General features: G+C 39.7%; 1 protein-coding gene across 1 annotated transcript; it reads left to right on the plus strand.

Moving 5' to 3' along the window:
- The first annotated feature begins 10704 nt into the window (after positions 1 to 10704).
- On the plus strand, positions 10705 to 113429 carry WDR44 (WD repeat domain 44). Its single transcript, XM_024240958.3, has 20 exons — positions 10705 to 11314; positions 43336 to 43369; positions 52276 to 52350; positions 57577 to 58216; positions 58991 to 59121; positions 60181 to 60276; positions 61912 to 62048; positions 63329 to 63412; positions 68024 to 68130; positions 70571 to 70722; positions 73190 to 73328; positions 74596 to 74660; positions 96229 to 96342; positions 100172 to 100294; positions 104871 to 105062; positions 105745 to 105846; positions 106066 to 106181; positions 107060 to 107187; positions 107857 to 107991; positions 112354 to 113429. Exons 1-20 carry the CDS (start codon positions 11238 to 11240, stop codon positions 112446 to 112448), a joined length of 2742 nt encoding a protein of 913 aa, XP_024096726.1. The 5' UTR covers positions 10705 to 11237; the 3' UTR covers positions 112449 to 113429.
- The last annotated feature ends 26779 nt before the right edge of the window (positions 113430 to 140208 follow it).

Here is a 140208-nt window from a genome sequence, read left to right on the forward strand (position 1 = left end):
TTTGTAGAGACAGGGTTTCATCATATCGGCCAGGCTGGTCTCGAACTCAAGTGATCTGCCTGCCTCAGCCTCCCAAATTACTGGGATTACAGGCGTGAGTCACTGCACCTGGCCACAACAAGTTGTCTACTCTTCACAAAATGATCATTTTGGGTATAAAACTTTGTCAGAAAATTTGAAAAACTAAAATTATGTCTACTATTTCCCAACTTGAAGAGGTATATGGCAGGTCTAAAGGAATAGATATTCCCAACCATACCAGCCAGCCACTGTGACTTAGATGGGCAGTGTGTAAAGGTGGACAGGATAACAGAAGAAGGCAAAAAATCCAGCAGGGCAAGCTGGGTTTCAAGTCCAGACTTAGTACTGGCCAGGAAACATAGGAAGACTATAGTCAGGGCAGGCTGTTATGCTGAAGATTTGGCTTCAAAGGTGAGGAACATAGGCAAAAAACCATGAGTGAAAAGTTAGGGATTTTGTTTTTCAGGGACTGGCCAATGACTAATGGGAGCCCCATCCCCAGATGATATGGATCATGTGTCAGATTCCAGGCTTAGACAATGGAGATGAAAAGCTCAGTCAAGGATCAGGCCATACCACTGTTAACCTGATATGTAGTACCATACCTGGGATATAGTGAGCCCTTAATCTGTTATTAATTCTGTTGAAGAAGCAATGAATGATGATGCAACCACAGTGACACCAGATAATGACACTGGAAGGTCACTAGTAAGATAAACATTGAGGAATGCTATTCAGCCTTTAAAAAGAAGGAAATACAGTCATTTGTGACAACACAGATGAACCTGGAGTACATTATGCTAAGTTAAATAAGCCAGGCACAGAAAGACAACTACTGCATGATATCACTTACATGTGAAATCTAAAAATGTCAAACTCATAGAGACAGAGAGTAGAGTGGTAGTTGCCAGGGCCTAGGGGGAGTAAGGGGCCACAGCCAGGAAATGGGGAGATATTGGTCAAAAGATAGAAAGTTTTAGTTAGACAGGAAGAATAAGTTCTGGAGATCTATTGCACAACATGGTGACTATGGTTAATAATAATGTATCATATACTTGAAAATTGCTTGCAGCCATAAAAAATTAATGAGATCATGTCCTTTGCAGGGACATGGATGGAGCTGGAGGCCATTATCCTTAGCAAACTAACTCAGGAACAGAGAACCAAATACCACATGTTCTCACTTATAAGTGGGAGCTAAATGATGAGGACACATGGACACAAAGGAGAACAACACACACTGGGGCCTATTGGAGGGAGAAGTTTCGGAGGAGGGAGAGGATCAGGAAAAACAACTGTATGTGGGTACTAGGCTTAATACCTGGATGATGAAATAATCTGTACAACAAACCCCTATGACACAAGTTTACCTATGTAACAAACCCACACTTGTACCCCTGAGCTTTAAGTTAAAAAAAGAAAAAGTGAAAATAAACATGGAAAATGAGACCAATGGCTAATATAAGTTACAGAAAAGAGAACAGAGAAAAATAGGAAGCAGGAAATTAGCAAACAAATAAAGGAGAATTTGCCTGATTTGAAGGGTGTGAGTTTTCAGTCTGAAAGAGTTCTGCAAGTGTTCGGTATAATAACACACACACACACACACACACACACACACACACACACACACGAGTACATCATTTGAAAGTCTAAGGTATGAAAAAAAGAAAATTGCTAAAAGTAGATTTTAAATGTTCTCACCACAAAATAGTGATACATATGTGAGGTAATGGATGTGTTAACTAGCTTGATTTAATCATTTCACAATGTGTGTATATATATTTAAAACATCACATTTTGTACACCATAAATATATATAATTTTTATTTGTCAATTATACCTTAAAATCTAAAAGGATTTGGAATGAAAAAATTAAAGATTGACATTGGAACTGAGCGCAAGTTCTAAAGGCAAGCAGATTCACCCAATGGGAAAGACCACAGAAGCAGGGATCAGGCAGTCCCTAACATCACATGTGTAGGAGGATTGCTGGGGTTCTGGGGAACATTTTGTAAATGGGGTTGAATTTGGGGCACAGTGTGTCTGTAGTGTATATGATGCTAAACATTTCTTTCATATCTTAAATGCATGTTAGGTTATTTTTTCTGAATTCAGTGTTTTTCTGTTAAGAGAAACACACCATAATGTTCACTCCAGTGTTACATTTATTCCCAAGGGCACTCAAGGACTTCAGAAAGCAAACAGTCCATGTTGATGTATTACACGTGCTTTTATCATGACCTACCTAGATCTGTGGTTCTTAACCAGGAGAGAGGATAAGGATATTTATCCCTGTAGTAGTTTTCTATTGCTTCATAACAAATTACCACAAGGTTAGTGGCTTAAAACTATGCCAGTTTATTAGCTCACAGTTCTGTAAGCCAGAAATCTGAGTACAGTGTGACTAGGCTCTCTGCTCGGGGTCTCACAAGGCTGAAACCAAGGTGTCAGCCAGGCTGGATTCACATCTGGATCTTGGGGTCCTCTCCCAAGCTCCTGCTGGCTGTTGGCAGACTTCAGTTCCCTGCAGCCACAGGACTGAGACTCCCATTTCTTTGCTGACTATCAGCTGGGGGTTCACTCTCAGCTCTTAGAGGCCACCCATAATCCACATCGCATGGCCCTCATAGGCAGTTCACAGCATAGATGTTTGTTTTCATCTAGGCCAGCCAGAGTGCATTTTTCTGACTTCCTCTTCCCCATCAGCCAGAAAAAAAATCTCTCTGCTTTTAAAGAACTCATGTAATTAGGCCAGATCCACCTATATAATCTACCTAATCTTTTTTTTTTTTTTTTCTTTTTTTGAGACAGAGTCTCACTCTGTCACCCAGGCTGGAGTGCGATCTGGGCTCACTGCAACCTCTGCCTCCCAGGTTCAAGCGATTCTCCTGCCTCAGCCTCCTGAGTAGCTGGGATTACAGGCATGCGCCACGACGCCCGGCTAATTTTTGTTTTTTGTTTGTTTGTTTTTTATTATTATACTTTAAGTTCTAGGGTACATGTGCACAATGTGCAGGTTTGTTACATATGTATACATGTGCCATGTTAGTGTGCTGCACCCATTAACTCGTCATTTACATCCCTCTCCCCTTCCTCCCACCCCACGACAGGCCCCGGGGAATTTTTGTATTTTTAGTAGAGACGGGGGTTTCACCATGTTGGTCAGGCTGGTCTCGAACTCCTGACCTCGTGATCCGCCCACCTCAGCCTCCCAAAGTGCTGGGATTACAGGCATGAGCCACCATGCCCAGCCTAATCTACCTAATCTTAAAGTCAACTGATTTGGAACTTGAATCACATCTGACAAATCTCTTCACAACAGCGTCTAGATTAGTTTGGGACTGAATAACTGGGAGATGTGTGTATACCAGGGGCTGGGAATCCTGGGGGCCATCCTAGAATATTGCCTACCACAACCCCCCAATGTTGAGATGTACCAATTTAGATAATGCATACCATAAAAAATGAAAAAAAAAAAAAACCAATTGCTTTTTTACTTGTTGCAATATTATTATTTTAGATACTTCATTCATTAACATGCTTCATTTGTTGCAGGCTAATAAAACTCCAAACTCTGGAGAGGTAATGAAAAAATAAAATAATAAAATCAAATCAATCAAATCAAAGTGTAACCTGACGCATGTCACCACTTTCAACATCTCAGTTTTCACATTTGTAAAGTAAAGGTGATAATATGATCTTTCCTACCCTTAAAGCGTTTAAGAGTTCAGGCTCTGAATTCAGAAGGCCTTGGGCTCAAATCCTGACCACTAAAAACTAGCTGTGAAACATAGGGCAAATTACTTAACTCTTCTAAACCTCAATTTCCCTACTTGTAAAATGGGTATAATAGTAGCATCTTCTTCATATAGTGTATGAATTAAGTGAAATAATATATGCAAAGTACTTAATGTGGTGCCTATTACCTAGTAAGTGCTAATTTAATTATAGTGATTATATTATCATTAAATAATAGATGAAACTGTCTTAGAAAGTATGAATAACTATTGTTATGTAACATATTATTGGCCGGGCGTGGTGGCTCACGCCTGTAATCCCAGCACTTTGGGAGGCTGAGGCAGGTGGATCATGAGGTCAGGAGTTCAAGACCAGCCTGGCCAACATGGTGAAACCCCGTCTCTACTGATAATACAAAAATTAGCCAGGCGTGGTGGCAGCCTGTAATCCCAGCTACTCGGGACACTGAGGCAGGAGAATCGTTTGAACCTGGGAGGCGGAGGTTGTGGTGAGCCAAGATCATGCCATTGCACTCCAGCCTGGGCAACGAGAGCAAAACTCTGTCTCAAAACAACAAAAACAACAACAAAAAAGAAACAAAAAAACATATTATTACTAGGTACACACAGAGAACATACCATTAAACAGGAACTGTACACATATGGTGGACATGTACAGTATCTACACATATTATTGCATATTTATTTAATGCACCACCTTAATTGTGTAGTCAAAATTCCCATTTATCTGTCTCTGAACACATTTGGTGTAAACATATCAGTATATATTCCCAAGATAAACATACTACAGAGAACTGATAACCATCTTTGAAAAGATGAAAGGTTTTGTATGGACTTAGTAACCAGAATCATAATTAGTGGGTGAAAATTACAGAAATGTAGATTTGGGCCAAATGAAATGAAGAAATCTGTTAACATTAGAGGTTACCAAAAAATTGATTAGATAAATACTAAACTCCATGTCCTTGAATGACCATTTACTGGTGAAGTTTGTGGAAGGAATTCATCTATGAGATATGAGGCTTGGACTGATGACCTTTAAAGTTCCTTCCCACTTCCAGATACCATCACATTGGGGATTAGGTTTCAACATATGAATTTGAGAGAACACAAACAGTCTATAGCACCAGAAAATTCTAGTTGTTGCTGTTGAGTGTGTGTGTGTATGTGTATATTAGCCTGGTGATTGACATTTCTATATAAATATTTGCCTTTAGATTGAGTTTCAAGCATTTAAAAAAAATAAAGATGCCATGGGTGGTAGACAAAAGACATCTTCTCCAGTTTGTGACCCAGAATAATTTTTTTGAAGGATAAAGTTCATATGCCTTTATTCATTTCTCTTTAGATCACGCCATATATACTCAATGTTTTGAAAAACAAAATTATGCTTAGTCCATACTGTTAGAAGTATACCTCCAACCTTGCTCCAAAAAGCTCCCGATCTGTTTCACAGATTCACCATTTCTAGTTGCTTTAGAAATTACCATTACTTATTCTCTTTATGTGTCAGGCTTGCAGTGCAGAACATATGACTTTCTACTGGTAGACTAATTGCATTTCAAGATTTGCTTTGTGGGTATTTTTTCAAAGTTCAGCTTCTTGGTGGTATTTATTGAAGTGTTCCAGAAACCGTCTTACCTACAATAGGCCCAGGACTCATAGTTATGTACTATGTTGGAAATGAATTTTAGATCTTAATTTTGTATGTAAATCTACCTTGTATACGATAGGTTATATATTTTCTTTTAATAATTCCCCCTTATTTACAAAGTAATACATATTCGCTGTAGAAAATCATTACACAAAGGTACAAATAAGGCACAAACCTCCTATTATTATTATTTTAATCAGCAAAAGACACTTGCCGTAAATCCTTTGTGAATATTTTTCCAGAATTCTCCATACACAGAGGTATACACATGTGCATAGATAAATGACTGACATGAATGGGATTATTCTATACACAGTATTCTGTAACATCTGTTTTCATTTAACACTTTATGAGCTCTTTTCATGTCAATGTATATAGAGACTTACCCCTTAATAACTTATATAAACATGTTGCTACTGTCTGCTAGTATCCCTTTGTTTGTCTGTTTGTTTTGCTAGTATCCTTTCCTTGAAAAAACATCCACTGAATATTCTATGCAGTCCTAGTAAGGAAGATAATCACAGTAGTCTCTCCTGACTTGGCGAGTGGCAAGGAATCAGCTGACCCAGGCCTGAACAAATGAGAGTTCTGTATGCTCCTAGCTAGATGGGCCTCCTAAGACCAATCAACATCCTCTCTGAGATTTAATATATAAACACTGACAGAGAAAGTCTCACTTCCTTTGGAACTGAGAGTTATTAAGACATTATAAGCTAAAGTTCCTTGCAGCCATCTTCACTAACTACAAGAAGGAAGTTGTTTGCAGTAGGAAAATTGAAGCCAAAACACAAAAAGAAGCAGATGGACAGAAAGAGAGAGCGTATTGATATATTTTAGGCCCTGGATCCAGCCATACCTGAAGCTACCACATCTGGACTACAGTCAGTTCTGCTGTAAAGGGGCATGAGCATTCCTAAAAATCACTCTGCTATGCAAAATTGTTCAATAAAAACCATAAGGCTTATGGGGAAAATGGTGTAGGGGCACAACATTCAAAAATTTCATCAGTGATATATACACAAAAAGATATGAACCTAATAAAAATGGCAGCACAGTTTTACACATGTAAAATGATTAGGAAATACATAAATGCTACAATAAAGATGGTACTTTATTTTGAAAAAGACCTGAAATTTGCTTGTGGAAGTAGGTATCAGAAGGGTTGCAGGTTGTAGACCAGGTACAGTGGCTCACGCCTGTAATCCCAACACTTTGGGAGGCCAAGGCAAGAGGATCACTTGAGGCCAGGAGTTCAAGACCAGCCTGGGAAACATAGTGAGTAATATTAAATCTTTTCCTGTCAACAGTATGTCTCAAATCACCTAACACTGTACATAAAAAATTATTTTTCCTGAGTTATCACTTTAGCTCTTGCTTGTAACAAAAGGCTACATGCATTAGGATGTACTTGGAACACTGATGTTCTGAGTGACTGGTTACCCTTGGGGTTGAGGCAAAATTAGCCTCAAGGATGCTGCCAGTTTGTAGTATTCTTGCCAAGAGGAGAGAATGAACATCCCACAGATGAGTTGTTCCATACAGTGGCTGTGACCTCTAGTCTTTGGAGAGTAGAGTATTTGCTATGCAGATAAGGAATTTAGTTAAACATAAAAATTTTCCTTAAACCCACATTACCCTTAGATCTATGAAATTTTAATAGTCATTGGGAATGAGCCAGGTAGGAAAGGTTTTATTCTTATTTTTATCTACACACATGATTTTGCAGCATCATATGATCTGCTGAAAACATTTAATTTGAGGGTATTTTTAGTTCTGAGGTATCCTAGAAAATAGTATCTTATGGACCAAGGATCTGAAAATTTTTCTGTAAAAAAGGCCTGATAGTAAATATCTTAGGCTTTGTGGGTCACACAGTCTCTGTCCCAGCTACTCAACTCTGCCATGATAGCGGCCATGTGCAATATATAAACAAATAGTCCTGGCTATGTTCCAACAATATGTTATTTACAAAAACAGAGAGTGGGACAGATTTGTCCAGTGGACCATAATTTGCCAACCTCTGCTTTGGACCAATAGTTTTTCATTTGTTCTTTTTTTTATCGGGCCTTAGGACAGTCTCTGGAGATTCAAGAAAGGTCATACAGACAGGGACCTCAACTTTGAAACCCTGTTTCAAATAGAGCAGTTTTTATTTGTATACTATACGGACTTTTGCATAAAATTAAGTTGGATTAAGGTTCCATTTCTAATACAGAGAAAAGCTTCAAAACCACTGCCTTGGATGATACCTAAAATCTGCTGCTTTAAAACTCAAGAACTGATATTTCAGGCAAAATAAACACATCTTTTACATCTTTAAAAGTGATGATGGGGCCGGGCTAGGTGGCTCACGCCTGTAATCCCAGCACTTTGGGAGGCCAAGGCGGACAGATCAAGAGGTCAGGAGATCGAAACCATCCTGGCTAACACGGTGAAACCCCGTCTCTACTAAAAATACAAAAAAATGAGCCGGGCGTGGTGGCTAGCGCCTGTAGTCCCAGTTACTCCGGAGGCTGAGGCAGGAGAATGGCATGAACCCGGGAGGCGGAACTTGCAGTGAGCCGAGATCGAGCCACTGCACTCCAGCCTGGGCAACAGAGCGAGACTCCATCTCAAAAAAAAAAAAAAAAAAAAAGTGCTGATGGGCAGTATTTATATGTGTTTTAACGTTTCCAGCAATTCATTCTAGCAATTGGCTTTCTCATGCAATTGATAAAAGCATTTAAACGGACAACTTTGAAAGCTCTAAAAATGTTACCAGTTTATCATTCCTATCCATTTTACCTTTTTCTAAGTATAATGTTTAAGGCAGCTTAAAAGGTCCAAGAGAGCTATTATGGTATACTGAAAAAAACAAAAAAAGCACCATACTAAGACTCCGTATTTGTCTCCACTGCTAGATTATTAGCTTTTTGTAGGCAGAAACTTAAGTTGTCTTTTTCTGTTTTGTTTTTGTTGTTGTTGTTGATGTTGTTTTTGAGACAGAGTCTCCCTCTGTCGCCCAGGCTGGAATGCAGTGGCGGGATCTCAGCTCACTGCAACCTCCGCCTCCCAGGTTCAAGCAATTCTCCTACCTCAGCCTCCTGAGTAACTGGGACAACAGGCAAATGCCACCACGCCCACCTAACTTTTGTATTTTTAGTAGAGACAGGATTTTGCCATGTTGGCCAGACTGGTCTCGAACTCCTGACCTCAAGTGATCCGCGCACCTCGGCCTCCCAAAGTGCTGGGATTACAGGTGTGATCCACTGCGCCGGATCTAGTTGTCTTTTTAATCTGTGAATTGTCCTCAGCATCTAGAACGCTGCATGACACCAAATTGTATATGTTTACTGAACTGAGTGACTGGTTTCCACACACGGCATGTTTTTGTTGTTGCTGGTGTGTGTGTGTGTGTGTGTGACAGGGTGTGGCTCTGTGTGTGTGTGTGTGACAGGGTGTGGCTCTGCTGCCCAGTCTGGAGTGCAGTGGTGCTATCTCAGCTCACTGTAGCCTCAACCTCCTGGGCTCAAGCGATTCTCCCACCTCAGCCTCCACAGTAGTTGAGACCACAGGCACATGCCACCACACCCAGTTAAATTTTGAATTTTTTTAGAGACGGGGTTTCACCATGTTGCCCAGGCTGGTCTGAAACTCTTGAGCTCAAGAAATCCACCTGCCTCGGCCTCCCAAAGTGCAGGGATTACAGGCGTGAGCCACCGTGCCTGGAACTAACACCTCTATCATATAGAGAAAACTAACTTTTTTTTTCTTTGGAAGCCAGAAATTCACTATTAGATATCTAGGAAGAGAATACATTCAGGTAGTTAACATCTTTCCATAAATATATCTTTCCCTACCTTATATCTGGTAACTTTCCATAATCCAAAAAGAAAACAAAAAAACCTATCTTAGTGAGCAAAACGTTTTTAAAAGTTAGTACTTTGAGTTACATTTTTATACCTAGGAAGTTAATTAACATGTTTAAGACACATAAAACCTAATAATTTTTAGGTTTGACAAAAGTCGTACCCTCACAAGGATCCACAAATCCCTTGTCTCCAATTCTGAAACTCCAAAAGCTCTGGAAACCAAGTTTCTGGTTTTGTTTTTTTTTTAGTAATTTATTTGACAGTCAAATAGATCTATCTTAAACTTATTTGGCAGAAGCGTCTGACTCAAACTGAATGAGGCTATTTACTTGTATTTATTTATCCCGTATGAACAATCATATATCTTGCTGCAAAAATATTAATATATTTGATTATGCAGTGTTTTCCCTAAACTCCCTGGGGTATTATAGAATATACAGTATATGACATTTGGTTTTTACCCAAGTCCACCAGACCACAGCAGACCTTGCCTTGCTTGACAAAGTCTAGAGCCCCTTTCCAGCTTCTCTGAGGCCATACCCCTGGCTCCAATCCAGCCTTTTCTTGAGTACTAATTGAGGCTGCACGAACAGCTCAAAATGCCTATCATGATGTCAGTTGGAGAAATAAATATGCTGTGTGATCATACTGAAAGTCAGTGTTATCACCCTGATGGTCAATGACCCGTGGTTTAAGAAGGAACATCTCGGTTTTTTAAAAAGTACCTTTCTATTTTTATCACCAGACGCTGGGCAGTTGAGGATCAGAATTAAGCCATTAGTTCGTAGGCTTGCAATGATATCTGCTCAATAAATATTTACCATTTAGCTGACGCACATCTTGGGCAGTATGTAAGAACTTCTCTCACATTGTGTTGGCAGCGACAGACATGTGCGGAGAAAAAGTAATCGGAGGCCTCATACTGGCTCAGCTCCAGCAATAAATCCATCATTACTCCATGGAACTGGCACATTCCCCGTGTATATCTCAAGGACCCCACCCTCTGGCCGGCAGGATCATATCTAGGGATCTCAATTAGCGATCTCTTAGTGAATAAGGGCGAGTTATTCTTGTAACGCCAGAGGTGGTGGACCTGCCGACGCCCTAGGGTGGGACATTCCGGGCTTGGATAGTAAGACATCGTAAATATACGGCAAAATGTCCACACCAACGTTTCCCGAGAGTATTTCTTTACAAGTAAAAGACCGACTCAAAATCATCCCTCTCAAAACGCGTCTCTTTGGAACTGCAGAGTTAAGGAATAAGACTTTCTGCCTGACCCCACCTACGTCGGGCGCGCGCTCTCAGAGCCAGGGCACCACACGCTGCTCCTGCGCAGGTCCTAGACTCCTCCCTTCGGGAGGCTCACCCCGCTCCCTTCTCGGCTACTTCCGGCCCTCACCGAACGCCCTCAACGCGCTTGCGCCGTTTTGATAGGCTTCTCTGGCAGAAGTAATCGGAGCGCTGCCTCTCTGGAACCGCCCCCACCACCTCTTCGCCCCGCCCGCGTATTACCGCCCCTCCCGAAATCTCGCGAGGGTAGGTGCGCGTCGGTATTTTGCGGGCAACTAGCTCTTCCAGCTGCTGTAAATTGCTGCTGCGGGAGAAACTGGAGCAGCTGTAGCCGGCGCGCCCTTCCTCCCCTACTGCGAGGAGCCACCGCCTCTTTCGCGCTCCTTATACACCTATCACTGGGAGCGGTGGCAGCAACATTCCCTGGACCCACCGCCGCCTCTTCAGGCGGCCGCTTTGCCGGTCATTCCCGAAGCCCGGCAACTGAGGGCGGCCCCCTTTCCTTAACAGTCTCCTCGCTACAGATCGTCTGCTCCCTCAGCCTCGCCCGAGACCCACTTCCCCAGTCTCGCCCGGGTGGAGGTCGACAAGGAGGAGACAAGAGTCACCCTTCCTCCAGGCGGCGCCGGCCCCCTCACCCGCGGGTGTGTCCTATAAATGGCGTCGGAAAGCGACACCGAGGAATTCTATGATGCCCCTGAAGATGTGCACCTAGGGGGCGGCTACCCCGTGGGGTAAGTAACTGCTGCTATGGCAGGAAGCCGGGCATCCCAAGCCCCCCGCATCTCCTGTGTCTTCCCCCTACACCCCTCCCAGGTCCCGCTGTGTCCGCCACCGCTGTTCCTCCCCGTCTCACTGGAGTACTTCAGAACCCAGACCTGGGGCTTCTTAGGGCGGGGTGACTCGGAGAAGGGGGAGTCAGCCACCTCGGGCAGCCTCCCGGCTGTTTCCCTACTGAACGGTCCCAGGGTCTCTCTCGGAGCCCATTTCTCTTCTGATCCAGCCTTCTGGGAGGGGGAACAGCTTACGTGCCTGAGTCGGAGATTTGTATCTGTGGGGTTCTGAGCTTACCTTTCAAACATACGTTTTGGCCTCGGGGACCGTAGATTAAAGGAGCAGTAACAGGAGAAATGTAACTTGTGGTTTTTTATTCTCCCGTTTACCGCTAACTTACCTATTCACTTCAGAGGTGGCTGTAACTCTCCCCTATTTGCCGTCCTCTTTTTCTTACACACAACGAAAAGGAGCGGGGGTAAGGTTGGGTATTTGCTTAAGAAAGTCCTCTAGCGAATGTACTCTAGATCAACAGTGTTTTATTAAAATAACACCTTATCGTGAGGTAAAGGAAATCGAATACACGGTCCCTATTAGAAAGAATGCGGTCTAAAAGGATGGCCAGACAGAAGAAATGTGCACAGCTGACTGCAGAGGGACAAACAAGTGCTGAGTAATCTGGTGATTGGAAGGAGAGCCCCAGCTTTGTGTTCTTTATCTAATTCTGCAAGATGTTTTAGTGGTGATTAATATGGGTGATTCTGAATAGGAAGTACAGTAGTTGGAGTGCTCGCTTGGCTAGGACTTGTATTTACTTACCCACTTCTCCACTTTTCAAAGTTGGGGTAGTGCTTTAAAGCGATTTCGCCGAACTCCCCTATGAATGTACGTGGAAATAGAGGCAGTGAAATATATTTTCATGCTGTAAGAACTTGAGGATTGGTAAAATGTAGATGTTAGTATAAAGGACTAATATGGTTCGAGAAGTTCACTGCCTTCAATTCTCACACTTACTTCGTGGGAGAAATACCCGCTGTGATGCAAGTATAGTTAGCCATGCATGCTAGAAGTCATTCTGAAAACTAATGTATGTTTATACACAATATGCACCAAAAAGTTACAGTAATAAAATCATAAAGCAATGTACGTTGGTGGATTTCAGATGTGTGTCTTTCCACCAACCTTCATGTCACTGTTGTGGGATTTTGGGGTGGCAGTGGCCAATCTTGAGATGGCACCGAATCTCCTTCAAGTTCAATATCTGAGACAAGTTTAGAGCTAGGTGTAGAGCATAGGAAATACATTTGGGTTTTGAAATGTATTGGATTTCTGTGAAACTTAATTTTTGTGTGTGTGGTTTTCCCTTCAAAGTAATGAACTGACAATTCAGATTAAATGAGAGACCAAGTCCTTTGGTACTTTTGTGTGTGTATATTGGGGTGGGGGAGGAAAATCATCAGTTTATGAGATGATTGGTTTAGAACTACTCTGTGGATATTGTTTCTTTCCATTGAATAAGTTTAATTTCAAAGGACGCAAGTTATATCAGGACCTGTGTAAACCGTCTAGTCCAGTACCTGGGCACAGAGAAAGCATTCAAAATGTTCATGCTTTCCTCCTTCCTTTCTTGGCATTGGCAAATTTGTTAACTTTACACATAGCTTACTTTGGGAGATATATAGAACTTGGAGCTATTTTACTTATCTAAACCGGATGAGTCATTTTGATAGAATTGATAGAGTCACTTCTTCCCTCATGAGATAATATAGCTTCTCAAGCACTTTGATCCTCTGATATTAGGTGAAAACTGAAAAAGGTTTTTTTGGAACTCAGCTTTCTAATTTTAACTTTAACCTGCCCAATTACTAAGTGTGTTGAGTTCTATGGATAAAACTAAAGGGTCAGTTTGTGGATTTCAGGGCTCCTTTCTGTATTAGACGATTGGAAAGAGAATAGACTAATCTGGAGAATTGCATCTGAAAAGAACTGGCAGCACCGAGGGCAGAAAAAGATTAGCATCATTTACATTTTCCTCTATCCTTTGTGGAAGGTTGTATCATTTTCATAAGACACCGTGAGGAGATCTGGGTGGGCAACTTATAACCTAGAAATGTAGTGAGAAATCTTGATTTGTGGAAACAGATTGCCTTACTAGATATTGGTCATCAGAAATATGTTCTGTTCCTTGATATGATCTGGAGTGGCAAACTATACAATTTCTAAGGTTAGTAGACTGAATTTGGGCACTTCAGAAATGTTCCTTGCTGTTGTGTGTTTGGGAGTACACAGACTATGTCAACAAATTGTAGTGAACTGAATAGGCAGTGGAGACATCTCATGTTTTGTTAATTAGCACAATCCTAATACACAGGCTATTTCCTAAAATTAATTTATTTCTTGCATTTTCCTTCCAATGATGTCTTCAGCTTTGTTAATCTACTCTTTGAAAGCAAATTTAATAAGTTAAAAATCAGCCCAGTTTTTTTAGAGACTTTTAATTCCAATACAGCCTACTTTTCCACAGTGGCAGATGATCTTCACTTGCCCAGCTTTGTAATATATGCCATATTTATAATGATTTTTTATTGATATTTTAGGTCAGGTTTTCTTTATTCTTTTCTTTTTTCTTTTTCTTTCTTTTTTTTTTTTCAAGATAGGGTCTCACTCTGTTGCCCAGGCTGGAGAGGTGGTGAGATCATGGCTCACTGCAGCATCAAACTCCTAAGCTCAAGTTATCTTCCCACAGGTGCATACCACCCTGCTCAGCTAAAGGTTTTTTTAGAAATGGGGTCTTGCTATGTTGCCCAGGCTGGTCTCAAACTCCTGGCTTCAAGTGATCCTCCCACCTCAGTCTCCCAGGGCACTGGGATTACTGTCAGGCATGAGCCATCTCGCCAGGCCCAGGTTTTCTCATTTTTATCTTCATTTTTACATATCAGGAACCTTTTTTTTTTTTTTTGAGATGGAGTCTCGCTCTGTCGCCCAGGCTGGGGTGCACGATCTCTGCTCACTGCAACCTTCGCCTCCCGGGTTCAAGAGATTCTCCTGCCTCAGCCTCCTGAATAGCTGGGATTACAGGTGTGCGCCACCACGCCCAGCTAATTTTTAGTAGAGGCGGGGTCTCACCATGTTGGTCAGGCTGGTCTTGAACTCCTAACCTCATGGTCCGCCCGCCTCGGCCTCCCACAGTGCTGGGATTACAGGCGTGAGCCACTGCGCCTGGCCTAGGAACCTTAGACTCAGAGACGGTTAAGTGAATTTGTCCTAGGAGAGAGCTTTTAAGTGGCAGAACTAGGATTTGAAACCAGCTCTTCAGACTCCTAGTCCAGTATTTTTTTTTTTTTTTTTTTTTTTTTTTCTGTGGAGGGCAATGAGAGCAGTGACAGAGAGGTGGACAGAGATCCTCCCCTGGTAAATTCTGGAGTAAAATGCTTTAGGACCAAGTTGCTGAATTGAACTGATACATCATTAAAACCAGCAGCCCAAACTTTTTTGTTCTCTTGGCAAGAAATTCCACTTTCTTTCAGCAACGTGTATTTTTGTTTTGTCAGATAGGAATTTTGCAAGATCATAGCCTGTTGCAGCTAGAAGGGACATCTAGTTAAACTCCTTCGTGTAAAATGTTGTGAAAACTGAAGCCTAGAGAGAGAAAGAAACTTGTAAAAGCTGCCACAGCAAATTAATGGTGGAGCTAGGTCTAGAACCCGGATCAGTTTGACTGTCTGGCGTTCTTTCTGCTACTGGGCTGTCTTTTGATAGAGCAGGAAAGAGAGGAGGAATTGTGTGGTATACTAGAAAAGAGCCCTGGACTGTGAGTCATTTTATTTCCTCATCTTTAAGTTGAGGGGATTACACTCTTGAGAACCCTTCCAACTCTAAATGTCTTTATATTGAGGTTTAATAGTGTGCTTGTATTGATAAGCTTTTGTTCTTGGTAAATCTTTCATGATTTTTTTTTAACCTTTTAGTTTAACTTAATGGTATTTGGTACATAGTTCAAGACCCATAAATTTGAAATTAAGTATTTACTGGGTAAATTATATATGAGATGAATGCCCCCGCTAACTCATGTGGTTTATACTTACACATACTAAAGGCTGGCACTGAGAACATGTTGTAAAAATAAACGTAACATTTTCAGCACTCTTTTTTTTAGTGGCAGCCAAAATATTTTTGAGGCCTTGGAAGAAGGATAGAATCATAACATTTTTAGAGTAGGAAGGGACTGGAGATCATTTTAGCCCAGCCTTCCCTTTTAACTGAAAGTGAAATTTAGGGTCTGAGAGGGGAAGTGACGCATTGCTAATAAGGGCAGACTTGGAACTAGAGCCCAGGTCTCTTGATTCCTCAGTTATACCATGCTACCATGTCTGCGGAAGAAGGGAAAGTATTGCTGGGTATTCCTGCCATAGGTTTCTGGCACTTACCCTATTAGCTGGGCTTTTAAGATGGTTTACTTGACTGTTTCTTCATACCTTGCTTATCAGAGGTCTTGAACTGTTTTAGAATCCTAAGTTTTGCTCACTAGTTTTTTCCAAGTGAAAGTGAAAAACAATGGCAAAATAGCTTGTCTAAGAACAGTGATTATTTGTATTATTTTATTCTTAGGCATTTAGTTAGTATTAACTGCAATCTACCATATTCAGATAGGAATAATGATAAAATCTTAAGTCATGGGAACTGAGACCAAACTGTCCTGAATAATTTTTAGGTCTAAAAAACAAAAAGGTGTGTAGCTGCCTTTGTTGAAAACTCAGCTTCTCACTTTACTTAGGTGTCAGAAACATTTCTCTCTGAATTGAAAATTGATAGAAGTTTTAATTTAAAAAACACCTGTGCAATATTTATTACTTTAGGGAAGTTTCCTTAAAAATGGCTGTTTGTTGATGAGTTGACATTTGATCACAAATTTGATTACTGAAGGCTCTGAGGAGTGATAGAAGTATATTTACAAATGCTGTTTTATCGCACTCATGTAACATCATATTGAAGTGAGAAAAAACAACCCTCTACATATTAGTAAATTCAAGTTCTAAATTTAGTGACATCCGGCCGGGCACCGTGACTCACACCTGTAATCTCAGCAGTTTGGGAGGCTGAGGCGGGTGGATCACCTGAGGTCAGGAGTTCGAGACCAGCCTGGCCAACGTGGTCAAACCCCATCTCTACTAAAAATACAAAAATTAGCCGAGCGTGGTAGCACACACCCAGCTACTCGGGAGGCTGAGGCAGGAGAATTGCTTGAACCTGGGAGGCGGAGGTTGCAGTGAGCCGTGGTCACGCCACTGCGCTCCAGCCTGGGCAACAGAGCAAGACTCCGTCTCAAAAATAAATAAATAAACAAGTTATATTTAGTGACATCTAACTGTCAATTGGTAACTCATGGGGGTAGGATAGTCCCTAGTGGCATGGCAGTTTGGGGGCTCAAATTGAATCTGTATAAACTCCTGTAAATTGGAAACTTTATTCTCTTCTTGTGATAATCTACTTCATAAGATAGGACAGATGAAATTTGTGGTTTTTTTTTTTTGGTTTTTTTTTTTTTTTTTGAGACAAGGTCTCACTCTGTCACCCAGGCTAGAGTGCAATGGTGCAATCTCAGCTCACTGCAGCCTCGAGCTCCCCAGGCTCAGGTGATCCTCCCACCTCAGACTCCCAAGTAGCTGGGACCACAGATGTGCACCACCACGCCCAGCTTATATATATATATATATATATATATTTTTTTTTTTTTGTAGAGATGGGGTTTCACCATGTTGCCCAGGCTAGTCTCAAATTCCTGGGCTCAACTGATCCACCCAACCTCGACCTCCCAAAGTGCTGAGATTGCAGGTATGCACCACTGCACCTGGCCCTTGATTTTAAAAAATATTAAAAACCTAAATAGTTTTAGGATGTGAAGTATAGTGGTGGTCTTAAACAGAAAATAATTTCTAATTATTGGTATTTTAGACTTACTGTCTAACCTTTACATTACCCAACACTCCATGTGTTTGTACTCTTAAGTTCATTGTTAAGACTTTGACAGAATCAGGTGAATTTGCCAGGCAAGCACCTTTAAGAGGCTGCTTGTTTCCTCCTCATACTCTGCAATTTTGGTAGTTACTTCCTGGAGTAGTAGTGGAGGTGGAGGAAGGCAGTATAAAGAGATCATGCAGGTTGTGGTGATGGAGGTGGAAGAGGTAAAGGTAGCCCCAGCAGTAGGTATAGAGACCAAGTTACAGTGCTGCTTCCTGGGGCATGGATAACTGAGATAAGACAAATCCCATCATTTTGATACACATGTTCACAGCATGAATTAAATAACCCCTTCTCTAAGAGATTAATAACCTATAAGAAATACCTCAAATCAAAGTTAACAAAAATTGTAGGTACTTTTTGATGTCCTACTGATATTTAGCTTGAATTGAAAAATAACCTGTGTTTCTCATTTTTATCCATAGTTAGGCTAGTATTTACAAACTTTCACAAGGTCTGTTCCCCTCTCACTGCTGGATTCAGCTAACCAGCTAAACCTTTAATAGGGTGCTTTCCTTACTCTTAAGAGTGAAACTCTTTCTATTCCCTTATTTCAAACTCAGCAGTCTTTGTGTTAGTCTGTCATCTCATGATTCAAAACCGAGGAAAAAGCACCTACGACATAATGTGGGCCTCATACCTGATGGCAACCCCGATGTTTTTCCTCAGTCAGTATACAAATTTATCTTGGTTACTATAGCAACCAGTCTATCAGTTATTCTTCTAGCTCTTTTGCCTTCTCTCAGATACTAGGATTACCATATAATCAGGTTCTGCCAGAGCGCTTCAGGTCTTAGAGTTCTATTACCAGCTGCAACTGTCTGGCAGTTCACAGTTTGGCATTCCATCAGAGTCAGTTGTTTTTTCAGTCCACAAAACCTTTTTGTCTCCAAACCTTTTTAAACATTTTAAACATATATAATTTAACAAAAACATGTTTAGGCAGCAATTTCCTCATACTAATTTTCTCAATCCAGTGTTAGTCATTGCCCTGAAGATTGAATGCATTTCATCACTGCATCCAATAGCCATCCCTTTATAATAACAAGTAGAATCGATTTCCAGATCGAGGGTGACCATTTAGGAAATATATTTGCAAATATGATTTTAGACTCAGTATCATCACAAACTAGCTAGAATGACTTAAAAGCATCTTGATCATCAGCGGCTACCAAATAATCCAGCTTTTAACAAAAATGATTTCTATAGGTTGTAGAAAGAATGTTTGGCCTTTAGATTAATTCATTTTAATTTGAGAAAACTGTTTAGAAAACTAATAGGAAGTGTTTTGTTTTGTAGCCCTTGAATAAACAGGAAGAGAACAGTAAAGACTGAATAGTTGTATTTGTCTTTTTTTAATATTTATTTGACATACTTTTTTAACTCTTAAAAACCTCAGAATTCATGTAACTAAAATAGTTTTAGATTATAAATATGTTTACCTGTTTTGCTCAAAATAAGGATTGGCCAGGTACAGAAGCTCACACCTGTAATCCCAGTGCCATGAGAGGCTGAGGTGGAGGGATCACTTGAAGCCAGGAGTTTGAGACCAGCCTGGGCAATGTAGCAAGACCTCATCTCTACAAAAAGTTTTTAAAAATTAGCTGGGCATGATGGTGCATGCTTATAGTTCTAGCTATTTGGGAGGTTGGGGCAGGAGGATTGCTTGAGCCCAGGAGGTCGAGGGTGCAGTGAGCTATGATCACGCCACTGTACTCTGGCCTGGGCGATGGAGCCAGACTCTGTGTCTTAAAAAAAAAAAAAAAAAAAAAAAAAAAACAAAAAAAAAAACTATAGTTAAATTATGATAATGCTTCAAGGAAATCTTTAATTGTACAAATAGACTTAAGACCGGTTTCACTTTCTCCACAGAGTCCTGACCTTTAAAATTTTTCAAAGGGGGAGTCAGTTTTTTAAAAAATCTGAGGATGAAATATAAGATTTTTTGAAACTTCTGAGGGAAAACTTGAATGGTATTTTTTTATTATACTTTAAGTTCTGGGGTACATGTGCAGAATGTGCAGTTTTGTTACATAGGTAAACACTGAATGGTATTTTCTAATAGGTATCCTATACAGAACAAGCCATACCTGTAACAAGCTATCTATATCTGTATAAAACCTACTTGGCCACTACTAATTGTAATAGACTATTCCAGTACAAAACTCATTGAACCATGGGCATTCTTATGAATCACAGATCAAACTTTCTAGAGAACCTATAAATAGTATGTAGTGCTGTATGCAAACTCACTGTCTCAGGAGCAAGCATCCTGATTACTAAGCAAGCTCAAGAGAAGAGGTGGGAGTATTCTTTCTGACATTGTTCTTGAACTGGTAAGAATAGCTGTGGATGAACTTAATATCCATAGTCCTCTTTTAATTCTGTGCCTGAAAGTATTGAAATTGGAAGACTAAGGGAATCATCTTTCTGGTTATTAGCAGTACTGTTAACAATTGAATTTTTTTTTTAAATCTGTCTTTTAAAATATATTACCTATCCACACCAAACTAAAATGGCAGGTGGATTGAACATTTCACTCAGCCCCAACTTCACCCCTTTCACTGCCAGCTTTTTCTTTTCTGGCTTAGTCAATGTCGTTAGTACAGAGATTTCCTAGTATAACTACTTCTTGTCCCTTAAAACTGAGAAGGGTCAGTGATGGAAGAAATATAAAGGGTGGGAACTTTTGGAAGGAGTAAGGGAAAAATTGGTTACATTGGATATGGTGGACAAGTTGGTAAAGACTGTTTAGTGTTACAGGTGGTGCTTAGTCATTGGATTAGTGAAAGATGGGTGAGCAGAATGAACAAGTAGCTTGATAAAACTAGTAGCTTTGTGAGTGAAAGCAAGTAGGTTTGTCTGTATTTTGCAATGGGTATTTTATCTTTATTAGCTTGGCTTAAGGGTTAAGGTTAATGATTGAGATCAGTCCTTTTTCCTTTAAGTGCACCTTACTGTGCCTATTATGTCCCAGATCATAGCCCTTAGCTGTTGACTTTTAACCTTTGCCTTATTTCCCAGCATAGTCCACAGTTATGTCTAGCAGTGCACACAAGGTTTAGTTGGGGAGGCGGGTGGTGAGTGAGCATGCTCTGTGGTATCTACTGCTCTTCACAATTGGTTCTGATTTTGAACTTCCTGATTCTCTCCAATCTCCAATCACCCCTAACCACACACAGGTACTAGTTCCTATAAGAGGAGGTAGGTAAGGGAGCTGAGGCAAAGAGAGTGCTTTGGATGTATAGGATCTTCATAACTTGGGGACATCCTATACCCAGTAAATATTAAATGTTAACAGTGAAACCTTGGGTGGTATTGCCAGTTATCCTGCATTCCTATCAGTTCCTTGTTACCAACTTTTTTTTCAGGAATGAATGTGTTCACAGTAAGAAAGAAATATTATAGTGCTACATGTTACATGCAAAGAAAGATAACACCATAACACCATAATGCTAACTAACAGTGGGCATTTGTTTTCAAAGTTCTTTTAAAAAGTTACTGTTTCAAACAGTGAAAAGCAGTATTTTTATGCCCTTCATTTTAAGCTTTGACATAATTGATTACAGTATGGTAGCCAGGTCAGAAAATGACCTTGCTTCTGAAAAAGCTGGAATCCCAGACACTGTTCACTGCATTTCAAAGGGTTATGTTCTTTGTTCCTAAGGGAAACCCCCTCAGGATATGAGCCATTGCTGATTTGGGTTTCAGTGCCATGTCAAAAAGTCTTAATCCCAGATTTTTTTTTTTTCCTACAATTGTTTTATAGATTGTTGTCGGTTGCTTAGTTAGGCCACAGTACTGTATTGTGTTTTGTTTTTATTTTAGTATAACTGATTCATTTTTTTGGCCACAAGCCTCTAACTAGAAACACAATGTTTCTTTTTCTCTTTCCCTTCAAATGTGTTTTGTAGCAGTCACAAAGAGTGACTGCTTTGTCACTCTTTGTGACTACCTACCTAATCAAACCTCTATTGGCTTTCAAACTAATGGGAAAAATGTATTCCTAATAGCTGGGTAATTACAAAAAAATTAAATGATTAGTAATTACTGTTTAAGATATGAATAAGATTGAATAATTTGTAATAATAAATAGTAAAGGGCTTAAACTTGACCTACATAGTGTGTTCTGTAGGTAAGCATTCTAGATAATTGAAGATTTTTGTAGAATATATATATCAAGTCATTGATATATATTTCTTTCTTTTTTTTTTTTTTTTTTTTTTTTTTGAGACAGAGTCTTGTTCTGTCACCAGGCTGGAGTGCAGTGGCACAATCTCGGCTCACTGCAACCTCCACCTCCCGGGTTCAAGCGATTCTCTTGCCTCAGCCTCCGGAGTAGCTGGCATGCCACCATGCCCAGCTAATTTTTGTATTTTTAGTAGAGATGGGGTTTCACCATGTTGGCCAGGATGGTCTCGATCTCTTGACCTCGTGATCCTCCCACCTCGGCCTCTCAAAGTGCTAGGATTACAGGCATGAGCCACTGCACCTGGCCTGATACATATTTCATTAGAAAAAGAATGTAGAAGTAGAAATTCAAGTACATAAAGCATAGAAATTAAATTTAGAAAATAAAGTACTTAATGGCAAATTTTACTGAAATATATTTGAGTTTTTGTTATTCATGGTATTGCAGGAAAACATGAATAATTAAAAGCTATCAGTTACATGACAATCTCAGTTCAGTCATTAGTTTACCATCAAAACTTTTATCAAAGATAATAACAGTAGGTTTTCTTTAATTTTAAAAAATAAATAGTTTGGTTTGAGTTTTGTTCCTCTGCTCATCTTTGGTGATGATGAGCAGTGAACTCAAAAGAAGAAAAACGAAATCTTGAAGTCTGAGTAGTTCACTAATAGAATTTATCAATTTAAATTTTTAAAAAGGGGGGCTCGCGACAGGTGCTTTAGAGTGCTACTTTTTATTTAGAAGTTACTGGCATTTACTTTTAAAAATTAGTACCCCACCAGGTGTGGTGGCTCATGCCTGTAATCGCAGCTACCCAGGAGGCTGAGGCAGGAAGACCCTTTGAGACCACACTGGCCAACATAATGAAACCCTGTCTCTAACATTATTTTTTTAAACTTAGCCAGGCATGGTGGTACTTGCCTGTAGTCCCAGCTAGGTGGGCATAGAGGGGGATTACTTGAGCCCAAGAATTCAAGGCTATAGTGAGCCATAATCACGCCACTGCTTTCCAGCCTGGGCAACAGAGTGAGACCCCGACTCTTAAAACACACACAGCCGGGTGCAGTGGCCCATGCCTGTAATCCCAGCACTTTGGGAGGCTGAGGCGGGCAGATCATGAGGCCAGGAGATCAAGACCATCCTGGCCAGCATGGTGAAACCTCATCTCTACTAAAGATACAAAAAATTAGCTGGGCATGGTGGTACACGTCTGTAGTCACAAACTAGCTAAAATGACTTAAAAGCATCTTGATCATCAGCAGCTACCAAATAATCCGGCTTTTAACAAAAATGATTTCTGTAGGTTGTAGAAAGAATGTTTGGCCTTTAGATTAATTCATTTTAATTTAGAAAACCAAGAGGAAGTGTTATCTTTCTTTTGTAGCCCTTGAATAAACAGGAAGAGAACAGTAAAGACTGGATAGTTGTATGGGTCTTTATTTTTAAAAAGCCATATGTCTTTCATTTTTTTATATTTATTTGACAAACTTTTTTAACTCTTAAAAACTTCAGAATTCATATAACTAAAATAGTTTTAAATTTTAAATATGTTTACCTGTTTTGCTCAAAATAAGGATTGGCCAGGTACAGAAGCTCACACCTGTAATCCCAGTGCCATGAGAGGCTGAAGTAGATGGATCACTTGAAGCCAGGAGTTTGAGACCAGCCTGGGCAATGTAGCAAGATCTCATCTCTACAAAAAGTTTTTAAAAATTAGCTGGGCGTGATGGCGCATGCCTGTAGTCCTAGCTATTTGGGAGGCTGAGGCAGGGAAATTGCTTGAACCCACGAGGTGGAGATTGCAGTGAGCCGAGATCGTACCACTGCACTCCAGCCTGGCGACAGAGCGAGACTCCATCTAAAACAAACAAAAAAGAAAAAACCACCACCACACACAGATTAGTACTCCATTTAATGTTTTAGGTAACTTACAAAATCATATTAATATGGCCAGGCACGGTGTATCACACCTGTAATCCCAGCACTTTGGGAGGCCTAGGCAGGTGGATCACTTGAGGTCAGGAGTTCCAGATCAGCCTGGCCAACATGGTGAAACTCCATCTCTACTAAAAATACAAAAAGTTAGCCGGGCGTGGTGGCACACAGGAGCTCCTCCAGCTACTTGGTAGACTGATGAAGGAGAATCCCTTGAACCCGGGAAACAGAGGTTGCAGTGAGCCAAGATCATACCACTGCACTCCAGCCTGGGCGACAGAGTGAGACTCCATCTCAAAACCAAAAACAAATCTAGCACTTTAGCTTGATAAAGCTTCTGTAATACGGCCTGTAGCCCAACATCTTGCTTACTTTTTCAAAAGTAACAGTGATCTAGCATGATTGCATTAGATATTGATTTCTCTAGGCAGGCATAAATTTAGTTATCTGTTTCTGTCTCGATTTTACTGGAGATTACTTTAAGTCATTAATAGATTTGACTTTTATTCTAACCTACTTTAACAAACTGGGACATGGTGATATAGCTGCCTTACCTTGGTGTTATTGTTTTACTGTAGGTATTTATTGAATGGTTGTGAATGTGCAGAATAGAATGTTTTTAGTTTGGAAATCTTGAGTAGGCCCAGGAAAATGGTTTTCTGTTTATGTCAGTAAATACATTATCAAGCTGTTCTTTTAGGAATATGGCATAAAGCTGCACTACATATATCATTTTTGAAAAATCAGGTTGTCATTTTAGACAAGATATAATTGTGAGAAGGTCCACTTGAAGTTTTGTAATTACTCTGTACGTGAACAGATGTATATTTCACAACAAAGTTTCCTTTGATTTCATTAAAGATCATTTACAAATATTGCCACAAAACCTTTCAAAAACCAGGGCCATTATGCCAAATTTTCTCACTATTTCTATTAATATCATTGATAAAATAATTATTAGTTAATTTTAGATATAATCTGCTACGCTTTCTTAGTATTTAAAATTTAAATGTCCTTTCAAAAGGTAATAAAAGTAATAATTCACATCTTGAAGATTCAGTTAATTTCCTATTAGATAATTGTCATAACTATTCTCAGCTTTTTGTGAATGTTGTCAATAAACCAGTATTGCTTTGTATCCAAGGAAATTCTAGTGATTTCTATTTTCTGCTGCCTAGTTACATGACATTTTGGGATGTACTAGGAAAATCAGACTAGTTTATGATTGCCTAGCACTTATTTTTTTCCTGCTGTTTTTAGACTTTTCAGGTTTAGTTGGTATTATCACTTTGGGTAGTAGTCAACTTAAAATATTAGTAGTCAACTTAAAATAGGACTGTGAGAATGAGAGTGATACTGTTACAAATGATTTAGGTTTGAAAGGCCAGCAGATGATTTTTCTCTTAGATGCCATTTCTTCAATTTGAGTAGTACTGTCTTTAGGTTGAAGGTGCTTATATACATTTCAACTCCAGTGTACAGTATTACATACCACATTTTAAAAGCTGTGCACTTAGAGCAAGATTTAAGAACAAAGCAGAACAGTCTCTTGTTCTCTAAACTTGAAGTGTTTTTAATTTTTGATTCAACCTAGGGTTAGTTTTGTTTGTTTTTATTTTTGTTTTTTTGCTTCATTTTTTGTTGTCATCATTTTTCTGCCTGGCCTCAGTGGGCCCAAGAAAGAGTTCTTGTTAAGTGTTTTCTGAGCACCAGACATGTGATTCCCTGTTTAGACTTAGCACTTCAGTGTTGGTCTTAGTTTGCTATCAAATCTTACTGTTTCAACTTGCTGGGCTTTAGAAATCATAACTCTTTAATTAGTTGCTTACTTTAATGACTGGCTAAGTCCTTATCTATGCTCATACCCTGTTCACCTCAAGGACCTTAGAATCCTAGCACCTTCTTTGTACAAGCAAGCTATTCTTTGCTTTGCTTGATTCAGTTCCTTGGTGCACTGCTTAAGCTCATCTTACTTTTATATTTTCCTTATAACAAAGGATAGAGGGGGATAAAAACAAAATCAAGCTGTAGGGTAATTTCCTGGTGAACCTTTTGTAGTCACTTTCATGTAAGAAAAATGTTTCCCAAGCAACCAGCTTTATTCTAGCTGACTCACTTTGTACTCCCTCCTTCCATGTCATTGCTCCTTTTTACCTCTTTAGGAGTCTGTTAGGAATATTGCAACCTGACAAAAGGCTTCTGCAGAGCCAACCACCTTTTTTTTTCCTCAGGACCTGAAAAAAAAGTGAGTCTTCTTACTGACAGGAAAATAAAAAGAGACCTTGTTAGTCAATTTTTTTCTGTATGTTCAATTGTTCTGGTATATTCTTTTCATTGAGTATAATGAAAAGTCTGAAAATAATGGTAAGTGTGAGATTGCTCTCGTATTTCCTTTTTGTACTTTAGGAGGGGGTTCTTTGAGTTCCTAGTTGTTTATTTGAATATGAAGCAGGTGGCAAATGTAAGTTTAGTCTACACACTGATTCCTTCCTATTCGCAGAAGGGTTCGTGTGTTTGTTTTTAGGTAATCTTCAGGTAAGGAATAGAGAAACACCAAGCCCAAGAGGCAGAAGGATCTGTCTATAGCTAAGGAGTGAGAAACTAACTGTGGGATGGTTTATGGTCTCTGGCTTTTTGAAACCACAGAAATTTAAAGTTATTTTTAAAAAGCCAGCTTGGCTGGGCCCAATGGCTTATGCCTGTAATCCCGAGACAGGCAGGGAGGCCAAGGCAGACAGAGTTCTTGAGCCCAAGAGTTCAAAAACAGCCTGGGCAATATGGTGAAACCCCGTCTCTTCAAAAAAATTAAAAAATTAAAAAAAAATTAGCCATATGTGGTGGCGCACGCCTGTAGTCCCAGCTACTCTGGAGGCTAAGGTGGGAGGATCACTTGAGCCTGACAGGCGAAGGTTGCAATGACCTGAGATCATGCCACACTGCACTACAGTCTGGGAAACAGAGAACTTGTCTCAAAAAAAAAAATAAATAAATAACTACACCTAAGCACTTACACCATTATTTTAAGTCCTGATTACTTTAAGGCCATACCACATGAGTGCTGAAGATCTGAGTTTAAAATTGGAAAAGGTGTTCCTATAATTGCCTGGAGAAAAACCAATAATTGCCCAGAGAAAAACCACTTGCAGAAGCTATGAAAAACCAAGTTAGATGCCTACTAGTCAGCCATGTCAGTAGCTGATTTCAAAATATGAGTTTTGCCGTAAGCCAGGCAAGACAGTATAAGTAGCTTCTATTTGGGGAATCTAATCTATATAGGTTCTTAATACATACTTGTATTGATTACCATTCAAATCTAGGAGCTATTAGTGCTTCAGTTGTGGGAAAATTGTGAGATTATGCGTTGACAGAATTGAGAAGCAAATTCTACTTCACGTTGCAGAAGGCTCATCAGATTTTAGATTGATATAGAAATAATATAACAAATATTTCTACTACCCTTTTTGTAAAGTGAGACTGTTCTAAAGTGACTTTGTATATGTAATAACTGAATCCCTTTTTAATGACAAAATAATTTTAATTGATATTTATCTAGAAAGTTGGCTGTTGATAGTTATTTGACCTATACAGGTTAATCTCATTTTGAACATGTTGACTGAGGACAGTTTCAGTGATTATAAGTCAGTTCACATATCTAAAAATTTTGTCAATGTATTACAGTAGCCATCTTGGTTTTGTGGGGCAATCTAAGCCAAAAATAGTGAAGCTGTTTATATACCTTCCTGCTTTTTGCTGAGCATTTTTGATAAATGTACATAATACCATACATGTAGTATTTGCATTTAAGCCTATTCAGTGCATGCACTGTCTGGAAGAGCTCTGACTAAATAGACACATGTGCAAATTTTTTCCCCATTCAGTGAACACTACTAAAAAATCAGATGAATATTTATACAGTGGCATTGGCCATGCAGTTCTTCCTGCTTTGTCCTTTTATCACACACTAACACAACGTAGGATTAATTATCCACCTAATTAACTTGGGGGTGGGGTAGAGTTGCTGGATAAAGTACAAGACACTCAGTTCGATTCCAATTTCAGATAAACATACTAAAAATGTATTCATTGTTTATCTGAAATTGGAATTGATCTGGGCATCCTTTATTTTTAGTTGCTAAATCTGGCATCCCTAGGTGGGGAAGAGGCAGGAGACTAGTAGATATAGGCAGAGTTGTGAGATTTAAATACACCATGCAATGACAAGAGTAACCTTTACTCTCAACGGGAATACTAAGTTGTTTTTTTTTAGCGCAATGCTGTTTATTTTAGTGTCCAATGCTTTTTTTTTTTTTTTTCGAAAATGCATCAATGCTCAAAGCTCAAAAATAGTAAAACGTGGCTCACACTTATAATCCCAGCACTTTGGGAGGCAGAGAGGCAGGCAGATCACCTGAGGTCAGGAGTTCAAGACCAATCTGGTCAACATGGTGAAACCCCGTCTCTACTAAAAAATACAAAAGTTAGCCGGGCGTGGTGGCAGGCACCTGCAATCCCAGCTACTTGGGAGGCTGAGGCAGGAGAATTGCTTGAACCAGGAGGTGGAGGTTGCAGTGAGCCAAGATTGTGCTGTTGTACTCCAGCCTGGGAGATAAGAGTGAAACTCCGTCTCAAAAAAAAATAAAAGGGAGAAAAAAGAAAAAAATAGAAAAATGTAACAACATACTGTTTAGGGATACATGCACGTATGATGAAACTATTTTTGAAAACAAAAAATTAAGGGAACAATAAGCGAAATCTGGGATAGTGGTTACCTCTAAGGGAGCAGCAAGCAGATGGAATAAAGCACATAGTAGCTGCACTGGTATTAATGCTAATTCTTAGTTAATGTGGTAAGTGACAAGATGTATTTTTTTATGCTTCATAATTACATGTACACATTGCACATATCAAATACAGAATAACATTTTAAAAGATAAGTTAAAACAGACTTCAATAAGAAAATTAGCCTATGTGCAAAATTTAACTGTATATACTTTCTAAAATAAATCCAAAATCCAAAAAGTATGGTCAAAAGGCATTCTGAAATTTTACCAGTTTGCTAAAGATCATATTGAGTAATTAATAGATTCTAGAATAATTACTTATCTGCTGTAATACATCTAAAATAATTGAACTCTTTGGTTTGTGAAAATTTCATTTTTATTACTTGATGTCTACAGTGGGGAATCTTCAGTTTTTGTCTTTACTTGGAAAGATTACTGATTGTTCAGATATATTATATGCCAAATTAAAGGAAAGAAAAACAGCAGCTAGAGCATACATTAAGTGATTAATTCAAATGAGCTAGGCCTAAACTTTAGGATTCCTAGAACAAAAAATCAGAAATCTCTGTTTTCCTTGATTAATTTTTAAAAGTTAGATTTCTAACTCCTCCTTTGTAAAAACTATTATGACAGTCTACAATATCCATCAGTAAGCAGAAAAATTCATCTTTAGCAAGTGCCAGTTTAGAGCATTAAGCTGAAGTTAGTGTTTAGTGTAAATTTATTTAGTGTTTTAAAGCACTTCTAGCTCTCTATAGTCTTATATAATTTTGTCTTGTAGAAATAGCTGGAGGGTCTATTCCAGAAAGCCTATCCAAATATGTCCTCTTCCCCCACTTACATACACACTTAGGTGCCCCTCCTCTGTGCTTCAAGGTTATCATGTGCTTGTCTCTCTCATTGCAATTGTTACCTTATATTGAAATTATCTGTTATATTTTCCTCAGCTTATCAGATTGTGACCTTTCTGTGGGCAAGGGCTGGATCTTTCTCACCCTTTATATTTCAATGCCTGAAAGTGCCTGGCACATGGTAGGTAACCAATAAGGATTTGTTGACTGAATGAAGGGACCTAAAGACTCAACTAATACAGCTCCTTCATTTTACAGGTGTGGAAACTGAGGTTTAAAGAGATTGTGACTTTAGAAATAGAAACAAGACCACAGAGATTGTCTGTTCCAGCCTTCTACAATATCCCTATTGAGACATCATTGAGTTTCTGTTTTAATACTTTATCAGGGAAGCAGCTCATGGCTTTTTCTAAACTCAAGTTGTTACTGAGATCGTTAGGTTGAACAAAAGCCTATCTCTTTGTAATTTCTACCCTTAGTCCTAGTTCTGCTGCATAATGCTCCAAACATTTGAAAACAACTACTTTTTTTCCTTATCTTCTTCTGGTTAGCCATCCTTAGTTCTTTATATAATTCCACTCAGTTTCTAGAACATTCACCAAATTGATTTCTCTCTTTTGAATATGTTCTGTTTCATCAGTGTTCCTTTTAAAATGAACCTCAAAAAGTATATGGTGTTCCTAAGTGTGCTTTTATCAGTAAGAAGTAGAATAGAATTTACCATTCCCCTTGCTCTGGACATGATAGTTCTGATAATTCAGCCTAAAAACACAGTAGTTTTGGCAGCCATATCACAGTCTTTGTCTGAGCAATCAACCAAAATACCTAAATGTTCTCACATGATTTGCTGTTAAGCCATGTCTCTCCCATCATGCATTTTACATTTATCCCTACTACATTTCATACTGTTAAGATTTGACCCATTGTTCTAGCCCATTGAAATATTTTGGTGGCCAGTTGCAGTGGCTCACACCTGTAATCCCAGCACTTTGGGAGGCTGAGGCAGAAAGACTGCTTGAGCCTGGGAGGTCGAGGCTGCAGTGAACCATGATCGTTCCACTGCACTCCAGCCTGAGCAGCAGAGCAAGACCCTGTCTCAAAAAAAAAAAAAAAAAGTTGGGGTCCTGTCAGCCAGTATATTACCTGTCTCTCTCAACTTTGTGTTATCTGCAAATTTAGTAGATATGCCATCAATGTCCTCATCCAAGATACTAGTAAGAACATCAGGTAGGGTAGAAAATAATTTAGTGCTTAAAACCAGATTTTTGTGTGTGTACAATATTCTCTTTTATTCTAGGCCAGTAACCCTATCAGAAGAGGAAATTAGGTTAATCTTGCATGATTGGCTTCTGTGAATGCTTGCTGACTCTTAATGAGTATCTTTTTCCCTTGCATAGGGCTCCTAAACAATTAAACAGTGTTTAAGAAATTTGTTTGGAATTGACATCAAATCAATCTGTCTGTAGTTCGTGGCATCTAGGCATCTACCTGCTTTACAGAGTTGACTATTAGTGTTTTCTTTACACCATCCCGTTCCATTCCCCTGATTCTTCAAAGGTTTTAGATGGAAATTGAGCTCTGTAAATTCTCAGATACACTGGGACATAATTTGGGAGAGTAGAATGGAAGTCACTTATAATGTTAATAGGTACTTTTATCTCCTTGAATGCTTTGGGATTCAGTTTCCTCATTCTACAATTTGTTTTTCCCTTTCTGGTTTGACTATTAGTAATCTTAATAGGAAAAAAAAGTTGAGATAGCCTTTTACATTATAATAATGTATCCTTATCCATATATAAGTAGACCTGCACTTTATATTTGTTGTGCTTGTTCTGAGTATAAATTAAGAAAAATCTTTGTCTCTGGTATTTTTTTTAAATCTTAGCACATTCTGAGTGCCAGCCTTTCTGATAATGTTCTTACAGGTTTTTGCAATTTTTCTTGGATATGTGCCCATTCTATCCCTCCAATCTCTCCTGCATGTTTTTAAAAAAATATTTCTTCTGACATGTCACCATGAAGATGCAATCAACAAAATTCAGACATGAGAAATTCTACAGGATGAGCAACCTACTTTCTTCAACACATGAATTGCAAGAAATAAGAGAGATTGAAGGGGAACCTGCTGATTTATCGAAAGAGACATATCAACTGATTGTAATATATGGACCTTATTTGATTGACATAAACCAAACGTAAAAAAATTTGGGCAGTCTGGGAAGTCCGAATGTTATATAACGCATGTTATATATAATATATATAATCTATTGATGTATATAATAAGGAATTGTTAAATTTTATAGTAGTGTTGTGGTTATGTTTTAAAGAGAAATCTTTGTCCTTTTTAGATGCATACTGAAATATTTATGGTTAAAAATGAAATGGTTTCGGCCAGGCGCAGTGGCTCACGCCTGTAATCCCAGCACTTTGGGAGACCAAAGCGGGCAGATCACGAGGTCAGGAGATGGAGACCACGGTGAAACCCCGTCTCTACTAAAAATGCAAAAAAATTAGCTGGGCACAGTGGCGGGCACCCGTAGTCCCAGCTACTCAGGAGGCTGAGGCAGGAGAATGGCGTGAACCCGGAAGGCGGAGCTTGCAGTGAGCCAAGATCACGCCACTGCACCCCAGCCTGGGCGACAGAGCAAGACTGTCTCAAAAAAAAAAAAAAAAAAAATGAAATGGTTTCTGGGATTTGCTTCAAAATAATCTGGCAGGGGGTGGAAGAGGTGATTCCTGATCACCTCTTCAGTGATCAGTGATCAATGATCAATGATCATGTTGTATATTTGGGTTTATAATATTATTCTCCCAATTTTGTATATATTTGAAATAGCCATAAGTAAATGTTGGAAAAACTCCCCCTAAATATTTATTGTCACATAGATCAAAATAATCTGGCAGGGGGTGGAAGAGGTGATTCCTGATCACCTCTTCAGTGATCAGTGATCAGTGATCAGTGATCATGTTGTATATTTGGGTTTATAATATTATTCTCCCAATTTTGTATATATTTGAAATAGCCATAAGTAAATGTTGGAAAAACTCCCCCTAAATATTTATTGTCACATAGATTTTTACTGGCAGATTTGGGACTAAAACTCAGTTCTCCTGATTCCGCTCTTTTTTTTTTTATTGTGTAGCTAAAATTATAGCTCTTGTACTTTCAGATTGATGTCATGTTGTCCTTTCAGTCTCTGGGACCCCCAAGCTTTCCCTGAGAAATTTGTGGTGGTACTTGTAGATAAATTAAGGCCTTACTAAAGGGCCACAGTTTCACTTGACTGGCTACCTACCTATGTGAAACCATAAGGGACATTACACTTACTGGTGTAGAGAGGCTGCATGGGTTATTAGAACCAGCAAAGAAACTTGGGTCCTAGTCTTCACTAGGCCTTAGCATAAGTTCTAAGATGGCAGGGACCATGTCTGTTTTGTTCACTACTTTATACTCAATACCTGGGACCATGCCTGGTACATGGAAACAATCAGTAAATGTTGAATTAATGGATTAATTTAACCGATGGCATCATTTCCCTCACATGTAAAATGAGACAATTGATCTAAATGATTCTTAAGTTTCCTTCAAACACTGAAAAAAAGTACTCTTGCCTTCTGACTGATTTTTTAAAAATCCTTTTAGGATTTTGAAAAGGATTACTGTAAATTTCTTTAACACTAGGTAACATCAGTAGGTAATATGCTCACTTTGAATAACTGTGATAGAAAAACCACAGTTGTTATATTGCATTGAAATCTCTTTAAAAATAGACTACTGTTATATATTTTCTGTTAGACTGGTATTTATTTCTGTAAAGTACATGGATACTGTTCTCAACATACTAAATTAGAGAGTCAGGTTTAGCAAGTTCCAAAGTGTAGCCATCTAAGAAGGTTACTAAAATGTTCCCTTTGCTTGCATACTTGTGCTTTTTGCTTCAGTTGTATTGAATGCAGTACTATTATGTCAGAGTTTATAAAGGATTTGACATTTTGCTTCCCATGGAAAAATCAGTGGGCAACTTTTGGTTAAGTGGCAGTTATTGTCATCACATCAGTGACTAGGCTCCTATCATTGGGAGTAATGACCTTATTATGAAATTTTGCTTCAGGTATCCAAAGGTTATCGCTGAATCAGGTCAGAGTTTATAAAAGAAAACTAATTCCTATACCGTTTTATAAAATCACCAGAACAGTGTTTTGAAGCCATGTACATGTTTTGAAATAGTGACTATGTGTATATATATATATTACACCTCTTGAGGACCTTTCCGCATTCCCCCAGCTCCTTCTGAAGCCTTGTCTTGGCTGATACATGGATGTTGATGGCCTCCCTTGTTGCTTCTCCCAGCAGTGTTTACCAAGGGCCTTTGGGAAAGGCTTGCATGACATCACAGGGCAGCTAGAGGGGAGAAGTGTTGGGAGACTGGAAAGGCCTCTGTGTGATGCCACTAATCATATCAAGCAGCAATCCATATACTCTTCCTTTTTTTTTTTTTGAGACAGAATCTTGCTCTGTCACCCAGGCTGGAGTGCAGTGGTGGATCTCGGCTCACTGCAACCTCTGCCTCCCGGGTTCAAGCGACACTCCTGCCTCAACCTCCTGAGTAGCTGGGACTACAGGTGTGCGCCACCACGCCTGGCTAAGTTTTTTTGTTTTTTTTTTTTTTTTTTTTTTTGTATTTTTAGTAGAGATGGGATTTCGCCACATTGGCCAGGCTGGTCTCAAACTCCTGACCTCAGACAATCCATCCACCTTGGGCTCCCAAATTGCTGGGATTACAGGCATGAGCCACCATGCCTGGCCAAAAGAAATTTCTATAATTAAAATGCTAAATGAATAGGGACTGGAGAAAGCATGTAATAAACTATTTTATATTCAGACATGAGCTTTGTTAATATAAACTAAATGTTAGCTAGTGTACTAGTGTATGAAAATAACTTTCTTTCTTTCTTTTTTTTTTTTTTTTTTTTTTTGAGACAGAGTCTCGCTCTTTCACCCAGGCCGGAGTGCAGTGGCCCTATCTCGGCTCACTGCAAGCTCCGCCTCCCGGGTTCACGCCATTCTGCCTCAGCCTCCCAAGTAGCTGGGACTATAGGCACCTGCCACCACGCCCGGCTAATTTTTTGTATTTTTAGTAGAGACGGGGTTTCACTGTGTTAGCCAAGATGGTCTCGATCTCCTGACCTTGTGATCCACCCGCCTTGGCCTCCCAAAGTGCTGGGATTACAGGTGTGAGCCACCGCACTCGGCCTTTTTTTTTTTTTTTTTTGAAATGGAGTCTTGCTCTGTCACCCAGGCTGGAGTGCAGCGGCTGGATCTCGGCTGTCTGCAAGCTCCGCCTCCCAGGTTCACGCCATTCTCCGGCTCAGCCTCCTGAGTAGCTGGGGCTACAGGCGCCCACCACCACGCCTGACTAATTTTTTGTATTTTTAGTAGAGATGGGGTTTCACTGTGTTAGCCTGGATGGTCTCAATCTCCTGACCTCGTGATCCGCCCGCCTCGGCCGCCAAAGTGCTGGGATTACAGACGTGAGCTACCACGTCCGGCCGAAAATAACTTTCTAATAGAAAACAGGATATAATGCATTAAAATGTTCTATTTATATTGAAAGTTGCTGAAGTACTAATCTTAAAATTGCCTTTATATTCAAAACCTAAGTGGAAGACACACTAAATAATTTTAGTATTTGATCTGTAAGCCATGTGGGTTTTTTAGTAGAATATCAGTACTTATTTGAATCAGAACTTATTTTGAAGCTGTTTCAGACGTTGCTTTTTGTGTTTAAATTCAATGGCAACATTGATAGACACTGTCTTCAATTTCAGAAACTATGCTGCAAAATCAAAAATTTGCTGTTTTTGACATTAGTCTAGGCAATGATTTTTTGGATTTAACCCCAAAAGCACAGGCAACAAAAGCAAAAATACACAAATGAGATTGTGTCAGACTAAAATTGGTCTGATAAAATTGCACAGCAAAGGAAACAACAGTGAAAAGACAACCTACAGATTGGGAGAAAATATTTGCAAAACATATGGTTTAAATGTTTTGTGCCCTCCAATTCTTATGTTGAAATGTGACTGACCTTCAGTATTGGAGGTAGGCCTAGTGGGAGGTGTTTCAGTCATGGAGCAGATCCCTCATGAATGTCTTGGTGCTGTCCTCACAATGAATGACTTCTTGGCCTGAGTTCACGCAAGATCTGGTTGTTAAAAAGTGGGTGGCATCTCCTCCCCTACTTTCTTCCTGTCTTGCTATGTGATGCATTCCTTTTGCATTCCATGATTGGAAGCTTCCTGAGGCCCTCACCAGGAGCAGATGCTGGTACCATTCTTCTTTTACAGCCTGCAAAACCATGAGCTAAAATAATAAACCTCTTTTTTTTTTTTTTAGACGGAGTCTCGCTCTGTCGCCAGGCTGGAGTGCAGTGGTGCAATCTCGGCTCACTAAAACCTCCAATTTCCTGGTTTAAGGGATTCTCCTGCCTTAGCCTCCCTGAGTAGCTGGGATTACAGGCACGCAGCAGCACACCAGCTAATTTTTGTATTTTTAGTAGAGACGGGTTTTCACCATATTGGCCAGGATGGTCTTGATCTCCTGACCTCGTGATCCACCCGCCCCAGCCTCCCAAAGTGCTGGGATTACAGGCATGAGCCACCATGCCCAGCCTAAAATTCTTTCTTTTTTTTTTTTTTTAATAAATTACTCAGTCTTAGGTATTTCTTTATAGCAATGCAAATGGACTAACACACCATACATCCGATAAGGGATTAATACCCACAGTATGTAAGGAATTCAAACAACTCAGTAGCCAGAAAACAACCCAATTTAAAAATGGGCAGAGGACCTCAACAGACATTTCTGAAAGGAAGACATACAGACAGATGGCCAACACACAGTGGAACACTATTCAACCTTAAGAATGGAATCATGTCATATGTGGCAATATGGATAAACCTAGAAGACATTATGTTAAGTGAAATAAACCAGGCATAGGAAGACTACTACTGTATAATCTCACTTGTATGTGGAATGTATAAATGATGAACTCATAGAAGCAGAGAGTAGAATGGTAGTTGCCAGGGGTTGGGGGAGTAGGGAGCATCTGAGGAATGGGAAAATATTAGTCAGAGGGTACAAAGTTTTAGTTAGATAGGAGGAATAAGTTCTGGAGAACTATTGCACAGCATGATGACTATAATAATAACAATGTATGTTTCAAAATTGCTGAGAGAGTAAATTTTGAATGTTCTCACCACAAAAAAAGATCAGTATGTAAAGTGAAGAATGTATTAATTTGCTTGATTTAAAGATTTACCATATTTGTAATTAGTATTAATATGTTGGAAGTTTGAGTTTTGTTTTGTTTCTGCTATTAGGTGAGCAAGGAAGCCTAGCTCTTGAAAGTTGTATTTTTGTTCAACCTTGTAAGAAGCATATTTATTATTTAAATAAATATTTATTGATCAGATAATAAATGCATCAGAAATATTTGATTTAAAGGTGCCCTATGATGAAAGCTTTGGAAAGGAAAAATGAACTTTTGAAGCTCTCATTTTGGTTTGTCGGGTTTTCTTTAAAAACATACCACCAGTACTCAAATATGTCTACATGTAACTTCAGAGTTTTCTGAAAAATTTTCCACGTGTGTATGGTTTAATAAAGTTATTTTATGTAGACATTTGAACTTTCTCTGTAAAAAATTACTGACCTTAATATGTAAAAAGGATAAATCCAATTTACCCCATTTAGTATCTACAGAATATTTTGAAGAACTATTTTTCTTTTTTTATTTCTTTTTTTTTTTTTTAGCTCCTACTATCACTGGAGAAAAAAATATTTTTCTAGTTAACTAGATGTAGCAAAGTATTATTGGACATTTCTGGGTATGTACATGTATGTCTGATTATATCCATGTTTTATATAATATATTTCAAATTTAAGGGAAATTAGAGGATATAATATTTAGATCATTAACTATGGTACAAATTATATCTCCACTCTCAAACTAATGAAGGGTCTTAAGACAAAATTCCCTAAAATTATAGGAACTCTAAAATCCCTTGCTTAAGATATTTCTGCTAGTTAGTGGGAGAGCTAAGAGTAAAACTTAATTTTCTTGACATCTAGTTTGCCATTTCTCCCTCCCATCCCCAAACTTGAACATGAATAGTTGTTTTCTTTAGGCACATAAACACTGAAATAGTCTACTGTTATTATCTCTACTTTGACATAGAGACTAATTTACAGAGAATTGTTGAGTTGTCTAAGGATACTGAAGATTAATAACACCTCACTTATCTGGTGGCCACCTCTGTGGTAATGACAGTTCTCAAGATACAGCTGAAAACAAGAAATAAGCATTTAAAAAGCCTCTAAACAGTTCAATAAAAAAAAAAAAGTGCCACAAAGCTCAAAATAAGATTATGTACGTAAAGTCTCATGGGGAGACCCTTAGGATCCCTAGATTCTCCCTTCACCATACAATTTCATATTAAGGAAATCTGGTTTCCCAGCTCAATGCAGATTAGAAGCACAAGTGAGAAGGATGGTGGGAAGAAAGCCTTTAAATGCAGGCACATGGCTGACTGTAATAAGCCACCGCTTATAGGCTGGGTGCGGTGGCTCACGCCTGTAATCCCAGCACTTTGAGAGGCTGAGGAGGGTGGATCGTCTGAGGTCAGGAGGTCGAGACCAGCCTGGCCAATGTGGCGAAACCCCATCTCTACTAAAAATACAAAAATGAGCCGGGCTTGGGGGCGGGCACCTGTAATCCCAGCTACTTGGGAGGCTGAGGCAGGAGAATAGCCTGAACCTGGGAGGCGGGGGTTGCAGTGAGCCAAGATCACGCCACTGCACTCCAGCCTGGCCAACAAGAGCAAAACTCCGTCTCAAAAAACAAAACAACAACAACAACAAAAAAAGAAGTGACCACTTAAAGTGAGGAAGGAAATATAAAACTATAAAACACAGACATTCCAGGCATAGTAACCTAGGGTCCTTGAAGGCAAATAAATCTGCACTTTAGGGTCCCTAAAGTGTGTTAAAATATAATGTAGTATTTGAGCGTGATAATTAAGAAGGAAAATTGTATATTCTTTGTTTAAGAAGATATTTTCAGGGAAAGAGTACTGAAACTGCAAGGTTTAACCTACTCATGTACTTATTTACAAGCTGCTTTTGAGATTTTTAAATTCAAAAATAGTTAAAATGTTATCAAAAATTTGGCACTCAAAAGCTTCATCTCCCTGGAAATTTTACATGTGGAACGTTTCATTGTTTCATTCCCTAGCAGTGCCAAGGCAATTAGGTGTTAATTGTAGTTGTTAAAGGCAGGTCAGGATTCAGAGCCTTTGACTTAATCAGTTTAGTCCAATTCAAGAAGCAGCGTTAATTGCCTTTACTTTGGTGCTCATACACAGCACCAGTTACAGTGTTTTCATAATTATCTTCTTTTAAGTCCTCACCCAGAGAGGAGGCAGTATTGCAAAGTGGTTGAGAGAACGGGCTCTGGAGTCAGGCTGCCTAGGGTCAAATTCTGGCCCTACTGTTTACTAGCTGTACAATGTAAATGACCTAATCTGACTCAAGCCAGTTTTTTGTTCTGTAAAATAGAGCAAGTAATATAACCACCTAATAGGAGGGCTGTGAGGACCAAAGAAGCTAAAACATGTCAAGTGTTATGGTTTTTGGCAAATGCTTAATAAATGATGGCCATTGTTTTATTTTTTTTATTTTATTTTTTTTCATTATACTTTAAGTTCTGGGATACATGTGCAGAACGTGCAGGTTTATTACGTAGATATACATGTGTCACGGTGGTTTGCTGCACCCATCAATCCGTCATCTACATTAGATATTTCTCCTAATGCTATCCCTCCCCTAGCCCCCCACCCCCTGACAGGCCCTGGTGTGTGATGTTCCCCTCCCTGTGCCCATATGTTCTCATTGTTCAGCTCCCACTTATGAGTGAAAATATGCGGTGCTTTATTATTTTTACAAGGCCCCTATTATGAAAGTTTTGTGTGATAATACTAAATAATGTTTTTTATTGCTTCTTAGGGTGAAATGAATTGGTTTTTTTTCATCTTGGCACATGATACAAATCATTTTAGCCAACTTTGCAAGTTATAAATATGCCTTCACTTTTTACTAGGCATTCATGTTCTATAAATGGATTTAGAAATTTGTCACAAAGGAATTCTACTCTTACAGATTACCCTGTTAAAGACAGTTTTAGGCTTAATAGACTTGAAATTGTAGTAGTTTGAAATGTTCCTACCTACCAAGGCCTTAACAACTTTGTAACATTTAAAATATACCTCAAACATGAGTGTCTTTTGTTACTAGTTTTTTATTTAGTGATGTCACCCAATTGCAAGCAGGATCCCCTTTTAATCACCAGCTCAATATGATATAGCTTTTTCATGTTCCCTGTCGTTAAATGTGCTGGAACTTGACAGGCTATAGGGGACCTTTGCTGTATTCCAGAAATTGGTCTCAGGCTCCCCACTACTGACAGACTACCAAAGTGCCTTTGAGAAACTTGGAGCATTTCAGAGCTGCTGAAGAGACTACACTATCATGTGTGTCCCATGTACTCACATACTTCATCCTCATAGAAGTTCTATGAAATAGATGGTTTTACCCCCTTTTGCAGAGGATGAGATCGAGGCTTGGAGAAATGATTTGATCACACATAGGATAAATAGTAGAAACAATATTGAAGCAAGGTTCATCTGCTCAAAAGCCTATATTTTACTGTCTCCTTGTCTCTCAAAAGAAAATAATAAATTACTCTGTATAGTTTGTACACAGTTATATATAAAGCCCCACCAGAACCAATCTAGAATATTCCCATATATTTCCATGTGTGTCAGTAATTAGCCAATAACTTTGATCCTATGAATCAACAGCCAGAGAGTACTGTTTTTGAAACCAGTGACACACAAGAAATAAATATGGCTTCCTGTTTTGTTTTGTTTTTTTTTTTTTAACAGCTAAAAAACCTGTTCAGATATCTCAAGGTATGAGGGTTGCTGGAAAGGCCAAGTTTCTTCCCTTCTCTACCTCATATGGGGCTTAATTTTAAAATATCTTACCCTTCTTGCCTTTATGCCTTTGTTGCAGGTGATTGGCATTCTGAATTTGTACCACATGGAAATTTGTGCCCCTTAAAGGTTTTTCAGGCTAGGTGCAGTAGCTCACCCCTGTAATCCCAGCACTTTGGGAGGCCGAGGTGGGAGGATCGCTTGAAGCTAGGAGTTCAAGACCAGCCTGGGCAACAAAGTGAGACCCCATCTCAAAAAAAAAAAAAAAAAGAAAACAGGTTTTTCATTTTTGCTTTTTAATATTTGTTGTTTTGATTGCACTTGTATTATTTAAGACATCAATTTGTGTGGAATCTTCTTTCTTTTTTTGAGTATGGATTAGCCTCAGTCCTAACTAATCAACTCTAGATAAACAGGATTTTGATACATTGCAGTATAAGTTTGTCAGGGGACCAAAATAATTAGCAATATATGTTTTCATTTCTGGAAATTGTCCTTTGTTAACACATGTTTATATTGACCAGACATTGTAATTAAATGGGTACTATTTTATGACAACTACTTTTTTTGTTTTCTAAATAAATTTAACTCCCTCCCCCAAACTAGAATTGTATCTAATTTATCTTTGTATCTCTAGTCTTGGTACATAGTAGGTAATTCATAAATGTCAGCTTTGGGTGTCTGGTTTTGTTTTTTGTTTTGAGACAAGGTCTCGCTCTGTCACCCAGGTTAGAGTGCGGTAGCACAATCATGGCTCATGGCTCCTGGGCTCAAGTGATCCTCCTACATCAGCCTCCCAAGTAGCTAAGACTACAGGTGTGCAACCCCATGCCTGGCTGGTTTATTTTTATTTTGTAGAGATGGGGTGTCACTATATTGCCTAGGCTGGTCTCAAACGCCTGAGATCAAGCAATCCTCCCGCTTTGGCCTCCCAAAGTGCTGGGATTACAGGTATGAGCCACTGCACCCAGCCCATAAATGTTTGTTGAGTAAAGGGATTGATTTTCTGTTACTCAAAAGTAATTTTTTTTAACAAATTAAGTTTTTATTAGAGGTCAAGGATTCCTCTACCAAAGGAATCATTACCCAGTTTGGCATATAAAAACATGTTAGTAGGACTCATTGCTTCTCTTGGTTGTGCTCCAAAATACGACTTTGAGGAAAAGTCACTTAATCTCTTGGAATCTCAGTTTCTTGATCTGTAAAAAGAGGCTGTGTGATTAGATCATCTTGAAGGTGCCTTTCAATTCAAATTTGCATCATGTAATCATTGGATTTTACCAAAAAAAATTAGAAATGGCATATTAATTATTTAAAACTTTCCTATTGCATAACCCCAAGGTATAACTAAGTAGCCTTATGCTTTGAAGCAGATATCAGACTGTTCCTATTCAAAAAAAAAATGTGGGGGAAGGGGTGAAATGGTGAAAAGTTACTTTTAAAAATTATTACATCCAGGCCGGGTGCGGTGGCTCCCTCCTGTAATCTCAGCACTTCGGGAGGATGAGGCGGGTGGATTGCTTGAGCCCAGGAGTTCGAGACCACCCTGAACAATATGGCAAACCCCGTCTCTATACAAAAGTACAGAAATCAGCTGAGCATGGTGGCACGTGCCTGTAGTCCCAGTACTTGGGAGGCTGAGGTGGGAGGATTGCTTGAGCCCAGGAGGTTGAGGCTGCAGTGAGCCATGTGGTGTCACTGCACTCAAGCCTGAGTAACAGAGTGAGACCCTATCTCAAAAAAATATGTTATTACATCCAGAGTAGTCTGTTTAAGAAAAGAGTCTTGCTCCAGTAGAAAAATGAGTTGAGAGCGGTACACAGTGGTTCGTTCCTGTAATCTCAGTACTTTGAGAGACTGAAATGGGAGGATTGCTTGAGCCCAAGAGTTCAAGACCAGCCTGGGCAACATAGTGAGACCCCCGTCTCTACAAAAAAAATACAAAATATTAGCTGGGTGTGGTGGCGCATGCCTGTAGTCCCAGCTACTCGGAAGACTGAGGCTGGAGGATCGCTTGAGACCAGGAGGTCGAGGCTGCAGTGAGCCAAGATCACACCACTGCACTCCAGCCTGGGCAACAGCAAGACTCTGTCTTTAAAAAAAAAAAAAAGTAAAAGCTGAGAACAAAAATTGGTATCCCTCTTCAAAATCGATATAAATGTCTAATACATATGAAAATTTTCATCCACACTAGAAATCAAAGTACACATTAAAACACCAATGAGATATACTTTTGCCTGTCAACTTGGTAAAAAAAAGTTTAAAATAACACTCATTTTTGGTGAGGGTATTAAGAAACAGGCATTCCCAGAGCAGTAGGAGTGTAAAGAGGTACAAGTTGGCAGTTTGAAAGTAGTGTTATGTCATATACAACTATATATATACATATGAAGACAAAAGATACTCAGATCTCTAGGTGATAAGATTATATATGAATCACTTTAATTTTCATCTCTTTTTTTTTTTTTTTTTTAAAGAAATGGGATCTTGCTGTCTGCCCCAAGCTGGAGTGCAGTGGCACAATCATGGCTCACTGCATCCTTGAACTCCTGGGCTAAAGCAATCCTCGTGCCTCAGCCTCCCAGGTAGCTGGGTCTACAGGCAATAGCCACCACACCTGGATAATTTTTAAATTATTTGTAGAGACAGGGTCTCACTCTGTTGACCAGACTGGTCTTCTCCACTTTTTTTTTCTTTTTCTTTTTGAGATGGAGTCTCGCTCTGTCACCAGGGCTGGGGTGCAGTGGCATGATCTCGGCTCACTGAAACCTCTGCCTCCCGGTTCAAGTGATTCTCCTGCCTCAGCCTCCCAAGTAGCTGGGATTATAGGCACGCACCACCATACCCTGCTAATTTTTGTATTTTTTGCGGAGGTGGGGTTTTGCCATATTCAGGCTGATCTTGAACTCCTGACCTCAGGTGATCCACCTGCCTCAGCCTCCCACAGTGCTGGGATTACAGGCGTGAGCCACTGCGCCCAGCCTCTTTATCACTTTTTGTTTTCCACATTTTCTATATGCACACAAGACTTTTCAATCACAAAATATATACACATTTTTTAAATGTGGACTTGTCTGTAGTAAGTGTATAGAAGTATTTGTCTTCTCATCTCCTCTATTCAACACCTCCTTACTTTTATTTCTGAACAGGTCTCCAGGAAAAGTTGGGCTTTCAACATTCAAGGTAAGTTGTGCTTTCTGAAAGTTATGTTTTTAGAAATTGTATACTTTTTATTTGTGTTTTTGTGTAATTCTTCATTTTCTTGCTTTTGCTTTTTTTTGCTTATTTTTTGCTCAGTAATATTGTCATTATGTCCTACTCGGTATAAATAGGTACTCTAGAAATACCTAACTAAATGTTATGCTGTAAAGAAGAAACTGTAAGTATTTTTTAGATTTCTACTGATTTTTATTTGTTCATAATATCTAGAATAAAAGAACATTTGTGTGTGTGTGTGTGTGTGTGTGTGTGTTGAAAAAGTAATACTTGGCCAGGCATGGTGGCTCACACCTGTAATCTCAACACACTGGGAGGCTGAGGTGGGCAGATCAGCTGAGGTCAGGAGTTCGACACCAGCCTGGCCAACATGGTGAAACCCCGTCTCTACTAAAAAAAAAACACACACAAAAATTATCCAGGTGTGGTGGCACAAACCTGTATTCCCAGCTACTTGGGAGACTGAGGCAGGAGAATCGCTTGAACCCAGGAGATGGAGGCTGCAGTGAACTGAGATCGTGCCACTGCACTCCAGCCTGGGCGACAAAGCGAGACTCCACCTCAAAAAAAAAGCAAAAAATTAATACTTGCATGACAAAAATGTACAGTAACTGAAACATATGTATACTTCTTGTGGGCCCATGTACCATCACTGTATATAAAAATCAATCCCAGCTTATATTCAGGCAGAGGAGTTTGGTATTGAGATATTATGCCACTGAGAGCCATTTTAAGTATAAGATATCACCAAACAGAACTATTTATTATCAGATAGAGTATATATTGTATATGTATATGTGTATATGTATATTTATATGTATGTGTAATCTCAAACATGCTGTATTTTTTTCAGTTCCAGTATACCGACCTTCTATTTATACACATTGGATACCAGTCTCTTTGATAAATTAGGATATGTTTATATGAAATATTCTACAATAGTAGAAATGAATGAATTAGTTATATACAATGACATGGATGAATTTCAGCACTAGAGTGTTGAGTCGGGGGTAACTACTCATAGAAAAACATATACAGTAACATTCCATTTATATTAAGTTCAAAAGCGTGCCAAACTAAAGAATATATTGTTTAGAGAATAGATTGTTTAGAGATACAAGCATGGTAAAACTGTGAAGAATTACCAGGGAATGAGAAATACAAAATTTAGGATATCGGTCATTCTCTGAGGGGGAGAGATTGTAATGGAAATGGAGAAGGATACACAAGAGACTTGAAAACTGATAATAATGTTCTTTTTCTTAAATTGAGTGCTTAAGAAAAGTTATGTCATAACTCTTTTCTTATGCTAAATAAAAATTATTTTGTATTTACTTAATATTTAATAAAAACAGTCTTTAAAAGTAACAATGTGTAGGGTTGAAATTTACTCAGGACAAAATGTATATGGTTGAAAATGTAGCTTTCCTTCCACTTCTCATCCCCCACCTCTCAAACTTCATATCCAGAGGCGATTACTGTTTATGCTTATAGGTCTTAAAAGCCATTTAGCTCTAGGATATTTTTATATTATAACAAATAGATTTGGAGAATTTACTTTACCCCAGTAATTATAGATTGTCCTTAACTTGAGTGAAATTAGATAACAAGTATACATATTTAGTAAATAAATATGAAGTTGGATACTGTTCATTTTTTTAACTTTTTATTTTGAAATAATTATAGATTCACAGGAAGCTTTAAAGATAATGCAGAAAGGTCCTGTATATTCTTCACCATTTCCCCAATGGTTATATCTTAATTATAGTACAATTTTAAAATGAGGAATTTAACGTTGGTGCAATGCGAGTGTATAGTTCTGTGCCAATTTATCATATGTGTATATTTGTATAACCACCACAATGAAGATGCAGAACTATTTCATCATCACAAAGATATCCGTTGTACTACCCCTTTATAATCACACCCACCACCTTCCCCATATCATCCCTAAATCTGTTTTCCATCTCTATAATTTTGTCACTTAAGGAATGTTCTGTAAATGGAATTATATACTATGTGACCTTATGGGATTGGTTTAAAGGGTCACGATCCATCCAAGTTGTTGTCTGTATCAATGGTTTGTTTCTTTTTATTGCCGAGTAGTATTCTATGATAAACATGTACTGAGGCTATTGAGTGCACATTATGAATAACAGTATATCTATTGATATTGTAATATAAAGGAAGGCTTGATATAGTTCTGATTGTTGGTGATTTTACAGTCTGATGGAAGATACATGTATACAAAAGGGCAATTTATGAGGTCTCGATGTTTGTAAAATAGAACAGACGTGTTAACTGCCACAAGGGGTTTGGAGGAACGAGAGGAAGATAGAATTGACGTGAGAGCACTGTTACCTGAAATAGCAGAGAAAAGTTTCAGGGAGGAAATAGAACTTTCGCTGAGCTTTGAAAATTGGGAGAGGTTTGCATAGGTAGATAGAGAAAAATTGGGAAAGCATTGTAGTTAGGAAATAGTAGGGACTAATTAATATGCAAAAGCATGGGATTTGCTAGGAGCATTGAAAAACTAATGTGACTAGTGTAAAAGTTTCAGTGGTAGAGTATTGGAAAAGTAAATTGAGGCCAGATTGTGATGAGCCTTGAATGTCAGTTTACCTGATTTTATCATAATACTATGTATACATGCATTGAAACATCACATTGTACCCTGTAAATATGTATCATATTATGTGTCAATTAAAAATTAAATTATAATTTAGAAAAGAGATGGGGCGCAGTGGCTCACACTTGTAATCCCAGCACTTTGGGAGGCTGAGACGGGCAGATCACCTGAGGTCAGGAGTTAGAGACCAGCCTGGCCAACATGGTGAAACTCCATCTTTACTAAAAATACAAAACTTAGCCAGGCGTGGTGGCACACGCCTGTAATCCCAGCTACTTGGGAGGCTGAGGCAGAAGAATCACTTGAACCTGAGAGGCTGAGGTTGCAGTAAGTCAAGATTGTGCCACTGTACTCCACCCTGGGCAATAGAGTGAGACTCTGTCTCAAGTTAAAAAAAAAATTTAGAAAAGAACTCTGATCTTTAAAATTTTGAAGCAGGATATTTTTGGGTTTCTTTTCCTTGCTTTTCTTTTCTTTTTTTCTTTCTTCTTCTTTTTTTTTTTTTTTTGATGGAGTCTCACCCTGTCACCCAGGCTGGAGTGCAGTGATGCAATCTTGGCTCACTGCAATCTCCGCCTCCTGGGTTCAAGCAATTCTCCTGCCTCAGCCTCCCAAGTAGCTGGGATTATAGGTGCCCGCCACCACACCCAGCTAATTTTTGTATTTTTAGTAGAGATGGGGTTTCACCATGTTGGCCACACTGGTCTCAAATGACCTCAAGTGATCTGCCCACCTCGACATCCCAAAGTGCTGGGATTATAGGCGTGAGCCACTGGGCCCGACCAGGATATTTTTGTTTTTTGAAGGTCTCACTCTTGTCACCCAGGCTAGAATGCAATGGCACAATCACAGCTCACTATAACCTCGAACTCCCGGTCTCAAGGACTCCTCCCACCTGAGACTCCCAAGTCGCTAGGACTACAGACTCAAACCCCATACCCAGCTATTTTATTTTATTTTTATTTTTTAGAGATAGGGTCTTGCTAGGTTGTCCAGACTGGTCTGAAACTCCTGGCCTCAAGCCATCCTCCTCCCTTGGCCTCCCAAAGCATTGGGATTACATGAATGAGTCACTGTGCCAGGCCTAAAGTGGGACATTTAAAAAGTCAACTTTTATATGTCTTATAGCTGTGCTGCCCAAGGTGTTTTGTTTTGTTTTGTTTTGTTTTTTTGCTCAGGAATTAAGAAAACTGGTGGAAGGGTGGAAGAAAGTTTGGAGGAAAAAGACTTAGGTGCAAAGAAAGCTGTCAAGAGGCAGTTAAAATGTCAAGACATGAGACTCCAACAAAGGGAACAGCATTGAAAGGATGGATGTATGGATATGACAGCGATTTAAGAGTTGTTTACTTTTTAAAACAATTTTCTCAGCAAAAAAAGAGTGGAAGTCACATTTCTAAGTTTTTCTCTTTTTTTTAAAATTTCACTGTAGTAGCTTCCCTTCCCTTACTACTAAAAATTACAAGTTACCTGAATTTTTCTATAATTAATGTTTTTAGCTTAATGTTCTTTAGTAGGTAATAATGAAGATTTCTGTGAGTGTAGATAACTTTCATACAAATACTTTGTTGGGTGTGCTTATTAAAATTAAAAAAGCTGAAATCTTATAACCAAATACTGCAGGGGGGTTATAGACAGCTCTGTAATATCCAACACAGGTGGAGGTAACTGTGATATGAATTGCTAAAAATTGAATAAGCTACCATACCTTTTAAGGAAGCAAATTTTTGATACTGTGATAGATAGGAGTTAGAGAAATTGCCTAATAGTAGGGAAACTGGGATTTAATAAGTACTGCATTTTAATAATGGGTCAGCACATCACCAGAAGTAGGTAATGGACTGTCTCGAGTATAGCTGAGTTGGCATTGGTTGTCTGTGGACACATGCTTGGCTTCCATTCCTTTGTCCCAAAAGCCTGATCAAGGTGTTAGAAGGACCTGGACCTCATACATCACTGAGAGAGAATCATAATTGACTATATATCCTAAGTCTGATTTTATTAAGAAGTCTTCTCTGGAGATCAGGCCCTCTGGTAGGTGCCATATCACTCCTTTAAACTTGTGACTTAAAACAGCAGAGTACCTTAGGAGTTACTATCTGTTAAAAGTTCAGACTCCAAGAGAGTTTTGTTAAAGCCAAATAAAATAGAAGTCTGATCATTGCTTGGCAGTTTTGGCTAGTGTAGGAATGTTAATCTTTTATAAGTAAATAATTGAAACAAATTAGGCCAAGTGCAGTGACACATAGGCCGAGTGCAGTGACACATAGGCCAAGTGCAGTGACTCACGCCTGTTATCCCAACACTTTGGGATGCTAAGGTGGGAGGATGGCTGCATTCCAGCCTGGGCAACTGCGAGACCCTGCTTCTAAAAATCAGTTAATCAAATTGAGGTCCAAAGATTATTAATGTGTAATTTTATGTAGCTTAATTTAGGGAAAATATCCACAGAATTGTGCTGTACAATGCTTCTGATTTTCCTACTGATAAACAGTTATTAGAAAATAATTGGATAAAAATAATTAGTAGGATAGTTGAAGGTGTTTCTCTAATATGCATCAACTGTTATTTATTTATTTATTTATTTTTTCCTGTGGACCCTGTTCTGCTAAGAGCATCAACTATTCTTAATGGTGATCAGCTTCCAAGTATTCTTTTTTTTTTTTGGAGACAGAGTCTCGCTCTGTCCCAGGCTGGACCAAGTATTCTCTTAATGGTGATCAGCTTCCAAGTATTCTCTCTCCACCTTGTCAAGGTTATCTTATCAATTGGTCTTGGTTAGATTTTTATTTCTTTTTTTTTTTTTTTTTTTTTTTGAGACAGGGTCTTGCTTTCTTCCCCAGGCTGGAATGCAGTGACATTATCATAGCTCACTGCAGCCTCAGGCTCCTAGGCTCAAGTAGTCCTCCCACAACAACCTCCAGAGTAGCTGGGACTGCAGGCACATACCACCATGCTTGGCTAATCATTACTTTTTTTAGAGGCGAGGTCTCACTATGTTGCCCAGACTGGTCTCAAACTCCAGGTCTCAGCCCGTGCCCAGCCTTCTTTCGTATAAAACCAGGATCCAATTAAAGCCTATGTAAACTTAAGATGTATGTATTAACTGAAGAAAAAACAGAGCATGCATCATTCAACACTCATTCAGCAAATGATTATTTAGTGCAGGACACTGTTTTAGGTACTGAACAAACTGTAGATAGAACAAACAAGGTCTGTGTCTCATGGAGCTTACATTCTAGTGGGACAGGGAAGAGACAAAAAATAAGCAAGTAAATAAGGTCATTTCGAACGATAAGTGCAATGAAGGAAAATAGGATAATGTTTTCCCAGCACCGTTTATTGAGTAGGGAAGCCTTTCCCCATTCTTTGTTTTCATCAGGTTTGTCGAAGATCAGATAGTTGTAGGTGTGCAGTCTTATTTCTGTATTCTCTATTCTGTTCTATTGGTCTGTGTGTCTGTTTTTGTACCAGTACCATGCTGTTTGGTAACTGTAGCACTGTAGCATAGTTTGAAGTCGGATAGCATGATGCCTCCAGCTTTGTTCTTTTTGCTTAGGATTTGCCTTGGCTATTCAGGCTCTTTTTTGGTTCCCTATGAATTTTAAAATAAGATTTTCTAGTTCTGTGAAGAATCTCAGTGGTAGTTTAATAGTAATGGCATTAAGTCTATAAATTGCCTTGGGCAGTGTGGCCATTTTAACGATATTGAGTCTTCCTATCCATGAGTGTGGAGTGTTTTTCCATTTGTTTGTGTCATCTCTGGTTTTTTTGAGCAGTGGTTTGTAGTTCTCCTTTCACCTCCCTAGTTAGCTGTATTCTTGGTATTTTCTTTTCGTGGCAATTGTGAATGGTGGGAGTGTATTCCTGATTTGGCTCTCTGCTTGGCTGTTATTAGTGTATAATAATGCTAGTGATTTTTGCACATTTATTTTGTATCCTGAGACTCTGTTGAAGTTGTTTATCAGCTTAAGAATCTTTTGGGCTGAGACTATGGGTTATCTAGATATAAGATCATGTCTGCAAACAGGGATAGTTTGACATCCTCTCCTCAATCCCATTACTGGGTATATACCCAAAGGAATATAAATCATTCTATTATAAAGACACATGCACACAAATGTTCATTGCAGCACTATTCACAATAGCAAAGACATGGAATCAACCTAAATGCCCATCAATGATAGACTGGATAAAGAAAATGTGGTACATATACACTATGGAATACTATGCAGTCATAAAAAAGAACGAGATCATGTCCTTTGCAGGGACATGGATGGAGCTGGAGGCCATTATCCTTAGCAAATTAATGCAGGAACAGAAAACCAAATACTGCATGTTCTCACTTATAGGTGGGAGCTAAATGATGTGGACACATGAACCCATAGAGGGGAACAACACGTGTTGGGGCCTATCAGAGGGTGAAGGGTGGGAGGAGGGAGAGGATCAGGAAAAATAACTAATGTGTACTAGGCATAATACCTGGGTGATGAAATAATCTGTACAACAAAACCCCATGACACAAGTTTACCTATGTAACAAATCTGCACATGTACCCCTGAACTTAAAAGTTTAAAAAAAAAAAAAAAAAGAAAAATAGGATAATGTGATAGAAAGTTAAGGAGTCAGATAAGGCTATTTTGAGGTGGTCAGGGAAGTATTTTCTGATAAAATAACACTTGAGCTGTGACCCTAATGGCAAGGAACCATCCTATTGGCCAGAATGTCATTGTGGGGGAGTGGTATGAGAGGGAGATGAGGAGTGTAGAAGATATAAAAAATGTAGGCAGAGGCTATGTCATGTTTAGGCCTTCCTGGGCCTTGGTACTGTTTGGATTTTATCTAATACTTAAGAGTCCATGAAACAATTTTTTTCTAGAAGAATCTGTGTTAAGATTGGTAGTATTCCCCAAATTCTGGGGGAGAAATTCAGTGCTCAAAGATATTGCAAGTCCTGCAGAAATTTCACTGGCACGTTAAATCTTTAACATTTTAATAATCTCTGGAGTAATTTCATTATTGAGCCTATTGTGATCATATCCTGATACTTGTATAAGTGCCACCTAAATAATTAATGTGACTTGAGTCCCTTATCTGTCTAAAATGGTTATAATGACCTTCCTCTAACAAACTCTGTGATGTGCACAAAGAATTATGATTTTTTTCTCAGTATCAAGAGTAGCATTCAAATTGCTGTGCTTCTATAAATAGACAACTTAAGATTGAGAAGAGTATTGTATTGAGATTTGCAAATATATGATTGTCTTATTTTACCCTAATTTTTTCCAGCAGAAATGCAGTATCCATTTCTAACCTCCCAAATATATATATATATGTACGTATGTGTATATAAATGTATACGTAGATATATATGTATTTTTGGTGGGTTTAATTTTTTTCATCTTTTTTCATAGTTTTTTTAGGGGCTTCATTTAACTTCTGGTTAAGTCTTGATTTCTTTTATCTAAAGCATGTAGAATTTTAAGAAAACTATTTCCTGAATGTGGTTTTCTGTGTTATATACTTTTGTATTTGTGCATATTTATGGAGCAATGCTTTGGGAAAAATAACAATTTTTATTCAGCTCCTTGCTTAAATCCTTAATCCTTTTTAGCTATAAAAGTGCTTAGAAGTTCTTATCGTCCATTACAGTTTTTTAATGTTAAAAAGTTGAGCAAGTTTTCACATTTAAAGGTAAATATCCTATTGCAGAATAATAGAATATTGCTGATGGGTAACTTTCTTATGCAAATTACATTGTCCCATTTGGCATAAAATTTCTGAGCATCTATCAGTATTCAGAAATCTAAGCCCTTTAGGCCTGGCACAGTGGCTCACACCTATAATCCCAGCACTTTGGGAGGCTGAGGTGGGTAGATCACTTGAGGTCAGGAGTTCGAGACCAGCGTGACCAACAAGGTGAAACTCTGTCTCTACTAAAATTACAAAAATTAGCCGGGTGTGGTGGCACGCACCTATAATCCCAGCTACTTGGGAGGCTGAGGCAGGAGAATCACTTGAACCTGGGAAGCAGAGGTTGCAGTGAGCCAAGATTGTGCCACTGCACTCCAGCCTGGGTGACAGAGTAAAACTCTGTCTCAAAAAAAAAAAAAAAAAGAAGAAATCTAAGCCCTTTAAGGGCCTTTGATTTATTAATGCTACATTTTCTCATTTGTACCCCTTTAAAGTGTGTTTTTAAAGAAAAGATGTCATCATTTGGTCTCTATTTCTTTTCTTTTTCAAACAGGAAACAGAGAACACTGCATACAAAGTTGGAAATGAGTCCCCTGTACAAGAATTGAAACAAGATGTGTCTAAAAAGGTTGGAAAGATACAATGTCAATATTAGTTTATAGCAGACATCATATTTATATGGTATATTTCAAACAGTTTTTATATTCTTTTAGTATAGCGCTCTGTACATGGCTGATGTTCAGCAAATGTTTCATGAATCTGTCACATTTGTGGTTGAAGACATTTCAGTCTTTTTAGAAGTCCTTTTCATATTCTAATTGGTAATTTATCCTTGAGACAATATTTTGTAAAATGCTTTTATTTTTTATTCTTGTATTTTTATCAGAATAAGCCCTAACTCTTCTTGAGGTTACTACCAGGAGTTATGGGTATTGAAAAGCTCAGTGCAGCAACATTCTGATGTCTTTAGGAATCAGAAGTTATAAGAAGTCCTTACTCTGATAGTACCTTTGATACCTTTTAAAAAATTGATGCTATGAAGCTTCAAAGGTTGGTTTACTAGAAGAGATTGAGCACAAGATCAATATTTTGAAAATGGGCAGTTCACAGTATCAGGATAAAACTCAAGGAGAAAGACAGGATGGTGTGTTTTTATTCATTTATACAAGTTTTAAGCGTTTTCTGTGCCCTAGGCAATGTTCTAGCCAGTGGGTTTCCAGAGGCTAACAAAATGACACATTCTCCACCCCAGAGTTTCTCCAGTACTGGCACTCGACATTTTGGGCTAATAGAGGGTAAGGGAAGGCCTCTTGTGTGCATTATAAGATGTTTTAGCAGTATCCCTAGCTTCTACTTACTAGATGCCAATAGCATCCCCAGCTCCCAATTATGACAACCAAATATATCCCCAGATGTCTGGGAAGGGGTATGGAACAAAATAACCCCTAATGGAAAACCACTGTTCTATCCTTATGGAATTTAGAAATTTAATGGACTACTTTTTTTTTTTTTTTTTTTTGAGGCAGGGTCTCACTCTGTTGCCCAAGCTAGAGTGCAGTGGCACAATCATGGCTCACTGTAGCCTCCACCTCCTGGACTCAAGTGATCCTCCCACCTCACCCTCCTGAGTAGCTGGGACTACAGGTGTATGCCACCATGCCTGGATAATTTTTGTATATTTTGTAGAGACAAGGTTTTGCCATGTTTCCCAGGCTGGTCTTGAAATTCTGAGCTCAGGCAATCCACCCACCTCAGCCTCCCAAAGTGCTGGGATTATAGGTGTGCAACACTGTGCCCAGCCAGACCACATATTTTAATATTGATCATACTTTTTCCTTTAAAGGAAAAATGTTCCCTTTTGGGACAAATGGTGGATTGCATAGCAGTGTACATAACAGGAATTGAACCATTTTTTTAAAAAAATAAGAAATTGCCTATAATTCTATACTATAACACACAGGTGTCTTGATTTTTCAGCATTTCCTTCTGGTTCTCACCCATTAGCATACATTTTTCTGCCTAATCGTAGTGTAGGTAGAATTTTATATTCTTTTACTCTTATCATTTTTAGATTTTCCACATACTTCTATATGATTTCTGTACTCAGATGAATCAGTTTCCATCAAGTAAATGGATTACAATGTATCTAGCCATTTTTATTGTTGAAACTTAAAATATTCCTGTTTTTTCCACTATAGCTTTTCTTATCTTTTTAAAGAATGTTTTTCTTAGGATAAATTACAAATGTATAACTATCTATAGTTAGTGGGGAAAAAAGATGATTTTAAGGAGAGTTTAGAAGTTTAAACAGTAGTGAGAAAACACTGTGGAGCAGAATGAGGTTTAAGATTCTAAATAATCACTTTTTAAGTTCTAGCCTTTTCAGTTGAATTAAGTATGAATCACTAATGATAAAGGCTATGGGGATATACCCTGGACGAGGGCATACTCTGCTCTCGAGTAACTTACATTTTAGTAGAAGAAATTGGATAAACACAAAACTAAATGCAGTAAGTATTCAAATAAACTTAGAAACTATTGTAAGAACACAAAGGGAAGGAGACTTCTTGCTTGGGGGTAGGAATGAAGATGACTTCATGGAGGAGGTAGCATCTGAGCTGGTTCTTAATGAATGCATAAGATTTGGACAGGCTAGGCCAGGCACGGTGGCTCACGCCTATAATCCCAGCACTTTGGGAGGCCGAGGCAGGCGGATCACCTGAGGTCGGGAGTTCGAGACCAGCCTGACCAACATGGAGAAACCCCATCTCTACTAAAAATACAAAAATTAGCTGGGCGCGGTGGTGCGTCCCTGTAGTCCCAGCTACTTGGGAGGCTGGGGCAGGAGAATCGCTTGAACCTGTAGGCGGAGGTTGCAGTGAGCTGAGATTGCGCCACTGCACTCCAGCCTGGCGACAGAGCTAGACTCCCTCTCAAAAAAAAAAAAGATTTGGCCAGGCTAAGATGGGAGAGGAAAGGCATTACTGAAGGCATGGAGGTGGGGAATGTGCAGAACATTTGAGGATGAGCCTAGAGAGCAAAGTTAGGGCTGGATTATAGGAATGCCTTATGTCATACTAAACTGTCTGCTTTTTATTTTATTTTTTTTTTTGAGACTTGAGTCTTGCTCTGTTGCCCAGGCTAGAGTGCAGTGGTGTGATCTCAGCTCACTGCAACCTCCACCTCCTAGGTTGAAGCAATTCTTCTGCCTCAGCCTCCCGAGTAGCTGGGGTTACACCAACACACCACCACGCCAGGCTAATTTTTTATATTTATTTATTTATTTATTTATTTATTTATTTATTTATTGTGTATTTTTAGTAGAGATGGGGTTTCACCATGTTGGCCAGGCTGGTTTTGAACTCCTGACCTCAGGTGATCCGCCCACCTCAGCCTCCCAAAGTGCTGGGATTACAAGCATAAGTCACCACGTTCAGTCACAGTGAGCTTTTTGCAGCAAACAATGCATTAGCATAATCATCTCTATGTATGTCTTGGTTCTCACTGTTCTCTTAGTCTTTCCCTTTTCACTATTTCCTAAAATCCAGAAAAAAATGACAGGGCTAGGCACCATAAGAAGGTGTCATGAGGCATATCAAGAGGCAGAAAACATGGACCTTTCTCTCCAGGTACTAATTATCTGGTGTAGAGAAAATAAATAGAGCTAGCCTATATACAGCTCTGTATTTGTATTATAGTTCATACTATACTGAACAGTAAGAATAATAGAAGTGCAGAGGAGGGAGAGATTATTCTCAGATAAGGGATTGGGGAAGACACGTTTTCAACCTCATTTTGACCCCTCTTGTGGCACAGACATTTCCATTATGTGTAGGGATTATTTCAAACCTTTATACTCACCTCATGCTCACTGTACCCACTCACATCCCCCTCACTTTCAGCTGATAACCTTGTTTCCTACTCCATGTAAATATTAGAGGCTAAAAAGCCTGAATCCATTCCTTTGTATCATCTTTCACTTCCTTTACCTACATATTTATTGTTATTTCTTACCTTTTTTTCATGTCATCCATCACTGAAGATTTAGTATTCTTGTTTTCTGTCCAAAGTAGTGTGGTATAATACAAAGATCACTGGATTTTTAAGAAAGACCTGGATTTCAGTTTTGGCTTTGTAGCTTACTAATTGTGGGACTGGCAAAATTCTTAAAGCCTTTACCTCAGAGTCCTGCTTTTCTAGGAGGTAGGTAATGCAGCTACCTAACCCAAAGGCCTGTATGACAATTAAATGAGAATGTGTATACTAGGTCTAATACACAGTAGGCCTTCTTTCCTTTCTTTTCCAGAACATTGCTCTATTATCTTCTTTTCCAGTAGTTCCTTCCCTTCAGGTTATAAAAGTACTGGGTCACTTTATCGAAGTCTTTTTGCATTTATAGCTAAGCTTTTTGAAAACTCAGACCGTGCTAATGTCTCTGTATCTTCACCTCCTATTCATTCTCAAACCCATTGTAATATGACTTCTGTTATCACTGTTATCATTGAGGTTCTCAGTGCTCAGTAACCACTTAATTGACAAATTGGTTGGACTCTGGTTAGTTCTGGTGAAAGCAAGGTAATTTCTAAGGTTAACAATTTGAAGATTGAGAAAAACTAACATATAGAACATGCTAAGAAATCAGGGATGAATATTACTGAGCAGCAGTAATACCCAGTTCAAGTTAGCATGAAATTGTAGTAAACCAGATTAGGATGGTTCTGTGATGCATTGTGTTAACTTTCTGAAGCCAGGGAATTGAGAAAGCAGAAGTTGTTCATGGTTGGACATGGTGGCAGGATAAGTGATCTGGGAGATTTAATATTAGTAATGACAAGACTGGGGAGAAAATATATTCTAAATGTTGGTGGAAGATAATAGAAAGCCTGTTTATATTTTAAACTACATATAAGAAAGAAAGGGGGCCAAGCGCAGTGGCTCATGCCTGTAATCCCAGCACTTTGGGAGGCCGAGGCGGGTGGGTCACATGAGGTCGGGAGTTAAAGACCAGCCTGGCCAATATGGTGAAACCTCGTCTCTACTAAAAATACAAAAATTAGCCCGGCGTGGGGCACACACCTGTAATCTCAGCTTCTAGGGAGGCTGAGGCAGGAGAATTGCTTGAACCTGGGAGGCGGAGGTTGCAGTGAGCCAAGATCGTGCCACTGCACTCCAGCCTGGGTGACAGAGTGAGACTCCATTTCAAAAAAGAAAAAGAAAGGAAGGGAAAAGACAAGGTGGACTGGGTATTTGAACTCTTTTCATGGTCCTGCCATCTGTCCAAATAGTGGAGTTTAGGTGTAGTCTGTTTAAGAATGTTAATCTCCCTACATCTGCTGGTTTTTGGGTCATAAGCTTGAGTTCAGAGCTAAATAACTTGAATTCTTCTCCTGGGGATTTAGATTATCATGGTTTGGTTAAGTAGGCTCAAACCATTAGGCTGGTATTACAACAAGTTTGGCATAAATATGTAAATGAATCAGGATATTGAGTCTTAATGTAAGTTTAGAAATGAACTTGATTTTACAGGGTTATTTGATCTTTTGTACCTAAGTATTAACACAAATTCCCTGTTATGAGGGTTAAGAGTATAGATGCTGGAATCAAACTCCCTGGGTTTATACCTGCTTCATCACTTACTAGCTTTGTGACCTTGGACAAATCATTTGATTAGTTCCCTCATTTGTAAAATGGTGACAGTAGGAGTAGAATCTCATAAGGTTGTTGTAAGGATTAAAATATGTAAAGTGTTAAGAACATTGCCTGGCACATACTAAGTACTATGTAAATGATTAGCTGTTACTATGTTCTTATAAATAGCTTCATTTTTAAAAACTACTTTTAACCCTTTCATCAGATTATTGAAAGTATTATTGAGGAGAGTCAGAAAGTACTACAGCTTGAAGATGACTCTTTGGATTCCAAAGGAAAAGAACCCTCTGATCAAGCTACTGCCAGTCCTATTGTGGCTAAAACAGATCTGAGCAGTATACCCGGACTGTTAGCCGTAGATCAAGTACTACCGGAAGAATCCCAAAAGGCAGAGAGTCAGAATACATTTGAAGAGACTGAATTAGAATTAAAAAAATGCTTTCCTTCTGATGAAACCTGTGAGAAACCAGTAGATGAAACCACGAAGTTAACTCAAACAAGTTCAACTGAGCAGCTTAATGTGCTTGAAACTGAAACAGAAGTATTGAACAAGGAAGCAGTGGAAGTCAAAGGAAGTGGTGATGTTCTAGAGCCTGTGTCCTCAGACTCCTTGTCTACTAAAGATTTTGCCGCTGTGGAAGAAGTGGCCCCTGCCAAACCCCCAAGACACCTTACTGCAGAGCCTGATATAGTGGCTAGTACAAAGAAGCCTGTTCCAGCACGCCCACCTCCTCCAACTAATTTCCCACCTCCTAGACCCCCACCTCCATCTCGACCTGCTCCACCACCAAGAAAAAGGAAAAGCGAATTGGAATTTGAGACTCTGAAAACTCCTGATCTAGATGGCAAGTATTAATTGAGAAATCCCTCTGTTGGTTGGGCACAGTGGCTCACGCCTGTAATCCCAGCACTTTGGGAGGCCGAGGCGGGTGGATCGCTTGAGCTCAGTTCAAGACCAGCCTGGGCAACATGGCAAAACCCCATCTGAACAACAACAACAAAAAAATACAAAAATTAGCTGGCCATGGTGGCACGCACCTGTAGTCCCAGCTGCTTGGGAGGCTGAGGTAGGAGAATTGCTTGGGCCTGGGAGGCAGAGACTGCAGTGAGCCAAGGTCGCGCCATTGCACTCCAGCCTGGGTGATCAGAGTGAAATCTTGTCTCAAAAAAAAAAAAAAGAGAGAAATAACTCTTTGTGGTGAAATTTTGGAGTTGAAACTGTTTACCTTTCTGCTTTTATTTCACTTTATAAAAAAACTCACTGGCAACCAAGTTATTAAAATTATTTATTTAGTAATAGACAAAATGTAAAAATGTTTACATTGGTGAAAATTACTTTACTATAATTGAACACTTCAGCAGACTTCAAACTTTCAATTCTGTTGCCATCTGAGAGAGAGTGGCATGGTGAAAAAAACTTGGGATTTGGAGACCTAAAGTCTGAATTCAAGTCCTGCATCTTTTTTTTGTATGAGCTGTATAGTCTTGAGGAAATTAAATAACTTGTTTGAACCATGGTTTCCCTGTATAGGAAATGAGAGTAATCAAGCCACTTTCCTCACAGGGTTGTTACAAGAATCAAACAAAAAGGGTTGTTATTGTTGTTATTATCGTTGCAGTTCCCAAAGAGAATATTACGTCTGATTCTCTCCTAACCGCAAGCATGGCTTCAGAAAGTACGGTCAAGGATTCTCAGCCTTCTCTTGATTTGGCAAGTGCTACCAGTGGAGATAAAATAGTTACTGCCCAGGTTGGTGAATTAGTGTTCTGTTTCATATAGACTTTATTAGCTCCCTGCAACTGGCTGGTTTGTTGATGATGATTCTGTATTCTCCAGGCCAAATATTTCTTTGTCCTCCAAACCTGACACCCTTACTTCTCTTGATCAGCTCTGCTGCACACTAACTGAGTGAGCCTAGCAAGCTGTTTAGCATCTGGGTCTCAGATGCCCCATCAATAAAATGGAGGAAAAAATCCTTCCTTGAGGGTTTGAAATGAGCTAAAATATGCCAAGTATCTAGCAGATAATAGGTATTCAAAAAACGACAGATGCTACTATTTGTAATATTGTTGGTACTAATAAACACCAACTATAGTCTGTGTTTGTCCTGTATTGGTCAGAATTGAAGACTTTTTTTTATAATTTCCTTTTCCTAATCATAGAAAAACTTTATATGCTAGGAAGTGGGCTACACAAAAGACTTGATAACATTAATTTTACCACAGCCAGATTCTGGGACTCAGAGCTACTTTCATGGTAGCTGTGGTGGGCCGGGCTACCAGACTAGAATATAGGACACTATAGTCTTGTTATAGCCTTAGAGCAGGGGTCAGTAGTGGCCTGCTTTGGGATGATCCCCAAGCTAAGAATGTTCTTTACATTTTTAAAGGTTGTTTAAAATAAGAAGAAGAATATGTAACAGAGACTATATGAACAAAAATGCCTTAAATATTTACTGTATGGCTCTTTATAGAGAGAAGTTTTCTGACCCCTACCTTTGAGGTAGCCACATTCAGTCCAGATTAATAGCAGTGTTAGTAGAGAAATGCTTTTTGGCCAGGTTCAAATAGAACATTTATTTGTTTTCAAGAATACTAAGACATTATTTCATGAGCAGCAATAGTTTTGGTTCGTAATGTTTTTCAGCATGCTGGGAAAAATGAAGGACTGAAATGTAATGTTCCATTTAGATTTTCAGCAGATTCCATTATCTGAATTATGAAATTCTTTAGAATCATGTGTGGTAATAATTGAAAATTTATAGAAATTGATTCAGTCTAATTTCTGTTTATAAAATTATATTTCCAGGAAAATGGAAAAGCACCTGATGGGCAGACTGTAGCAGGTGAAGTGATGGGCCCTCAGAGACCTAGATCCAACTCTGGGAGAGAGCTTACTGATGAGGTAGAAATAGATTTTTTTGTTCTTGTTCTTAAAACATAAAGTACAAAAAACATAATGGGAAGATGAAAACGTTCTGGAGATGGATGGTAATGATGGTTGCATAACAATGTGAATGTACTTAATGACCCAGAACTATACACTTAAAAATGGTTAAAATGGTAAATTTTATGTTATGTGTAGTTTACCACAATTTAATTTTTTTTAAGTTTCTTGCTGTTACACACACAAAAAAAAATACAGAAGAAAAAATGAAAATTGAAGATTGTCTTTGTTTTGTTGATATGCTGGATGTTGCATCTCTGACTTAAACTTGCCCTTTCACTCTATTGCATAGTGGAATAAATATATTGAAAGCAAGGTTTATATTTTATAGAAAGTGGGCTTTAAAAGAACTTGATATTGAGGCCAGGTGTGGTGGCTCACTCCTGTAATCCCAGCACTTTGGGAGGCCAAGGTGGGCAGGTCACTTGAGGTCAGAAGTTCGAGACCAGCCTGGCCAACATGGCAAAACCCTGTCTCTACTAAAAATACAAACATTAGCCAGGCATGGTGGTGTGCATCTGTAATCGCAGTTACCCAGAGGCTGAGGCAAGAGAATCACTTGAACCTGGGAGGCGGAGGTTGCAGTGAGCCGAGATCACACCACTGCACTCCAGCCTGGGCGACAGAGCAAGGCTCGGTCTCAAGAAAAAAAATTTAAAATAATAATAATAATAATAAAAGAACTTGATATTATAAATACATGTTATACCAACATAAATTTTTAAAATTATTTTAATGCTTTCTTATCATTAAAACTTAGTATGCACCTATTACCCAACTTATTCAGAATTAAATTTTACAGCAAAATCTTAGTTTATGTTTCTTTACAACAATACATTTTTTAAAATATTGCACTTTGGAAAACAGTTTGGCAGTTCCTCAAAATGTGAAACATAGTGTTATCATGACCCAGCAATTCCATTCCTTTGTATATACCAATGAGAAATGAAAACATATGTTCACACAAAAAAATGTACACAAATATTCACAGCATCATCATTCATAACAGCAAAAAACTGGAAACAACCCAAATGTTCATCACTGATTGGATGGATAAATAAAATGTGGTATATTCATACCATGTTATATTTTTTAGCAATTAAAAGGAATGAAGGAATAAAGTATTGATACATGCTACAACATGGATAAACCTTGAAAACATCATGTTAAGTTAAAGAAACCAGACGAAAAAGGCCATATATTACAGGATTTGATTTATATGAAATGTATGGAATAGGCAAATCTATAGAGACAGAAAGTAGATTAGTATTTGCCAGGGACTAGGAAGAAAGGGAAATGAGGTGTGACTGCTAATGGGTAGGGAATTTCCTTTTGGGGTGCAGAAAATATTCTGACTTAGTGGCGATAGTTGTACAACTCTGTGAATATACTAAAAACCATTGAATTATATGCTTTAAATGAGTGCATTTTGTGGCATGTGAATTATATCTCAATAAAAATGTTAGAAATTATTGTGTACAGTATTGAATGTATCTAAAAAGCCTTTAGCTTAAATTTTAGGGGATTTTGTAGACTCAGAAAGATAATTAAATTGCAGGTCATCTTGGTGTGATTGTTTTTTTTTAACCTCAGGAAATTTTAGCCAGTGTAATGATTAAGAACCTAGATACTGGAGAAGAAATACCTTTGAGTCTTGCAGAAGAGAAACTACCAACAGGCATTAATCCTCTCACTCTACACATCATGAGAAGGACAAAAGAATATGTAAGGTATGGCCTAATGTTATTTGTCATTTATAGTATTTCAGAGTTGTTAAGATTTCTCTGTTAATGAACTATGACAACCCCTAATTTGGTTTCATTCAGTCTTTTTTCTTTATTCTGGAATTAAAATAGAGTTAGATAATGTATGTATTCTTTAACTTTGCTCTTCATTATGACTGTACAGTTACTTGGGGGAAATAGTATAAATATTAAATCCCATAGCACTTAATTTCTCTCTTTTAATGATTTAAATTATACTTGAGACAATATAAAAACAGTGAGGCAGCCAGGCATGATAGTTCATGCCTGTAATCCCAGCACTTTGGGAGGCTGAGGCAGCACTTGAATTCAGGAGTTAGCGAGGAGCCTAGGCAACATAGTGAGACCTCATCTCCACAAAAATAAATAAATAAAAATAACAAAAAAATGAGGCTAAAAAGCTATGTAGAATGAACACTTAGTCTTCTGAAACCTTGCTTTAAGGATCATAAATTGTTTAAATATTTGTACTGTTTTTGTAGGATCAGAAAATGGCTTTAAAATGAGATGAGTGACTTTACTACGAGATTTATGTAGATCTATTGAATCATTTTGGTAAAAGCAGGAGCTATTTTATTAAATGTAATGCAGGATATACTTAATGAGTGGGGAGGAAGATACCTACAAGTTACTTTATTATTTCCCTACAGCACATTTTGCCAAGCAAAAAGGCTTGTTTGTAGTAGGTTTTTCATAAATTTCTAAATTGCATTCATTTATATGTTGTACATTGCACCTTGCTTAAAGATTCTTTTCTTCAATTTCTGAAGCCTTTAAGTTGTCAGGTCCATCATTTAAATTAAATTATATGGGCTGAGCACAGTGGCTCACACCCGTAATTCTAGCACTTTAGGAGGCCAAGGCGGGTGGATTGCCTGAGCTCAGGAGTTCGACACGAGCCTGGGCAACATGGTGAAACCCTGTCTCTACTAAAATACAAAAAATTAGCCAGACATGGCAGTGTGCGCCTGTAGTCTCAAGTACTCAGGAGGCTGAGGCAGGAGAATTGCTTGAACCAGGGAGGCGGAGGTTGCAGTGAGCCAAGATTGTGCCACTGCACTCCAGCCTGGGCAACAGAGCAAGACTCCATCTCCTAAATAAATAAATAAATAAATAATTAAAATTACATAAAGCTTATTAGCGTAGTTTTTCTTATTCTGATTAACTGGTTATATAGTAAGTATAAACAGATTTTTAAGAAGTATAGAAGAAATGGTTTCTTTTAAAACAGTTTCCCCTTCTTACAGTAATGACGCAGCACAGTCAGATGATGAAGAGAAGTTACAGTCTCAGCCAACAGATACTGATGGTGGAAGGTTAAAACAGAAAACGTGAGTTACAGTACATCCCTTTTCTTCATTTCAAGTTTTTATTTAAAAAAATATGAGAACTACCATACTATTTTAAATCATGCTCCATGTAGTTTTTATGTCTACCCACCACCACTCCTCCCTGTCCCTCGCTGATGGGTTATGAAGTTGTATTGATTAGTTTTAAAGCATCTGGGCCAGGCGCAATGGCTCACGCCTATAATCCCAGCACTTTGGGAGGCCAAGGCAGGCAGATCTCCTGAGATCAGGGGTTCAAGACCAGCCTGGCCAACATGGTGAAACCCCATCTCTACTAAAAATAAAAAAATTAGCTGGGCATGGTGACAGGTGCCTGTAATCCCAGCTACTCGGGAGGCTGAGGCAGGAGAATCACTTACCCCCAGGAGGTGGACTCCACTGCACTCCAGCCTGGGCGACAGAGCAAGACTCCCCCTCAAAAAAAAAAATGGTAATAATAATAAAGCATCTGACATACAGAAAATGACCAGTAAGTGTTGTACCATACTTGTGTTGTTTTTCTACCAGTAGGTAGGTACAGAAAGTGTTAGTAGAAGAACATGATTGTCCTTGAAGTTGTCTTTTCCCTTTCTCTTTATCTCTGCAATCCTATTTGTCTTTCTAAACCCAACTATAATGAGATTCTTCCTGACTACTACAGTCCATGGCAATTTTCTTTTCTCAATTTTGGGAATACCTGTAGTCTATAACTTACTTTTTCCCTTTACAATATATTATCTTAAACTGTTTTCAGACAAATACACATTAAACAATCAAAACATATGTTGCAAAAGGATTCTGATTATGCCATCGTTCGTTTCCCCTACAAACTTCTAGATCAATGGTGGGCCTATACATTTTGTTTGATTATACACAAGTCACTAAATTGATAATAATTAACTCTAAGGTCCAAAGTGAATTATCCACTTGAGTCCTTTTCCTAGTGTGTATCAAAGAAAGCATTGAGAATTTTTAGGAAAGATGTACCTAAAATGCAGGCATATGATAGCACCTTAGATATTTGGAACTTGGCCATCTAGTAGTTGCAGTTATCGGGAACCTGAGGATAAGGAATTACTACAATTATTCAGGGACAGATAAACATCCAGAAGAGATGTCACATAGTCCATGCACTAAAGCTCATTATTTTTCTAAGAGAAAAGTTCCTCAGGTTTATTCAAAGCCATTATGCTTATTTCTTACATCATTTTTTTAAAACTCTGTTCAGTGTCTGAGCTGACTGCAAAATAGAAGCAGCAAACTGTGACAACATGTAAGTTGACACATAAGAATGTCAGGTAATCAGAAAAATGATAAAATAACTCATAATATAGGTGGGTGCAGTGGCTCACGCCTGTAATCCCAGCATTTTGGGAGACCAAAGTAGGAGGATCACTTGAGCCCAGGAGTTTGAGAGCAGCCTGAGCAACATAGGTAGACTCACTCTTTACAAAAAAATTTTAAAAATTAGCCAGGCATGGTGGCACACACATGTGGTCTCAGCTACTCAGGAGGCTGAGATGGAAGAATTGCTTGAGCCTGAGGGGTCGAGGCTGCAGTGAGCCGTGATCACACCACTGCACTTCAGCCTGGGTGACAGAGCAAGACCTTGTCCCCCGCACCCACCCCCCAAAAAAACCTCATAATATAGCACAATCATCGTACCACAGTGCTTTTCAACCTTTTCTTATGCCATTGACACACAGAGAACATAATAATATTTGCACTGAATGTTGGGGTAAGCTGATAAGGCAGCTGATGGCCAGAGAAGATTGGCCCAGGCTTCCCTAGGCCCTGCACTGTTGCCTTGAAGGCTGAGTGGGGAACCAATAGTATGGCCCACCTGCAATGCATTAGAAAGGCTCTGAGTGTATTAAAGAACCAAAATGATGGTAACGATCTTATCCATCAAGGAATGAAATTTAGGGAACATTAAGTGCCATTTAAGAAGGCATAAAAGTAGATATTTTAGAACTATTATCATCTGAAATAATTAAAATGTCTGTTTTCTTGGCTTTTAAAGTGGTAGTAAACTTATAATTATCCAGAAAATACAGCTTCAGAATTATAGGTAGCAGAGACCTTATAATGGTTTTAAAAATGGTTTATCATCTGTGTTTTCTGGTTATCAAAAGAAATACAGAAATATGTAAAATACAAAATGAAAGTTTCTCATAATCTCAGCCCTAGAAATCAGTTTTAATAGCATGGTGTATTCGCCATAGAATTTTTTTTTTCTCATAAAAGCGGGGCTACTGTATGTCTATAGTTTGTCAACTTGCTGTTTTTTTTTTGTTTTTTTTTTTTTTAGAAAATCAGATATATCATAGACATCTCTTTATATCAGCACTAATAATGTATATATATTGCAGTCTTTCTGAGAGCCAGATATGAGAGTTAAGTGCTTGGGATATAACAGTTAAGACATTAAGAGGCCGGGCGCGGTGGCTCATGCCTGTAATCCAGCACTTTGGGAGGCCGAGGCAGGTGGATCACCTGAGGTCAGGAGTTCACGACCAGCCTGGCCAACATAGTGAAAGCCCATCTCTACTAAAAATACAAAAAATTAGCTGGGCATGGTGGTGGGTGCCTGTAATCCTAGCTACTCGGGAGGCTGAGGCAGGAGAATTGCTTGAACCCAGGAGGCAGAGATTGCAGTGAGCTGAGATCATGCCTTTGCACTCCAGCCTGGGCAACAGGAGTGAAACTCTGTCTCAAAAAAAAAAAAAAAAAAAAAGACATTCAGGATGGGTGCAATGGCTCATGCTTGTAATCCCAGCACTTTGGGAGGCCAAGGCAGGTGGATCACTTGAGTCCAGGAGTTCAAGACCAGCCTGGGCAACATGGCAAGACCCCGTCTCTACAAAAAATACAAAAATTAGCCAGGCATGGTGGTGTGTGCCTGTAATCCCAGCAACTCAGGAGGCAGAGGCAGGTGGGTCCATTGAACCTGGGAGGTCAAGGCTGCAGTGAGCCAAAATCATGCCACTGCACTCCAGTCTGGGCAACAGAGCAAGACTCTGTCTCAATTTAAAAAAATTTAAAAAAAAGGCATTCGTGGTCTCTGCCTTCATAGAACTTCTGTTAAATGGGAGAAATAGGCATTAAGCATATAATTGCACAGATAAGTCTAGCTACATTTGTAGTGATTGCTATAAAAGAAAAGTTCCAGGTGCTGTGGAGGTATTACAGTAGTTCCCTCTTATCCATGGGGTATACGTTCCAAGATCCCCAGTGGATACCTGAAATCACAGATAGTACCAGACTCTGTGTCTACTGTGTTTTTTCTATCTGATAACCAAGAAGGCTACTAAGTAATGAGTGGGTATCGTCTATAGCGTGGAAACACTGGACAGAGGGATGATTCACATCCCAGGTAGGATGGAGCAGGATGGTGTGAGATTTCATCATGCTACTCAGAATGGCACACGATTTAAAACTTACAAATTGTTTTATTTCTGGGATTTTCCATTTAATATTTTTGGACCATGGTTGACTGGGGTAACCAAAACCATGTAAAGTCAAACTTTGGATAAACGGGGACTATATAACAAAAACTCTGTCTGAAGTTAAAAAGGCCATTTTGAGAGAGCTGTTTGATCTGAGACCTAAAAAGTGAGTGGGAATTAGCCAAGCGAGAGGTGTTCCAGGCAGAAATAACCACACATGCAAAGCCCCTGAGGTTACTATAAGAGCTTGGCACATTTAAAAAGCTGAGGTTTGCCTCATTAATTTTATTGTATTTCATACCAGCACTTATTTATCTGTTCCTCTATTGACAAAAAATTTAGTTTATTTCCACTTTTTGACTATTCTAAACAGTGTTACATTGAACTTCTCTGTATATATAACTTAACAACTTTTAAAAATACTGTCCCTCATGAGCTCCCATGAATCAGTAAAAATTTACTCCTGATTCATATTTCTTTTGGTTTTAAATATCATCATGTACTGTGCATTGCTTTTTATAATCTTAATATATGAAATCTGAGACTTAGCTAATTGAAAATGCAATAAATAAGTCCTATTTATGGAAGCTTGAGATGCATACTTACGTTACCTCGTATTTGGGAATACCTACTAGGAAAACTCAGCCTAATTTTATTACATGAACCTACCCAAACTGAAAGAGAAGGGACAAGGGACCATCTTAAGCTACCAAAGCATTCTATTTTGTGAGGAAATATCTCTTTACTCTTTATTGGTAAAATGTGTTTTTAAGAACAGCTCTCTAAAGCAGCCTTCTCAAAGCAGTTCTCACCCCCAGACTCTCTAAATTGGATTATCTGGAGATGGAGCTGAGGTACCTACACTTTAAACACTCCCCTCCCCACACTACCTCTGCCAATCAATTTTTATTCACCATTGAAAACCAAAGCTCTAGAATATATGAATATTATAAATTTGGGGAAAGGGTGTATGTTTCCTTTGCCATATTGACTTGAATATGTTTATTCCATAGAATAAGGGATTTGGAACTCAGACACCTATTATTTATGTTTAAAAAAGTTATTTCAAAGTAGTGTACTTTATCAGTCACAGCTAATACATTTGTCTGCAAATTATTGGACTTTTACAGTTAACTGAGTTGATACTTTTTTCATTTTTGTTAAGGACTCAACTAAAGAAGTTTCTTGGAAAATCAGTAAAGAGAGCAAAGCACCTTGCTGAGGAATATGGTGAACGTGCTATAAATAAGGTTAAAAGTGTTAGAGATGAAGGTGAGTTAAAACAGAACATTTCAACTGAACATTCAATTAATTTGTAATCGTCTAAATTTAGCCTGTAGTTTATAAGAAGCATTCTATTTAAAATAGTAAACCTTTATAGCTGACATCTCAGTATTTCAATAAATAAGGTACTCTATCACTTAATTTTATGAGTGTGAAGAAAAATGGATTTATACATATTTTGTGACTTTGACAGTCTGAAATGGTTGAGTGTTAAATAATCAGTTATAAATTAGTTTTGTTTGTTTGTTTGTTTGTTTGAGATGGAGTCTTACTCTGTTGCCCAGGCTGGAGTACAGTGGCACTATCTCGGCTCACTGCAAGCTCCGCCTCCTAGGTTCACACCATTCTCCTGCCTCAGCCTCCTGAGTAGCTGGGACTACAGGCGCCCGCCACCACACCTGGCTAATTTTTTGTGATTTTAGTAGAGATGGGGTTTCACCGTGTTAGCCAGGATGGTCTCGATCTCCTGACCTCACGATCTGCCCGCCTCAGACTCCCAAAGTGCTGGGATTACAGGCGTGAGCCACCACACCGGGCCATAAATTAGTTTTTTAAGGCTATTTGGTTTTGGGTTTCTTTTTTTTTTTTTTTTGAGAAAGTCTTGCTTTGTCGCCCAGACTGGAGTGGAATGGCATGATCTTGGCTCACTGCAACCTCCATCTCCTGGGTTCAAGCCATTCTCCTGCCTCAGCTTAACAAGTAGCTGGGATTATAGGCACACACCACCACACCTGGCTAATTTTTGTATTTTTAGCAGAGACAGGGTTTCGCCATGTTGGCCAGGCTGGTCTCGAACTCCTGACCTCAGGTGATCCGCCCACTTCTACCTCCCAAAGTGCTGGAATTAAAAGCATGAGCCACCACGTTTGGCCAAGGCTATTTTTTTCTTTCTTTCTTTTTTTTTTTTTTTTTTTTTTTTGAGATGGAGTCTTGCTCTGTCACCCAGGCTGGAGTACAGTGGCACGATCTCAGCTCACTTCAACCTCTGCCTCCTGGGTTCAAACAATTCTCCTGCCTCAGCCTCCTGAGTAGCTGGGATTACAGGCACCTGCCACCACACCTGGCTAATTTTTGTATTTTTAGTAGGGACAGGGTTTCACCATGTTGCCCAAGCTGGTCTCAAACTCATGACCTCAGGTGATCTGCCCACCTCAGCTTCTCAAAGCTCTGGGATTACAAGCATGAGCCACCGCGCCTGGCCAGCTATTTGGTTTTTACAAATACGGTCAGTCCTCCATATCCATGGGTTCCACATGGAGGGATTCAAACAACCACAGATAGAAAAATATTTTTAAAAATATATAAAAAATAACAATACAACAATAAAACATAATAGAAAAAATAACTATTTATATAACATTTACACTGCAGTAGATATTATAAGTAATCTAGAGATTATTTAAAGTATACAGGGCGAGGCATGGTGGCTCATGCCTATAATTCCAGTACTTTGAGAGACCAAGACAGGAGAACCGCTTGAGGCCAGGAGTTCGAGACTAGCCTGGTCAAACATAGTGAGACCCTGTCTCTACTAAAAAATAAAAATTAGCTTGGTGTAGTGACGTGTGCCTATAGTCCCAGCTACTCAGAAGGCCGAGGAGCAGGATTGCTTGAGCCCAAGAGTTCAGGGCTGCAATGAGCTATGATTGCACCACTACACTCCAACCTGAGACCCTGTCTTTAAAAAAGAAAGCAAGTACATGAAAGGATGTGCACAGGTTATGTGCAAATACCGTGCCATTTTATGTTAAGGAATTTGAGCATTCGCAGATTTTGGTACCCATAGCAGGTCCTGCCATGGATACTGGGGAATAACTATATTTTCAAAATTAGGTAGGGCTGGGTATGGTGGCTCATATCCGTAATCCCAACACTTTGGAAGGCTAAGGCAGGAGGATCACTTAAGCCCAGGAGTTGGAGACCAGCTTGGGCAACATAGTGAGACCCCCGTCTGTATAAAAATAAATAAATAAATTTTTTTAATTAGGTAAATTTTCTAAATTTGCACATATCTTAACCTCCTATGCTTTTGTCATTATTGTACTCATTTGTTTTATTTAATGAAACTTACATAGTACTTATTCAGTGCCTGGGACTTTACTAAGCACTTTTACCTGTATTAATTCATTTAATCCCATAGAAACCCTATGAGGTAAGTACCATCATTATCCCCACTTGATAGATGAGAAAACTAAGAGGCATTGAAAGTTGAGTAACTTGCCTATGGTCATACAGATAATAAATGACAGAGCTGGATTTGAACCTGGCAGTCTGGCATTAGACTCCATGTTTTTAACCAGTATGTTATATAATAAATAAATTTTGCTCTTCCATTTAATGAATTTTCTTGGTATGCAGGAAATATGAAATTATGATAGTAGCAATATCTACATTAGCTAGTAGTGATTTCTGTTGCTTTTCTGTTCAGTGTTTCATACTGATCAAGATGATCCTTCATCAAGTGATGATGAAGGAATGCCATACACAAGACCAGTTAAATTCAAAGCAGCACACGGTTTCAAAGGACCTTATGATTTTGATCAGATCAAAGTGGTGCAAGATCTTAGTGGTGAACATATGGTAAGCAACTTTTTCATTTTTTAGGATTGATACTGTTTTTGTTAAGAGAAATACTTTGGCTTCTACAAAACTATCTCTTTCTATGTATTTAACTTTGCTAGGCTGACTCAAGAACGGTGAATTTATGTTAACATGATTTAATGAATAGGTAATGCAGAGTCTATCTCTGAATTATTCCAGAAGTGACTTATCGGCCAGGTGCAGTGGCTCACGCCTGTAATCCCAGCACTTTGGGAGGCCAAGACGGGCGGATCACTTGAGGTCAGGAGTTCGAGACCAGCCTGACCAACATGGCAAAACCCTGTCCCTACGAAAAATATAAAAATTAGCCGAGCATGGTGGCAGGTGCCTGTAATCCCAGCTACTTGGGAGGCTGAGGCAGGAGAATTGCTTGAACCCAGGAGGCAGAGGTTGTGGTGAGTTGAGATTGTGCCACTGCACTGTAGCCTGGGCTACAGAGTAAAAAACTCCGTCTCAAAAAAAAAAAAGAAAAAAAGGAGTTATTGAATAACTAAATTCTCAGCCTGTATCGCTAAGAAAGCTATGCAAAGGCACCAAACTTTAAAGCAGTTAAATTAGAGGGTGGTCTGTAACTTTGAAAAATGTTTAAAATGTTCCCAACCATATTTTAAATAATTTACATAATATATCAGAAGCTCAGTATATGTTGTAAAGTGAGATATTCAGCTAAAACAAGGAGAAAGGTAAAAGTTCAAGTTCTCCTTTAGAGTTCAAATGTACCAATGTAGATGCAATTGCACAAACTATATTGCAGTTAACCCCCGAAAATGCTAGGAACACAAGGAAGGCAGTGATAAAATTTAGATCTGAATAAATAATACTGTGCCCTTGATCAGGGAATCTGTTTACATTTTAAGTCTAAAAGTTGGCTTAACTGGAATGAAGCAACCATAAATATATTGGATGGCAACCAAATTCAAATTTAAATTTTGATGTTTACAATCTACAGATAAATGTTTGAGTTGATTTTAGTATTTTCCTTAAGGAAATTGATGAATTTCCTAGTACTGTGTTGACTCGTTATTTCCTGTTTTAAATAAAATCTCATCGTAGTAGGCTCCAAATGACTCATTTTTAATACACTTGAATTTTGTAGAAGTGAATGGTTATTTCAATAAATGGGCTGTGGCATAATCTTTTTGATACGTCTGAATGTGTATATAATAGTATTTCTTGTAATAAGCTTTGGTCTTTCCAACTTAAGAGGTTCATGTTCTTTCTCCCTGCTCCTCCACCCCCACCATACACACATACTTTCCTATTGTTTTCAGTATCTAGAGATTCTGGTCATATACTTTGAAACCTTGTTTCTGGAGAGAAAAGTAGGATGAGACCACACCATTCCAATACAACTACCTTTTTTTTTTCTTTTTGTGGCAAAGTCTCGCTCTGTCACCCAGGCTGGAGTGCAGGGACGGGATCTCAGCTCACTGCAGCCTCTGCCTCCTGGGCTCAAGCGGTCCTCCCTCCTCAGCCTCCTGAGTAGCTGGGACCACAGGTGCGCACCACCATGCCTGGCTAATTTTTTGTATTTTTTGTAGAGATGGGGTTTCGCCATGTTGCCCAGGCTAGTCTTGAACTCCTGAGCTCAAGTGATCCACCCGACTGGACCTCCCAAAGTGCTGGGATTACAGGCACGTGCCACCACGCCCAGCCCATTCCAAAACTGTAACACTTCTAAGTGCTCGATGCTATACGGGTCACTGCCAAGGTGGGCTTTAGTCTTCCTCAATCCTGCTCAGTTGTTAGTGCTATGCTGAGGGCTCTGCCACCCATCTTTACGTTCAGCTAGGGGACTAAGTTCTCCAACTAGGATTTGTGCTTTTCCAATGAAGATTTCTGACCACTTTAGAACTCCCATTTCTGTTAATATGTGGACAGGGTTTGAGTTCTTGAAGTTGTTAGTTTAGATTATGGAACACTACAACTATCTTACCCTGCCTTTCTTCTGAAAGTCTACTTTTGTGGTATTATAGCACCATTGAACTTTTGGACTTAAGTAGTGTTAGCCATTTGAGCATTATCTTAGTATATGTAATTTGGCGTAATTTTAAACTTTGGCTTTAAAGTAATGTCTCTATTTTATTTTATTTATTATTATTTTTAGATAGAGTTTTGCTTTTGTTGCCCAGGCTGGAGTGCAATGGCACGATCTTGGCTCACTGCACTCTTCACCTCCAAGGTTCAAGCGATCCTCCTGCCTCAGCCTCCTAAGTGGCTGGGATTACAGGCGCCCGCCACCATGCCCAGCTAATTTTTGTATTTTTAGCAGAGATGGGGTTTTACCATGTTGGCCAGGCTGGTCTTGAACTCCTGACCTTAGGTGATCCACCTGCCTCAGCCTCCCAAAGTGCTGAGATTACAGACGTGAGCCACCATGCCAGGCCAAAAGTAAAGTCTCTAAAGGTGTAAAGTGTTAACTTTGAAACTTCTTTTGTTTTCACAGGGAGCTGTTTGGACCATGAAATTTTCTCACTGTGGCCGATTACTTGCCTCAGCTGGACAAGACAATGTAGTGAGAATATGGGCTTTAAAAAATGCTTTTGACTATTTCAACAATATGCGAATGAAATACAATACTGAAGGTATTTTTCATCTATTTAAAAATCTACAGAAACCTGAAGTTTTTACATTTTAGGTATACTGATGCCCTACTTTTCTGGCAGTCATTTGCAGCAACCACTACTTATGATAATAGCCAAAAACTTGAAAGTAAGACAGACATCAATGGCAAAAAGTCTCTAAACCCAATGAAAAGAGCTGCCACAAAGCTTTTGATTTATCCCTTTCCAGGTGTAGTGTGTAGTTAATTTCAACAACTATTGAGAACATGTTATTTGGTTTCCTCTGGCAACCTTCAGTTCTATCCTAGGTTAAAATAGAATTGCTAATTAAACTGGAAAAAGAGTGAAAATCATATATATCCAGTAAGTAAAAATGATTAAGGAAAGAGTCATGGAAAATAAATGTGAATTGTCAATATATCAAGGGATATATGAAAAAATGTTGAAAAGAGAAGCCTCAGAATATTATGTACACACTGATTACAACTATGTACAGATATTTATGTATCATGATGTTATCAGGAAAGTATGTAGAATTGATGTAAATTTGGGCTTTAAGTTCATGGGATTCTTTTCTAATAACTATTTAACTGTGTAATAAGTTTTTTCCATACCCTCCCCACCATCAAGTAAGGCTGCAAACGAGAAGTAAAGCATAGGAGAAAGGAGAAAAAAGGTGGCCATGGGTGAGAGTATACAGTCAAAGCACCAATTTGAGGAACATAGAAGTCTAGGGAGATTCACTAAACTGGCAAGCTAGGCCTCATATACTTGAGTAAATCCTGTGAGTATTGCTTGCATTATGTTTCAATACTTAGTTGAAGATGATAATAATTTGACAAGAAGTTAAACTGTGTTTACTATATGGTGAGTTTTTCTAGTCCTAGCTGTGTGTCATTTCTTTTACTTCCCTGCCAAGAGCAAAAAGACTATTTTCAGTGGCCCTTGAGACTAACCCCAGCCCTGAACCTTTCTGCTCCTTTATTTTTCCTCTTGCTACTTGTCATGATTAATAAGAATGTGTTCTATTCGAATACTGAGGATTTAATGGTATTTTGTTTACTAAAGTAGGGAAATGGTTAAGCCATTTTATGAAGTTTTTATGTAAAAATGATTAAAACAAATATTTTGGCTCTTACAGGGTTATGCCTCAATTGTTAGTATTTTTCTAGAATACTATATTCTCTAACTATTAGACATTGCTGTGTCATTACTTCTGAATGTTATATTTTGGTGGGTCTGTTTGTGTACATACATGCCTTTTTTACAATTATTATGTTGTTTTTAGGACGTGTGTCCCCATCACCCTCTCAGGAAAGTCTAAGTTCATCAAAATCGGATACAGATACAGGGGTATGCTTATTGTTTTATGGTTACTATGTTTTCAGGTATGATTTAATTTGTTTACCATAAAGTATTTTTGTGTATCAGAAATTACAGTTGCATGAAGACACTTAATTAAAATTAAGATGTATCATTAGAAACAAGAGTTTCTTCAATTAGAAGAAATTAGCAAATGAAAACTTTTGATGTTTAAAGGTTGCCAAACAGTGAATACTATTGCTCAGGGTACTATACCACTAATGTAAACTTAAATAATACAAAAGCCCCTCCATGTTAGACATTTTTAAAATAATGATAATAGATACCCAAATAAGAGGTAATTAAGGAAAGAAAAAAAGATATTTAAGTATTTTAATTTTCTAATCTTCTTGGTTTAATAAACACTTTATCACAGTTTCAGATAAGGTATCTTAATGATTTTCATTTGGTTTTAGAGCTGAAAGGTTAAATATAACCAATTTTAAACCTATAAAGCAGAATACACAATACTGTACTAAGTTGTCACCTGTGCTTTTTGTGTGTTGCATTAGGTAAGGGTGATATAAACAAGAGAACCTAAAATGTCTACCTGCTCAACAGTATTTTCCTGAGATTTCGTTGGCTCAAGTATTTGACACTACGTGTTCTCCTTCTCCTGGCTTTCCATGGTTCTGTTTCCCTTTGTTCTCTTATACTCCCACTGTTTCTTCTTCCATCTCCTTACATTTACTGTTTCTCAGGGTCTGTTCTTGGCCATTTTCAATAGACATATTTATGCTCTTCTTCTAGTCCTGAACTGGCTTTAGATCTGTAATTCTTTGTTTACTTTCAGTGACTTTATGATTTTTAAACAAGAACATTATTGTGCTTGCTGCCTTTTCACATAATATATAGGATCTGTCTACCTACATGTAATTCAACCACATCAACTAATAGATCCAAAACTAAACTCCTTCAACAAATGTTTTCTGAGTGCCTGCTATATGTGGCAGACACTGCTACATGCTATAAAATCAAATGAGACATATTCTCTGTCCTCAGGGATCTTGTGGACTAGTGAAATGGGTAAACTCACAATTACAGTATTAGATGGTGATATTCTACAGAAGGTACTACACAAAAATAGGTCAGCCTTATAAATCACAGTGTTAGGAATAGTTTCCTGGAAACCTGTTATTTGAGCTAGGATTTAGCTATATGAGAGAAGAAAGGAAGGAGCGTGTCAGACACAGGGAATAAATAGCAAGTGCAAAAGCATGGAGGCTAGTATGTTAAAGGTACTACAAGGAATTACACATGGCTGGGAAAGGTGCATGTGTGAGATTGGTGGGAGAGGTAGGCAGGAGTGGAATTTTAAATGACTTTTTGTGATAAACCAAGACGGAACTTTATCCTGCAAACTGCTGGGAGCAGAGTGGGGCTTTGAAGGATTTCACTCAGAGGCATAATTACCATGTTCAGATTTTTGTTTTAGAAATAGTTTTCTGGTAGTATTGTGAAGGACAGACTAGGTGGGGGCTTCAGGTTAGAGACAGGGAGACCATGTAAGAGGCTATTAACCCAGAGAAATGGTTACTTCCGATTTTGATGATTATGATACCAGTAGAGCTAGAAACTGTAAAGATAAGCTGAATTGAGAGATGCAAAATAAGTCTAATTTGTAGGACTTGGTGACTGACTAGCTGGGGTAGTAAAAGTGAGTAGCCTAGGATGAATCACAGGTATCTGGCTTGAGTAGTTAGCTAGATGGTAATGGTCACTCATAGAAATATTTTTTTATTTTAATTTTTCCATAAGTTATTGGGGTACAGGTGATATTTGGTTACATAAGTTCTTTAGTGATTTTGGTGCACCCATCACCCAAGCAGTATACGCTGTACCTATTTGTAGTCTTTTATTCCTCACCCTCCTCCCACTCTTCCTCCCAAGTCCCCAAAGTCCATTGTATCATTCTTACATCTTTGCGTCCTCATAGTTTAGCTCCCACATATCAGTGAGAACATACAATGTTTGGTTTTCCATTCCTGAGTTACTTCTCTTAGAATAATAGTCTCCAATCTCATCCAGGTTGCTGCAAATGCTGTTAATTATTTCCTTTTTATGGCTGAGTAGTATTCCATCGTGTATACATACCAGTTTCTTTATCCACTGGTTGATTGATGGGCATTTGGGTTGATTCCACGTTTTCCCAATTCCAAATTGTGCTGCTATAAACGTGCGTGTGCAAGTATCTTTTTCTAATAATGACTTCTTTTCCTCTGGGTAGATACCCAATAGTGGGATTGATGGATCAGATGTTAGTTCTACTTTTAGTTCTTTAAGGAATCTCCACACTGTTTTCCATAGTGGTTATATTAGTTTACATTCCCACTAGCAGTGTAGAAGTGTTCCCTGATCACCGCATCCACGCCAACATCTATTTTTTGATTTTTTATTATGGCCATTCTTGCAGGAGTAAGATGGTATCACATTGTGGTTTTGATTTGCATTTCCCTGATTATTAGTGATGTTGAGCATTTTTTCATACGTGTGTTGGCCATTTGTATATTTTTTTTGAGAATTGTCTATTTATGTCCTTAGCCCACTTTTTGATGGACTGTTTTTTCTTACTGATTTGTTTGAGTTTGTTGTTCATTCTGGATATTAGTTAGTCCTTAATTGGATGTATAGATTGTGAAGATTTTCTCCCACTCTGTGGGTTGTCTGTTTACTCTGCTGACTGTTCCTTTTGCTGTGCAAAAGCTCTGTAGTTTAATTAAGTCCCAACTATTTATTTTTATTGCATTTGCTTTTGGGTTCCTGGTCATGAAATCCTTGCCTAAGCCAATGTCTAGAAGGGTTTTTCCAATGTTATCTTCTAGAATTTTTATGCTTTCAGGTCTTAGATTTGAGTCCTTAATCCCTCTTGAGTTGATTTTTGTATAAAGTGAGAGATGAGGATCCAGTTTGGCTAGCCAGTTATCCCAGCACCATTTGTTGGAAAGGGTGTCCTTTCCCCACTTTTTATGTTTTTGTTTGCTTTGTCAAAGATCAGTTGGCTGTAAATATTTGGGTTTATTTCTGGATTCTCTATTGTTTTCCATTGGTCTGTGTGCCTGTGTTTATACCAGTACCATGCTGTCTTGGTGACTATGGCCTTATAGTATAGTTTGAAATCAGTAAGTGTGACGCCTCCATATTTGTTCTTTGGCTTAGTCTTGCTTTGGCTGTGTGGGCTCTTTTGGTTCCATATGAATTTTAGAATTGTTTTTTCTAATTCTGTGAAGAATGATGGTGGTATTTTGATGGGGATTGTGTTGAACTTGCAGATTGCTTTTTGAAGTATGGCCATTTCACAATATTGATTCTACCCATCCATGAGCATGGGATGTGTTTCCATTTGTTTGTGTCATCTATGATTTCTTTCAGCAGCATTTTGTAGTTTTCCTTGTAGATGTCTTTCGCCTCTTTGGTTAGGTATATTCCTAAGTATTTTATTTTTTTGCAGCTATTGTAAAAGTGATTGAGTTATCGATTTGATTCTTCGCTTGGTTGCTGTTGGTGTATACAAGAGCTACTGATTTGTTTACATTAATCTTGTATCTGGAAACTGTGCTGAATTCTTTTATCAGTTCTGGGAGCTTTCTGGAGGAGTCTTTAGGGTTTTCGAGGTAAACGATCATATCGTCAGCAAACAGTGACAGTTTGACTTTCTCTTTACCCATTTGAATGCCCTTTATTTCTTTCTCTTGTCTGATTGCTCTGGCTAGGACTTCCAGTACTATGTTGAAGAGGAGTGGTAAGAGTGGGCATCCTTGTCTTGTTCCAGTTCTTAGAGGGAATGCTTTCAATTTTTCCCCATTCAGTATTATGTTGGCTGTGGGTTTGTCATAGATGGCTTTTATTACACTGAGATATGTCCCCAGTATGCTGATTTTGCTGAGAGTTTTAATCATAAAGGATGCTGGATTTTGTCGAATGCTTTTTCTGCATCTATTGAGATGATCACGTGATTTTTGTTTTTAATTCTGTTTATGTGGTGTATCACATGTATTGACTTGTGTATGTTAAACCACTCCTGCATCCCTGGTATGAAACCCACTTGAACTTGGTGGATTATCTTTTCAATATGTTGTTGGATTTGGTTAGCTAGTATGTTATTAAGGATTTTAGCATCTATGCTCATCAGGGATATTGGTCTGTAGTTTTCTTTTTTGGTTGTGTTCTTTCCTGATTTTGGTATTAGTGGGTGATGCTGGCTTCATAGAATGAATTAGGGAGGATTCCCTCTTTTTCTATCTTGTGGAATAGTGTCAAAAGAATTGTTACCAATTCTTCTTTGAATGTCTGGTAGAATTCTGCTGTGAATCTGTCTGGTCCTGGACTTTTTTTGAGATGGAGTCTCACTCTGTCGCCCAAGCTGGAGTGCAGTGGCGCGATCTCAGCTCACTGCAGCCTCCGCCTCCTGGGTTCCAGCGATTCTCCTGCCTCAGCCTTCCTGGTAGCTGGGATTACAGGCACACACCACCATGCCTGGCTAGTTTTTGTATTTTTAGTAGAGACGAGGTTTCAACATGTTGGCCAGGCTAGTCTTGAACTCCTGGCCTCAGGTGATCCGCCCGCCTCGGCCTCCCAAAGTGCTGGGATTACAGGCATGAGCCATCGTGCCTGGCCAGTCCTGGACTGTTTTTTTTGTTGATAATTTTTAAGTTACCGTTTCAATCTCGCTGCTTGTTATTGGTCTGTTCAGGGTATCTATTTCTTCCTAATTTAAGCTAGGAGGGTTGTATTTTTCCAGGAATTTATCCATCTCTTCTAGGTTTTCTAGTTTATGTGCATAAAGGTGTTCATAGTAGCCTTGAATGATCTTTTGTATTTCAGTGATGTCAGTTTTAATATCTCCCGTTTCTCTTCTTAATGAGGTTATTTGGATTTTCTCTCTTATTTTCTTGGTTAATCTTGCTAACAGTCTATCAATTTTATTTATCTTTTCAAAGAACCAGCTTTGTGTTTCATTTATCTTTTGTATTTTTTATTTGTTTCAATTTCGTTTAATTCTGCTCTGATCTTGGTAATTTCCTTTCTTCTGCTGGCTTTGGGTTTGGTTTGTTCTTGTTTCTCTAGTTCCTTGAAGTGTGACCTTAGAACGTCAGTTTGTGCTCTTTGAGTCTTTTTGATGTAGGCATTTATAGGGCTATGAACTTTCCTCTTAGCACCACCTTTGCTGTATCCCAAAGGTTATGATAGATTGTTTCATTATTGTCATTCAGTTCAAAGAATTTTTTAATTTCCATCTTGATTTCATTTTTGACCCAGTGCTCATTCAGGAGCAGGTTATTTTATTTCCATGTATTTGCACGGTTTCGAAGGTTCCTTTTGGAGTTCATTTCCAGTTTTATTCCACTGTAGTCTGAGAGAGTGCTTGATATAATTTCAATTTTCTTAAATTTATTGAGGCTCGTTTTATGGCCTATCATATGGTCTATCTCGGAGAAGGTTCCATGCGCTGTTGAATAGAATATGTATTCTGCAGTTGTTGGATGGAATGTTCTGTATATATATCTGTTAAGTCCATTTGTTCCAAGGTATAGTTTAAATTCATTGTTTCTTTGTTGACTTTCTGCCTTGATGACCTGTCTAGTGCTGTCAGTGGAGTATTGAAGTCCCCAACTATTATTGTGTTGCCGTCTATCTCATTTCTTAGGTCTATTAGTAATTGTTTTATAAATTTGGGAGCTCCAGTCTTAGGTGCATAAATGTTTAGGATTGTGATATTTTCCTGTTGGACAAGGCCTTTTACTGTTATATCATGTCCCTCTTTGTCTCTTTTAAATGCTGTTGCTTTAAAGTTTGTTTTGTCTAATATAAGAATAGCTACCCCTGCTCGCTTTTGCTGTCCATTTGCATGAAACGCCTTTTACCACCCCTTTAAGTTTATTTGAGTCCTTATGTCTCCTGAAGACAGCAGATCGTTGGTTGGTGAGTTCTTATCCATTCTGCATCTCTGTATCTTTTAAGTGGAGCATTTAGGCCACTTACATTCAATGTTAGTATTGAGATGTGAGATACCTCATAGTATTATTTGTTGCCTGTGTACCTTGGTTTTTTTTTGTTTTTGCTTTTTAACTTACATTTTTGTTTTATAGGTTCTGTATGATTTATGCTTTAAAGAGGTTCTGTTTTAATGTGTTTCCAGGATTTGTTTCAAGATTTAGAGCTCCTTTTAGCAGTTCTTGTAGTGGTGGCTTGGTAGTGGCAAATTCTCTCAGCATTTGTTTGTCTGAAAACGACTGTATCTTTCCTTCACATATGATACTTAGTTTTACTGGATACAAAATTCTTAGTGATAATTGTTTTGTTTGAGGAGGCTGAAGATAGGGCCCCAATCCCTTCTAGCTTGTAGGGTTTCTGCTGAGAAATCTGCTGTTAATCTGTTAGGTTTTCCTTTATACATTACCTGGTACTTTTGTCTCACAGCTCTTAAGATTCTTTCCTTTGTCTTAACTTTAGATAACGTGATGACAGTGTGCCTACGCGATGATGATTTTGTGATGAATTTCCCACTTGTTCTTTGTGCTTCTCGTATTTGAATGTCTAGGTCTCGAGCAAGGCCGGGGAAGTTTTCCTTGATTATTCCCTCAAATATGTTTTTCAAACTTTCAGACATCTCTTCTTCCTCAGGAACATCAATTATTCTTAGGTTTGGTTGTTTAACATAATCCCAGACCTCGTAGAGGCTTCGTTCATATTCTCTTATTCTTTTTTCTTTGTCTTTGTTGTATTGGGTTAATTTGAAGACCTTGTCTTCGAGCTCTGAATTTCTTTCTTCTACTTGTTCAATTCTATTGCTGAGACTTTCCAGAGCATTTTGCATTTCTTTAAGTGTGTACAGTGTTTCCTGAAGTTTTTATTGTTTTTTTTTTCTTTATGCTATCCATTTCCTTGAATATTTCTCCCTTCACTTCTTGTATCGTTTTTTGGATTTCCCTGCATTGGGCTTTGCCTTTCTCTGGCGCCTCCCAGATTAACTTAATAACTAACCTCCTGAATTCTTTTTCAGGTAAATCAGGGATTTCTTATTGGTTTGGATGCATTGCTGATGAACTAGTGTGATTTTTGGGGGGTTGTTAAAGAGCCTTGTTTTGTCATATTAACAGAGTTGGTTTTCCGGTTCCTTCTCATTTGGGTAGGCTCTGTCAGAGTCTAGGGCTGAAGGCTGTTGTTCAGATTCGTTTGTCCCACGGGGTGTTCCCTTGATGTAGCACTCTTCCCTTTTTCCTATGGATGTGGCTTCCTGTGAGCCGAGCTGCAGTGATTGTTATCTGTCTTCTGGGTCTAGCCACCCAGCAAGTCTGCCCAGCTCTGAGCTGGTACTGGAGGTTGTCTGCAGAGAGTCCTGTGATGTGAACCATCTATGGGTCTCTCAGCCGTGGATACGAGCACCTGTACCGGTGGAAGTGGCAGGGGGGTGAAATGGACTCTGAGGGTTTTTAGCTTTGGTGGTTTAATTTTCTATTTTTGTGCTGGTTGGCCTTCTGCTGGGAGGTGGCGCTTTCCAAAGAGCATCAAGCTATGGTAGTATGGATTGGAAATGGTGGTGGGTGGGGCCCTAGAATTCTCAAGAGTATATGCCCTTTGTCTTCAGCTACCAGGGTGGATAAGGAAGGCCCATCAGGTGAGAGCAGGGCTAGGTGTGTCTGAGCTCAGAATCTCCTTGCTTGGATCTTTCTGAGGCTGCTGTGGGGGATGGATGTGATGTTCCCAGGTCAATGAAGTTGCGTACCTAGGAGGATTATGGCTGCCTCTGCTGAGTCATGCAGGTTGTTAGGGAAGCTGGGGAAAGCTGGCAGTCACAGGCCTCACCCAGCTCCCACACAAACCGAAGGGCCAGTCTCACTCCCACCATGCCCCCTCAACAGCCCCAAGTCTGTTTCCAGGCAGTATGGGATCTGGGCCTGAGAACTTGCCCCAGGCTACCCACCTCCCAGCTGCGAAAGAAAAAGGCTTGGTTCTTCCCCCACCTATGGAGTCTGCACACCGGATTCATGCCCTCCCCCTTCTGGCCAGGAGGCTTCTCGCCAGTTCAAATTGTTACAAAGTTCAGCTGGAGACTTCCTTCTCCCTATAGTGTTTCCCCTCCTATTCCTCTGGCTGCCCTCCCGAAGGATCCCTGTGGTGCCAGGCAGGAATGGCCTGCTTGAAGACCCAGCGAGCTCCCAGGGCTTTCCTGCTGCTTCTTCTACTTCTGTATTTCGCTGGGCTCTCTAAATTGACTCAGCTCCAGGTAAGGTCACAAACTTCTCCTGCAAACAGACGTTCAGTTTCCCCAGTGGGGGTGTGTGTTCCGGAGAGGAGGATCTCCCTTTCCCACTTCTGCAGTTTGGGCATTCACAGTATTCGGGGTGTCTCCTGGGTCCTGCAGGAGCATTCTGCTTCCTTCAGAGGGTCTGTGGGTTCTCTTGGGATTCCTGGTTCTTTCTTGCAGTCGATCTGCAGCTAAAATTCATGGTGTGAGCCTCCGCATGCTGCTCTGTCCATCTGAGTAGGAGCTGCAATCTAGTCTTGCCTCCTGTCTGCCATGATGGCATCCCATTATGTTTAAAATGTTTCTTATAGGTAGCATATAGTTAGACCATGTTTTTTTACCCACTCTGCCAGTTTCTGTTTTTTAATTGGTACATTTATACCATTTAAACTTACTGTAGTTATTGCTACTTTAAACTTAAATCTGTCATCTTTATGATCATTCATTGAAATATTTTCATCATTCACCCACAAACCTGCTTCTCCTCACTTCTGAACCTTATTTAGTGGCATCAACATCTACAAGTTACCTTTTTAACTCAATCAAAAATACTCCATTACTTTTTCTTCCTTACCCACATTTCAAATTAGTAACAAATTCCTAGCCACTCTACCCCCACTCACAAATACCTGTGGAACTTACCTCCTCATCCCTTATAGCCACTGTGCCAGGCTATAAGTTAATTTTTAATTAACATTGTTAATTAAATAAGTTAATTGTCACACACATCGTCTAGGTCTTCAACACTCATTTAAATGCTTGCCATAGTCTCCTAATTGTTTTTTCTGCCTCTGGTCTCTACCCAATTCATTTTCTACACTGCCACCAGCCAGCCAGGTTTTTCAAAACAGATTGACTGTGCCATTGTGTGGTTTAAAATTTTTTTTTCTTTTTTTTTGAGACAGAGTCTCGCTCTGTCGCTGAGGCTGGAGTGCAGTGGCATGATCTCGGCTTATTTGCAACCTCCGCCTCCCGGGTTCAAGGGGTTCTCCTGCCTCAGCCTCCCAAATAACTGGGATTACAGGCACTCACCACCATGCCCAGCTAATTTTTGTGTTTTTAGTAGAGATAGGGTTTCACCATGTTGGCCAGGCTGGTCTTAAACTCCTGACCTCAAGTGATCCTCCCACCTCGGCCCCTCAAAGTGCTGGGATTACAGGCATGAGCCACCACGCCCAGCCTTGTGGTTTAAAATCTTTTGACAGCCTTTTATCTCCTCCACAATAAGATTCTTCCCTATATTGCCTAATCTTAACTTTTGACTCAGTTCCAATGCCCTAGTGCCTGTGCATCCTACCAGCCATGCCTGATACACGTCTGTACACTATAAACACTTTCACTTTCATGTCTCTGTCCCTCCTGTTAGCTTTGCCTTCACAGGGCAAAGCCCTACTTATCCTTCAAGATTCAGCTCAAATATCTTATTATTTCCCCTGAATCCAGCAGGTAAAATTGTTCTTCATTTGTATTCTAATAGTACATCATAGGTACTTTTATACTGATATTACCATGTCTTTCTTGTTAGTCTCCCTGGCTAGGCTCTGGGCTGATTGAAGGCAAAGAACTGTACTTCACAGATTTTAGTATCCTTGGAATCTAATTCCATTCCTGACTGTAGCAGGCCCGTAATCATGTTGAATTACTGCCTGTGGACCTTTATTCCTATTGTTCCCCTTATTTGGATGCCTTGATCATCTTTCTATTCAAAGCATGCCCATTCTTCATGGCCCACTTCCTCCATAAAGCCTCACTGACTAATGTAGCAGTGATAATTTTAACTGCTTTGCTTTAGGGAAAAGGGCTTGCTTTTATCAGTTTAATTTACCATACAGTTTCCAGGCATTGATTACTATTAAAAATAGAGACTATCTGTAGTATCTTTTATTGTGCTTATTTCAGCAATCCTACTTATAGATCCTTAACTACATCCATCTAACCCCAAACAGACCTAAGTAACTCACAATTTTATTGAATACAAAGCCTTTTTACATGAGAAATAACATTTATATCCATTGTTTTTGGGAAGAGATCATTTGGGGTTTGTTTCCCTTCTGTCATTTTATTTGGGGACAGTTAAAAGAGGCTTCTATTTCACATGCCATTAGAGTTTGACACCAGGAATTATCTTTTAACCTAGTGCTAGCCACAGTGAGGCACAGTAAACACAATGGAGTTTATGTTCCTGATGTGTGTATTCTTTTTTTTCTTATGATAGTGATATCTTTTTCATCTCTTTTGAAGTACTTTTTCAGTATTTTGTCTTAGCATCTGTGTGAAATATAATATATAAAAGTATTGTACAGTTGAACATACAGAGCGATGTACCCAAGATCACTCACCTATGCATTGGTAATGCCAAGCCTAGAATTCTGGCTATTTTCTGTTTCTGTTAATTTTCAAAATTAGCTCAATAAATGTAAGAAAGACAGGAAGAGGTGCATGTTTAATATGCTCCATTATCTTAGACACTTATAAAGTAGGGATTTTTTTAATAGTTGGGTTTTGCAGATACTGTTAGAGCTCATGGCTTCTAAGAATTGATAATTGCATCAGATTGCAAATATGAATATACTGTATCCATTTTAATAAGTATAAAATTTCTTTTTGATACTAGAAGCTGTAAGTATGCTATTTACCTAGAAAGTAATGTTTTTCTTGCAAATTTATGTTTAATGTGCATGACTAGGGAACATTAGCATAGGTGTTATAGCATTTAACTGCTGCTTAAAATTTTTGAGAATAGGCCAGATGCAGTGGCTCATGCCTATAATCCCAGCACTTTGGGAGGCCCAGGCAGGAGGATTGCTTGAGTCCAGGAGTTTGAGACCAGTCTGGGTAACATAACAAGACTATGTCTCTATTTAAAAAAAAAAAAAAAAAAAAAGCCAAGCGTGGTGGCATGTACCTGTAGTCCAGCTAGCTACTTGAGAGGCTGAGGCATGAGGATCACCTGAGCTCAGGAGTTTGAGGTTACAGTGAGCTGTGATCACCACTGCACTCCAGCCTGGGCAACAGAGCAAGACCCTGTCTCGAATAAATTTTTTTGGGCCAGGCGCGGTGGCTCATGCCTATAATCCTAGCACTTTGAAGAGGCCAAGATAGGCGGATCACCTGAGGTCAAGTGTTCAAGACCAGCTTGGCCAACATGGTGAAACCCGGTCTCTACTAAAAATACGAAAATTAGCTGGGCATGGTGGCATGTGCCTATAATCCCAGCTACTTGGGAGGCTGGGGCAGGAGAATTGCTTGAACCAGGAGGCGGAGGTTGCAGTGAGCCAAGATCGCACCATTGCACTCCAGCCTGGGCGACAAGAGCAAAACTCCGTCTCAAAAAAAAAAAAAAGAAAAATTTCTGAGAGTATATCATTAGAATCTAGAACTTGGGTAAAGGAAGTTAACTATAAGGGAGTGAGAGAATTTTTGTGAAATGTAGGTATGCAGTATTTGATACAGATTTGTCTTGGTACTATTAATAGCCTAACTTTACAAATGAAGGTTTAGAGCTGTTAAGTAACTCGACAACTTCACACAGTCATAGCATCAGAATTATGACCCTGCTCTGTCTCTAGAGCTTATGTTTTTAACCATTATGCTCCAATAGTTGACATCTTGAGGTCTGGGACTATGTCTTCATTCAGTCTACAGATATTTATTAAGTGCCTACTATTTTTATTAATCACTGTTCTAGGAGCTAGAGATATAGTAAGTGAACAAAAGAGACAAAAATATCTGTGAACAAGAGACAAAAATAGAATGGAGCATACATTCTAGTGGAAGAAGACAGAAAATAAGTAAATTTTATAATATAAAGTTTTTTTTTTTGAGATAGAGTTTCATTATTGTTGCCTAGGCTGGAGTGCAGTGGCACAATCTTGCCTCACTGCAACCTCTACCTCCTGGGTTCAAGCGATTCTCCTGCCTCAGCCTCCCAAGTAGCTGGAATTACAGGCATGCACCACCACTCCCGGCTGATTTTTTTGTATTTAGTAGAGACAGGGTTCCACCATGTTGATCAGGCAGGTCTCGAACTCCTGACCTCAGGTGATCCACCCGCCTTGGCCTCCCAAAGTGTTGGGATTACAAGCGTGAGCCACTGTGCCAGGCTATAAGTTAATTTTTTAAACCACTTTATTAAGGTATGATTGGTATTCAAAAAGCTGTATATATTTATTATATAGAACTTAATGAGTTTGGAGATAAGTATATAAGCATGAAACCATCACCACAGTCTGTGCCATAACCCAAGCATCACCTATAAAAGTTTATTCTCATTGTCTTATTTATTAAGTATACGATACAGTATTGTAAACTGTAGGCACTGTGCTATATAATAGATCTCTCAAACTTAATCATTTTGAAAGTGAAACTTTGTACCCTTTGACTAATACCACCTGTTTCGCCAGCCCCAAGGCCCTCTCAATCACTGTTCTACTCTGCTTCTATGAGTTTGATGTTTCTAGATTCATCATATAAGTGGCATTATGTAGTATTTGTCCAGAAAGTATCTGCCTTAATTTCACTTAGCATAATGCCTTCCAGTTTCATTCATGTTATCACAAATGCCAGGATTTTCTTTTTATGACTGAATAGTGTTCTGTTGTGTGTATATGCTACATTTTCTTTATCCATTCATCTGTCAATGGACATTTAAGTTGTTTCCATGTCTAGGCTATTGTGAATAATGCTGCAGTGAACATGGGAGTTCAGATACCTCTCTGACATACTGATTTTATTTATTTTAAATATATACCCAGAAGTGGAATTGCAGGATCATATGGTAGTTCTATTTTAAGTTTTTTCAGGAACTTTCATACTGGTTTTCATAGTAGGTGCACCAATTTACATTCCCATCGACTGTACAGGGTTCCATTTTATCCACATCTTCACTAATATTTGTTATCTTTTATATATATTCATATAAAATGGTCATCCTAACAGGTGTGAGGTGATATATCATTGTGGTTTTGATTTGGAAATCAAATCACCTGATTAATTGGTAATGTTGAGCACCTTTTCATGTACTTAGTGGCCATTTGTATGTCCTCTTTGGAGAAATGTCTATTTAGGTCCTTTGCCTATTTTAAAAATTGGGTTATTTGTTTGAATTTTGGGGTTTTTGACATTCAGTTGTAGGAGTTTCTTACATATTTTAGATATTAACCATTCATTAGATACATGGTTTGCAAATATTTTCTCCCATTCTGTAAGTTGCCTTTTCATGTTGTTGGTTGTTTCTTTTGTTGTGCAGAAGCTTTTTAGTTTGATACAGTCCCGTTTGTCTGTTTTTGCTTTTGCTGCTGGTGCTTGTGGTGTCATATCCAAGAAATCATTGCCAAGTCCAATGTCAAGAAGCTTTTTTCCTGTTTTCTTCTAGGAGTTTTACAGCTTCAGGCCTTACATTTAAGTATTTAATACATTTTGAGTTTATTTTTGTATATGGTGTAATATAAGAGTCCAATTTCATTTTTTTGCATGTGTATCTCCAAATGTAATCAGTTTTGTGAAGAAAAGTAAAACAAAGTGGGATGGCAGGGAGTAAATAAGGTGGGTGAGCAAAGCTTCACTGAGAAGTTGTTGTTCGAGCAAAGTACAAAGGAGGTAAGGAAATGATCATATGATAAGACCATTCCAGGTAGAGAGAGCAGCAAGTGAAGCTGCTATAAAGCAGGAGTTCTGGTGTGCTCAAAAAACAGCAGCAAAGGCAGCTGGAGCCAGTGAGTGAGAAGGAGAGGAAAATAGAAAAGGAAAACATAGAGGTGTCGATGCGGGGATCAGAACATATAGGACATTGCAAGGAATTTGGCTTTTGCTCTGAGTAAGATGGGAATCAGTGGGTTTTCAAACAGAGAATGACATGATCTGATTTATTTTAAAAGGATCATTCTGACTTCTATACTGAGAACAAACTATAAGAAGATAAGGACCAGGCACGGTGGCTTATGCCTGTAATCCCAGCACTTTGGGAGGCCAAGGTGGGCGGATCACCTGAGGTCAGGAGTTCGAGACCAGCCTGACCAACAAGGTGAAACCCTGTCTCTACCAAAAATACAAAAATTAGCTGGGTGTGGTGGCAGGTGCCTGTATTCCCAGCTCCTCGGGAGGCTGAGACAGGAGAACCACTTGAACCTGGGAGGTGGAGGTTGCAGTGAGCCAAGATCACGCCACTGCACTCCAACCTAGGTGATGGAGCAAGACTCCATCTCAAAAAAAAGATAAGAAATGTCTTGTTAATTCTGGTATTCCAAATAAGCAATACAGTATATCTGCTACATATTGTATGTGCTAATGAATGTCAAAAGCCTTATAATTTTCCATAGCAATCCAACTTTATAATATCTTTAGATAGGCCGGGCGTAGTGGCCCATGCCTGTAATCCCAGCACTTTGGGAGGCCAAGGCAGATGGATCACCTGAGGTCAGGTGTTAAAGAGACCAGCCTGGCCAACATGGTGAAACCCCGTCTCTACTAAAAATACAAAAAAATCAGCTGGGTGTGGTGGTGTGTTCCTGTAGACCCAGCTACTCGAGAGGCTGAGGCAGCAGAATCACTTGAACCCGGGAGGCGGAGGTTACAGTGAGCTGAGATGGCACCACTGCACTCCAGCCTGGGCAACAGAGCGAGATTCCGTCTCAAAAAGAAAATCTTTAGATAATTACAACATTTGAGTATGGATTAGATACTAGATGATATAAATGGTATTTTTTAGGTATGAGAATGGCATGGTAATCATATTTAAAAGAAGGGTTATCAGAGGTATATATAGAAGTATCTACTGATAAAATTATTAGTGTCTAGATCTTGCTTTCAATGCTGCAGCAAAAATAAAAATGGGAAGACTGATAAAGTAGGTAAAATTTTGATAATTGTTAAAACAGGTGATGGATGCATGGGGTTCAATATATTATATGGAGTTCATTATACTCTTCCATCTACTTTTGTATATATTTAAAATGCCCATAATAAAAAGTAGACAGTGGCCAGGCATGGTGGCTCATGCCTGTAATCCCAGCACTTTAAGAGGCCAAGGTGGGAGGATCACTTGGGCCCAGGAGTTCAAGACCAGTCCAGGCAACAAAGAGAGACCCTGTCTCTACAAACAAACACAAAAAAAGTTAGCTGAGTGTGGTGGCACATGCCTGTGGTCCCACCTACTCAGGAGGCTGGGGTGAAAGGATGGCTGGAGCCCAGGAGGCGGAGGTTACAGTGAGCCGAGGCCATGCCACTGCACTCTAGCCTGGGCGACAGAACAAGACCCTATCTCAAAAAAAAAGGAAAATATATGTATATAACATTTTACTTGGTAATTCCACCTTTAATATTTTATCATAAAGGAATAATCAAGAAAAAATAAATACCAAAAAATAGAACAAAAAACAAAAACAAACCAAAAAATTATTAGATATTCTGAAAGATAAGTAAAAAGATTCTCATCTTAGTGTTCTCATAATAGCTAAAATTTGAACAACCTAAATTTCTAACAGTTGGAAAATAAAAACTGGTATAACCCATGCAGTAAAATACATGCAGTCCTTAAATTGTTTTCAAAGACTATTTAATGATGTTAAAAATGGTCACAATAAAACATAAAGTGAAGAAAGCAGAATGTAAAATTGGATACAATATTACCACAATTTTGACTAAAAAGTACCTATAAATGTACATATATATTTTAAGGGATAAGAGTCTCCCTCTGTCACCCATGCTGGAGTGCTGTGGTACCATCATAGCACATTGTGACCTCAAACTTGTGGGTTCAAGCAATCCTCCCACTTCAGTCTCCTGGGTAGCTTGTGCTACAGGCAAGCACCACCATGCCTGGCTTTTTTTTTTTTTTTTGGAGTTGGAGTCTCGCTGTGTCACCCAGGCTGGAGTGCAGTGGCGCGATCTCGGCTCACTGCAAGCTCCGCCTCCCGGGTTCACACCATTCTCCTGCCTCAGCCTCCCGAGTAGCTGGGACTACAGGCGCCTGCCACCACGCCCGGCTAATTTTTTGTATTTTTAGTAGAGACCGGGTTTCACCATGTTAGCCAGGATAGTCTCCATCTCCTGACCTCGTGATCCGCCCGCCTCGGCCTCCCAAAGTGCTGGGATTACAGGCGTGAGCCACCACGCCCGGCAAAATGGGCAGACATCTGTAACTAACTCATTAGTTCATATTATTAAGAGAAACTGCTCTAGCCATCTCAGTACATCCTCTCCACCATGAAGTAAGCTCCATCAGGGCAGGAATCTTTTTTTTTTTTTTTTTTTTTTTTTTTCGCTCTGTCGTCCAGGCTGGAGTGCAGTGGCGCGATCTTGGCTCACTGCAAGCTCTGCCTCCCGGGTTCACGCTATTCTCCTGCCTCAGCCTCCCAAGTAGCTGGGACTGCAGGCGCCCGCCACCATGCCCAGCTAATTTTTTTGTATTTTTAGTAGAGACGGGGTTTCACCGTGTTAGCCAGGATGGTCTCAATCTCCTGACCTCGTGATCTGCCCGCCTCGGCCTCCCAAAGTGCTGAGATTACAGGCATGAGCCACCGCGCCTGGCCTATTTTTTTAATTAAAAAATAATTTTTGGGCTAGGCACGGTGGCTTATTACACTTGTAATCCCGGCACTTTGGGAGGCCGAGGTGGGTGGATCAGTTGAGATCAGGAGTTCAAGATCAGCCTGGCCAACATGGTGAAACCCCGTCTCTACTAAAAATACAAAAAGTAGCCAGGTATGGTGACAGCCACCTGTAATCTCAGCTACTTGGGAGGCTGAGGCATGAGAACGCCTGAACCCAGGAGGCAGAGGTTGCAGTGAGCCAAGATTGCACCACTGCACTCCAGCCTGAGTGACACAGCAAGACTCCATCTCAAAAAATAGTAATAATAATAATAATGATTATTTTTGTAGAGACAGTCTCACTGTGTTGTCCGGGCTGGTCTCAAACTCCTGGCCTCAAGCAATCCTCCTGCCTCAGCCTCCCAAACCACTGGGATTACAGGGATGAACTACCGTGCCTGGCCCTATAAATATTTATAGATAAAAGACTTTAAGGAAATATGCTAAATTATTAATAATATTCTTTATCTCTGAGTGATAGGATTTCACATCTTTTGATTCTTTATACTCTGTTTTTCTAAAGTTTTCTTTTATGCTTACCTACTTTTATTAAAACAAATGGAAGAGGGGAATGTAAATTAGTTCAACCATTGTGGAAGACAGTGTGGCAATTCCTCAAAGACCTAGAACCAGAAATACCATTTGACCCAGCAATCCCATTACTGGGTATATACCCAAAGGAATAGAAATCATTCTGTTATAAAGATACATGCAGGCATATGTTCATTGCAGCACTATTCTATATAGCAAAGACATTGAATCAACAAAAATGCCTATCAATGATAGACTGGATAAAGAAAATGTGGTACATATATACCATGGAATGCTATGCAGCCATACAAAGGAATGAGAGCATGTCCTTTGCAGGGACACGGACGGAACTGGAAGCCATTATCCTCAACAAACTAATGCAGGAACAGAAAACCAAATGCCACATGTTATCACTTATAAGTAGGAGCTGAACAATGAGAACACATGGACACAGGGAGGGGAAGAACACACACTGGGGCCTGTCAGGGGGATGGGAGGAGGGAGAGCATCAGGAAAAATAGCCAATGCATGTGGGGCTTAATACCTAGGTGATGGGTTGATAGGTGCAGCAAACCACCCTGGCACACGTTTATGTAACAAACCTGCACATTCTGCACATGTATCCTGGAACTTAAGAAGTATTGTTTTTTTAATTCAAACATAAAAAAAAAACAGTGACTATAAAAGTTTCAGGTTTAAACTTTTTGACCCAGTAATAACCCTAATATAAGGATAAGGAAATAGGCCAGGCACAGTGGCTCACGCCTGTAATCCCAGCACTTTGGGAGGCCGAGGCAGGTGGGTCACTTGAGATCAGGAGTTCTAGACCAGCCTGGCCAACATAGTAGAACCCTGTCTCTACTAAATACAAAAATTAGATGGGTGTGGTGCCGTGTGCCTATAATCCCAGGTTCTCGGGAGGCTGAGGCAGGAGGATTGCTTGAACCCAGGAGGCGGAGGTTGCAGTGAGCCAAGATCGTGCCACTGCACTCCAGCCTGGGTGACAGAGCGAGACTCAGTCTCAAAAAAAAGAAAAAAGATAAGGAAATAGTCAAATATGGATAAAGATTCAAAGATTCATGTTCCAGGGCATTCATTGAATTGCTGGGTTTTATTTGTTTGTTTTTGAGATGGAGTCTCACTCAGGTTCTAGTGATTCTCCTGCCTCAGCCTCCCGAGTAGCTGGGATTACAGGTGCGCACCACGCCCGGCTAATTTTTGTATTTTTAGTGGAGATGGAGTTTCACCATGTTGGCCAGGCTGGTCTCCAACTCTTGACCTCAGGTGATCTGGCTGCCTCAGCCTCCCAAAGTGCTGGGATTACAGGCGTGAACCACCACGCCTGGCCGAATCACTGTTTTTATTAGCAGAAAAGTTGGAAATGTCTAAGTGACCAACAAAGGAAGAATGATTAATCATGATGCATCCATATTATACAGCTACTAAATGTTTTCAAAGCATGAAATACAGAAAATGCTAATGGTATAATAGGAAGATTGGTAAATTTCATGTTTAATATGATTTCAAATACATTTTTTAAAAATGAAAGATTGAAGAGAGACAAAATGTTAGGTTTGAGGTGATTTTAATTTTTCTGTTTTTTTTTTTTTGCTCTCTGAATTGTCTACGCTGATCATGTATTACTTTATAACTTAAAAAATTTAGGCTGGGTGCAATGGCTCACGCCTGTAATCCCAGCACTTTGGGAGGCCGAGGCGGGTGGATCATGAGGTCAGGAGTTCAAGACCAGCCTGGCCAAGATGGTGAAACCCCCGTCTCTACTAAAAATACAAAAATTAGCCGGGCATGGTGGCAGGCGCCTGTAATCCCAGCCACTCGGGAGGCTGAGGCAGGAGAATCACTTGAACCCGGGGGGCAGAGGTTGCAGTTAGCCGAGATTGCACCACTGCACTCCAGCCTGGGTGACAGAGTGAGACTCTGTCTAAAAAAAAAAAAAAATTTAGTCTGGTCATGGTGGCTCACACCTGTAATCCCAGCACTTTGGGAGGCCGAGGCGGGTGGATCACCTGAGGTCAGGAGTTCAAGACCAGCCTGGCCAACATGGTGAAACCCTGTGTCTACCAAAAATATGAAAAATTAACCAGGAGTGGTGGCATGTGCCTGTAATCTCAGCTACTTGGGAAGCTGAGGCAGTAGAATGGCTTGAACCTGGGAGACAGAGGTTGCAGTGAGCCAAGATCATGCCATTGCACTCCAGCCTAGGCAACAAGAGTAAAACTCCGAATCTGATTTGTATGTAATGAGGGAAGCCTGTTTAGCTGTATGTCTCCCAGCAGTGCTCACTAGTCTGGTAGCAAAATTGAGGGGGGCAAGGATGGTAGTCATCTAGCATTAGAAGTGCTTGGCAAAGGTTACAGGAGTCTGTGTTGGTGGTCTACCTCCATGGTTGATGTGAAGATGTTTTTTATAAACTGTAAAGTTCTACACGAATAATAGTGGTAGTTTTTAATCTATCCCCATGCCACTGTCCTAATTCAAGCCCTCATTATTCTTACTTAAACTTATTGACTGCTTTTCCTGCCTCCATGCTCTCTCCAAACCATCTTTTACATTACTGCCCAGAGTTCTTTTTCTGAAGCACCGGTAAGATGGTGGTGGTTTTTTCCTTTCAGAAACCTGTGTTGGCTCTCCATGTCTGAACTTTTAAGCCACAAATTTGAGGCCTTTTTATTATTTATTTTATTTTATTTTATTTATTTATGTATTTTTGGAGACAGAGTTTCGCTCTTGTGGCCCATGCTGGAGTGCAATGGCGTGATCTCAGCTCACCGCAACCTCCGCCTCCTGGGTTCAAGTGATTCTCCTGCCTTAGCCTCCCAAGTAGCTGGGATTACAGGCATGCGCCACCATGCCCGGCTAATACTGTGTTTTCAGTAGGGACGGGGTTTCTCCATGTTGGTCAGGCTGATCTCGAACTACTGACCTCAGGTGATCTGCCTGTCTCAGCCTCCCAAAATGCTGGGATTACAGGCGTGAGCCACCGTGCCTGGCCAAGGCCTTTTTAAATGTGATCCCAAAGTACTTTTCTACCCTAATTTCTGACTACATCTCCATATACTGTTTTCTCTGTCCTCATCATCCTACCTACCTTTCCCTAAATATGCAAGGCTTAGCTAACCCTCTGTTCTTGCTCATGCTATGTCATGTAAAACATTTGAAGGACAAACTTTGGACTTACAGTTAGATGACTTGTATTACTGCTTTGGTTCTGCTGTTCACAGGTGGCTGTGTGGCCTTTAATATATTATTTTAACCTCTTTGATCCTCAGGGGTTTTTTGTGTGTTTTGTTTGTTTGTTTGTTTTTACTAATTTCTTCATCTTTATACTGTTAATACCTACCTCAAATAATTGTTAGAATTTATTCAGGTAATGAATACGAAAGCATGTTGTAACTAGATGCACAGTATACATGTATGGCATTATTTTCTACCTACCTCTGTCAGTATGCTTTTGACTTCAAATAACAGAAATCCAACTGAAAATGGCTTAAACAATGAGGAAGCAACTCTGGAGGTAAGGCGGTTCCAGGGTTGGTTAATTCAGCAGCTCAGTAGCATCGTCCTACTATCTCCCTGCTTTGTACTCTTTGTTTTGTTCCTTTTGGCTTTTTACACTATGGTCTTAAGATGGCTGCTACAGTCTTAGTTGTCACATGAAGACAGCAATGTTCAGATGCAGGAAAGGAGGAGTCCTATTAGTATGCCCCTCTTTAAGGGTGAGAAAATCTCTCTAGAAGCCTCCCCTCATCCCTACCCCATAAACTTTGCCCGATGTCTAATTCATGGAATTGTACCACATACCTAACCAGTCATCACTGGGAAGGGAAATCAGCTAATCTTCATTAGCTTAGACCAATCATGATTCACTCGCTGGTACTGGCCGTCACCTCTCCTGAAGGAACAGATGCTTAGAGAAAGGACAAAGTGGGGGCTTTATTAGGGAGGGAAAAGATTGTGATAGCATGATGTCTTCAGGGATGACCCTGGTTTGTTAGGGCAAGGAGATGAAAGGAAGAGGTGCTAAGTAGTAAATCAGCATAAAGGGGAGCTTGCTTTTGGTGACTCAAGATTTGAATCAGGCATCATACAAAATGATGAGAGAACAGACGGGGTGGGAAGAATGTGAAACTAGTTTTACATTGCAGTTTCAAAGTTTATCTTTATATCCAAATAGGTATGCAGTGGAACTGATGAAGACCCTGATGATAAAAACGCACCCTTTCGGCAACGGCCATTTTGCAAATATAAAGGACATACTGCTGATCTCCTCGATCTTTCATGGTCTAAAGTAAGAAATTCTTATTTGAATCATATATTAATTCTGCGTATAAGGAGCTAATGCTATAGTCTTAAAGCAGAATTTCTTCTCCGGGAAACCTCAGTTTTTTGTCTTAAGGCCTTCAACTGATTGGATGAGGCCCACCCACATAGTCAAGGGTGATCTCCTTTACTTAAAATCAACTGATTATAGGTATTAATCACATGTAAAGAATACCTTCACAGCAACAACTAGATTGGTGTTTGATTAAATAATTGAGTACTAGCTTAATAATTAAATAATTGAGTATAGCTAAGTTGATACATAAAATTAACTGTTATAACCACCTTCTTACCAGAATTAATACCTTTTCTTTGAACTCATTCTCCTTAACCTTTCTCTAGCATTTGATGATTTTATGCTATTGATCTTTCTTGAACTACTTGATTTTGGAGCACTGTATGTTCTAGATTCCCTTCCTATTTCACTGACTATTCCCTTGTTTCCTTCATGGAGGAAATATGTAATAGTTTAAAAAAAAAAAATTGAGAACCTGTGCAACTATACCTGCTATGTACCAAGTACTTTTCATTCACTCAAAACATATCTGTTGATCATTTTACCACCTGGTTAAGAAATGACCTCTGGAGCCAGACTCCCAAGGTACATATTCTTCCTAGTCTGCCCCTTAACATTGTGTGACCTTGGGCAAGTTATTTAACCTCACCATGCCTCATCTGCAAAATAGACATAATAAAAATACCTTCCTCATAGGGTTATAATAGGGAAAGATTAACTGAGCTAGTAAATATAAAGCACTTGCCTAGAACATAATAAATGTTCAATTAATGTTAGCAGTGATGATAATGATTAACTGAGCTAGTAAATATAAAACACTTGCCTAGGACATAATAATGCTCAGTTAATATTAGCAATCATCATCATCATCATCATCATCATCATCATCATCATCATCATCATCATCATCATCACTATCTGCCAAGTAGCATTTTAGCCACTGGGGACACAGACAAAAGTTAAGTACTTTACATGTGCTCTGTTCGTACCCTCAAAACAACCTTATGCGATTGTTGATGTTTCCTTATCAAGGATTTAAAAAACCAACGGTCCATACATGTTAAAGAACATGCTTAAAGGCGTATAGCTAGGGAGTTACGGGAGTTTAGGTTCAAACCCTATGACTTTGGAGCATTACTCTCTAGCCCATTCCAGTGTCACAATAGCTAATCACTACAAGGAAACAGGATGACAAAAATAACAGATGTTGGACACATTGAAAGATTTAAGAAATCATAAATTTTTTATACTTTCTTTCCGTTTTATACTTTATTTCCATTCTATCTCTTAGGAGGCAGCAGTAATATGATTTAGTATCTATCCAGCTACCTAATTGTCTCAAGTGAGTAATGTGCATTTTTAAGGACTGGTGCCAGCCTATAAACCACCTGGTCTTCCTGGTCCTTGATGATATGAATATAGAATACCAGTCTGTGAAGAGATAAGTGCAGAAACCAAGAGTAAACTATTTAGAAGTGTTTATGGCAGTTTTCACAATAAGTTTATACCTGTTTAATCTTTTAAAACTTGGGCTTCTATTTTGTATAATAATATAAAATGGGGCTTTTATTTTATATGCCTTTTATTTTTATTTCATTTTTCTAGTAAATGTTTTCTGTATTTTAAAATAGTTTCAGTCCACGACTCATTGGAAATTTAAAAAAACAAAAACAGTCCTTCACCAGAAATAGTCTGAGACGCACTAGTCTAGATGAGTTATTTCAATGAGGTGCTGCCCCATGCAGGAATGGTTCCTAAAGGTCTATCCTCATATCCCCAACTCCTCCACCCCACCTCCATCTAGAGGAAAGGAACAAAATTTCTGCAACAAGATTCTAAGCCTCTCCAGGGTAGGAACCAGATATTATTTTACTGTTTTTTGCTTTTCAAACACCAACTCAAACCAGATATTGTTTCTCTTTAATGTCTGTCACAGTGTTTTTAGTGAGTTTTCTATTTGTTGAAGGTGTATTTTGTGCCAATAACAAGAATTACCTGTTAATTCTTAGAATAACAACCCCATGAGGTAGACAACCTGATTTTGTCTCGAGGAAGAGATTGAGCCCCTGTGACCTATCTAAAATCACAAAATTAGTTATGGGTAGAACTTAGATTTTAATCTAATTTATCTGACTTCCAAGATCAGTGCTTAGTTTAAGAACGTTATTTAATTTCGTTTATTTAATAAAAAGTATTTATTAAATACTTATAAAAGAACAAGTCTTTCTTAAAGAATACTTATTTGGAACAAGTCTTAACATGTCTTCAGCACCTTCACTTAATATTTTAGGGATGTCTTCATACCTCTTTCATATGCTCAAAGCAATGAACTATTGCAGGAATTGAATACAGTCAGTTTCTGTTTTTTGTTTTTTTTGTTTTGTTTTCTTTTTTTTGAGACGGAGTCTCGCTCTGTCGCCAAGGCTGGAGTGCAGTGGCACGATCTCAGCTCACTGCAACCTCCATCTCCCAGGTTCAAGCGATTCTCCTGCCTCAGCCTCCCCGAGTAGCTGGAATTACAGGCGTGGGCCACCATGCCCAGCTAATTTTTTTGTATTTTTAGTAGAGATGGGGTTTCACCATGGTGGCCAGACTGATCTCGAACTCCTGACCTCAAATGATCCACCTGCCTCAGCCTCCCAAAGTGCTGGGATTACAGGCATGGGCCACTGTGTCCAGCCAAATAAACTCAGTTTTAATGAACATAGGTTCATGGTGTGCCATAGGTTAAGTTTTTATACAGTTGTTATTAATCAACAGGAAATTATAATGCAAACTGCATATACTCTTCAAAACTTTTCTGAAACTGAGTGGATCTTGAAAATAAAAATGATTGTTGTTAGATGTTTCAAAGATTATTGTGAATCTTCCAAATTCTGTTTTTTAATTCTTTACTTTTAATCATAAAGTATACCATCTATTTGAAAACAGGTATACCACAATGTACCTACTTCATAGTGTTGCTATATAATGCGAAGAACAATGCTTAACACATCGTAAGTATGCGATAAATGTCATCATTGCCTTGATTTGTTTAGCACCTTTAGGCACACCAAAGAATACAGAGGTGTCATTTGAGTTTTCTCATTCAGTATAACTCCTCCTTAAATAGATTATGTTCAGGAATTAATGAGCTTCTGCCAGCTGAAAGCTTTTGACAGATAGATGTTTGGTTCCTGGGCGATGGGGCCATCACGGTGCCTAAGTCAGTTCTAGCCTTGAACACTCTGTGATCTATTCTGAAAGATTTGACAATTTCTATTCTCTAATCTTCTTGCCTAGAGAGTGACAGGTGCACAATAACTTTTCATTTCCATGCTGCATTATAGGGTAATCTTTTTGAAGACATTTTAAATGACAATTAGAGATCTTTGTGAGTTAAAATTCACCAGTGTTATCAATGTGAAAATAACTGAAGTGACAATAAAATGAATAGATGCCTTATACTGATAGCTAAGTTCCAATATGTGCAGGTGATAACAACTAAGGCATACCTTAGTTCTCTGCTGGTGCCTGGCAGATTTCTTTAGACATTGATAAGATTCATCTGAATTTCAGAACAGGTAATGTCAAAAAGTTATAGAATCAGTGAAATATGGTATTTAACTGTTTGGGGGAAAATAGGATCTTCCAAGTGAATTTGATAATCTTTTGTTCTTTCCGATGCTGCATTTAACAATAACAAAACTGTTGGGATACAAAAACCAAAAGTTCACTTTTATTGTATAAATAGGGTTCTTTTTCGTAAGTGATAACATAGTCAATGTCATTTTCCCCATAGAACTACTTTCTTCTTTCTTCTTCAATGGATAAAACAGTCAGATTATGGCACATTTCTCGAAGAGAATGCCTTTGCTGTTTTCAACATATAGATTTTGTCACTGCCATAGCTTTTCATCCAAGGGTAAGTAACTATTTATACATGTTTTTGTTAACCTCTAAGGAAGGTGAGAGAACCTGATTTCTCTAGAGGGCAATTGGACTACAGGAAAAAAATTATTAACAGCTACATAGTTATGAGCAATTTAATTTAGTGTTTCATTTTGCTTTAGAAATGAGAAAGGAAATATTCTGCTGATCTGCATTAGAAAAACTGGGGATATTATATCCTAAATCTTTATTAAGACATGCAAGGTATAAATAAATGAAATAAAGTATCCTATTAAAGATGAGAGATATTGGAGATGGAGGAAGAAGAGACAGCAGATGGATAAATGAGAAAGGGAAGTACCTAGGCAGAAATAATGAGAAGATTGGGGAGGGAAGAGACAGAGAAAAAGACTGAAATTCAGAGGCAAAGACAAAAATTCATTACAAGATATACTGAATTCATATTGTTAGTCTTGATATCCCTTCTTTATTCCTTTTCAGTATAGAAAATCCTTTCATATCTTTCCCCCAGAAATAAAGTATTTCATATGATTTCAGCCAAATGAGAAAAATCTGCTGTCATGGAATTGCAGACCTATTGTATGCCCTTAGAGGATAGAGCCACCAAATGCTTAAGGCTAAATTAGTTACAGATTTTTGCAACTGTAAGCAAAAGGGAAATCACATGTCGGCGCTGACTGCACTAGCTCTATTAAGCAGAGGACTCGAGCTGACCCTAGCAACAAGTTTCCCTTACCTAAGTTGGTGTTATGATTACATTTCCAGTGGTGTCCTCATCTTTATATGTTTAACACACATTATCTTTGTAATGTAACATTTTAATCATATTCACATTTCTTCATCTCCCCCAAATTAAGAAAACTGACTTGTTTTCAATATACTTTACTTCCCTGAGCAGGCTTGTAACATAAGCAGTGATAATTCCGAACCCTTGAAGACTTGGTTAAGGGCCAGGCGCGGTGGCTCACGCCTGTAATCCCAGCACTTTGGGAGGCCAAGGCGGGCAGATCACGAGGTCAAGAGATCGAGACCAACCTGGCCAACATGGTGAAACATTGTCTCTACTAAAAATACAAACGTTAGTCAGGCGTGGTGGCAGGTGCCTGTAGTCCCAGCTACTCGGGAGGCTGAGGCAGGAGAATCACTTGAACCCAGGAGGCAGAGGCTGCAGTGAGTTGAGATCGCACCAGCCTGGGCAATAGAGCGAGACTCTGTCTCAAAATAAAAAAAAAAAAGAGGAAGAAGACTTGGTTAAGAATTTTAGTGGCTCACGCCTATAATCTCAGCACTTTGGGAGGCTGAGGTGGGAGGATGGCTTGAGGCTAGGAGTTCAAGACCAGCCTGGGCAACACAGTGAGACTCCACTTCTATCACACACAAAAAAACTATGTTAATTCTTACCAGTTTTGATGATCAAGTCGTTAGAGTCTTCTTTCTGAATAACACCCCCATCCCTGTCCCCTATACACACAACAAAAGGATGGATTTACCCCATCAGCAACTGTGAGCAAAATCTTTCCATCCATAAATCTTTCCATAACTCTATTTTAGCTATAAAGTATCAGGTTGGAAAGAGATATTTGGTTGTGATCATTTTCTTTCTCATTCTTTTTCTTTTCTTTTTATTCATTTATTTATTTATTTATTTTTTGGAGACAGGGTCTCACTTTGTCACCCAGGCTGTAGTGCAGTGGTGCAGTCTCGGCTTACTGCAGCCTCAACTTCCCTAGCTCAGGTGATCCTCCTGCCTCAGCTCCCCAGGCAGCTGGGACTACAGGCATGCACCACTATGCCTGCACTGTGCTTAGTTAATTTTTGTATTTTTAGTAGAGACAGGGTATTGCCATGTTGCCCAGGCTGGTCTCAAACTCCTAGGCTCAAAGCGATCTGCCCACCTCGGCCTCCCAAAGTGCTGGGATAAAAGCATGAGCCACTGCACCCATCCAGTTGTTTTCCATGTGGTATTTTATTATTTATTAAACTTCCTGTTCAGCCATGATTTTTTTTTTTTTTTTTTTGAGACAGTCTCCAGGCTGGAAGTGCAGTGACACAATCTCGGCTCACTGCAATCTCCACCTCCCGGGTTCAAGCAGTTCTGCCTCAGTCTCCCAAGTAGCTGGGATTACAGACATGCACCACCACATCCAGCTAATTTTCGTATTTTTAGTAGAGATAGAGTTTCACCATGTTGGCCAGGCTGGTCTACAACTCCTGACCTCAAGTGATCCGCCTGCCTCGGCCTCACAAAGTGCTGGAATTACAGACGTGAGCCACTGCGCCTGGCCCAGCCAATGATTTTTTATAGTGCTTTTATTTGGTTTTATTTTGGAAACTATAAAGCCCTATTTCTAAAAATCGTACTGACCTGGAGTGTTTTTAAGAGGAGCTAGGAAAGAATAGGGTAGTGATGCCTTTTTTTTTTTTTTTTGGGAAGTATGACTTTTATTATAATGTTAAAGGAAGAAAGGTAGCAGAGTTAGAAAAGAAATAGCAAAATGGGCCAGGCATGGTGGCTCATGTCTGTAATCCCAGCACTTTGGGAGACCGAGGCGGGTGGATCACTTGATGTCAGGAGTTCAAGACCAGCCTGGCCAACATGGTGAAAACCCGTCTCTAATAAAAATACAAAAATTAGCCGGCCGTCGTGTTGCATGCCTATAATCCCAGCTACTCAGGAGGCTGAGGCAGGAGAATTGCTTGAGCCCAGGAGGCGGAGGTTGCAGTGAGCCAAGATTGTGCCACTGTACCCCAGCCTGAGTGACAGAATGAGACTCCATCTCAAAAAAAAAAAAAAAAAAAAGGAATAGCAAAATGGAGATACACACACATAGATGTATGTATGTGACAATTATGAATTAGAAGACTAGGTTAAAGTATTTTTACTTGTTCAGCTCTTCTACTGGTACACACTGAGTGAGCTTACTATACCATAGCCATGAAGATGTCCATTATTTGTAGATTGTCTTTGACAGGTTTCAGAGATGAGTAAGAATAATAATCTTTGGCAAGGAACAGAAACCCTTAGGGCAGGGGGGTTTGGGGTGGGGGAAGGAAAAAAAAAGAAGAAGAAGAATCTTGGCTGGGTATGGTGGCTCACTCCTATCATCTCAGCACTTTGGGAGTTTGAGGCAGGAGGATCACTTTGAGACCAGCCTGGGCAACATAGGGAGACCCCATTTTTATAAAAAAATTTAAAATTAGCCAGGTATGGTAGTGTGCTTCTGTGATCCCAACTACTTGGGAGGCTGAGGTGAGAGGATTACTTGAGCCCAGGAGGTCGAGGCTGCAGTAAGCCATGATCAAGCCTCTGTACTCCAGCCTGGGCAACAAACTGAGACCCCATCACCAAAAAAAAAAAAAAAAAAAGAAAGAAAGAAAAATTCTTATGTTGCCAAAAACAAAACAAGCTTAGTGGTAGGACTGATTTAGTTTAAAGGAGATTTCTCAATCCTAGTATTATTGACATTCTTTGTTACACGGGGGAGAGAAGGCTGTGCATTATAGGATATTTAGCAGCATCCCTGGCCTCTACCCACTAAATACTGGTAGCATCCTGATCCTCCCAACAGTTTTGACAACCAGAATGTCTCCAGATAATGCTAGATGTCCCCTGTGGGGTCAGATTGCCGCAGGTTGAGAACCCCTGATTTGAGATCAGAATTTGAATAATGAAGTAATTCTCTGTTGAAGTGGTGTTAGAGTTCCAAAAATGACTGGTTTTGGGGGCCACTAACTGATGTTACTCTTTATCCAAGTGTTACATGTATCCCAGAGGAAGGTATGATATAGGATAGTGTTTCCCATAGCGTGTTCTGAAAGGTCTAGCACCTCCCCTAAACATGCCCCCCCAAAAAAAGTCTGTGGTTAAATATGTTGAAAAATGCTACCTACTTTATCCTCTCTTTGGAGATTCAAAATGCAGGTTAACTGAGAATCATGTTTAACTTTTTGTAAGCCAGAATTTCTCAAACTTACTTGATCACAGAACCTTCTTCTATGTAATACACACTCAAACACGTTATCTATTGACATCCATATCTTGCAAAACAGCAGTTTAAGGATATGATAATTAGAGTTTTATTTCTCCAAAGTGAATAGTGAGGTTTCTTATTGTTGTTACTGCTTTCGGTGCATAAAATAATGCTTGCTTAAAGAATAAAAAATTTTTAATGAAATCGTTTTTTGTTTTTTTTTTTTTTTGAGACAGAGTCTCACTCTGTCGCCAGGCTGGAGTACAGTGGTGCGATCTTGGCTCACTGCAACCTCCGCCTCCCGGGTTCAAGCGATTCTCCTGCCTCAGCCTCCCGAGTAGCTGGGACTACAGCCGCGCACCACCATGCCCAGCTAATTTTTATATTTTTACTAGAGACGGGGTTTCACCATGTTGGCCAGGACAGTGTCGATACCTTGACCATGTGATCCACTGCCTCGGCCTCCTCCAAAGTGCTAGGATTACAGGCGTGAGCCACCGCGCCCGGCCCTGAAATCTACATTTTTAAACTATTCTAATAGACTTACTGATTTGATTTGCTAATGAGTTTTTTCTTGATGTGGTAAAATGAAAACTTTCTCTGTTGCCACCTCTTTAGGATGACAGGTATTTTCTAAGTGGGTCTTTGGATGGTAAGCTCCGCCTTTGGAACATACCTGACAAAAAAGTGGCTTTGTGGAATGAAGTAGATGGTCAGACAAAATTGATCACAGCTGCAAATTTCTGTCAGAATGGCAAATATGCAGTGATTGGGACATATGATGGCAGATGTATTTTCTATGATACAGAGGTAAATGATTGTTTTTTGTAACTTATATAATTGTATACTTAGTAAACACTTTCATGGTTTTGGACAAGTTGTTTATCCCCTCTGGGCTTTAACTGCATTTTCTCTAAATAGGGACAAATAATACCATGTCTGTCTTAAGAGTTGGAACAGATGACTTTTGAGATGTCTTCTAATTCTAATTTAAAAAAAATTTTTTTTGAGATGGAGTCTCACTCTGTTGCCCAGGATGGAGTGCAATGGAGCGATCTCGGCTCACTACAACCTCCACCTCCTGGATTCAAGTGATTCTTGTGCCTCAGCCTCCTGAGTGCTGGGACTATAGGCACGTGCCACCACACTCAGCTAATTTTTGTATTTTTTGGTAGAGATGGGATTTCAACATGTTGGCCAGGCTGGTCTCGAACTCCTGACTTCAAGTGATTAACCTGCCTCAGCCTACCAAAGTGCTGGGATTACAGGCATGAGCCACCATGCCCAAGCAAAAAGAATTTTTTTATAGAGACAAAGTCTCATTCTGTCACCCACGTTAGAGTGTAGTGGTGCAATTATTGCTCACTACAGCCTCGAACTCTTGGGCTCAAGCAGTCCTCCTGCCTCAGCCTCCTGAGTAGCTAGAGTTACAGATACGAGCCACCACACATGCTCCTAATTCTAATATGTTAAATGTATGATTTATTTTTAGCATTTGAAATACCATACACAAATACATGTCCGATCTACTAGAGGGCGCAACAAGGTTGGAAGAAAAATTACTGGCATTGAGCCTTTACCTGGAGAAAATAAGGTACTACAGTATTCAAAACCATCTCTCTCCATACTATATGTAGATTCTTGAAAGTTCTTAATATCTTGGCAAAAAAATGTATTCTCTTTCTTGTAGAATACCACTTTTCTTCTAGTTTTGAGGTATATTAGTTTGTATGTGTGTAACACCCTTTTTGGGTTGTAGCTTAGCTTGTACTAAAAGATGATATTTTTAACTTTTCATTTGATCTACTTTTAGATATTGGTAACCTCAAATGACTCCAGAATCAGACTATATGATTTGAGAGATTTGTCACTATCCATGAAGTATAAGGGTTACGTCAATAGCAGCAGCCAGATCAAAGCAAGTTTCAGGTAAATTGGCAATGAGATGTTCCCAAAAGAGATCAGGACATTTCTCCCCTAATTCCGTTTTTCCATTGGTCTATGTCTTATGTTTAATGGGGTTCTTTTCACTTTTGCAAGTAATAGTTTATTATCATGCAGTACTTACCTTGTCCACCTATATAGTATATAGAATTCGAATTGACCCTGTTCTGCGAATGAAGAAACCAAGACGCAGAAAATTAAGTGATTGGCCTAAAGTCATAGTTGTAGAGCCAAGATTAGAAGACTCTCATCTCTAGAGTTTTTGCTTTTGTACCTTTGTTTACGCTTTTAGGAGGGGGCGTACGGCTCATCCCGCCACTCCTCTCCCCGTCCCATTGTCTTGAACCTTTTAGGAAAGGAAGGAACCTTTTAGGACGCTAAGAAAGCATTTTAACACCCCACAGCACAGTGTCTTGTATTCAAAACTTTACATATCATTATTATTTAAATTTCTAATTTGGGTTCTGGACACTCTCCTGAAATAGCGTTAGCTACCTTTTCTTCTTTCTAGCCCTCTTCTTTTGCCGTTTCCTTACCAGTTCTTTTTTCTTAAATTATACAGTAATTAATTCAATTGGTAAAGTATTCTGCTCCTGTCTTTCACACCTTAAATCATCATTCCTCCCAACATGGATTAACTAACATCACAGTTACTTAGAGCTTTGATACAAATACAAGTGCCAGGCCACTACATCACACGTACACATTTAGAACATCTAGAGTGAGACCATGAGTCTACATATTCAACAAGCTACTTCAAGTGTTATTTTAGGTATCACAAAGTAGGAAGCACTGATAAAGGAAACCTTTAAACATATACACACGCACATTTTATTTGCTTTTCCTTTCTCCCCCAAATTCAGCCATGATTTTACTTACCTCGTTAGTGGTTCAGAAGATAAGTATGTTTATATCTGGAGTACTTACCATGACCTAAGCAAGTTTACTTCAGTCAGAAGAGATCGTAATGACTTCTGGGAAGGTATTAAAGGTAAGTACATACTTGCTTTTGTGTGTCTTATAAGAGAATCAAGTTAAAGTGGATATGTACTAGAAGTAAATTCATGACCGGGCACAGTGGCTCACGCCTGTAATCCCAGCACTTTGGGAGGCCGAGACGGGCGTATCACGAGCAGGAGATCGAGACCATCCTGGCTAACACGGTGAAACTCTGTCTCTACTAAAAATGCAAAAAAAATGAGCCGGGCGTAGTGGCGTGCGTCTGTAGTCCCAGCTACTCAGGAGGCTGAGGCAGGAGAATCGCTGGAACCCGGGAGGCGGAGATTGCAGTGAGCCGAGATGGCACCACTGCACTCCAGTCTGGGCAATAGAGTGAGATTCCGTCTGAAAAAAAGACAAAAAAAAAAAGAAGTAAATTCATTTAGGCATTATTTTAGAGAGGCAGTTTGACAATGATAAAGTGCCTTGCATTTGGCTTTGCTTGTTTTATCTATACTAAGGAAGAACTTTGGTCTAAAATTTGAGAAGTCAGGGAATTTCAGAACTTATATGTGATTTTTTTTAGAAAAATTTTTAGGTTTTAAATCACTCTTAGTTACTTCTATGTTAGTTTTTAAGGATATTTGGCATATAACATACACTATCGTGTTTGTCTTGGTATCCAATTTGTCAATTATCCTGAAGTAAATTTTTTCCGCAGCCCACAATGCAGTTGTTACATCAGCCATCTTTGCACCAAACCCAAGTTTGATGTTATCTTTGGATGTGCAATCTGAAAAATCAGAAGGGAATGAGAAAAGTGAAGATGCTGAAGTTTTGGATGCCACACCTTCTGGTAAATCTTTACTTGTCCTGTATTTTTTTCTAGTCAGCACTTAGTAGCCTCATTTATCTCATTTGAGTATAATGAGGTTTTCACTAGTATAAAGAATATTTCTTTTTTCTTTTTTCTTAAGACAGGGTCTTGCTCTGTCACCCAGGCTGGAGCGCAGTGACGCAGTCACAGCTCACTGCAGCCTCAACCACCCTGGAGTCAGGTGATCCTTCCACCTCAGCCTCCCAAGTAGCTGGGACTACAGGCCTACACCACCATGCCCAGCTAATTTTTGTATTTTTTGTAGAGATGGGGTTTCACCATGTTGCCCAGGCTGGTCACAAACTTCTGGGCTCAAGCAATCCACCCACCTCAGCCTCCCAAAGTGGTGGGATTACAGGCGTGAGCCACCAAAGAATATTTCTTGTTTGCAACTTAATGGTTGTCAGATATCCATTTCTGAACTTTTCAGTAATATATTTCCTCAAAGTTTTACCTGTTTTAAATTCACCTGAGAATTAAAAATGAGAAATTTGGGCCTGGTGCGGTGGCTCACACCTGTAATCCCAGCACTTTGGGAGGCCGAGGCAGATGGATCACGAGGTCAGGAGATCGAGACCATCCTGGCTAACACGGTGAAACCTCGTCTCTACTAAAAATACAAAAAATTAGCTGGGCGTGGTGGCGGGCGCCTGTAATCCCAGCTACTCGGGATGCTGAGGCAAGAGAATGGCGTGAACCCCGGGAGGCGGAGCTTGCAGTGAGCCGAGATCGCACCACTGCACTCCAGCCTGGGCGACAGAGTGAGACTCCATCTCAAAAAAAAAAAGAGAAATTTAGATGTTCATAACTATGGGTAACCATTCTCTTTAGAGAAGTGCAAACAATATATGCAAATGTAAAACTTCTTTATTACCTGTCTCTCCTACTAGTCTGTAATCTCTAGAAGACAGACTTTTCATGTCTTATTTATTGCTGTATTGCCAGTGTCTCACACAGTGCTTGCCTACACATAGTAGATGCTTAATGAACATGTGCTGACTAAATGAATTAAACCCAAATGAAACAGGGCTAATTTTTCGACTTGCCACAAGTTAACAGCTTCTTGAGATAGGTGGCTATTTACAAGTTTGTAATTTCTTGCCATTTGTAGCATATATGCTTTGAGAATGAGTATTAATTCCAGTTATATACAGTGCTCATATTAGGAAGGGAGAAGAAACTGCCAACAAGTAATATTGAGTGCCAATCAGTTATATAAAAATCTGGGCCGGGTGCGGTGGCTCACGCCTGTAATCCCAGCACTTTGGGAGACCAAGGCAGGTGGATTATGAGGTTGAGAGTTCGAGACCATCCTGGCCAACATGGTGAAACCCCATCTCTACTAAAAAACTGCAAAAATTAGCTGGGCGTGGTGGTGCACGCCTGTAGTCCCAGCTACTCAGGAGGCTGAGGCTGGAGAATCGCTTGAACCAGGGAGGCGGAGGTTGCAGTGAGCCGAGATTGCGCCACTGCACTCCAGCCTGGTGACAGAGTGAGACTCCATCTCAAAAACAAAAAAACAAAAAAAAAAACCAAGGTGAGCAGATTGCTTGAGGTCAGGAGTTCAAGACCAGCCTGGCCAACATGTTGAAACCCTGTCTCTACTAAAAATACAAAATGTAGCCAGGTATGGTTGCACACCTCTGTAATCCCGGGAGGCTGAGGTGGGAGAAGTTCTTGAACTCAGGAAGGTGGAGTTTTCAGTGGGCTGAGATTGCACCACTGTACTCCATCCTGGGTGACACAGCAAGACTCTGTCTAAAAATATATATATATATGGCAGGCGTGGTGTGTACCTGTAATCCCGGGTACTTGGGAGGCTGAGGCAGGAGGTCTTGAGCCCGGGCAACATAGAAGACCAGCCCGGGCAACATAGAAGGACACCCAACTCAAAAAATATATATATGATTTTTTTTTAATTTTTAAATCGATTGCATAATAGTTTATTGACTGTATTGGCTCATGCTACAGATTACAAACAGGTCATAAAGCCACAGGAATAGATACAGTGTACAAAGAGTGCTTCTAAAGTATTTGAGTTATCAAGTACTTTAATCTCAAGTAATTTTTTTGTAGTATTATTTGGACTATCAACTCCACTCACGACACTATTCCTTCTGTCTGTGAAGAAAAATTTTGATAACAAAGATGAACTTCAGTCTAGCATTTCTTTCAGTACAAGATACAAAAATAAACCAAGTTAGAATGATTAAACCTTTCCTAAATGCCTGTTTAACTGCTTTCTGTGTTCTTTTTCTTTCCTTCTCAGAATCACATCCAGCTTCTGTCTTCTAACTTAAGTCATTTACATTTTTTCTTTTTTTTTTTTTAACTTACGAATGAATGAATGAATGAATGAATGACATGGTGTCGCTCTATTGCCCTGGCTAGAGTGCAGTGGTACAATCATAGCTCACTGCAACCTTGAACTCCTGTGCTCAAGCAATCTTCCTGCCTCAGCGTCCCGAGTAGCTAGGACTACACTTACTACCATGCCTGGCTAATTTTTTTTTTTTTTTTCTTTTTGGTAGAGATGAGTTCTCGTTATGTTGCCCAGGCTGGTCTCGAACTTCTAGCCTCAAAAAGGTTAGCCCTACTTTGGCCAAAGTGCTGGGATTACAGGCATGAGACATCACACCTGGCCTTTTTTTTTTTTTTTTTTTTCTTTTCTTTTGTGCTACCTTTTTACATTCTGTAAAAAGTGCTACCTTTTTACATTCTATATACTTCCCCTGCATATTCCACAGGAAATTCTAGCTTTTAAAACAATTTGAGGAAAAGTAAAAAGTACAGGGTTTTTTTTTTTAACTTCTCAAAAATATACCACATTAACAAGGTTCAGTTAACTGTGTCCTTTTTTAAGAGGCACAAATTTTAGTGGATTGTACTCAAATTTGTGTTTGTCATTTTGTACCCATGTAGGTGTAGTCTAAGAATAAGCTCTCTTAAACCCAAAATGTGGGATCACAAAATATATTCAATTGCCCTCTCTCTTTGTTCCTGACGTGTTTGGCAATTCGAGCCCCAATTTTCCTTATGTGTAAAATAATGATGATAACCTAGTTTATAGGGTTTCAATAAGAATTAGATATGACATGTATAGGCTGGGCATGGTGGCTCATGCCTGTAACCCCAACATTTTGGGAGGCCAAGGCAGGAGGATAATTTGAGACCAGCCTGGACAACATAGCAAGACCCTGTCTTCACAAAAAATTAAATAATTAGCCAGGCACAGTGGCCCATGCCTGTAGGGAGGCTGAGGTGGAAGGATCCTTTGAGCCCAGGAGTATGAGGTTACAAGTGAGCTATGATGGTGCCACTGCATTCCAGCCTGTGCAACAGAGTGAGACTCTATCTAAAATATATATATACTTGTATGTGTAAAAGTGCCTAGCAAAATGTCTGGCATGTAGTAGGCATTATTATCATTTTCATTATTATTGTGTCTTACAAAGCATTTTATATGTATGGTGAATTATTTTCTTCTCTATCCTTTCTTATATTCCTAAGTCCCTTGCTGCTGCTACTACTGCACAGCACTGCTATGAGATATGCCAAAAGGGTGGTAAAGGAATGTTCAAAGGCTTAGGATATGTTTTTAGCACATCCAAGTGAAACCATTTTGTGTGACTCATCCTGTCCACAACTTTCCAATTAAAGTTTGGATTATTTTCTTCTTTTTTAAATCTCAAAATCTCAGTTTTCACCTATGTATAACAGAGTTAGTTAACACTGAATTTTTTTATTAAATGCTTTTACGCAACTGGCAAATGTAAGAGGTAAGCATTTATGCCATTTAGCATAGTTATATAGCTTTTCAGTAAGGACCATATGGCAAAAGGTGCTGTCAGCATTCACACAGCAAACATGTTTACTTCATTTCATGGCAGTTTCAGTATGTCTGCTATACAATAAACCTTACTGGCAACCTAGCTAGACACCCCTGTTAGCAACAGACTTGCCCAGCTGATCCCATTCTGCCAGCACTCCAGTCCTGGGGCTGAATGACACACTAGCTTCTTGCCATGCAATGAAGCATTAGATGACTTAGATGCCTAGGCTGCCTTGGAATAAGTCCAAGCATCCAGGCCCCAAGAGACTGTAATATCCTCAAGCTAGGGAAAGACCAGCTAAGACAAGGTAAGTGAAAGTGAGCCTCAGAGCAGAGGAGAGATTCAGCAGAATGAAAGAATTACAGGAGCCAGCCAGAAAAGGAGACTGAAAAGGTGGGGAGATGATCTTCTCCCCTGAAGGTGGAGGGTCATGGGCATGTGATAATTGTGGCAGCAGGCTTCATATTCCTTTAAAAATCAACTTAAAACTATTTTTTATACTTTTAAGGTATTATGAAGACAGATAACACAGAAGTTCTTCTCTCTGCTGACTTCACTGGAGCAATCAAAGTGTTTGTTAATAAAAGAAAAAATGTATCTTAATTTGAAATGGCATTTGAAATAAACATATCAGTAAGTTTCTATATGTATCAGAACTGAAAAAATATAGTGTTCCAGGCTAACATACTTTTTTAATTTTTATTGAAAAGTTGTTCAAATATAATATATTTTTTTGAGAGGCAGTGTTAATGATTTAGGAAACCCTGGGCTGATAGAGTAGAAAGGAATATGGCTAGAATAACATTGCCAAACATTAGGCTTTATGTTTTGTTATGTTTGTGTTTTCGTTGTATAATTATGAACATGCACAAGTTTCTGCATGAAAAGATATTAATATATTAATCACATGTATGTGCCTTTTGGTTACATGCATTAAATCTAACAGAGTTAAATTATTTCAGTGGCTCTTTTGGCCTCTTACTAGGGGGGATAGTCTTGTTTCTAGCTTAAACAATTTTTTTTTTTGCACAAAATTTCATTTTTAATAAAAGTGGTATCTTTTGACTGAGTTATTGTTTTGAAAATGTTATATAGGTTTCCAATAGGTCAACAACCATATGTAAATGGTTTTTATAAATTTCTCAATTTGGGGACAAGATTTTTTTGTGGTCTAAATTGTGGGCTTAAGATTCTTTTCTTTATATGTGTACATATAATTTTTTTTTTCTTTGCCACACTGGAGCACAATGTTTCTATGTAAAGAATTATTTTCATTCTTTATCCATGAGCACCAGGCTTTGCTCACTTAAAAAAAAAATTAAGCCACATTAAGGAGTGAGTCTTCTTTTTTACAATAATGTAAAAATGAAACTGTTTACATTTTTTTAAAGCATTGTAGTTTTTAAAAATTAAGCTGTTTTGTTTTGTGTTGTTGAATTTGAAAGCCTTTGTAAATATCAATATAACGTACCAATGAAATAACATCTGGGGCAATGAAACCCTCATCATGTTGTTGATGGTTAGCATATGTTTCTGAAAATTAAATATGTATTATTAAAAGTTGGTCTCCAACACTTGTTTAAACATGGCTTTATTTTTAATTGACTTCAGTAAATCAAGGAATGCAAGGAAAATAAACTCTTGTTTTAATCATTTAAATTTTAGCAACAGAAGACCAGATTTTAGATCCCTAAATTATAATGCATTAGTTACATGCCTTAAAATTTTTTTAATTCTAGCTTTAAATTGAACACTGCTAAGAATTCATCCATATGCTTATATGTTCTTTACTGCATTTGTTTTCAGCATGTAAGTGAGAAGTTGGGGAGCCATGGACATATCCTTGTTGATTAGCATGGTCTTAGAGTGTTCTAGGCTTTCTAGTAAATTACATATTGTTTGTTGCTTTCTTCTTGCCAGTGCTGTGCTTTCTCCCTCTACCCTTCCCCCTCCCCTCTCCTCCTCTCTCTGGTTACTTTGGCTTCCTCACTCTCCTGTACTCTCCCTGACTGAATTGTTATGCCATTGGCTTTCTAAAAACCAGGCACAGTTTCTTTAATCTCAAGGTCTGGGTGGCATTGTGATTGATCCAGTGTTTCTTTTTTAAACTTGATGTCTTCAGCTCTTTGAGGCAGCTTGGCTTTCGCTAACTTCTGCCTGAGAACTTGTAGTCGGCTGTGGTGTTGATTGTTTTAACTGCAGATAATCAGGGTATTATTATATGACTATCTCCTGATAGGTTTTATATGGTTACTTCACCAAAAAGACAAAACGAGTTGGGATGCAAGCTTAAAAGCATAATACTGGCCGGGCGTGGTGGCTCATGCCTGTGATCCCAGCACTTTGGGAGGCCGAGACAGACAGGTAGATCACCTGAGGTCAGGAGTTCAAGACTAGCCTGGACAACATGGCGAAACCCCATCTCTACTAAGAATACAAAAAATTAGCTGGGCATGGTGGCGGGCACCTGTAATCCCAGCTACTCGGGAGGCTGAGGCAGGATAATCGCCTGGACCCAGGAGGCGGAGGTTGTGATGAGCCAAGATCGCACCATTGCACTCCAGCCTGGGCAACAAGAGCAAAACTCTGTCTCAAAAAAAAAAGCATAATACTGACACTTGTTATTGCTATATGAATACACTGAATTTAAAAGGTAGCATCAAAATATATACAAAAAAATTGAACACTGTTTCTCTTTAAAATGAGTATTAGATACTCTATAACAAGTGATATGGTATTATAAAAAAAAAAAATCACAGGTTCTAGAGTCAGGTAAACTTGGATTTGCTTCCTTCCTGTTAGCACATTCCTTGGGCAAGTTATTTATCCTACATTACTACTACTTCCTTATCTGTAATATGGGAATACCTAACTTAAATTGCAAAGATTTGCTAAGAAATCATGTATGTGTAAAGCTTGGTGCCTAACCAGTAGGTATACTCAACAGATGTACATTTCTTACTGCCTCTCGCAAATCCCTGAGTACTCTCCCAGACCAAAAAAAAAAAAAAAAAAAAAAAAAAGACGACATATGGATACGCTTTCTTTTTGAGATGGAGTTTTGCTCTTGTTGCCCAGGCTGGGGTGTAATGGCGTGATCTCGGCTCACCACAACCTCCGCCTCCCGGGTTCAAGCGATTCTCCTGCCTCAGCCTCCCGAGTAGCTGGGATTACAGGTATGCGCCACCATGCCCAGCTAATTTTGTATTTTTAGTAGAGACGGGGTTTCTCCATGTTGGTCAGGCTAGTCTCGAACTCCCAACCTCAGGTGATCCACCCGCCTCGGCCTCCCAAAGTGCTGGGATTACAGGCACGAGCCATCATGCCCAGCCAGAAACGCTTTACAGACATAGGGATTTCATGGACATACAGCATTTTAGGGATTGACATAGGGCACAGACATTTTTTAACACTTTTTTAATAGACACCATCTACTATCCCCACTTCATAAAAGATAAAACATTTTAATGCTAAAAACATAGGCCAAGCACTATCATATAATCTTAGAGCAACCAATAGTCTATTAAAATGAATACACTTGATTTTTGAAATAAGTAATTATATTCCCTTATTTTTCTTACGATACCATGTTATATTTTTCAATTAAGGAACCAATATTGGTATAATTAACTAAACTCCACGCTTTATTCAGATTTCACTAGTTTTTACCCATATTTGATCATCATGTGTCCTTAGACCCCTCTTAGCCATGACAGTTTCTCAGACTTTCCATGCTTTTGATGACCCTGATAGTTTTGAGGAGTACTGGTCAAGTATTTTTGTTGAATGTACCTCACATTGGGTTTGTCTAATGTTTTTCTCATGATTCAGCTGGGGTTGTGGACTTTAAGGAAGTGAATTGCTCTTTTCATTACATCACATCGAGGGTACGTTCTTATCACCTGGCTGAGGTAGTGTCCATCATATGGGCACAATTTAAGCAATCCATCAAACATTCAGGTTGTACCTGTTTTTTATCACTGTGAATAACAATAGGAGATAGAGAAATATATATCTTATCAGAATTTCCAATTATTGATCGAAGGTGGTAGGTCCTTAAAATGAAAGTACAAAGCGTGAACTCTTAACAGTAAGCACCAGCCTGGGCAACATGGTGAGACTCCATCTCTACAAAAAAAAAAAGAAAATCCAGACGTGGTGATGCATGCCTGTGGTCCCAGCGAATTGGGAAACTGAAGCAGGAAAATGGCTTGAGCCCAGGGGGTCAAGCGCCACTGCACTCCATGTGCTCCAGCCTGAGCAACAGAGTGAGACCCTGTCTCAAAAAAAAAAATAAAAAAAAAAAAAAGCGATGTATGAATTACAAGAAGTTCCTGCATAGAAATTGGGAACCCCAATTTGTAGTCCTGGTTGTGGTGGCCTTGTGACTTCAGGAAAGATAAGTAGTTCTCTGCAAGTCTATTAAAATGAAGTCTTTGGACTAAGATTTCTAACTCTGATGGTCCATGTGGTCCATGTGCTTGCCGGCAGTCCTTCAGAAACAGTGCAGCTGAGGATTTCCTCACTTTCTCATTCATTTATTCAAATTCCTGCTGACATTATAACTTGTGATCTTCTGTGGCATCAGAATGGCACAATCAGTGACTGAGTTCTACTCCTAGAACATCTAATTACAAGATCGGTATATTGAGAAGCATTTTCCCTGATTTTTTTTTCTCAAAATATGTTCATCAACTGGATCAGTATACACTGTCTCCTCTAGGTGGTACCCAACATTTAAAATACTGCAGTGTATATTATTTGGATAAGAAGACCAAAAGCATAATTTAAAATTGCTAGGAGAAATGCCTTAGATTTTCACCATCCCTACTTGGAGAGGGGGAGGAACATTGCAACAGATGTCAGTGCTTTGCTTCTCTTAGGACCAGAACCAAACAGTAAGGGGACCAAGAAGCAAGAAAGAATTGCACTATTCTATTGAACCTCTGAGCAGATTGCAAATATTAAGTTTTTAGTGAACCATGAAACTAACCTAAGTTGTTTACAAAATAAAGTGAAGCAGTGCAAACTAGAACTGAATCTGTTTTCTAAGCCTAGAGCATTAGTAAAAACTCAACTATTGGCTGGGCACGGTGGCTTACACCTGTAATCCCAGCACTTTGGGAGGCCGAGGCGGGTGGATCACCTGAGGTCATGAGTTCGAGACCAGCCTGGCCAACACTGGTGAAACCCTGTCTCCACTAAAAATACAAAAATCAACTGGGCATGGTGGCACGCAACTGTAATCCCAGCTTCTCAGGAGGCTGGGGCAGGAGAATTGCTTGAACCCAGGAGGACTCCGGAGGTTGCAGTGGGCCAAGATGGTGCCACTGCACTCCAGCCTGGGCGACAGAGTGAGACTCTGTCTCGGGGGGGGTTAACAACTCAACTATTTTAAGTATGGCCAAAGTGAACTTAAATTGAACCTACCCTTGTTAAGTCAGAGTCCTTAATTAGGACAGTCTTCTCTAGAGTGAGTTTTGCATGAGGCAAAAAAGAAAGGCACACTTGGTCATAATGAAGCTCTGTGTGTGGCAAGAGCAGGAGTGATGAAGTGGTATGGCAGTGATAGGTACAGACAACTGGAGAAGCAGAAGCAGCTGGGACGAACACAGGTGGCAATGGGAGTGGAAGGTGGTGGGAAGCCTCAACATCCACAGGAGATCAAGTTGAAGCAGATACAGAAGAGAATCATTCCACTTTATTGATTATTATGGATTGATTTCACCCATAGAATATGTGTGAAAGTCAATCACAGGTCCTTGTAAGTAATGTTCAACAAATATTTGATCTGAATTGAGTCTGCTGCAGTGCATACAACAATATGAAAAAGAGTAATTGAAGAGACGTTGGAAACTGACTTCCTTGGGTCAGTTTTTGCCTTAACGTGGTCATTCACTAACCAGTGGAATAAACCGTTAGATAAACCATTAAGTCAGCCAAGCTTCCATGCACCTTCATTAGGGAGTTATTTTAAGCTTATAAGCAATTCTTTGAAAGCTTTCACTCTTGTGCACTAATGTCAAGAGCAGGATATTTTGTTTTTCCTTTTTCCAAGTCATCTCCTTTCAACCCCATGGGGACTTCTAAAATTGTGGTCTGCTATGCCTTCCTCAGAAGCACCTGGGAATTAGTTTAACGTGCACTGAATCACAGTCTGTTGGAGAAGGGATGCAGGAATCTGTTTTCAACAACTTTAAGAATCCCTGAGCTAGGAATAGAAGTTTAAACAGCTAACTCATTCAGGTAAAGGCCAAGAGACAGACAAGTAGGGTCACGAATTGCCCAAGGACTACAGCCAGTGGTGTACTAGTAAATGTTTCACAGTCCACGCTCCAAAAATAAATTTGTAATATTTGCTAATTTCCATGGTGTAAATACTCCCACGGTGGCCAATTTTAAGCTAACAATGTGACATCACCTAACACGGTGCATTGTAGCACTGTTACGTAGTATTTGTACCATAAAGATACAATAAATAATCTGAAGATCATAAATGGTAGTACAACATAGTAAAATAATCAGGAAGTGATGGGTTTTTAGTAATTATTACCTGTATCTTTATTAGATCTTCATTGTAATATTGATTTAAATTATGGCTGTGTTTAACAAATGGCTTGAAAATATTAATGATCACCTCTCACCATTACCTGAAAACATTCTTGAAAAAGACATCCCTCCATTGGCCTGTGGACTAATCAGAGCACATGAGCAGTCTCAGAGAACCTGCCATGTGTCAAGTGAGGAAGGAGAAGTGTTAGGGGAGGCATTGTTTACGGATGGATTTGGCCAGTAATCAACAATCAGGAAGAGCTAGTATTGTGTTCATTCCCCTGGGGCCTATGTGGCCACACAGAACCAAGTAGGCAGCTTAGCCTCCTCATTCAGAGGCTTGCCCTAGAGCCTGAGCTAAGAAAAAAGACCAGGGGCTTTTGGGCTTGTATGCACTGCAGCCCACAGGCAAACTACCTTCTGCATCTTATACATACTCTGGCCCAGGATTTCTTCAGCACAGACGACCTGCGTGAAGTTGTGCTTAAAATGTAATGTCTTGGCCGGGCATGGTGGCTCACGCCTGTAATCCCAGCACTTTGGGAGGCTGAGGCAGGTGGACCATGAGGTCAGGAGATCAAGACCATCCTGGCTAACAAGGTGAAACTCTGTCTTTTATGACCAGGCGCAGTGGCTCACGCCTGTAACCCCAGCACTTTGGGAGGCCGAGGCGGGCGGATCATGAGGTCAGGAGATCAAGACCATCCTGGCTAACACGGTGAAACCCCGTCTCTACTAAAAATACAAAAAATTAGCCGGGCGTGGTGGCAGGCACCTATAGTCCCAGCTACTTGGGAGGCTGAGGCAGGAGAATGGCGTGAACCTGGGAGGCGGACTTTGCAGTGAACCGAGATTGCACCACTGCACTCCAGCCTGGGTGACAGAGCAAGACTCCATCTCAAAAAAACAGAAAAAAAAAAAAAACCCGTCTTTACTAAAAATACAAAAAATTAGCTGGGCGTGGTGGCACGCACCTGTAGTCCCTGCTACTCAGGAGGCTGAGGCAGGAGAATCGCTTGAACCCGTGGGGTGGAAATTGCAGTGAGCTGAGATGGCGCCACTGCACTCCAGTGTGGGCGACAGAGCGAGACTACATCTCAAAAAAAAAAAAAAGGCCTGGGCCCCACCCCAGACCTCCAGAATCAGAATCTCTGGGAGCCTGGTCTGGAATTTGCATATTTAGAAACACACCAAGCAAGTCTGATAAGCACTAAAATTCAAGAACTCCTGGGTTGAAGCAGCTGTAGTTAAGTATACATACCCCTGAGGGTACTTGAAGATTTTCCAAGGCATATGTAGGCACAGATAGTTTTAAAGGAATCAATTTACAGATCATTCACTTTCGTATGTACTCAGATTCCCAAGATCCATCTGCCTGAAGAAGTGGCAACCTGCAGAATCTTCTTTCCCACCTCCCCTTTCATGATTGCCAGTCTCTACCTTCAAAAAAAAACCATACTTCTCGCCCATCTCAAAAGTTAGTATGGAGCATGGCCACAGGGTGTGAAAACCTCCAGAGATATAAACAGAAGGACAATCCAACATATTGGTGTTGATGCTGAGAAAATTAGTGATACTCTGATAATGGTGTAGCATATCTTTTTGCCAGTCAAGTGGTTTCTAATTCATTGCTTTCAGTAACATTGAAGGAGGACCTAATTGCCAGCTAATCATTAAAAATAACTTTGATCATAGAATACTTTTTTATATGTAACTTGGAAAGGGTTCAAAGAAATGGGTGGCATTGCTATAAAAAAATTCCATTCTCGTCTATTTAAATTTGTGAATGAGGTTCCTCAATGCTTATATCTATAAGAGAAAAGAAAAATAAGAACAAAGTTGATGTTGAACCCTGTTTCCCAGCAGTAAAGAGTAATCCACAGAAACATGAACTAAAAATGGCCTCATACATTTTAGAGCTGTGTTTCCAATAAAAATGTACTTCTCATGCTTAATAATTATTGATTAAAATTGTTGTGGCCAGGTGCAGTGGCTCATGCCTGTAATCCCAGCACTGTGGGAGGCCGAGGCAGGCGGATCACTTGAGGTCAGCAGTTCGAGACCAGTCTGGCCAACATGGTGAAACCCTGTCTGTACTAAGAATACAAAAATTAGTCAGGCGTGGTGATATGTGCCTGTAATCCCAGCTTCTCGGGAGGCTAAAGCAGGAGAATCGCTTGAACCTGCGAGGCAGAGGTTGCGGTGAACCGAGATCACACCCCTGTACTCCAGCCTGGGCAACAGAGTGAGACTCCGTCTCCAAAAAAAAAAAAAAAAAAAGTTACGTTTATGTTGATTGTCTAGTAATATAAATTGTAAATAAATAATTTGTGAAGCTATTTTAATTCAGAAGAAAAGTGTGAACATTATAGAGCATTGTGTTGACAGAAAATTAAAAATTATTTCAAGTTTAACGTGTATCTGATTATTTGCTGCAAGGAAGTATGACAGGATGATACATATAAATACTTTCAGAATACAAAAGATATTAGGATAAAAATCTGTGGAGGAAGAGGAATGGATTTATACGTTCAAAAAGAAAAGGGAATGATGTATAGCCTTCAACTGTTAAGGAGCTTGTCTTTATGTTTTTTAGAGGAATGATGCTGTCAAATTGATATGGTATGAGCCCTATGGTATGATAAACATATCTTAATAAAGTTGTTATTTTTAAAAAGAAAACTGCTAGGGCAGTAAGATTCCAAAAGTAATGTAAGATTTCTTCTAAAATATTTACAAAATGCCAGAATTGCATTCTCTCCAGTATTTTAATTTATGATGTAAAAGTTTAAATGTCAATTTTAAAACGTGTCAGGAATTATGTATAACAAATGTTGAAGACCACTGGGGTAGAACATGAAGGATGAGGAGGACTGGCATAAGGTAAGCTGGGTCTGGGTCCTTTTGAGCTTTCATGCATTGTTCTCTCTCTCTCTCTCTCTTTTTTTTTTTTTTTTTTTTTTTGAGAAGGAGTCTCATTCTGTCACCTAGGCTGGAGTGCAGTGGCACAATCTTGGCTCACTGCAACCTCCGCCTCCCGGGTTCAAGCGATTCTCTTGCCTCAGCCTCCCGAGTAGCTGGGATTACAGACTCCCACCACCACACCCGGCTAATTTTTGTATTTTTAGTAGAGACAGGGTTTCACCATGTTGGCCAGGCTGGTCTCGAACTCCTGATCTCAGGCGATCTGCCCGCCTCGGCCTCTCAAAGTGCAGGGATTATTACAGGCATGAGCCACCGCGCTCAGCCTTCATGCATTGTTCTGAGAGCAATGGGCTGCTCTCAGTGTGAAGAGTGGGGTGGGCAGAGGGTGTCAAGAATGGGTAAGACCAGAGGCTGAGCAAGCAGCTAGGAAAATGTGGCAGTAATCCAGGCAAGAAATGATAGTGGCTTGGGCCAGAGTGGTAGCAGTAGGAGGACAATTCCTTCCCAGGATTAGTTTGAGGATAAAATCTTGAGCATGAAAAGGATTGAGTGGGGCACAACTGGAAACTACTAGTGCTGTTATTAAATACAAACCTCATAAAGCAATACGACAGCTTATATTGCTAAACCAAATTGCAAATCAACAAGAAAAGATAGCTGTCGGGTATACTAACAACAATGCAGTACATCATTTGGAAGGTCATCATTATTCATTAAAAAGGTACCAAAACCCTCCCAGCTGCATCAGCAGGTAAAAAGACATTTCAGGTCTTTTATTTAAACTGGTGTACACTACTTAGGACAATTACTTCTGAATTTACACCTCGAGGGTCTGTGTATTGTAGACCTTAAGCTGGGGCTCCCCAGCTGCTGGGCCATGGACTGGTAATGTCCATGGCCCATTAGGAACCGGACCGCACAGCAGGAGGTGAGCAGCAGGCTGGTGAGCATTTTACCGCCTGAGTGCCACCTCCTGTCAGATCAACAGTGGCATTAGGTTATCATAGGGGCATGAACCCTATTGTGAACTGCGCATTATGAGAGGGACCTAGGCTGCACGCTCCTTGTGAGAATCTAATGCCTGATGATCTGAGGTGGAACAGTTTCATCCCAAAATCATTCCCCACCCCACGCCACCCTACCATCCATGGAAAAATTGTCTTCCATGAAACTGGTGCCTGGTGCCAAAAAGGTTGGGGACCACTGCATTAAGCAATTATCTCTTATAACCTTGTCCCACGTTCAGAACTGCATAAAAATTCATTTGAAGTCACAGAACCATCACTTGGATCGAGTCCATCCCCCTCAACTTCCATTTCTTTGGATGACAGTTTTTTGTTGATCACTTTTTCTTTCAACAATTTTGAAAATAATTGGGAATGGAGTGATGTGTATGGTATTTTGAAATAACTACTAACTGTCCATCCCCATTCCTGAAAGTGAAGTTCTGAAAAATATATATATATTATATATGTAAATATGTTTATAATATATATATAAGGTGACAAAATATTACAAAAATTGTCAATTCTTATGAATTAAAATGGGCTTTTTAATAGGAAAGTTTTTTTAAATTTCTTTAAAATGATGCTGCATATCAGGGAGTAGAGTGTGTTCTGGCTCTGCCATTAGCTTTATGACTTTGGGCAAATAGCTTCCCTCTCCCTGGGCCTCAGTTTCCGTATCTGCAAAATAAGGGATTGGACACAAAGATATTTCAATCCCTCCAGCTCTAACTGTGCTGATCTCACCACCTAATTTACCTATAACTGTTTCTTTTTCCCTCTAGGCTTGCGGTTTGTAGGCCATTGTATAATTTCATTTCACCTCCACTAGAGGGTAGCCAGGGAAAGGAGATGAGGCTCAAACCAGCTATTTGTATTCTTTGCCGGCAAAAAAACAAAAAATAATGTTGGCAGAAGAAATTGATATTACATGGACAAGAATGAAACTGGGATTTCAGTTGGTTTCGTTTGTCTTAGCTGTTATGCTCCTATCTTATACAAAGGAATTATGAGAGAGGTGTTTTACATAATTTTCTTTTTAATTAATATAAGGAAATCAAGCACAGTTGACCATCCGTATCCTTGGGTTCTGCATCCATGGATTAAACCAACCTCAGATAAAAAATATTCTAAAATAAAATGAAATAAAAAATGACAATACAACAATAAAAAGTAATATAAATGTTTAACAATAGAGTATATCTACATAGCATTTACATTGTATTAGGTATTATAAGTAATCTAGTGATGATTTAAAGTATACAGGAAGGCTGGAAACGGTGGCTCACGCCTGTAATCCCAGCACTTTGGGAGGCCGAGGTGGGCAGATCACTTGAAGCCAGGACTTCAAGACCAGCCTGGCCAACTTGTTGAAACCCTGTCTCTACTAAAAATACAAAAATTAGTCAGGCTTGGTGGTACGCGCCTGTGATCCCAGCTACTCAGAAGGCTGAGGGAGGAGAATCACTTGAACCCGGAAGGTGGAGGTTGCAGTGAGCTGAGATCATTCCACTGCACTCCAGCTTGGGTGATAGAATGAGATTGTGTCTCAGAAAATATATATATATGTATAATATATATAATATAATATATAATTATGTAATTATATAATATATAATATATAACAATATATAATATGTATATATATGTATAATATGTATATATATATATACACACACATACATATATACAGGAAGATGTACGTAGGTTATACAAATACTACACCATTTTATATACGAGACATGAGCATCCATGAATTTTGGTGCCCATGAGGATCCTGGAAACAATCCCCTTTGGATACCGAGGGACAACTGTATATACTTGCCTCCTCCAGACTGTATGTCCCCAACTAATAAATACAATCTCTACTAAATCAATCTTCAAGCACACCCCTTTCCCATTCTTTGTACTGGAATTTCCAGTCAAGAATTCTGATCAGGAACCTTCACTGATTCCGATTTGCTTGCCACAGAAAATTCTAGCTCTCTGGCCAACTTTCTGACCAATTTTGTTTCCCATTACTTCCCAGAAAATATCCTGTACCAGAAAGACACAGCTTTTCATTAAGATCCCACAAACGTAGCCTTGGTGTTTTCAGGGCTGACCTACTGTGTTGCGATAAAGCTGCAAGCTGGAGTCAAAAGATTTTAGTGTACCAGAGCTTGTTAGAGAATGGCTGATTCCAGGGCTGGGCAAGGTAAGCACAAGGTGAGCCTGGAGCATATTTTTATGCCAGAAATTAAGGAAGTGCTCAAAATAAATGATGGTGGTATGTCACAAGGACAGATACCACCTTGAAGGGACCATGGGCCAAATCTGGGAAAATTAAGATTCAAAATAATTAAATACAGTAATGAATTAGGACATGTTAAAAAATTAATAAAGATATAAGTTCATACCAATAATAGATAAATAAATCGCTAAATAAAATGAAGAAGGGAGAGAACTTTACAGTAGAATTCAATTGTGAATGTGGAAGAAGTACTAGAGGTAGAAAATCAGTATTTTGCAACCATCATAGTAAATATTGGTTCAGACAAGAGTCATCAATGGATTTAGATAAGGAGTAGGCTATTTGCATGGTCCTAAAGTATTACCCCACTGGCCAGGCACGGTGGCTCACGCCTGTAATCCCAGCACTTTGGGAGGCCGAGGCAGGTGGATCAACTGAGGTCAGGAGTTCAAGACCAGCCTGGTCAACATGGTGAAACCCCGCCTCCACTAAAAAATACAAAAATTAGCCAGGCGTGGTGGCGGGTACCTGTAGTCCCAGCTACTCAGGAGGCTGAGGCAGGAGAATCACTTGAACCGGGGAGGCGGGGGTTGCAGTGAGCCAAGATCACGCCATTGCACTCCAGTCTGGGCAACAAGAGCAAAATTCTGTCTCAAAAAAAAAAAAAGTATTACCTCAATGACTGCTTGTTAATTGCATAGCAAAAAGAATAACTATACAGTAAAGAAATTGGACATCACCTTGACCAAGTGATCAAAATTAATATCACCAGTGGGACAGATGGATAACATGTGCCTCTGGTTTGACACCCTGAGAAAGACCTAGAAACACTTGTGTAGTATTCCAGCTGAGAATGCATCACCTGAATCTAATCATGAGGAAACACCAAAGAAACTCCAAATAAGAAATACTATTTTTAAAAAAAGGACTATATTCTCTCTCTCTCTCTCTCTCTCTTTTTTTTTTTTTTTTTTTTTTTTTTTTGAGATGGAGTCTCACTCTGTCACCTAGGCTGAAGTGCAATGGTGCCATCTTGCAACCTCTGCCTCCTGGGTTCAAGTGATTCTCCTGCCTCAGCCTCCTGAGTAGCTGGGATTACAGGCGCCTGCCACCACGCCCAGCTAATTTTTGTATTTTTGGTAGAGATGGGGCTTTGTCATGTTGACCAGGCTGATCTCAAACTCCTGACCTCAGGTGATCTGCCCACCTCGGCCTCCCAAAGTGCTGGGATTACAGGCGTGAGCCACTGTGCCTGGCCTACATTCTTAAAAAACAGTGATGTTATAAAAGACAAAGCTGTCCTGGTGGAGTGCCTTATGCCTGTAATTCTAGCACTTTGGGAGGCTGAAGCGAGAGGATCACTTGAGGCCAGGAGTTCAGGAGCAGGCTGGACAACATGGCGGGGTCCCTACTCTACAAAAATAATAATAACAAAATTAAAAATAAAAATAAGTTTTAAAAAAGACAAAGGCCGGGCATGATGGCTCATAGCTGTACTCCCAGCACTTTGGAAGGCCAAGGTGGGAGGATTACTTGAGCCCAGGAGTTTGAGACCACCCTGGGCAACACAGTGAGACTTCTACAAATAATTTAAAAATTAGCCAGGCATGATGGTGTGCACCTGTGGTCCCAGCTACTCACAATGTTGAGGCAGGAGGATCAGTTGAGCTTGGGAGGTTGAAGCTGCAGTGAGCCATGATTGCACCACTGCACTCCAGCCTGGGCAACAGAGCAAGACCCCATTTCAAAAAAAGAAAAAGACAAAGACTCTAGAAATGTGTCCAGATTAAAGGAGATTAAAGCAACATGACAAATAATGCATACCAGATCCTAGATTGAATCTTGGAGGGGTGAGATGATGCTATAAAGGACAATTATTGGATCAATTGACAAAATGGAGATATGGACAGTAGATAAGAAAAAATTATATCCATATTAAATTGAAGTTAACTGTACTGTGGTTATATAAAATAATATTCCTAGTCTTCAAAATATACAGGCAGGAGGATTGCCTGAGTTCAGGAGGTCGAAGCTGCAGTGAGCCATGTTCGCACCACTGCACGCCAGCCTGGGCGACTGAAGTCTTTAGGGGTCATAAATCATGAAACTTACTCTCAAATAGATGGACACAGAGAGAGAGAGCATGCTCAAATGAGCCATAATGGTAATAATAGCCAAATCTGAGCAAAGAGAGTATATGGGATTCTTCGTACTGTTGGTTGGTTGTTTGTTTTGTTTGTTTGTTTTTTGAGACGGAGTCTCCCTCTGTTGCCCAGGCTGGAGTGCAGTGGTGCGAACTTGGCTTACTGCAACCTCCGCCTCCCGGGTTCAAGCGATTCTCCTGCCTCAGCCTCCCGAGGAGCTGGGATTACAGGCGCCCTCTACCACGCCCAGCTAATCTTGTGTATTTTTACTAGAGAAGGGGTTTCGCCATGTTGGTCAGGCTGGTCTTGGACTCCTGCCCTCAGGTGATCCACCCGCCTCAGCCTCCCAAAGTGCTGGGATTACAGAGGTGAGCCACCACGTCTGGCCCTCTTCTTTTCTTTTCTTCAATTTTATTTTTTGAGACAGGATTTCACTCTATGGCCCAGGCTGAAGTGCAGCGGTACCATCTCAGCTCACTGCAGCCTCGGCCTCCCAAGTGATGCTCCCACCTCAGCTTCCTGAGTAGCTGGGACTAAAGGCACACACCACCACACCTGGCTAATTTTTTGTATTTTTGTAGAGACAAGATTTCACCATGTTGCCCAGGCTGATCTCAAACTTCTGGCCTCAAGCAATCCACCTGCCTTGGCCTCCCAAAGTGCTGGGATTACAGGCATGAGCCACTGAGCCTGGCCAGGCTGGCTTCTTAGGCTCAGGTTCAGGTCTGCTCCATGTATCTCTCATTTCAGGACCCATGCCAAAAAGGAAGTAGTTACCTGTGGCATGCTTGTCTTTTAGTGGATAGCAGGAATACAAGACGCCTCTTAAAGCCTCTGCTCAGAACTGATACACTATCACTTTGGCCCATTGGTCAAAATAGGACACCTGGCCAAGCCCCAAATTCCCGGAATGGGGAAATATACTCCACCAACTCTGCTGGGTGGGATGTACTACAAAGTTGCATAACAGAGGGTGCAGATGGATAATTCTCTAGGGAGAAGGAAGAAATGAGAATAATAATCCAATATTCTAGATACTCTTGTCCATACACCAGAGTAGAGTTGAGGTGGCTGTGAAGTCCTGTTTATGTTATTCTGATTATAATTATTCATGCATTTGTGACTAACTTATTTAAGACCTATCTCTTGTACTGGATATGAGCTCCTTGAGGGCTGGGATAGTGTCAGGTTTGGCTCATCATTGAATCCCCCGCATCTAGGACGGTGCCTAGTATGTAGTAGGCACTCAATAAATGTTGTTGAAATCATGGATGAATAAATGGATCCCTGTTTCTGTTAGAGTATTACATGACTCATCTCTCTTTCGAGAATCTCAGAGCATTTCACAGTTTTGTCAAAAATGTCCTGCAGTCAGGAGAATCGTTTGAACCTGGGAGGCAGAGGTTGTAGTGAGCCGAGATCGCGCCACTGCACTCCAGCCTAAAAAAAAAAAAAAACAAGGAAAAGGAAATGTCCTGCAATCACCTTGGAGAACAGAGGTCACGCTAGGGTTTGGAACAAAATATTACAAAACAACAAAAGCTTGTTTAAGAGATTCGGGAAGAGGAACCTACACATATGACTCTAAAATCATAGACTGTATCTGGAAAGCCTTGATAAGAAAGATCTCCCTGATGACACTTGATTTCTGGCATCATCAAATAAAGTTGAATAGAAATACATCATCCAGTCTTGCACAGAAACTCCAGGACACAAACCAAGTAGTCAAAGGAGAAAAACGGATTACATGAGCTTTGAGAGGAAAAGAGAAATTATTACTGCCCATTTACTTAGTCATGTTGAATAAATCTTGAGTTGTTAAATAAAATGGATCTTATTCTCAGTTAACCCCCCTGGGGCTCCCTGAGCAGTTGGAAAGAGATATTCTATGAAGAACCCAATCGTTCAGATACTGGGAGGAATCAAACGCCTACCTAACAAAGAAGCAAAGGGATGCCCTTCTGCACTTCCCACATCTTTCCACAGAAGTATCCCAAAGCACAAATGTATGAATGTGGTAAGCACACAATTTTGTTGAACTCACAGGTAATATTCCAAAAATCCATGCAAAGTTTGCTTCCTGCTCCATAACATATCCAAATGCGTTTTAATATAAAAATACCATTTAAAATTGCTCATTGTCATCCGGGCAAGGTGGCTCATGCCTATAACCCTAGCACTTTGGGAAGCCAAGACGGGTGTATCACTTAAGGTCACGAGTTTGAGACCAGCCTGGCCAGCATAGTGAAACCCCATCTCTACTAAAAATACAAAAATTAGCTGGGTGTGGTGGCACGCGCCTGTAATCCCAGCTACTCGTGAGGCTGAGGTGGGAGAATCACTTAAACCCAGGAGGTGAAGTTTGCAGTGAGCCGAGATCACACCACTGCACTCCAGCCTGGGGAACAGAGCGAGACTCTGTCTCAAAAATAATAATAATAACAAAATTACTCATTGTCTAGTAAAATGGAAACTCCAGGAAGATGCACCTTGTTGCTTTACATATGACCCCCTTTCCCAGCCTGTTCTCTTCCCCAGGCTTACGTATCTCTGTTTGAGAAACAGACTTTTTTATCATTGTGCTGAAGCTGTTAACCATATTATAATATTTAAATCAGCCTGGCTAGATATTGCCGCCTTATACGGGAAAGATTTCCAAAGGTGATGTCAGAAGGGAATCAAGGGGCTCTTTTGCAAGTGAAAACCAAAATGGAATCAATGAGAATGAGATTGCCCCAAGGGGATTTCAGTATTTCTCTAAAAACTCTTTTGCTATTCTGCCCCTGTGGCCTAACTTGGGTGATCACTCTAAAATCTTATGCTTCTGGAATCCCCACCCCTACAGAAATCACCCAGCCTGTTTGCGCAATAGAAACATTGGCCAGTGGAGTACAGGTCATCCAACAGGATTAGAGAAGAGGCTTCTTTTTCTGACTACAAGAGTAATTTTTATTCATTGTATAACAAATTGAAAAGTATAAAAAGGCAGGAAAAAAAATAAGCCAATGCCCCAAATCACCTTTTGGCATATTTTCTTCCAGCTTTTTTTTCTGCTCTTTTTTTTTTTTTTTTTTTTAGCATAATAGCGACTGTACCACATATATAATTTTTTTTTTGGTGGGGACAAGTTCTCACTCTGTCACCCAGGTTGGAGGGCAGTGGCATCATCAGGGCTCACTGCAGCCTCGACCTTCTGGGTTCAAGCAATCCTCTTACCTCAGTCTCCTGAGTAGCTGGGACCACAGGCACTTGTCACCACACCCAGCTTATTTTTGTATTTTTAGTGGAGACTGGGTTTCGCCATGTTGCCCAGGCTGGTCTCGAACTCTTGGCCTCAAGCAATCCTCCCACCTCAGCCTCTGAAAGTTCTGGGGTTACAGGTGTAAGCCACGGCACCTGGCTGACACAAACAAATTTTTATCTTGGTATTGCCACTTTTAATATTATAGCATTTCCCATATCCTTAAATACTTCTGTAATGATTCTGTTTAAAGACTATTCAGTGTCCTGATATCTAGCTGTACCATAATTTACTCAGCCATTCTCTTAATGTTAGAGGTTTAAGTTGTTTCCAGTTTTTCAGTTTTCTATTAAATCAATAACACCGGCCACGTGAGGTGGCTCACACCTGTAATCCCAGCACTTTGGGAGGCCAAGATGGGCGGATCACCTGAGGTCAACAGTTCAAAACCAGCCTGGCCAACATGACGAAACCCCGTCTCTAATAAAAACACAAAAAAATAGCTGGGCATGGTGACATATGACTATAATCCCAGCTACTCAGGAGGCTGAGGCAGGAGACTTGCTTGAACCCGGGAGGCGGAGGTTGCAGTGAGCCGAGATTGTGCAACTGCACTCCAGCCTGGGTGACAGGGTGAGACTCCGTCTCAAAAATAAATAAATAAATAAATAAATAAATAAATAAATAAATAAATAACACCTGGGCCGGGTGCGGTGGCTCACACCTATAATCCTATTACTTTGAGAGGCCGAGGTGGGTGGATCACCTGAGGTCAGGAGTTCAAGACCAGCCTGGCCAACATGGTGAAACCCTGTCTCTACTAAAAATACAAAAATTAGCTGGCTGTGGTGGCGTGTGCCTGTAATCCCAGCTACTAGGGAGGCTGGAGCAGGAGAATCATTTGAACCCGGGAGGCGGAGGCTGCACTGAGCCGAGATCGTGCCACTGCACTCCAGCCTGGGTGACAGAGCAAGACTCCATCTCAGAAAATAAATAACACCTGGATGAACATCTTTGTGTACAAAATTTTGTCTGCACTATAGAGTGCACACTTAGGTAAATGTCTAAGAAGGAGGACTTAAAGGATTTGCACTTTTTTTTAGAGACAGGGTCTTGCTCTGTCACCCAGACTGGAGTGCAGTAGCATGATCTTGGCTCATTACAACCTCTGCCTCCCAGGCTCAAGTGATCCTTCTGCCTCAGCCTCCAGAGTAGCTGGGACTATAGACTCGCACCACCACACCTAGCTAATTTTCTTTTTAAAAATTTTTTTGTAGAGACAGGGTCTCGCTATGTTGCCCAGGCCAATTTCAAACTCCTGGGCTCAAGCAATCCACCAGCCTTGGCCTCCTAAAGTGGGAGCCACTGTGGCCAGCCAATTTGCACATTTTTAAGACTCTTGATACAACTGTGTATTAGGGTGTTTATTCACAAGTAACAGAAGCTGACTCTGGGAAACTGAGCAGAGAAGTTGTTTACTAAAGGATATTGAGTCTTTCACAGAATTGTTGGAGGGACTGGATAATCAAGGCTAAGCTGCCAGAAATGCCCCAAATCAGGCCACAGAATAAGCTGATGGAAAAGATACTATAGCCTGTAATCCCAGCACTTTGTGAGGCTGAGGCTGGCAGATCACCTGAGGTCAAGAGTTCAAGACCAGCCTGGCCAACGTGGTGAAACCCCATCTCTACTAAAAATACAAAAAATTAGCTGGGCGTGGTGCCAGGCACCTGTAATCCCAGCTACTCGGGAGACTGAGGCAGGAGAATTGCTTGACCCCGGAGGTGGAGGTTGCAGTGAGCCGAGATCGCGTCACTGCACTCTGGCCTGGGCGACAGATACCATAGTCCACGTAAATGGCACTCCCTAGATTTATACATATGTGGTAGCCCTGAACCCCACTATAAAAAAATCCACTGGCACTGATGCCAGCACCCAAAATAGATGGCTCCCTCCTTTCATCACCTCTGTCACCACAAAAGGAAGCTCTATGCAGAGCCTGGTTTAATCATCATCCTCACTGCCTAATATAAGTATCCTGAAAGCAAAGCCGAGACCACATGCTTGCAGGCTAGCTGAAAAGGACACTAAGAATTCAATACGAGCATTATAAACTTGGAATTTCCACAAATATAGGAAGTAAGTTTGCCAGATAAAATACAGGATGTCTGGTTAAATCTGAATTTCAGATAAACAAGTAATAATTTTTAATATAAGTGTATCCCAAACATTTATGGGACGTATAGTAAAAAATTATTTCTTGTTTATCTGAAATTCAGACTTAAACAAGCATCCATGTTCTTATTTGCTAAATCTGGCAACCCTAATTGAAAGGCTATTCAAAAGATTATGGTCAACTGTGCGGGGATATTTCAAACATCCACTACGCTATCATATTGCTTTAGTTAAACGAAGCACCAAAAATGAACAGAAGTTTCTAATTCACTAATAGTCTTTAAAAAAAGTTTGCTGGCTGAGTGTGGTGGCTCACGCATGTAATCCCAGCATTTTGGGAGGCTGAAACAGGCAGACCCCTTGAGGCCAGGAGTTTGAGACCAGCCTGGGCAACATGGTGAAACCCCAATACAAAAATTAGCTGGGTTTGGTGGCAGGCACGTATAGTCTTAGCTACTCGGGAGGCTGAGCCAGGAGAATCACTTGAACCTCGGAGGCAAAGGCTGCAGTGAGTTGAGATTGTGCCATTGCACTCAAGCCTAGGTGACAGAGAGAGACTGTCTCAAAAAGAAAAAATATTTGCTAATTTGATAGGCAAAAACTGATATGTAATTTTTGTTTTCATTTACTTTTCTTTGATTTTTAGTGAGGCTGAACAGTTTTTCCAATCCTCATTATTTTTATCTCCCTCTTGGTGAAGAGATCTTTCATGTGATATACATTGGTCTATTGGAGTCTTTCTGTTTTAATTATCAAAGACAGCATTAGCCCCCTTACAATAAATATACTATCCCTTTACCTAGTCTATTGTCTATCTTTTAATTCATGATCCTTTTTTTACAGAAGTTTTATTTTACTTTTAAATATACATATTTATATTATATATATATATGTGCGTGTGTGTGTGCGTGTGTGTGTGTGCGTGTGTGTGTATGACCTCCTGGCCAGGCTTCTCTTGAACTCCTGAGCTCAGGTGATCCGTTTGCCTCAGCCTCCCGAAGTGCTGGGATTACAGACATGAACCACCATGCCCCGCCTATTTTTTAAAAATATTTTGAATAGAGATGGAGCATCTCACTATGTTGCCCAGGCTGCTCTCAAACTCCTGGTCTCAATCAGCCCTCCTGCTTCAGCCTCCCAAAGTGCTGAAATTACAGGCATGAGCCACCATGCCCAGCCACACAAAGGTTTTGTATGGTCAAGTTTCTTGCTTCCCCCCCATGTTTAGAACAATTTTACCTAGAGATCAGATAAATGTTTATTTATTTCAGTTTTCTATGTATGATTTGATATTTTTATTTTACTTTTTTTTTTTTTGAGACTAAGTCTCACTCTGTTGCCCAAGCTGGAGTGCAGTGGAGTGATCTTGGCTCACTGCAACCTCCACCTACTGGGTTCAAGCAATTCTCCTGCCTCAGCCTCCCAAGTTGTTGGGATTACAGCCACGTGCCACCATGCTCTGCTAATTTTTTGTATTTTTAGTAGAGACGGGGTTTCATTATGTTGGCCAGGCTGGTCTTGAACTCCTGACCTCATGATCCACCCACCTCAGCCTGCCAAAGTGCTAGGATTACAGGAAAGAGCCACCACGCCCAGCCTTTATTTTACTTTTTAATGTGTATGGAGGTTGGGTAATGATTCAATAGGCCTTATCCTAATAGTTAGCTAACAAATTATCCTAGTAGGGTTTGTTGAACAAACCAAGAGGTATCTTTTTCAAAACACTTGTCAATGTAATGAGCTTCTCTCTTTCATTACCTAATAGCACTGAGCCCTTACAATTTAGCATATTCCTGTGACCCTACCAATAGTAACAGAAATTTCATTTGGACTCCATGCTTTTTACTCACTTTATACATTTAGATTCATAAGCAAAGACATTCAGAAGCTCTCTCTTAGCCAGGCATAGTGGCACATGCCTGTATTCCCAGCTTCTTGAGAGGCTGAGGTGGGAGGGTAGCTTGATCCCAGGAGTTTGAGGCTGTAATAAGGTATGAGCTATTGACAGGTGAAGCCAGCTGGACTTCCTGGGTCGAGTGGGGACTTGGAGAACTTTTCTGTCTAGCTAGAGGATTGTAAACACACCAATCAGCACTCCGTAAATATGCACCAATAAGTGCTCTGTGTCTAGCTAAAAGATTGTAAATGCACCAGTGAGCACCCTTTGAAAACGCACCAATCAGCACTCTGTGTCTAGCTAGAGGATTGTAAATGCACCAGTCAGCACTCTGTAAAAACGCACCAATCAGTGCTCTGTGTCTACCTAGAGGACTGTAAATGCACTAATCAGCACTCTGTAAAAACACACCAATCAGCGCTCTGTGTCTAGCTAAAGGATTGTAAGTGCACCAATCAGAACTCTGTGTCTAGCTGGAGGATTGTAAATGAACCAATCAGCACTCTGTAAAAATGCATCAATCAGTGCTCTGTGTCTACCTAGAGGATTGTAAATGCATCAATCAGCACTCTGTAAAAACGCACCAATCAGCCCTCTGTGTCTAGCTAGAGGATTGTAAATACACCAATCAGCACTCTGTAAAAATGCGCCAACCGGTGCTTTATGTCTAGCTAAAGGATTGTAAATGCACCAATCAGCGCTATGTAAAAATGCACCAATCAGCGCTCCGTGTCTAGCTAAAGGATTGTAAATGCACCAATCAGCACTCAGTGTCTAGCTAGAGGATTGTAAATGCACCAATCAGCACTCTGTAAAAACACATCAATCAGCACTCTGTGTCTAGCTAGAAGATTGTAAATGCATCAATCAGCACTCTGTGTCTAGCTAGAGGATTATAAATGCATCAATCAGCACTCTGTGTCTAGCTAAAGGATTGTAAACGCACCAATCAGCACTCTGTAAAAACGCACCAATCAGCGCTCTGTGTCTAGCTAAAGGATCGTAAATGCACCAATCAGCACTCTGTAAAAATGCACCAATCAGCGCTCTGGATCTAGCTAAACGGTTGTAAACGCACCAATCAGCACTCTGTGAAATGGGCCAATCAGCAGGATGTGAGTGAGGACAAATAAGGGAATAAAAGCTGGCCACCCGAGCCAGCAGCAGCAACCCACTCAGGTCCACTTCCATGCTGTGGAAGCTTTGTTCTTTCACTCTAAATCTTGCTGCTGCTCACTCTTTGGGTCCATGCCACCTTTAAGAGCTGTAACACTCACCACAAAGGTCTGCAACTTCATTCTTGAAGTCAGCAAGATCAAGAACCCACCGGAAGGAACCAACTCTGGACACACTATGATCCTGTCACTGCACTCCCACCTGGGAAACAGTGTGAGACCCCATCTCTTAAACACACACACACACACACACACACACAAATCTCTGTTTACTCCTGAGAACTAACTATACCTGACATTCACGTGACTCAAATGATGATGGGGTTACATCTTTGGGAACAAGATGACCTACATCTACATAGATGTAGACAACTAGATCAAAAAATAAGAATAATTTCTCCCATAATTTTGATTTTCTCCAAAATAAACCCTTTATTATAATAAAATATTGTTGTTGTTAATGATTCTTGTTTTTGAGGCAGGGTCTCACTCTGCCACCCAGGCTGGAGTGCAGTGGCATGATCATAGCTCGCAGCAGCCTTGAATTCCTGGGCTCAAGTGATCTTACCACCTCAGCCTCCCAAGTAGCTGGGACTACAGGTGTACGCCACCATGCCTTGCTAATTTTTTAATGTTTTATAGAGATGGGGCCTCACCATGTTGCCTAGGCTGGTCTCAAACTCCTGGACTCAAGTGAACCTCCCACCTTGGCCTCCCAAAGTGCTGGGATTACAGGCATAAGCCACTGTGCCTGTCCTTTATATTATTTATGGATAAATGCATATGTAGGAGAAGTATACAACATTGCTTTTGGGGTACATAGACTTTAGGTAGTGATAACTTCTAAGGGAATAGAGGACAGGATTGAGGAAAGGTGCAGAGGGACTTCAAATGCATTATGTTTTCTTTCTTGAAAAACTCTGAAGTCCATATGACAAAATACAAAGATTTGTCAAATCTAAGCAGTGATGAAATCATTTATTCTCTGTAGTTTTCTGTGTTTTTGAAATATTTCAAAAGTTCAAAACATAAAAAAAATCAACACAACTAGGTGATGGATAGAACGTGGGTGTGAAGTCAAGAAAGGAGTCAAAGATGACTCAGGTTTTATGTCTGGTGCTGACGTTAGTGACAGAAAAAGAGAAGCTACGGAAACTGGCTTTGTGGAAGACGATGAGTTATATTTCAGACAAGTGAAGCTGAAGGAAAACAGCAGAACATCCCTCTGGAAATGGACATGAAGCTGTGTGAAGGTGGGGGTCGGGAGAGAAAACAGGCCTGCCAAGAGAGTGGCAAAGCAGGATATTAGCCCTGAGCCCCACCCTTTCACCTCTTCACAGGGGCCAGCCCCTTCAACATTAGAGTATTTCATTAAGAGATCCAAGAAGGGCTGGGCGCAGTGGCTCATGCCTGTAATCCCAGCAATTTGGGAGGCTGAGGCGGGCAGATCACTTGAGGTCAGGAGTTCAAGACCAGCTTGGCCAACATGGTGAACCTCCATACAAAAAAAACAAATTAGCTGGGGATGATGGTGCACACCTGTAATCGGAAGGCTGAGGCAGGAGAATGCCTTGAACCAGGGAGGCCAGGTGAGACTCCATCTCAAAAGAGATCCAAGAAGGAGGGGAAGAGGAACAATGAAGAATTCAGGTAATGAGGACCAAGGAAAGGTTACTGAGTATGGTGATGACTTTCAGATGAGAAGATTTTTTGTTGTTGTTTAGAGACAGGGTCTCACTCTGTCACCGAGGCTGGAGTGCAGTGCCTCCATTATAGCTCACTGCAGCCTCAATGTCTTGGGCTCAAAGGATCCTTCCACCTCAGCCTCCTGAATAGCTGGGACTACAGGTGCACACTGCCACACCCAGCTAATTTTTTTTTCAATTTTTATAATTTTCTTAAAATTATGCTTTGTAGACACATGATCTTGCTATGTAGCCAGGGCTGGTCTGTAATTCCTGGGCTCAAGCAATCCTCCAACCTCAGCCTTCCAAAGTGCTAGGATTACAGACATGACCCAACGCATCTGACTTCAGATGAGAAGATTTTTGTCAAGCAGTTATAAGAGGCCAAGTGGCAGGCAGCAAAGGATCAAGTGAGTAGCAAAAGGAGGGGAAGCAGTGGTAGAATATTCATTTTACAAGACGAACAATGAAAGGGAAGGGAGCTACTATACAGTATTTATGAATAAATATACAGATAGTAAGAGTATAAAAACTAGCAATGGGAGGTACAGACACTGACTTCATATGTGAATGTACATGCATGTATGTGTATACACACACATGCACATTTGCACACATGCATGTATGTATGAAATGTATATTTAGGCTGAGTGCTGTGGCTCACACCTGTAATCCCAACACCTTAGGAGGTTGAGGCAGGCAGAGCACTTCAGCCCAGAAGTTCGAGACCAGCCTGCACAACATGTTGAAACCCCATCACTAGAAAATTAAAAAAAAAAAAAAAATAGCTGGGCATGGTGGCATGCAGCTGTAGTCCCAGCTACTCAGGAGGCTGTGGGAGGATGGCTTGAGCTTGGGAGGTTGAGGTTGCAGTGAGCTGAGATCACCCCACTGCACTCCAGCTTGGGCAACAGAGTGAGACCCTGTCTCAAAAATAAATGTATAATGGAACATATTTTATTCATTCACAAACACTAATTAATAAACTTCAAAATCTGTCACAGTGAGCAAATATATATATGCACAAATATGATGTATACTTAATGATAGATATGTATATTATGTCTGTGTACACTTTTACCTTGTGTGAAGAGGGTACCAGGAAAGAACTAAGCATTTAGGATGATATCCACCTCAGAGTTTTTAAATGGACTCCCCCATTCATGTGTGCGGAAAATGAAAATCTCAGAAAGCTTCTCGCCTGGAGTACTGTGAGGGGGAAAGAAGTCAAAAATATACCCACTCTGGAGACATTTTCAGCCATTTCAAGAGAAAGATGAAACCAAAGTCAATAGCTCTTAAGGATAAGATGCAAAAAAAAAAAAACCTTTAAGAGGGAAACATTAAAAATTGCTCCCTAACTACCAGCGTAAAAGCAATGCAATGGCAAAGCCCTTGAGGTGGAGATCTTTTTTTTTTTTGCATGTACAAGTCAGGGAAAGAGCAAACGATGACGTGAAGTCACTGAGCTGGAGGAAGTCCAGAAAATGAAGTAAAGAACTGAGAAGATGAAATAGTTTCCACAGAATAATACACTAAGGAGCATTTCCCACGTGTATTTGACCAAGGAACCCTCTTAAAATTATCGTATGTGACTGGAATTCCACCAGGAACTCAAGATATAATGCTCATTTGAATGAAAGTAGACAACCAGGGCTGGGCACAGTGGCTCATGCCTGTATCTCCACCACTTTGGGAGGCCAAGGTGGGTGGATTGCTTGAGCCTAGGAGTTCAAGACCATCCTGGGCAACATAGGGAGGACCCCCCCACCACCACCATAACTGGGCGTGGTGACTCATGCCTATAATCCCAGCACTTCAGGATGCTGAGGCGGATGAATCACTTGAGGTCAGGAGTTCGAGACCAGCCTGGCCAACATGGTGAAACCCCGTCTCTACTGAAAATACAAAATGTAGATGGGCGTGGTGGCAGACATCTGTAGTCCCAGCTACTCGGGAGGCTGAGGCAGGAGAATCACTTGAACCCGGGAGGCGGAAGTTGCAGTGAGCTGAGATCGCACCATTGCACTCCAGCCTGTGCAACAGAGGGGGACTCCATCTTAAAAAAATAAAATACATACACACATACATACATACATACATAGAAAGTAGACAAACAACAAAAATGTTTTACTAGTGAGCTAATTGCCACAAAAAAACTGTTACAATTTGATTCACATGCTTGAAAAATTTCATAAGACATCAAAATACCTATAACATTACAAAGATCAAAATATTTTTATTTTATTGAGAACAAACATAAAGTCCAGATATCTTGTATTTTTATGTTTTGTTATAAAATGTGGCATACATGAAGCAATGCTGAAAAATCATTTGTCTTTTCTTTACATACTTTCTTAATATTATGAACAATCATCCTGAATGAAAATGTTATATAATGTAGCCATTCAACAAATATTTACTGAGTGCCTACTATATGCCAAACACTGTTCTAGGTGTTGTGGATATATAGTGATGAACAAAACACACAAAAAGCTTTGCTCATACAGAGCTTATAATTTACGGGGAGAGACAAACACTAAATATATATAGGTTGGCTGGGCGCGGTGGCTCACACCTGTAATCCCAGCAATTTGGGAGGCCGAGACAGGTGGATCACCTGAGGTCGGAAGTTCAAGACCAGCCTGACCAACATGGAGAAACCCCGTCTCTACTAAAAATACAAAATTAGTGGGGCATGGTGGCACATGCCTATAATCCCAGCTACTCAGGAGGCTGAGGCAGGAGAATCACCTGAACCTGGGAGGCGGAATTTGCGGTGAGCTGAGATGGCACCATTGCACTCCAGCCTGGGCAGCAAAAGAGGAATGCCATCTCAAAAAAAAAAAAAAAAAAAAAAGATGTGTGTGTGTAGTAAATGCTATGGAGAGAAAACAAAACAAGGAAGAGAAAAAAATAGGTAGTCTGGGGGGTGGGTTGCAATTTTAAATAAGGTGTAAAGGGAAGGCCTCACTGAGAAGGTGGCGTTTGAGCAAAGGCTGGAAGGAGGGGAGAAAGAGAACCACTCTTCTGTCTGGGGTAAGAGCATTCCAGACAGAGGGGACAGCAAGTGCAAATGCCTTGGGGCTGAAGCATGCCTGGCGTGTTTGAGAACGAGCAAGGAAGCTGGTAAGCCTGATGTGAGTGAGTGAGGGGAGAATGGAGAGGAGAGTGGAGAGGTCACCAGAGGTGAGGGTGTGGAACCATTGTAAGGACTTCAGCTTTTGCGAAGTGAAATGATGAGCCAGAGGAAAATTCAGAGCAGACTGCTGTGATCTGACTTCCATTTTAACAGAATCACTCTGGCTGCTGTGTCTTAAACACTGAAGGGG

This window comes from Pongo abelii, chromosome X (assembly GCF_028885655.2).
Source record: "Pongo abelii isolate AG06213 chromosome X, NHGRI_mPonAbe1-v2.0_pri, whole genome shotgun sequence".
Taxonomy (NCBI): Eukaryota; Metazoa; Chordata; class Mammalia; order Primates; family Hominidae; genus Pongo; species Pongo abelii.

Coding starts and splice junctions, on each gene's coding strand:
- WDR44 (XM_024240958.3), top strand. CDS start 11,238: ATGGCGTCGGAAAGCGACACCGAGGAATTCTATGATGCCCCTGAAGAT. Junction 58,217..58,990: donor GAAAACTCCTGATCTAGATG/GCAAGTATTAAT, acceptor TTATCGTTGCAG/TTCCCAAAGAGAATATTACG. Junction 73,329..74,595: donor AATGAAATACAATACTGAAG/GTATTTTTCATC, acceptor TGTTGTTTTTAG/GACGTGTGTCCCCATCACCC.